General features: G+C 41.6%; 1 protein-coding gene across 1 annotated transcript; it reads left to right on the top strand.

The window, feature by feature from the left end:
- The first annotated feature begins 64,243 nt into the window (after positions 1-64,243).
- Positions 64,244-124,847, top strand: LOC107186228. Its single transcript, XM_015574050.1, has 5 exons — positions 64,244-65,072; positions 121,487-121,750; positions 123,641-123,870; positions 124,351-124,666; positions 124,840-124,847. The coding sequence occupies exons 1-5, from the start codon at positions 64,946-64,948 to the stop codon at positions 124,845-124,847; spliced, it is 945 nt and encodes a 314-aa protein (XP_015429536.1). The 5' UTR covers positions 64,244-64,945.
- Positions 124,848-144,179: the final 19,332 nt, after the last annotated feature.

Below are 144,179 nucleotides of genomic sequence, written 5' to 3'. Positions count from 1 at the left end.
CACTTCGATCGTTGGAATTTACGCAAGAAACGTAAAAAGTTTCCCGATCGAACGGCCGCGTCCAACTCTCCCCTGGAATCCCTTTTCTCTCCGCGACGCCCGCGTGTGATCTAATTAAGACGAACCGGGATTACCGTCTTCTTCTCGGTGTGCTCCTCGATGCTTTTAATTTCGCCGGTTGGCAAAGGCGGCGAAGGGAAAATTGTAGAATAATCCCGCGGGGCATTACGCCCGGGGAAGTATTCAGAAGGAAATGGTGGTAGCGGTGGGAGCACGGGGAATATTAAGGAAACAGGGACAAGCCGTATCAACGTGGACGTTGAGTAAGTGGACGCTGTCGGCATAGGGGATTTCATTCGGTCGCGAACGGTGGCACTCAGTGGAAAGAGAGCGATGAATAAAGATTAGGGCTTTTGGGTATGGCCGAACCGGTGAGACTGTTACCTAGAAAACGATAAGGAACATGAAATACCTGCAAGATTTGGAATGTTAATGTAACGGAATGTAACATTCGACGAAGATGTAACACTTTATTAGACGACGATCATCCAATGAAACATTGGGGGTGGGTTGGTATCTGACATTTACATTCTCGAAACTCGAATCCGAAACTTTGTGAGATTTTGAAACTCTCGAAACTTGAAGCGGTGATTTTGTTTTTCGAGCTGGTCTCGATAGAATTTTTTGCAGAGATCTTTATTGACCATAGCTAAAGAAAAACATAACAATATGTTCACTTATCATTTTTTTAACACTAATACTCGATAATTTAGCAGTTCTTACTTTTTATTATCACTATAGTACACGTAACTGAAGGACAAAATTTGAAGAAAACTGTGTCAAGCTCTCGTGAAAACATGAATTACATGCTCTTGACCTGCAGTTCTGCGATCACGATCGATCGTCGATCTACTTATATTTTATATCTCGAACACGAAAGACCGATCACCGAGCATTCATGAAGCATCTCGCCCCGAATATTCGGAATTTATTCATCGATTTTGTATGTTTTTCTGATCTGAGTTTCGACAGAGTTTCAATTCCCGAGAATATTCCTGCTTTCCGGAAATAATAAGGTACAATGAAATACAAGGGTGGAATGTAACATTCGACGTAGAGCTGATATATTATTAGACGCCGATCATCCAATTAAAAACGAAAAGCCTTGTGCACGCCAGGAGTATAGCAAGGGGAACGAGATTAACGCCGATGTTCACGTCATCGTGGCAACAACGGCGTAACACGTCGCGACGTCGAACGGATTAACATGTGAGCGGAGTTAATAGGAACTTCGTGAAAATTATGCTACCAGGAGGTGGGTAGATACTACATGTACGTAGGCGCATGGCTATCCGCCGCGGCCGAATTCTCGTCTGCTCCTGATTAAAGAGCGGAACCCGTTTGAAAAATCGCATTCGTTGAGCGAGAGGCCTCAGCGAAACCAGAGGGTGGGGTTGGGAAATAGGAAAAGGAAACACATTTCAAAGTTATCGAATAAATTTAACGAACCACGCGGGGCTCGAAAGGCCAAACTCGAAAAGGCATCTTGTTCGAAAGTCGCGCGCGGGCGACCGCTAAGCGCTGTGTTCCGCGGGTACAGGCTCTCCTCATTATCGGAGCTTTCGGTAGCATGAAAGGTGGGGGTGTGGGGGTAAGAGCCGTTTACCGTGGGCAACTTGACATCGTTCTGTTTGCGCGCAAATTACATCGCCCGACCGCTCGAAAATGGTACCACCTCTTCCCAGCGACCTGTGCGCGCCACACGCAGGGACATTGTTGCCTTGAAGCGGGTTCACGCGTTGCTCGGGCTACTCGAGCGAGCTGGGGCTGGTTAAAAACGTTAAATACCCGGTCTCCTTACGCGAAAATTTAAGCCTCGGTCTCTTTCTGTGTCCCCGATCGAGCGGTTTTACCCTACGACTTAAAGTTATAAAAATCAAGAAGTCATTTCGTAGAAATAGTTTTTTTAAATACATATTCGTGGAATATTTCACATACAAGTGGTCGGATTTTTCTGGACAGGAAGCATACGTTGAAAAAGAATTGTGGTAACCTGGCGACTACTGTGAGATTAACAGGAGTCCCTCAATGATTAACGCCGTAAAAGGCGTGGATGGAGGAGCCCTTGTTGGCTTGAAATACGAGTACCAGTCTCCATTTACATGAATCTTGTACACCGTACGCTGGAACATTGATACCTGCTTTACGATTATTATCCTCTGTGCCTCTTATATCTTATCTATTCCCTTACTTCTTTCAGCACACATTTTAGAATCATAATGTAAAAGAGAAATTCACTGATATCGTTCTAATGCCCGTAAAATCGAACATATCGAAATGTGAAACCTGTATAGTCAACGAAGGGCAAAGTGTCCGCTGGACCCTCGTGGAACACCAAGGTCTGTCAAGGTTAATACAGTATATCATCGATGATTGTTCGACGACTCTTCCCGACACTTAGCGACCAGACGTCATCCCCACCACTGGACGCTTTATTGGTGCCTCCCTAATTTGACTGGTTCCACGAGGGACTCCCTCCTAGTTTGATTGATTCCACGAGGTGGACCCACCTAGTGGTGAGGATGACGTCTGACCACACAGTGTCGAGGAGCCTTGGAACACTCATCGATGATTTATTGTACATCACACCGAAGACCCACCGTATGGGTCTCGTCCAGGTGACCAGCTATCCTGTGACGATCCAAGCATTAAGACTGTTAAAAGGGTACACGCGGCGGTGTCCTCATCGGAATCGATGGATTCCATCCGGGAAGATAATCAATCGGGAAGGTGGGGCGAGGGAGGGGCGGTAGGGTAAACGGGTATCTTATCAAAGTTGGCCCATCTTCGTAGAAGTTGCTACCCGCGGGTAGGTGCACGGACTCCTGTTCTTCGCATTGGACGGAATCAGAGAGTAGCGAGAGTACAAGAGTGGGGGAGCTGCAGGCGTGTGACAAGGATGGTCGTATGACTTCGAAAGGGACGAGGAACAAGGAAGGGACGACACACGGGATGCGCGTTAACTTTCGCGTCCGTGTGCTCGCGGCGCTGTCGTGAGGAACTTTGTCGATCAGAGTTGCGAAGGAGAACCCGGTTATATCGACGCTCTCTGCCTGCCTGCCTGCCCGTGGATATCTCTGGAGGAATGGTATGGACCCTCGTGCCGCCCTCCCATCATCTTGTCGCGTTGGGCGGGAAGGGGTAGCCATGTGCACGAGCGAGCATCGGAGATAGAGAGTTACGCGGTAGGTTATCCGAAGACCTGCTTTCTTGTCCGTTGGATCATCCTCACCCAACATACACACACACACACACACACATTCTGGATGACTTTCTAGTCTTTCTGACAGTGGCTGGCAATTTTTCAGCCGGAAAGATAAACCTGGAACCGTGGGGAATGACGTGAATAACGGGGGGATACTCGGCGGGGGTGTCTATGGGTGGTTCGACGGCTGAGGTGATGGTGGTGGATTCAGAGTCGCGAAATTCAGTGCAACACACTTGTTATTCTTTAACGTCCAGACGCTTAAATCGTTATTTCAAAATTATGAGACTGACATGAATGTTGTATCTGGTCACTTCGAAGTCGGAAGTATCGATATTACAGATATATTTTTCTCTATCTTCTGTTTTTATTTATTTTTGAAGGCAGTACTTGAATTTCTCGACTGAAAACGTGAAGATTTACTTCACATCGCTGGAACTACTGATCCTTGCCGACGAAAGTTAGATATCAACCAGTGGCAGAATTTGATGCACTTTTAAAACGTGTGTTGTGCATCGGTGCACCATTGCGCGTTGAAGGGTTAAAAAAATCTTGAAAACATTTATTCAATTACACGAATTATAAAACGGTACAAAACCGGTATACCATTGTTTAATTCGTTCGTGAATTATGAATCTTCATTTTTGCCCGCGACCACACGAAAATCCACGGCTCATTTCCGGACAGGTGGTTGATATTACTTAAATTCCAGGTATGTATAATTCAAAGATCAGAGGATTTTCGAGTGCCGCGAATACTTCCCCTCGTTGCCCGAGCGTTTGTGTAATTTTAATAAAGAAGAAAGCTTTATCCGGAGCAGGGACGGATCAAAGCGTTGAAATCTGGCTGTTTCTAGCCACCACTTGGTTCGCCTCTCCCCCTGGATTTATAATCGCAAAAATATTCCGTCGTTTTCCAAATCTCGAACCGTTTCAGCGAGACTCTGGGGAGCGTGCAAGCGGCTCGTTTCACTGACGGATCATCTCATTGATTTTCAATCGCATCCGTGATAAACTTCCTCTGGAAGTTGCCCACTGCTGTTAAAACCTGGGGACTCGCGTAAGTAGAACAAGGAACGACAAGTCGGCCGCGAGCGGTGAGAACCGAATAATCAGTGGATAGCCCCGGATGAAACCGGAGATTCAAGCTCTCGGAAGGGAAACGACCGCGATGTTCACGGTTAATAAGGAAGCCACGGCCAAATTTCATTTGAAATTGAAATAACATTTCGGGTCTTCCACTAGCGACAATGTCGTATCGCGGCTCTTCTTATTCAATTAACACGTCCTCGCTTGTCGAGTGGCCCATGCGCACGGATGAGGTACAATTGTAGTCGTACATTTCTGTGCATTGTACATAGAGATTAATAGTGCGATGAAATTTTGCTTTCTGTATTATTTTTCACTGGCTAAGACTGTGGATTATTTTGATTGATCGAGGAAATGTGAATTGAGAATTAAGGGAGATTTGATTTAAGGAAATGTAGAGTTTTATAGGGGTAGTTTACGGAAATTGTTATCCAAAAAGATTTGTCAAGTATTATTAATGGTTCTGTGTTGGGTCACAGGTAGAGTGAAAATCTCATTAATCCGAATAGGCAGGCCGTCCTGCTATCAGGACACTTGCGCAACGAATGAAAATATTTTAAACAACAATACATTGTGTGATATTTACATCGACATTATATTAATGTACCGTTACGGACCCAGTTCCTGATCAGTTTAATATATACAGATACCATATACTAAGTTAATTATGACAATATTAGTATTCCAACAAATTACTAAATAATGATTAATTATTTTGAAATTTATACGTAAAATTTGATAGCTCAGAGAGAGGTACAGATATATGATTTACGTGATCAGTTGCTCCCTTTGCGTTTCTTACTTTAATAGTTAAAACATAATTTGAATACAATTTTGCCCTTTTATTAATAGTAAATTAAAGATAAAACATAGATTTACTCGAGTAACGACAAACCTTTTGGATTTGCTTAATTTTTCTACATAGACGTTTAAAAAATTGCGATAGTTATTCTTCGGTAATCAGGAACTGGGTGCGTAACGGTAATTGTTCATTGTTTCCATGAAACCTGATGATCGCATCATTCGTAGAAATCCCATTTAAACTTTTTCACTGACCTAGATGCAAGTCCAAGTGAGCGAAGAATACATGGATCGAAGAATTCACCTGTTCTGATCTTAATTTAATTATATTTAAGCAGAGACTTTCTTGTTCAACCGCATTTCGAAAGTTCCATTCGGAGAATAACATTTCTCCCGTGGAAGTCGGGTCTGAAACATATTTCAGTAAATAATTAGTCACCCTGTTTAAAGTTCCTGGTTGCACTCTCAGCTACGCGAGGAATTCTCCGAGTTGCGGGAAGGAGGACAACAAAGACAAAAAAAGAAACAAGAACGAGGAACGGTGGGCAGAAAGAAGCGTACGAGAAGAAAGGACGAGTTAATTATCTGTTTGTCGACTCTGAGAAAGAGGCAACTACTCTCGGGCCATCGGCGACGACGACCACGAACGTTCCAAGGATTGGCGTGTTCGAGCTGGGATTCAACCGGGAAGTTTATTAATTTTCCCGGAATCCTCGAATTATGGAGGACGGTCAAACTTAATAAGAAGTTGGGCGAGAGTAAATGTTTATCTGGTTGCCGGTAAGATGTGTAATTGGACCGGAAATCTTTAATAATGTTGACGTATTTATGCGTCTCGTTCAAGCTTTCACGAACGTGAGAAAGAACTATCGACGAACATTCCACCCTGGTATTACAAGCAATGATATCTTATTAGTTCAATGTAAACCGTGATAGTTAGTCAAATCATTTACTGTATTTTTCTTTATTTCATTCGCTGTAAATTCGCGGAAAACGCTCAGAGGTGATTTATTTCTACGGAATTTTATACTCAATCGTTCTGAAGAATATTTCTGACGTTGCCTGACGGGTAGTTTTGTTATTACTGTGATATTTTTATTTTATTTTTATTCTATTTGATAGATTGTCTACGCCTCTTATGTAAAAGTTCTTTATTTTATTGTTAATATATGGATATGAACAGATCTGTGAGGAAACCTGATATATTACTTAATGCCCACTCAAAATATAATCCTAACTTGCTCTGAATTATAAGGTACTACTATGTGGAATTTCATAGAAACTATAAGATGTTTGTATTATTATTATTAGAACAGTAGGAAATAAATGATTAACCACCACTGTTATTTGTTATAATTCAGTGTCGATGTCCACCGCAATTTAATTTAATTCTGCAAACCTTTAAGCTTCATCACCCTATAAAAGCAATTGAAGAAATTATACCGACTTTAAACATGCGTTAAGGGAATTAGCGATCGCAACACTTTTTTTATCATGATGCTTATTGCCAAGGAGTTTATTAATTTTCCTTGAAATAAGAATTACAAAGAAAACGTTAATTGTTCTGGTCGCTTTATTGATTCACGATTGTAACTTTTCAATGCGAGTGAAGTCATTATTAACGGGTTATTGGCTATTAACCATCACTTGGGTGAATACTGGGTCCATTTATACGCATTTATGCATACCATCGACCGTATAATTTCTATAATAATCACGCAGTGCACCAGACACACTATTCGTAATGGAAAATAATATATTCTGTTTAGCTACACTTTACCATTCCACACCTGTTCATTTACTTTACTTTACTAATATTCCTACATGTGTAATATGAGAACAGTAAGCAGATTAAGATAAATATATATGAATCTATTTAACACGTTGACTGTTACAGTAAAAAAGGCCATACGTAGCCAGACACAGTTAATTTCACTTTTTAAGTCATAAATCATCGAAAATAAATGCATTTAGTTAATAGAAATCGTTGATTTTGTTTTAAATTATACCGCAATACTAATTTCATGCAAACATTTTCTAACGATATTTAAACAGTCCAGCCTCGTTAAATATATCATATCCGTTAAATATACCAACCATCAAACGTATGACACAACTATCATCTTTATTTTCATACTGCAATAAAAGTTGAGAATTTAATCATCGTTATAAGAGCGTACTAACCAGTAATTCTGTACGTGTTTGGTACTAGCAATGTTAAAGGGTTAAAATCGTTCGCCCATAAAAAACGGGAAAATCAAACTTATCCTGTATTTCCCCAGCAGTCTTTATCCTTGAATGACCAGTCATTCTCCACCCACCTACTACTACTACTTACACGAAAACTACTTACAAACCACCTGAGCTTCTCGACCCAAATTACATACATATTTTCCCTTAACGCAACAGGCAGATACGAAGACCGTCTCTTCTCGCGCACAACTCTGCCTTATCTTCGCGGAACTTCGAGAATAGCCTCCTCCATGATCGAGGAGACGTTTCAGTGTATCCATAACCTCGCGCGACGTCTATCGAAGGCGGCCTAAGTAGTTTTCGGGGCCGTAATTGCCTGTTTCTCGTCGACTCCATCAGCTACGCTGGAAGCCCTCGGGTACCTCCGAGGAAGAGAACGAGCCGATGGGAACCGGAAAGTCGATACAATATCAAAATTAAGCCGAGCATCGTCGAAGGTAGATGCGACAGCGGTTCTTTCTCCGGCTTTTATCCCCGGTTATTTTCCGATCCCGGGGGCGGCGAAAAGGATTCTCTACCGTCTTCGATGGGGGAAGATTTATAGACAACCTGTCGCTTGCACGATGAAGAAATGCAATGCTTACTTTCTTTTTTTTTTCTCTTTCTTCACGGGGCTAGGAACGGAATAGAAAGCCCCCCCCCCCCATCCGATAAAAGAGGGTGGAAGGGATTGCGCGACCCCGTTTTACAAAAGCAAAGGAGTAAAAACTTCGTGTTCCCGTCGCTTTACCGGGCGCCTCTTGTCGTCCGTTTGTCCGTAGCCAGTAATTGAAAATGTAGACCGGGTGACTCTTCGTGTCGCGATTAATCTCTTAACGATGCGCGCGACCCGTTGATATTCCACGGAGAACGTTCCAAGAACTCGTTCGTGTGTATCTTGACGATTCGAGAGTGTTCGCCTTGGCAATTGCGCGTTTCCTAAGCGATTCAACCCAAGTTGGAATACGGATTTTTTTTTTTTAACGACGGCGTTTCTCTAGAATTACTTAACTGGTAGGAATTATAGGAATTTTAGATTACTTTCCGAGGGGCTACGTTTACTTTAAAAGTTAAGTATTAATACGAAAAACGATATTTCATCTTCGTGTTTCGGTGGAAAGGGGCCGCGACAGGAGGGAAGGACGCGCGCTTGCCGCGACGGTAGCGGGTGTCCCGGAAATGGCAGGAAATCGAAAGATGAGCCAATAATCGGAGGGCTGCTGTCGTCCCGTTAAAACGTTCGAAGGGAAGACCAAAGCTGGACCGAGCCGTCGAACACGGCCAGGGGAGGGGATCCTCGACAAAAGCGGTTTGGTGGTAGAAGGGGGATGGAAAGGGAAACAGTGTATCGCGAGAAAAGGAAGGTACGAAGTTCTCCCGTTCAGAAAGGATTTTAACGAGATCGCGGATGGAAAATAGAGACGCGAGACTGACGCATTGACCGAGGGGGAGGGGGTGGTTGAAGCAAGGCAGCTCGAGGGATTTAAGGGTGGTGGTGGTAGTCGAATTTAGAAAAATCCGCCGAGGAAGTTTCGGAGAGAACTGCGCCGGAACTCGGAAGGGGAAGTAACGAGGAGTAAATAACGCCAGGGGGGGGGGGAGGAAGGGTGGGAGAGAAAGATAGAGAGAGAAGAAGGGGGTGGTTACTGGATGCGCCGGGAATTATACGAAAGCAAAGAAAGGGACGACGGCAAGAAGAAGTATGCAAATGCAATTGCAACGGCAGTTTAATAAAATCTGAGAGAGAGTGAAGCCACGGGGATAATCACCGGCGCGGAATGATTGAAGCAATAACGCGTAACTGGGAGAAGAAGAGGGTCATGAATGCGTATCGCCGCGGGATGGGGGCGGAGGCGGCGGAGGGTGATTCAAACGGGTTGAGGTGGAGAGAAAGAGGAGGAAAGAGCGCGGTGAAAGGCGAAAAAGAGAGTATAATTAGATGTTTCCTGGTCTGGAGAACCGCGAATAGGAAACGAGGACAACGCTCCCAGAGGAAAAATGCTGAAGTGTGCGAGCTACGAGGAATAAAGTGGCCGGGCAAAGCCACGGCAGCAACCCTTTTCTTTCGGGAAAGTCTCCCCCCTCTCCCTCCTCGACTTTGCGTAGTTCAGTGCTGGGTCGAATTAGTCTTCAGCTATTGGACGACGATCGGAGTAATTACGGGAATTAAAAGGACACATTTCTGGTCACGAAAACAACACAGACTCCTACTGATTATTGTCTGGCTTGGTCTACACGATTATTGTCCAGGCGTTATCCCCACCACTGGAGGGGAGGGAAACCTGTCAAGCGCATACCTTGTTGCCCCTCCGTTTTGTAAAAACGAATTTACGAACGTCTGAAGCATTCCTCCGTATAAAATTATTGTCCCGGCGCGGACCCGAATTTGGGACGATAATCGAGAGGAGTCTGTAGTTACAACTTCGCTGAATCTTGTCCGTCGACTATAGAAAGAAGAAAGAAATTAAGCAGGTTTACTGCGAAATATAAAACTACATAAATTTACAGAAGTTTACTATAATAAACTAGGTGTCGTAACTGTAAAAATACCCTACAATTTTCAATCCTTATGTATTATGGTTAAAATAAAAACGAACCACTTGTTTTTTTCCAGGAAATATAATAAATCCTGTTCAAGAGAAACATTATTTTTCAACACGATTTCAGATATGGTATACCTGGTGCGTTTTTATTTTAACCATAATACAGAAGAATTGAAAATTATCTATAAAAAGAATCTACGATTCGCGCTGTCGCGCACCGATTACGAGCGCATCCGGCCCGAAGAGGATCGGGATAAAGATTTCCGCGGGCGGTGAAATTCGAATAAATTATATCCGTGGGCTGCGGCGGCGTTAAACGGGAAATTTGTTGGACGATTACAGGAGGTGGAGGGGAGGGGATGGGGGCTGAAATTCGTTTCTCGTCTGCGCTCTATCACATCACAGATACGTCGTATCAATGCGACGCCCGCGACATGATAGACGATCGCATTATTGGATCATATTTCACCGATCGCCGGGGAGGACCGGCGCAATGGGCACCTGGTATATGCTTCATTTTTATTGGGGCAGATTGCAAATTTTTGTCGGTGCGGGGAAGGGGAGGAAGGAAGGAAGGAAGGAAGGAAGAAGCGGCCCAATATTCGGTGGATCACGTGGCGCCGATAAAACGGCTGTTTTATGCAAACTGCGTTATCAATGCCGCGTAAACCGAGCCCCGGATTTCCCTGTGCCGGAAAATGAAGGAGAATTTAAAATGTCTCACTTTCCCGGAGTCAAAAACACGTTTCCCGTGCTCGGCTCTGTAACAGAACCGAGAAAAAAACTAGAATAACCTAACAATTATTCGATACCATTTCATGTTCATTAATTCACCGTTCTTGTTACATTCTAACAATTAAGTATTACATAATGGCACGGAGAGTGAGTACGGTTCAACAGTTGTTATTTTCATAATGGACGCTGTGTTGGGAATCGAATCATTGATACACCGATTATAATATATAATATAAATACATTACGGAAACTGCACGGGTTATAACAAGAGGCTTGTTTTTAGTGAGCACGATTGAGTACACATCAATACAGGATTGAGTACACATTCGCACAGGATTCAGTTTGTTATAGACGAAGTTAATTTTAACACTAGCATCGAAATTACTTCTGCTACTATAGAAGATAAGAAACATATAACTGAATAAAATGTACAGAAATGATTTCAAGTTTTAACAGATTCTAGTAGAATAAGGTGATATTATTCTTCTCGTTTTATTATTTTTCCATTCATCGAAACGAAACTAACGTTTTGTTGACTCATCAGTCTCATTCACTTCGTTTCTCCAGTCATCTATTCTCTGTAATATTACCGAGAATGTGTACATGTAAAAAAATTCTCTCGTAAATTCTGCTCCGCTAATAACAACGTAACGACAAAAATTCCGAAGGATATTGCGACAAAGTCTCATTATAAGTAGAATTTCAGCTATTTCCTGAAAATTTTCTAGAATAGACTACGCTCGACACAGAACACAAGGGGTGTGGTGTATCACTTTTGTATCTTTGTACTAAATGGTTCGAATGAGAAATAAATAGATATTCGATCTATTCCACGGCGATAATCGTGTCCCACGGGATGAAGAAAAGGGCGTCGGGTGTTGGCCGCTCGTGGAAACCGGACACGCCCCTTAACAAACTTTCTAATAATTAATTCCACCGCCTTCGTTTGCGCCCGAGAAAGTAATTTAATGGAGCCCTTTCGCTGTCGTATACCCCGCCGTTCGTTGTTTCTTGGTCCCGCGGAGGGTAATAAAACACCGACAGGGAGATTAATTAATCACGCTTTTTATTGCGTTTTATGTTAATTCCCGATCTTTTTTCTCCTCCTGGCTTCTCTCCTAGTCGTCCTTCAATGGCAGAAACGCGGGCAGTAGTGATTTGACCCCGGTCGCGTTTTCGCTGATGATAGAAATTCCGGTCCGGTCCACGCGCATTTTAATGAAAAAATTTCCTACTTTTGAAACGGGGGTAAAAAAATCTTGTAATTTGCCGCCCCCGCCCCCATCCATAGGGATGATTTTTCCGTTTCGAGCTTTATTGAAAATACGTAGGGATGGTGGATCTCGCGTGTCATGAAAAACGAAGGCATTTAATTATCGGCTACCTCTCGACGTTATTGAAAGTAAATGTCTTTTGACGTCATGAGCGTGCGAACGACAGGTTTGCGCGCGCAGATTCGGACAACTGGAAAGGTGTACATAACGCGTCATTGTCGAAAATTCGGCCGAGTTCCGGGAAATTTCATGAAATCCGAAGCTCGTTCTTTCGTTCGTTTTTTTTTTTTGTTTTTTTTTTTCGTTTTCCACGATAATGCACGTTGGGATGAAAAGAGGCGGGGTTTTTGTCAGTGACTTCTTGTGGCGGAACGGGGAATTTTTTTGTCGAAGAGGCAAAGCGGTGGATTTCGCGAGTAATTCTTCACCGGCTTGGAAGAACGTAGCGGCGTCGAGCGTGAGACACTTACGACAGTTCCATTTTGGAATATTGATGAACCTGTCGGCGTGCTTCCATTTATACATCGACACCTTCGTTCACCAGACCGTATTAGCTCGTTACAAATATCAAATGGTATACTTATTTCAGTCGAAATTCAGATTCCCTCTTTATGATAATTCACGCAGACTTGATTACTTAACTCTTTCGATCCTACTGCAGCCATATGGCTACGTATTATAAATTACGAAATAAAATATTATGTATTTTTCGTATATCTATGAATATATGAATCTTGCATAGATGACATGAGAGCACAGAATTTAATACGCATTTAAAAGATTGTTGGTAAAATATAACATTATTGCCCTGTGTTTCTTTCATTTGCTGGAATTCAAGTGTTCAATATTGTTGGCAATAAAATTAAAACTAATGAAACCGTGGTTTCTGTCAAATACTTCAAGAGGGTTTACCGATCAAGGTACGAGAAATCTATTTATAACTCCCTGTAACCTGGAAAATGCAATAAAATTAAGGTTCCACAAAGTTTTATATATACTACTAATATGCCATCATTAACACAGCGAAACTTCTAAATTCTGTCTCATTTTAGCTTCCAGTGTTTAGTCTCAACTAATTCAGTCGGAGAACACACATTTCAGATAATGATCTTCATTCGCAAATCAAATTTATCTGGATATTACTCATGGTTTTCGAAAATTCCCCTTGCGAAGAATCAAAAACGGTCGTTGGGGATAAAAGTCAAGAAGAACCAGGAACGGCCAATAGGATTTTAATTTACGTGAGGGGCCACGAAGTGGTTCCTGTCAAAAGAACGCGTTTCCATCCGACAGCTCCGAATCCCCGTGGTTTTCTAAAATATTGCGGCAATTAGAGCAAGCCCCGAACCGGAGGTTCCCACCGGCCGTGGCGGCGGCGAGGACGAAAAAACGAACGGAGGGCCGTTTCTTCGTCATTCTTTTTCCCCGAGCTCGCGCTCAATAAGACCGAGTTTTCCACGATCTCGCGAAATTTACCGTGAAACACGCTCCCTTCCTCTCTTCTTCCCCCCAATCGAGAGCGTCGAACTGACTCAGCTCGACGTGGAAACTGACGGAACACGGCCATCTTGTTGGTGGTAGCCACGATCTTGCAACATCCGACACTCCTGGACATTCTCAGCCGGCGTTAATTGCGTACTTGCAATTAACCCGCGTGCCACTACCCCCAACCATCCCTTTACTTCGTCCATGTTTTTTTATCGCATTTCTGCTAAATTTCATCGGCGGAGGATTTGCGGGCTGCCAGGTTGATTTGCGACGCGGGTTTTTTTTTTATTATTTCAGCTGTTACCTTCGTTTAAACCGATCTGGAAAGGTACTAATTTCTTGCGATCGAAGAACAGGGTAGCACGTTGATTATAATCATATAAAAATCAGTATTGGATTCTTAAGGTCCATCTACAGGTAGTAGAAATACGACATGGAAGATCGTTTGATGCGTTTTGAATAATTTGATACGACTTGTAACACACTTATACTTTAAGAGACATAACAGAATGGGATGTACGTTTATGTGTGTACACGTGCTTGCTCTAATCGATAGATGTGTTCTGGTTGACGGTTGCACATGTTCTGATCGATGGTTGTACGCGTAATGGCTTGTTGCTATGTTGTGATTAGTTAAAGTGTATTTGTGCAGTGGTGAAAAATGAAGTGTTTTGGCTGGTCTATGAGGCGGAAGAAATGGAGTTTATTACTACCTAATATTAACTTCAATATTTTCTAGACAATATTATTTTTAAAATCAAACATCAAGTTTATAACGATCTTTCAAGTATTCAATGAAGAATACGGTGTCAAATTGGCACACTGGTAAAAAACTAATACGAACGAAGAGATAAATCGTTAAATTTTTAAATTCTGCAAAATAAAACACACGGAGCCTGATCTAAATCTATCTATAACATTATCTCTTAAGAGAAAAATGTATCGAATCGACGCAAGGATTAAGGACAAGGGTTAAACATCCAGCTGAGTGTTGCGGACCTGTTTTAAACATTCAAAATCGTATGTTACGTGTTATACGGTTGCTAGGATGGTATCGAGAGGACAACTCGAAAATTGAATTTCCACGCGCCGCGATCTGAATGAAACATATCCAATTTACAAAACAACGATTTGCCCATCGAACATTCGCCCTTCCTAGGGTGGTCGTCGAAACATCGCGTTTCGGAGGGGGGGGGGGGTGGTGGTGGTAGCGCGACCCCCAAGGGTACATATTGTCAGTTCCAGTGTCAGTGCTCGCTACTTGTAGACTCTGTAATTTCCGGCTGCCACTCGACCTGTTCTTATTTCCCGTCACGTACGCCAGTCGCCGCTTTTCGCGCCAGCCCTCAACTCGTCCTTCAGGTGTAATGGAGCCGAGAAACAGATAATTACCCCCTTGGCCCTCTTTACCCCCGAAAAGAATTACGCGGCCGTCGTCGTCGTCCACTTGAACCACCTCTGAAATCCCGCAAGAGGTCTGCCGCCCCCATGGTTCCTCGGAACCGATTACTCGAGGCGAAAATAGAAACACGAACAGTACTTCCGGCGAATTTCACCGGAAACCATCATCTCGAAACATGTTTCGTTAACCCTAGTCTGTTCAAAACCAAAAGTTCCCGTATTGAAATTAAAACAGCGATTTTTCGTACGATATTCACGTTTTTTTCTTTTGTATTAACAGTTATATTGAAAGAAGTTTCCCCCTGGAGCGATATATTCGTTTATGGTAATTACCCAAACACTGGACAATGGCGATGATAAATATAATTCTACAAGGCTTACACCCGAAAGCTACGACAGAATAAACTGCAAAAAAATGTACTCAATAAAATTGGTGTATTACCGCATCATCAGTGCAGACGCGTAATGAATTCGGGTAATTACTAGTAGCCGGACGTTTCTGAAAATTCACGTGTTCGCGAGGCATGTTAGAAATACACGATCAAAGAAAAATGTACTTTGCTAATTATGGGTTTGCTTCAAGCTGAAAGCAGGGTAGAAACTTTATTAATCCGTGTTACAACTTTCTGCTTAGCTCCGTTTCAAGGAGTTTCACATGGCAGAAACGTATGTAATCCGCGGTTTAATTATGATACTCAGGGTGACCTGGATGGTAGCTGAATCGCTCGACAAAGATTTAAAAAATCCTCAGTGGTATTGAGTTTCAACCTTTTGGGATCTGGAATTCTTAGGGAGTATTTGCTAAAAGAACTCAGATGAGTTTTATAACATGAACGTTGGAACATATAAAATTTGTTAATTTCTTCATCTATTATTTATTTAATTTACATAATTTAGGGCTAGCAGGTAATAAAAGGCGATAACGATAAATCGTTATGGTGAACAATTTCGCAAATAGTAGGGGTAACGATAGATCGTTGATAAAAAGCACACCAAATAATTTTGTTACGGTAACCATGTTATCCCTCTATCAAATAACCTATTTACATTATTATTACGAAAAAAAAATCTAGTGTCGTATTACGACGTGTGATCCCAAAAACATGTTAGAGTTGAAAATTCCTTAAAACAAATTGCGTCTTATAGTTCATGATAGCAGAAAAGTCTTCTTTACAAAGTCCGAGAAGAAATGATTTTCCAAAAGAAACAAACTTCTTCACGACACTGGAAGGATGTATTTTCTTTTTCAGAGATGAACTATTCTCGGCAACTCTTACGGTACTAATCTATCGAAAGAGCTTTGGGTAACAGCACTGGACCGGTCTGAACACAGTGGGTAGGTAGGTGGGTAGGTACTCCACTAGGAAGTCTGCGCCCAACAGCAATTTTTACTCGACCGGAGGGAAGATTAGTCGTCCTTGATGAGATTTCACGAGGGACAAGACAGGGACATTGTTGCTACCTCTTTGAAGGGGAAGCTTAAAAGTGTCCTGGCCAAGAGGCTGAGAATTAACTCCACGGGAAATATGGAAGGGCGGCAGGTTCGTTGCAGCGACGATTCGTCGATCAGCCGGCTGTTTTGAAATTATTCGGCTGGGCAATATCCCAGGCAGACTTTAATTATCGGGTCGGTGGGATTAAACGGGGGAATAAGACGGCCGTGAGTTTCCCGTCGAAAAAGGATTACCGTGGCTGGATTCGAGTGGAACTCGAATTTAAGCGAGCCACCGAGGAACCGAATTATCGAGACTCTGCTGCATCCTTAAGTAATCCCGATGTTTAACTCCATGGCGGGCGAGGTCACACAGCGGTTAGAATAAAAAATCTAGCGGCTAAAATGGCTGAGAAATAAATTTTTTTTATTTTCCAGAAAATTCACATCAACGTATTCTCGAGTTCTTAAGGAATGAGAAGTGACAATGGGAACACGAAATAAAGATATAGGGAATGTAAGGTAGAATATCGTGAAAGAAAATCTTCGAGAAATGAAACCATGGTAGAACTATTCCACTAGTGTCCTCTTCTCAGAGCCTTTTGTATCATTAATTTTAGTCAAAAGTAGGGGAAAAAAGTATCTCCTAAATGTTTATACTTAGGTACATAGAGATGTTGAGAAACTGTTAGCGAATGATCTCCGCGAATAAAATAAGATTTCCTTGCTTTCGATCATTTTTTGCCGGCATTAAATTATCGAATAATTCTTGCTCCCGTTTGTTCGAGGTGTAATTCAATTCTCTTTCTACGATTGAAATTCCGGTGGACTCCAGTTGTCCCGCGTTACTTGTTCGAAAGTATGCTCGGAGTCCCTCCTCTTTGAAATACGATCCCCATAAATCTTCGCTGGAGGGGGGTTAAATTAGGTTGCAAGATGGTTAATTACTGCTCCTTTCGCATAGCTTCCCCGATTCGAAGTGGAAGGCTAACTTTGTGGCGCGTGAAGCACCCCCAAGGTACTATGGAACAATTCTCCAAAGTTCATGATACGGATCACGCGGGGAAGATATCGATCTGTTCGAGCTGACCAATCGTAGAAAAATAATCCTACTTTACATCTAACCGCTATCTCTTGGTCAGCCTGTAGAGAGATACAGTTTGAAGAGAAGTGACATATTTTTTTTATTCTTTTGCAATCTATAACCACTGCTACAGTGTGCAATAACAGGGTGTTTTTTTAACACGTGGCGCCTATTTTAACGATGGATGGGGGCTAAAAGAATGAACATATGCCCGATTTGACCTTTGTCCCGAGTTGTAGTCCTGTTTTGTACTCCCATGCGTCTATAAATAGCAAACTCTAAATTAGACAAAACTTTCCACTGGAAGTGTATATAAATATAATCAGACTAATCATAAAATAACACGGTATTTTATGGTACACGAAAGCAATGTATTATTATCAGGCCCCTATTGTACACTTGGACTAATATTATCAGTGAAATTTTACATCGGTTACCAGTACTAATAAATTCTGTTGCACAACAAGTAAATTTTACAAATTACGAGTTAGCTGATTATCTTCTTCCATGTCACAAGGTTATGCGAATCTTAACAGAAAAGAATTACTGATTAATATAGCCAAGTCTGTTCTCTGTCATTGAAATTGCGTAAACATCTACAGCACAAGTAAAAGGTAACTCAGGAGAACCAGGAGATCCATGGAATTATTCTCTGGTAGACCTAATACAACCACAAGAAACATCTCGGAATCTCATTATTTACTAAACAACAAACATGGAAACCTGCGTCCTACACGAGGGTTAGAAGCCCATTAATCCTTCCAGCGACCGAGAAGCATTCCCTATTCCCTAGACCAAGAGGGGACCATCTCTTCAGTGACACCCGGTCCAGCATTTATTGATCTTTCACGATCCATCGAGACGACGTTCCATAGCGTTCCACGTCTCCCGGCAATTTTCTACATACTGGGAAGGTGGACGGGGAAAGCCAGAGGATTGGGTGTCTAGCATCGAAGACGAAACACGCGAGGAGGCGGAGGCCGATAGTTGGCTTAGTGACAGACTCCAATCTCCGGCTACTCTTCTGCAGACACCTTCGTCGAGGGTACGTAGTCTTCTCGATGACCCCCCACCCCAGCCACCCTTCTTCTTTCGTTCTACCAACCCCCCTTTGGACGAGGTTATGGAGCTCTTTTCTTAAATGGCGCGGAGCGATAAGGAGGAGGACCGTTTGATGAATCGGCGCGGAACTACGTCCGGCATACGTAAACTCCCCTGGAAAGCAAACCCTCCTTCCCTGAGCACGACTCGGAAACACTCGGATGTGATTACAGCGGAACTCCCTTGCACTCGGCTTCGGCCACTCGAGAGGGAAGCTGGGCCAGCGCAGATTATATAGGTGCGAATGGGAGTGCGAGTGGCTATAGGATCTAGCGGGGCCTCGAGTAACATCGATACGAGTGGCGGCGGATGGGGGTGGCACGGAATCCGTTTGCTCCCCCGCCCTTTCCCCCATGAGGAACAACCCTTTTTTGAGCGTCGGTGAAATATATTGGGGAGAACGTGTCTGAACTGCGTCAGAGCAACGTGGGCGATAGCCTGATCCTTTTGGATGATCGAATGATGACGTTTTGATATGGGGAACGAGTATACAGGGTGTCCTGTAAAGAGTAGTACTATCTGGTTGTGATTGTTTATGAAGAAATAAATTGATAATAGGGAATGAATTTTGAATGGTTTCGAAAACGCACACTGTACATATTAGAATGTTTCGAAAAAGGAGAATAGATCGAATTGTTGGAGAAGATGTTAGACGGCACATAATGGAAAATAGGTATGTGTTTGGTAAAGTACATTGTTTTCATGTTTCGATGCAAATGTTTCCACATTGAGAAATTTCTGATATTTATGTATCAACCCAAGATGCAATATTAATTAATAGATTCTCCCTCTATAAGCATCTCCATCAGAAAATCTATCAATTGATTATTGTATTAAGTATATTAATTTATTTGCGATTTGAATCATTATCAATTTCTTCATTTTTGATATGGCCTTCAGCCCGAACAGTACACATTATAAGATTAATTTTGCATGAACTTGCGATAAAGCTTTTCTTTCATAAGTAATTCATGATACAGGAAATTCCTCGTGAATCTTGTAAAATGCAAACTATTATTTTTTCAGGGCGAAATTCTCCCTTGGAAGCTGAGACTGAAGGTCCAGCCTCGGCATAGGATTTCCTGTTAAGAGATTGGGGATGGAAGAGAAGCAAGAGGAGAGCTGTATTTTTTAAAATTAACGCCGAAATAACGGAACCATCGGGAACAAAATGAAGGCGAAAACAATGTGGGTAAATTTTTCGTTGAGTTCCGGATATGTTTGCGTTAAAATAAATCCCCGGCCCTATTGTCCTGGGGCGGCAGCAGCTGATTATACGAGTAACGGTCGTTTGAACAAAAGTATAAATATTGTCGATCGGTGTATATACGAGGAAACATGTTATTCTTCCGGCGCCAGCTAAAATCGTAACTTGTAACGGCTTTGGTTCCCCGCGCGATCATACATAGGTTTGCAAAATATCGGGTGGTGGACATTCCTATCCAATTTCCTTTTTGTTCATCTTCGAATTTTCGCAATTTACCAAATGCCTTGTTATCGATAAAGCAAATTGTTATCTGTTGGAATTTTTTTTTCATTGACTTTCGTTTATATTATTATTAAATACCATTAATACTTTGAGTGCTATAGATGTATATATGTGTACAACGAAAGTTATTGGCGTTTTTTCTTCTTTTTTCAAGATTTCCTTTATTTTATATTATATATAATACCTCGATAGGTTACGAGAAAAAGTATTACAGACAAAGAACGCTTAAATATGAAGAGGTCTCCGCACTCAAAGGGTTAATACTTTGTTACCAACCTTGGGAAATATCTCAGAGTGCACAGGAATTCACAGAAAATGTCTGTTGAATGACAGGATTTATTTCCACGTTAAATGCTCACTGTTGAGCTGTCTCGAATAGAGGACAAAATAAAACGGAGGACAGAACAAGAAAATACTTAACGGAGAATTATATTGCACGCGAGAGCGGGATTTCTTACGCGATTTCTTAGTTGACACTTTAATCTGCGTAGGAAATTGCGTCCGTGGATTTCTACGGAAGTAATCATTCGGCCGAAACGTGTCGGCGAAGGGCGCGAGGATTAACGGAAGAAATGGCGGCGGTTGGCTTTTGGATCCTAAAAAAACATTAATGGATTCGGCAGAAATATTCGAACAAATGTTAAGAATTTTGCATGGTACTATTAATGGATCCCGGATTTTTTATACAAATGCAATACATTTTCATAAGCTCCTTTACAGAACAGAGAATCATGGGAAAAATTGATTTTTCCGATAAAAGGATTAATTGAATCGAAAGTACATAAGAAATTTGATCAGTTTTAATTAAAAGTTTAATTTCATTCAGCATAAATGCTGAAACATTCGCGATGGAGTTATGAATAATAACGATACAAATAAATACACATGCAACTATAAACGGTCTATCCCAAAAGTTTCTGAATTGAAATTAAAGCAACAGTTTTGTGCTTTTTTAAAGAGATATACTGGTCACAATAATTGTAGATAGTTGATGTTTTACTGAATGTATTAGTTTTCCACGAAAGTCAAGGATCTATACTGTTTAATTTAAAATATCTCGCCTCGCAATTTAAAAGATGATATATTATGTACGAATTGGAGAAAATGTGGAACAATGTGGATATTTCAAATAATCAGTTTAATTAGTTATAACAATGTGGATATTTCAAATAATTAATTATAAACGTGTCGATAATAGACGTCCGTCGTTCGAATGATGTAAAGAATAAATCTGTCTTTTGTTGTAAATTATATCGATCGGAAATGTCGGTAGAACTGTTCATATTTTTGTTCCGATTGTTCTTTATTATACACGTGAATATTCGAGGTCTAAAGGGATACCGTATTTTCCGCCCCGAGGCAAATTGTTTTGCAGAAGGAACGGTAGCTTACGAGTCTCGTAGAAATTATTCGTTTTGTGAACAAGCACTCGTTACAGACCGTTTCTCGTACCAACGAGCATATTTCACCGTGAAACTCGAAATGTTTCCGGTCGGAATAGTAACTGATTAATTTTCACCGTGCCTGAACTTGCAATTCCAAATCTCAATGCTTCTCGATAATCGCACTCGCGTTATTCTTCCGATGTTCTTGCGTCAGCCTGTCGATGAATGAAAAAGAAAACAATAGACCGTGCGTTTCAGAAATTTAGTGTCTAAATAGGATTCACGAATGAAATTGTATGCAACGATCATACACCGTGCTCCGAGAGATCCGTGAAATTTTGTTCGAACAACTGATCACTGAACCTTGGATCTTCATGTAAATTCATATTTTCACGGAATAATTTACACAGACGAGAGGGAAACGCAGAAATTTCGATCTACCTTGAGAGATTTTATCGAGTTGAAAATGAAATAGATATTTTATGAAACTCTATTGAAATCTTTATTCGACCGTATAAAATCCGCTGTCTTCTCGTGATAAATAAAGACGGAGCATAGATACTAGATATTTATTAGACTGAATAATTCTTTACTTATTCGTAATGACGTATTGATCTTCAATTTTATCATCTGTATTTTTGTAATAATATACGATTTTGTTCTATACATAGTGTCAATATATTGTCCCCCAATATACTCCCCTAGCATTTGTGACCACGGAATTAATCTACTTCTTCAGACCATCAACGACATTATTTCACTCTATTTACACATTAATACACAACAAATAGCATGATTTATACTAACATGTACATACCTAACACAGTCGGTAGTTGCGAAATTTTAAAGTGAACGAAAATCAAATCAGAGCACACAGCACAGAAAACATTATCACACTAGCAAGCACACGTGTATCCCGATCGACGTTTCTCGATGAACTGATGCACATGGCGGCGGCATATGGCTACAAATATGTAGAAAAATTGAGATCCGTCTTCAAATAATAATGGGTCCCGGATTTACCCAGGTATATACACGGTTTTGTGTTATTGACCCTCATCCGTCCTTCATATTCCCACCTTAATTTGTCCCTCGGTGTTGAATTGACACAGTGTAGTAAAAAAATAAAAATAACAAAGAGATAAAGATTTAATTTCGAAATTGTTTAAAATAAAAGTCACGGAGCCTTATCTAAATTTACCTATGCAGAATCACATTATTTGACACAAGGTACGGATGAGAGTTAATACTCACTTCGATAAGAATTTTCCTTTAAATCATTATTAAAGAAACGATCGTTAGTTTATGTTATCAGAGCTGTTACTATCTATATTTCACGACCGCAATTCGCTACTGTGACTGAACGATTTATTAATAGATCCCTGGCTATTGATCGTTAGGTCTAAGAGACCTAGTACTGAATAGTCGCCAATCAGTAAGCTTCAAACAAGCTTTAATTACATTAACCACTTTACTTACTAAGCTTTTCAGAACCAACAATTACCAGCCACGAATCTACCGACAAACGTTTTTATCCTAGTAACAAATTATCAGGTTGGCCAAAGAGTTTATGCGGTTTCTACGCTTGATTTCGATACTTAGAGAATTCCTGTAATATCCCTTGTTCTGTAACGAGGATTATTATCAATTAAACGCATAATTTGTTTACCGCGTGCAACGTTAAAATTATACCAAAATCATAAAGCAACCTCGATATACGAACTTTTTGGTAAAAACATGAAGTTAAATGTTAACTATCAAAAGCTACGAGCATTCAAGGGATTTCACTGAAAGTTAGCGCGTTTCTGCCACCCCCTCCCCGAAGAAAACTATCGCCGAAAAACCACACGAATGTTTCGGCCAACCCACTATGATCATTACTACAGTAGACTCACGATAAAGTAGCGGTAGGCACGCCCCAGCACACACGCCTTACTCACACACATGCGCGCATTCCACTATCGATCGCCATCTGTACCTAAAGTTCTAATCCAATTGGTGGATCGACCGAACTGCCACGAGATCCTGCATGCCCAGTGGCTCGCGTTAATGTAGCGTTTCCAGGAAAAATCCGCCTCGACAGCCCCGCATCGTTACTTTAACGCGAGTCTACTGTAAATACTTTTGGCTTCGAAGGGGCTCGTACGGCTGCGCAAAGTCCTCCACTGAAATAGATAGAGCCCTAGCAGACGCATTTACGTGATTGAAATGGCGCAACCGGAACACAACCCCGTCACGTTCACCGTGAAACTCGCATGATCGGGGCCCTTAAGGGCGGCTCTGCCAGGGGGAAAACAGTCGCGTGACAGGTCGCCCTTTCACTGCTGCGACCCTAACGTTCACCTCTAGTCGTTTCTTTCGGGACATTTGCCGATCACGGTTGCTCGGCCACTTCGTCGAAACGTCGATCGAACCGCGATTACTCCTTGTGTTCCAACCCTGATGCGGAGGGGCGGGGAAAGGAGGGGGATAGCGCGCGGACTGAATCAGAGAGCAGCTTTAAATCGTGCTGAAATTGATTGGAAACGATCCCCGGCGATATCGTGTGTTAACTGTGATGCATGGGTCCCGAAGTACGGTGTGTGCCGGGTCTGGTTAAAAAGCGGCTGTAAGGGGCTCACGGCTGTTTGTTTTCGCCGGGAAGGAAATTGGAAGACTCTTTTATTGGGGCTCTTCCAGCCCCCTCCCTCCTCGTTACGGGCGTTAAATGTGGTAATTATGCTGCAGGAAGTTGTAGGGAAATTTTAGCTTCGGGTTCTTGAAGCTTCTTGGAATATCACTGATACTCCTTTGTCGGGATTGTGGAGTTTTGGCAATGAAAAGGAAAGCTTCTTATACACGCTACCGCTCATAAGTAATTAGGAGACTTATTAAATATGCAGTGAATGTTGTTTCAAGACATTACGAAATTGCTGAAAGTCTGAAATCAATTATTATAATAGAATATATCTCAGAGTGAAATAAATATTGTTTAGGGGATAATGAATGTTTGTGCTACAATGAAATTAATGAATGTGGCCTGAAATATATACTTTTTATGAAACATTGTTTTTTCTTTGTATACACTAAGTGACCATGTAGTTATGAGCAGTAGTTTGTATATAAATCGATACGCAGTTTTATTTCAGAACGAGGTAATATTATGGGGAAGCAGAAGGTTATATAATGTAGCATTTGATCTATGGATGTCGGGCTGACGTATATTCTACGCGCGGCGAATGCAAATAAAGAAACAGTTAAGGTGTAATACATACAAAGGGTATTGAGAAAAATGTGGAATACTTCCACAAGGTAAATTCTGTATGCAGAATTATGACGAAAAGAAACAAGGATGACGAATTGGTTACACAATAATAATTCGAAAATGTAGAATAATATTTTTTTCGCAAGATCCTTCGTTCCCGAAATAATCGAATTTGAAAATTCATCTAACACGTACTCGTGCTGACAGTGAGAAGTAGAAACGGAACGTAATAAACAGACACTTGCAAGTTAAAACGGAATGTAATGAATAGACACGTCGACTAACAATAAGTCCCATTCAGTCGTACGTGCATCCAGCAAATTTTCAAATTGGATTATCCCGGAAACCAAGCATCCTGCGAACAAAATTTCATTCCGCATTTTCGACATATTTTTTCATGCAGAATAATCTCTTATCTCCCTTCTTGTACCACCTTATACAAACTGTATTTTATAACACGAGAGATCCACTTTGGAAATAGACTGAGAACACGAACTCTTATTGAGCCAGACTTCCGTGTTCTTTATTAACCTTTACACCGACGGCATTTTTTCCATAAAAAAGTGGTCTCTTTTTACCAAAAGTTTATGTATATCTGGAACCCAGATACAGAGTGTAGTAAGTTATATTTTTTAAACTTTAGGGGAGAGCAAATCAAAGGTGCAAAAATCTTGTAAGTTATGAACTATTCGGTAAAAATTCAACGAGAAACAATAATTACATTAACTGTCCTATGTGATGGACTTTACACTGTTTAATTTGGAACAAGATATAGACGTAATATCATTTTTATGCGAATTCACTAAAACCTGAACGACTTATAACCAAATATTTTTTATCATCTGAAAGAATGAAAAGTGTAATTGTATACATATATTAATAATATGATCTTGAAATGACCAATATTAAATTTACTCTAAAACCTTTAAATTCATTCTTACAATTTTTTCTACCATCTGATTCATCTGTTCAAAACTATTTAAATTACAAAAAACATATCTCTCGTATGATCACAGATAGAGAAGATATTTCGGTGGGCTGGTTTAAGCGGAACACTGTACATATAACATATGTACTGCGTTGAATTTCCAGTTTTGTCGAGGCCCGAAGGTTAATTGGGAAGTCAAATGAAGTTCTAATCAAGAAATTGTTGGGCCTGTCCACGTAAACCGTCGAGATCGTTCAGCCACGACTGAATGCGCGAGGAGGGCATAAACTATGGTTAAGTGCTTCCCTCCAGAGGCAATCTCGCAGGAGTTTTACGAAAAACCATAATTCCTCGTGGCTCGTTCGCCGCGCCGCTATCTCCTCTAGTCTCCACCCGCCGGCCCGCCCGTTCCTCTCTCGACTACGCTCGGTCGTTATCATTGTTCGAAGTCTACTTTATTCCACGGCGAAACAAAGTGTCCGTGAAACGGCCGACAGCCAATGGACGGAAGCGATAGATAACAGTCGCAGGATGTTCACTAATCAAAACGGAGGAAAGTTATGGCCGGGACCATTAACACGGTATGGTGTTGCGGCACGCAAAACGTTCGTTTCCCCGCCGCCCACGGATATGAATTACCGTCACGACGGTTCGGCAAACTCGCCTAACCACCTGCTCACAATCCTCCGACGTTCTTTCTGGTTCTCCAGTCATGCGGCCGAAAGTGGTCGTTTCTCGCCGATCACCATGTGTGGACAGTTCAATTTTCATTTCAGTGATGATTAATTCATTACTGAGATATAATGTATGGAATGAAATAGTAAAATGATTAAAAAAACGTAAGAAACTAAAGTAACGTTCAAACTATAACATTTTAACACTGCCCGTTACAACCACCAGTTCTGGAACAGCCTCTGTATATACGTTCACGATCTAAAGATCGATCTATGCTGTACGCAACCGCTCGTTTCGAATTACGCCCACGCCTGAATATGTCCAATATTTTCTGAATGTACGTAACACGCAGCAGTTTTCCAGCGATTAAATTTCATTCGTGACTCGTGGAATTTATTATAGAGCTCGCGGAGTAAACCCTTTTATACTCATTTTTACACATTTCTGCCACTCGGTTAGCGGAGGGAGGTGATTAAGCGAGGAAACGCGAGGCGACCGAGTTTCGACGTTTTCCCGCGCGGAAAACATGGGGTTCCCGCAACAACAGAGGGACAGGGAGTCTTTAACGAACTCGTGGTTAACGTGTCCGAGGGTTTCAACTGGTAATTTGATCATCGAGACGGGAAGTATGGTTCCTTGTAAAGCATAAAACTAATACATCCGAGCTTACGAGCGAGCTGGGGTCTTCTTTACATATACATATACGTCGTTATCCTTCATTATTCGCGGCTTCAGAAACCGCCAGGAGTCATGAAGTTCGGCGGGTCGACTTAAAGAGGGTCGCCAGATAAGAGGACCGATTTTAAGGGCGAAGATAGAGCCAGCGTGGGCGCGCGCGATCGTTTACGGAATTACTATTGGGATCTCGTAAAGAAAATTGATTTGATCGGTGTGCTTTACTTATTGAAAAATTACGGTGAAATTATCAGGAAAGTCGAAGGGGTTTTATGGAAAATTTGTTGGACGATGAAACTTGCAATTATTCTTCGGTGGTGATCATGTGGCAGTTCAAGTAGTACAAGTAGATCATTGTATACTTTAAGGAGGACCTAATTACTATAGATATCTCCAGAACAAAATTAATCCGAAGGGGTGCTTCCCTATTGAAAAGTTAGGATGAAATATAAAATTTATTCGATAATGAAACAGCAATTATTTTTTGCCGTTGAAATACTTTAAGTAGTATAACGAATAATAAAGCTGTCAATGTAATATAAAGCAATTCTGCTGTATCTCCAGCCATTTTCAAGATAGATATCAAAGGAGGGCTATCTCGAGGGGTAGTTTCTTCCCTTAAACGTGAGTAACTGTTCCCGAAAAAAATATATCCCCCTTACTTTCCTCTGTTTCCTTACTTTGTTTTATCTTCTCTACTTCCTACGTGTGTTTCCTCGGTACGTACCTTTATCCTATTTTATCTTACCCTAAGACATATTATGTTATTCTTCTCTGTCTATTTACCACATTATCATTGATAACAGTATCAAAATCATACAGTGACATTCACTTCCGTTATTACATGTACCTCTATCTCTTTCTTGAAATCGTTGCAACTTTGTCATTTCGTCGAGTTTTCAGTGTACATCTTCAAACCGGTTATACTTCAAGTAAATACAATAAAAAATACCTGAATTCCTGGACACCTCCAAAATGGTCTATCCCTTTAATGAATCAATTTCGCGAAAGGGTTAAGGAGGGGTGTGGAACGGCGGAGGAAACAAATTTGTCTCCCGGATAAACAGAAGAGTTACTCCCCCGTAAGAAAATCCGGAAGAATGCCAGGAGCCTTGTTAAAGCTATCAACAAGGGGTGAGGTTCCGTTGCCCTATTGCTGTTTATATTTAATACCCATCGCGAACGTTGCCTAGGTCGCACCCTCCTCTCCCCGTTTTACCCCGTTTCTCTCTCTTACAGTCGATCTAACCCGTAAAAAAATCCATATCGACTCGCCTGATCTTCGCCGTCTAGGGATTAATTTTGACATCTCTTCTCCCTCGCATCGTCGTACGTAATTTTTCGTGAATCGGCTAACCCCCTTCCTCCAACCTTCACCTTTTCCACCCCTTCCTCGAGTCAACGAGTAATGATCACGAGTGGCGCGCGTGTTCGATGAACGCTGATCTCCGGCCGGTGGAATTGGCCCTCCACATTTTTCCAAACAATTTTCCACCTTCTATTTCTTCCCGACAATCGAGCCCGCCCCCTCTTACGTTTCACCCCGATCCCGCGATAGCCCCCCCCCTCACCTTTGATTTCCCGCTTCGGTTCCGAGGGAAACGGCACAGACCGGTTTAGGGTTCGTTTCTGCCCTATCGATGGCGAACACCCAGGGCTTTGAGAATCACGATCGCCTTTGTTTTATACTGGTACGATTTCTCGTGGTCTCTGAAGAACGTTGTTCGATCGCATACCATTGTACTTGATACGTAGATGCTGTAATCGATATTTGAAACTTAAGATTAATGGCGTACGATGAATAGCGAATAATGTCTACGGTGTGTTGTAAATAACGTGAAATGTTGATAAGGTGATTCGAGATTTTTCAGTTATCCCATCCTGTACCGCTATCCATTTGTTCCAAGATTATTGCTTATTGAACTTCAAAATTTTGTGGGATAAAGCTCACCAGAAAATTTCACGATATCAAATGATATTAATTTTTATAAAGGAAGGAGATTATATAGATTTTCTCTCCTCGAAAATTCCTTTGTTTTTCCGTCGCCGGAATATGGAATATTGTTTAATTAAATCAAAATTGGTGAAATTCATCATATTTTGTCGTATACAAATCACAGAAAACACGAGTAATAATACCGGAAACCGACCGATGGAATCTAGTATTGGGTTCAATAGCGAATAACCGGGTTTCACGCAACGAGTTAATATTTAACGGGAGCACAGCGGGGCCGTTCCGCGATGACAGAAATAAAAATTGAACAACACCCGCAGATGTCGTGCCGGTTCAATTGCTCAACAGCTTTTCCACGGATACGGGGGAGAGAGCCGCGTGAATGCATCTTGGATTTTATTATCGGCGTTCAGCCCGTTCTCGCTTGCATTTTCTTGCGTCCGATTCAACCCATCCACCCACTCACCCGTTTCTCTATCTACTACGGTTCCCGCCTACCACCTGCGGTTAACACGATAGTCGAGCAACACGAGTACCATTTTCGCGCAAAAAAAGCCACTGAAGTTTCTATTATGTCCCCGGGAACCGGGCATTGTCGTTGCCTCTTGGCAATTTATACAGCAGGCCTGGTTGCGAAACTTCCAAAGCTTTTGCGTTCCCGTCCCGTCACGATTGACTCTGCGAAACCGAATTTCTGTAAATATCGTGATTAGAATCATGAGTGGAAGATCTTTGTCTATCACCCTGACAATTGCTTCCTTTGCACTAGTCACGGATCGGAACAGAAACGAGCTTATATTGGTCAATATTTCATGAGAATTAATTGTTTCGGGAGGCTTTCTTTGGTTTGTAGCATGTTTAGAGTAAGATTATCGGTTGGTGCACGGAGACGAGGTAGATCGTTGTGGAAAGAGAGGGGAAGAGTTATGAATCTGTTAAGGAAGAAAAAATAGGTTATTAGCCTGTGGAAGGTTGGATAAGAATATTGTTAAGGTATAGAAGGAGAAGGGGAAAAACATTCGTCAGATACAATGCGTTTTCAAATTTCTACCTTTGTTGTTATCTTCAAAAATTACTTTAAAAAATGTCATGTAGCATAAAAATCCGCAGTCTAATGATAAGACTCGCACAAGCTCCGTCATCCAGTTCCAACAGACATGGTATTTTCGGTGCAAAATGACTTATACAAGTACAGTATTTATGGTACCAAATACAAACAAATCGAGCAACAAACACCTATTGGTTCATCGATATCAACCGAACCGTAACCGTGTCGCGTCGGTTTGCATGACCGCAGGCCAAAAATGCAAATACGGCCAAACAATTCGCGAACCGCACACCGGATTTATTAGCAAACGTCACCAGGAACTCTGAATTAAATGTGTCTCCCCGTACCAGCAACGATAATAAAATTATTTTACTATCGAAGATCGCGACAGATAAACAAATACGTCCCTCCCTATATTCAAATATAAAAATGTGAACCGTTTAATAATCCATATTCCATTCCTCCATTGGATCGATGATCGATATTCGTTTTCGGAATAGTTTACAAATTTTTCTATTAAAGTCACGGAACTGATAAACCAGCCATTTCCAACGGGAAAATGTCGGAAACGAGAATAGAAACTAGTGTAGCGAAAAATCAGAGATTTGCGGTCCCCTGCGGTCTGGTAGAATTTGCAAAGTTCTATATGTAAATCAGATGGAGGGGGGGCTGGAATTCTAATGATCCGGAGGCCGGTGTGCAAATTAGGAAGCTTATTTGTATTTGATTGTAAATTTCGTAGCTGGAAAATCCATGCGGTACACTCAACTGTCCACTGAAAGTTGGGTAATTTTACGGAGGCCAGATATTTTTTGACAATTTTTGTCCCGCGAAGAATCATGGAGTTTTCCGTTTCGTGGAACTTTCACTAGTAGTCTGGCTGCTTTTATCAAGAATTTAAGTATTAGATTTTATAACTACTAAAGTGAAATTTTAAATGATCGTAATATTAATAAATACTTGGCACATGAAAATGAAATTTTTTAATATCAATACCTTTCTTTAAAATGGTATAGATTTCAATTTGAACAATTGGACAAATGTAATTAATTAAATTAATAATTTGCATATTTTAATAACTTGATTTGCTCGAATTTACACATAATGTTCATTCACTAGTAGGTGTTCATTGATTGACAGGTCATCCTATGAAATTTCACAAGAAATAAAAAATTTTACGTTTAAAAATCGTATATGACTTCAGTGCTTGGTCCATAATAGGTTAATATTCCCTACAGATCTACAAACTTACAAAAAAGATATCTAAATTCTCGTTTCACCATAATGCCTCCCTGACTCGTGTGTACATAAATCCTAGGCAGGTTTGAGGGTTAAAGTAAGGAAATGGAGCGAACGAACTTACCCAAGGAAATCACATAAGAAATCTTTACAATTATTTTTCGACACACACACACACACACGAATCGCAGGAACTTCCCGTCGTCGAATGATATTTTCCGCTCTACCGGTTCCTCCGCAACTCCAAAACCTTTTTGATTCCGTCGACTCTGTTCGTTTCCCGTCGGTTTTTCTTTTTTTTTTTTCAGTCGAGATAGGGGGTGGCTGGTTGCTTTAACCCGCGAGCGTGCGATTCGACTCGCGTCGCAGAAATTTTCGCGAGTCACTCGTCCTCGTATCCGGAAAACGCGGCTGGGCCGCGACGCCTGGAATTTTTCCAAGCTCTGCCGTGGCTTATTTAAGCGTGCAGACCGAGCAGAGGCGCCGAATTCGCGCGAACCCTCGTGTGTTTGTCGAGTTCACGAACGTTGAAACGTTCGTGGTTATTTTCTTGCCGAGCGGGCCCGAAAATTTCACGCATTTCCGCCACGGGACCGCGCGTGCGCACGTACAGGTGATAATTCGCCGGCGATTGCGGCGGAAACGAGAAACGACGGGGGTGAGTCTCTCTTCGTCTTCAGGAGGATCCTGTTGGACGATTATATATGGACGTCGAAATGAAAACACGTGTAGGATTTACTTTGGAAACTCTAGCATTTCTTTGGAACTAAAAACGGTAAATATTTACAAGAAGAAATATTACAGAATTTGTGCCGCAATAATCAAAGCTTAAAGACCATTGTTATTTCGACGAAAGAAGAATGAAATAAATTATATCTATATATAACTCTTACTAATTGTTACCCAAGAATGTATACATTAAACCAAGTAAATAATGTTATAGATCTACTTAACTGCATTATTTCGTTCGTGCTTTTAGTACGTGATCAAACCTTTCTGTTGTGCGATTAAACTCATGATCAGTGGTGCAAGTCTGTGTTATACTATTACATTGAATTCGAAGATGACTGAATCCACAGTCTTCATTCCTTAAAAAGACCAATCCCCTCGGCTATGGTAATGTTCACTCGTCATACACAGAGCCCTCCCGGAAGGCTCGACGACTCGTGTTCGAACGTAATTACTCGTCCGTGTAGCAATTTAAAAGAATCGTCGACGCGTGTCGCCGCATTATCGATCTCCTAATTGCGTATGGGTTTACCGGGGCGGATGGGTGGGGGCAAGGGGGATGGGCCCCCGGTTAAAATTGCCGCATTAATGTCGCCGTAATTCGATTAATTAACCGTGTACCGGTTACACACGTAGCCGTGTGTCAAACGTTCACTAAACGCGAAACGTTGTACGCCTTTCCGTACGAACGATCATTTTCCCGCGTGTCGAACGAACGGGGGAGGGGGCGCGAAAATTAAACCTTGAATGAAAACCAAAAAGGAAGAGAAAAAAAACCGCTCGGAAGAAAGGGAGAAAACGGTGAAACGAGAGCGGAAATGGAAAGAGAACCAGTGGGAGGGGCAAAGGGGGTTGGAGGAGGGTAGGTGGTGGCGAAGAAAGTATTTAGAAAATATAGAGGTAAAATATTTCGAAGTAATTGGCGAAGTAATTACCAGGACCGGAGGTTTTGTCGGTACCGAGAGCACTAACGAGGAAACGTTAACGCGGCCCCCGCTAAGTGCCGTGGCTGGCAACTCCACAGGCCGCCCCCGATATTCCCTTTCTCGCCACACGCTTGTTTTTTTTCTTCCTTCTTACGGCCGTCCCGTAAGTGATCTTACTCTGTACGTACAGGAGTCAAGAGGGGGGGTTCACCTGGTCTCAAAGAACCGTCACGGAAGCACGAATGCTTGGCTGTATATGTCTATATCGGAAACAGTATTTATTCACGCTTGTTTCCCTTGCAGAGCGTGGTGAGAGGATTTTCCATGCGCAACGATTAAGCCGATTATAAGAACATTTTAATCGTTTTCTTTTGTTTTTGTTTGTAGAGTGGTATAAATCTAATTTTTCGAAAATTTGGTCCAATCATCTGGATGACATTCTTCTTGTGTTTAGAATAACAAAGTCCATACAGTGGATTAGTCGAACAGAATTAGTCGAATGAATTTTTTCTCCTAAATGGAATTGCATAAATGTTTCTTTTTCAAAATGGTATAGGTCTATTGTTGATTATTTAATTAAAAGACTAACCAGTTAACCGGTGTTTTCACTCGGTAGAATCGAAAAGTAACAATGAAACAAATTGCCTGACACTTTCATCGAGATCCCCCACAAATCTGCGAAGTTTGAAAAAAAAAATCGGAATTTCCGTGTTATCGAAGTTATCGTGCGATTGACAAATTGTGAAACGTGCGATTTATGCGATCGTACAGCCTCCAAATCCAAAAATGATCTCTGAAATCCCTCCCCCGATTATGGGGGCGCAGCCCTGTGAACCGTTCCGACGAGCCTTACGCAGGTTGGATTCACGATCGATTTCGATCGTTCGGTCATACGACCGTTCATCCACCGCAACGATACTCTCTCTTTCTCTCTTTTTCTCTCTCTCTCTCTCTCTCTGGTTGAGAGAAAAGTGGCGTTTCAGGGGATAAGTAGCGAGGTCACATGTGCGGGAGGGGGGACGCGCGCAGGTATTCTTACGTGTCTACGTATTTTATGTCCTTAAAAGCAGCCTCTTATCCTGGCGCCCCTTTACGCAGGGGACAGTGAGACGCTAAGAGCACCGAAACTTATCCCGGCTTTCTATTATTTATACGTTTTGCTCTAATGGCGGGTGCGGCCCCCGTCTTATGTTTCCGCGAGGATTCGTCTTTTTTAATCCTGGAACAGACCTCTTTCCTTCAACCTTCTCTATATGGAAGGACGTCGAAAGAGTCCGTTTTTGGATTGCTTAAGTAAGAGACAGGGCGTGGCCCTGATATCCCTCCGTCATCGATGTCTCCGTTGCAGGATTTCAACTTAGTGGAATAAATTGCACACGACCACCCTCTATTGTGTGATTGTACGAGCAGCCACGAAATGGAACGACAATGTAGAAATTTAATTTTATGCCTTCATACGAGGCGGTCCCTTTGATGTAAGTTGGGAGAATGAGGGATGGTTAGAAGCCAAGAATGTTACATTTCGAGGGATGCATAGAATGAATTTGAGATGTAAAGTGTTTGAAATGTATGCAAAGTAGAGATGTATGAGCTTTTTGTTATGAATGTTAGGAAATTGTTTGTGATAGTATGCAGTAGAAAATAGATTAAATTTGTTTAGTTATTAATTATTGACTTTTAAACGACACTTTCATGATGCAAGAAATGATCTCTAATACAAGCACAGGATTTTATTACAGCAAAGTGTATAAAAGAGTCTTCTGTCGCGAACAAAATGGCGTCGTATTTAAAAGGTTGCTTAATTCTGAAGAAATGGTACTTTTCCAACTATTTTAGTTGGACAGGATTTTCAATAATTTATAAATAAAAATCGACGAGACAATGGAATAGAATTTTCAGTGTTTCAGTTAGAAACAATGGTAACGGTTCAAGTACTTTTATTACCGATTCGCCAAGGAACTTCCGTTGCAAATGTCCGATTCGATGCAAGACTCGAGGAACATCTGCGGAGATCATGGTTGTGGTTCACTTTGCGTTTTTCTTGCTCTCTAACGGGGGAAAACAAGGCCATCCAAAGGTCCCGAAGATGCAACGACATTTAAATATCGCCTGGAGCTCTCGCGTCTTACGACGCCTCTTATCGTTCGCATGATTTTTTCAACGGCACTTCCGTGCACCCTCGCGGAACGGTCCCTCTCTCACATACCGGCAAATCGTTCCGCCGGCAATTCCGTAAAGAGCACAATGCAGATCCTTAAAAGCGGGCGCATCAGGAATTCTTCAGGGCCATTTTTCGAGATTCCAATAATATTTCAGTAAACCCTCGCGCACGATGGCTCCATCTTCCATCCCCGTAATACATACCATCCCCCTGTCTCACGACTCCTTTTAACCGAGTTTCACATACTAATAAGAATAGATTTATTAATAACATTCTTGAGATGCATCGTCGGAGGCAACGACAAATAGGTGAAACTGAATACGATATAGATGAAAGTCTTATTAAGACTTTATGTAATAATGACTGTAACAAATGATTTCTTATACGTCTGGTTAAAATATCTATCTTATTTTTGGTACCTACAAATTATAGTTTCATCTGCTATCATTTTATTTCAATCACTTGACATTAATTCCTAACCACTGTCTGCTTTAAAGCGTTAAAGTTAAACTTAATGAGAAAATTAAACTGAAATTATTACTTTGGATTAAATTTAGTCTAAGCTAAAACCGAATTAAGGAATTATGTACTTAAATACCGCTTAATCGTTATTACTTTTCTGATAAAGGATATAATTAAAAATTAAAGCTTGAGTCTGAGGCAAATTGACTGGAACACTTCACGAAGGTTAAGTAATTTTTAATTTTCGGTAGGTTTTATTCTAGGCAAAATATTCTGTCTCTTATTATAAATTACACAGCGATTCGTGTTAATGATTTCCAACCCATCGTTGTCAGATATACCAATCAATGATAAACAAAACTTCGTGCGCAACAAAAACTGGCGCTGTAATTGTAAATTCTCTGGTTGCAGTGTTACATCTACTTGCACTCTCGTATAATGGAAATTCTACTGTACTCTATTATTGGATGCTGTCGTCAGCAAAGTGAAAAATGCTGGTACTGATTAAAATACTGGCCGGGATGCTCGGAACGCCTGAATATTTCAATCTAAGGAACCTGGAAGCTCCATTTTGTCCTTTCCGGAATGGATCCTACGCCTTATCCGAGGCGGTTGAAATTTTCAGCGGCACGGCTACGCAACTCGCCGGATTGTTTTCCTATTGTTCAATCTTCGTTGGAAGTTATTTTGCTCGAATTCCGCGCGAGCACGGCCCGGAGAGAACTGGATTAAAAACGTACACCGTTTCCGTGGATACCCATTCTCTAATCTTGACTACAGGCTTTCTTTGCGCTCATTGAGAAACATTTGGCCTTTCAGACATTGTTTCCGTTGATTAAGTTTCCATTTTTTATACCAACTAGAAATATAGGTCTCGTTTTATGGGTCTGTAGCATCCAAACATCTAGACTAATGATACTTCAAAACGGATAAATCTATCTTCGTTCTTAAGGAACAGAAATTTAGCTGCATTCATTGTGAAACATATTGTCATTTATTGGTTCTTTTTTCACGTATGGATCTGTAATGAATTTTTACTGGAAAAGATATGTCTTCTAATCTTGAGATTATTATGTTAATGGAAGATAATTGGTTTATTCCATGGTATTCGTACTCTCGTGCCTCGAGACACATACGGTTTTCGTATTTCTTTTTTTAATAAATTATCATCGACGTTCCTACGAGCACACAATTTCTCCTCTATCCACAGAGGTACGTTTTAAGTGATTGAAGCACGCGACCCGAGCGTTTCCATTCCGTTTCGAGGTATCGACACGCCCCACGCGGTGGAAATTGATAAAAATCGGTTCAAAGGCTTTCCCGATGGCTCGAGGAGGCGTTCGCTACACCTTCGCGTTTCGTATTAACCCGTTCGTACCAACTTTCTCAAACACACGATCCCCCTTAATTTCTCACCCGCGAATGTTCCCTGGTCCTCGTACGTTCTCGTGGCGGTGATTACGTCACCTGTGTTTGACCCAAATCGACACGATGGTTTTTCGTAAAACGTACAGGCTAATGTTCGAGCAGCCAAGAGACGACCGTTTTATGTGAAACGTTTCTATACCTCTTCAAGGTATTGTATAAATACACGATCGCTGGAAAGTATCCGAACATTTGCTTATTTTTCACAGAATGTAGTTACTTTCAATCACGATTGAAAGGTGTTACAATGATTCTATTGCCTTGAAACTATTACATCTAGACTGCAAATGTTTATAGCGTCCCTTGACATGGAAAATGCAAGCAACAGAAGATTTTAATAATATTTTATCGTATTTATGTATTATTATTAATGTAGAAAAACTTTTAGCGCAGGAATCAAAATTTCGTCCAATTTTAATTTCTAGATATTGCTATCTAAAATCATGAATTTCTATAATTCTCGCGTTCTGATTTACAGCTACGTACCAGGGTAGAATTGTTATTAATTGGTGTCGTTCGACGAGGCATCAGTATTGAAAGTTAATACCAAGTATTCAAGATCTCGATGCACTTCAAATACTCTTAGTACTTAGGTATCGACTTGCTGTACTATAATCCACATCTATCGTATCATCCCATACCTAATACCACCGAACAAGGTTCTATTCCCGACCCAGCTGTAAAATTCAAACTCGATATCCAAAGTGTCAATAAAATCGCGAAACTCGTTGTACCCCTCTCCATCTACGCAGCATTAACCCCTCCCTCAGAACGTAACATCTTACATACTCTCCCCTAGGAAGGATAAATCAAGGAAAACGACCAAGCGGAAACACGGTTCGTCTCAAACGACCGTGACAGAGACGCAACTCGGAATCTTCTTCCGCCCAACACTTTCGCGTGAGACAGGCTCGGAGATTAGAAGATTCCGTGGGTGAGGTGGGTAGTTGGTTCCCCGTAATTATGCAAAGGAGAGACTTATTCGTCCAGAATCGGAGGAGACCCAGTCGCATTCTTTCCCTCCCCAAAAGGCGTTCTATTTACCGTGTTTCACGCGCGCGACTCCGACTTGAAAGCCCTTCGTACAAAGTGGCGAAGGTGGAGGGGGACGCAGTAAATGCTTATGACCCCGAGGCAAATGCTACGGGGCGAAGGGTTAAATAGCGGAAAAGGGGTGGCCCACCCTTCCCTCACTCCCATCACGAGGTGGAGCCCCGCTGGTGACTTTATTCTCCGGCGTGGATACCGGCTACTCTCCTCGGTAAATTCTGCAGACACACGGAGGCCGGATGCCAGACCAGGTCGGCGAAGAAGCCAAACAGCGTAATGCATCCAATGAGGCAAAAACGGCCACTGAATTAGAACGTAAGGGAGGATGGGGTCGGAACTGTCTGCTCGGAGACGATATAACTGAGAAGTGTCGGGATGGTCTCTTCGAATGGTTCATTAAAGACTGTCTCCGTTGGAATATTAACGGTTTGGTGGTCGGCTGATCTGAATCGACATACTGTTGCCAACGAGTTGGAAGCTTTTTGGTACTTTGTTAAACGATTTTATGATTGGCTAACATGAAACGTATTGGAAAGCTAAAATTAATAATTTGACTACGGATTTTGATGGAAAATGACATTTTATGAAGTGATTCATAAAACTAGAATAAAATTAGGAATTTATTATTTCCCTTAAGTATCTTATTGAGTTTGGAATAAAATAGATGAACATTTTTTGTCTTTTATCGTACTTGACTTTACAAATGCATAAAATCAGAAGCTCTATTAATAATACTTTTCAGTCAGTTGAATCGGTAGTGATATGAACGAGGTAACCTTTTCCTTTTAGTTGCAGTTTAACGACTTGGACAGTGGTGGAAATAATTTATTTCCGTCATAATTAGCTAGCACACATTTTGTAGATTTACACCTGTAGTAATTTCTCAGGTATGTTGTCCATGTTTCGTTCTCAGGGTATAATATTCTGATCATTGTAGAGATTGGTTCTGTCGCTTCAGGGTTCTACCAGTTAGCCCCCAGTCGCTGACTCGCCTATCCGAGGCGCACAGACACCTCGATCAGTTAGTGAGCAATTAGGCTAAGTTATACAGCGGTACGATTCGCATAATTGTTATCGGCTGTCTCGTTACTCCGCTAAGTATATATTCGTGAATTGTTCGCGAGTTTCCCAATTATTCCATACCACGGAACCCCGCGAGACCTCCAATCTTCCTTCTGACTTTCGTATATCAAATACAAGTATTCCTGACAGTCATGGGCTATGAAATATCCCAACAGTAACGAATTATATGATCTACTATATTTGAAACCCGAACAAACTGACACTATTAAAATTTTAACATCATTATCAGAATTCACATCATTCGAGCAAAGTAACTTGCATCCGAATACTCTAATGACTCACTGTAAATTTTCCTCCTATCACAAAATTCTACAAATATCTAATAAACTAAAATTCCATCTTCTATTCAATACCTCACCGAGTTAACAACAATAGGCACGAAAAAACCATGCATGAATTTTCAGTATCGATTACCCAGTTGTTCATCGCGTATACGCTCTATAGGACAATTAATCACGGCCGGACCGAATATGAATGGAGGAACCTCCGTGTCTTTATCCAGACGAAGAATTCCTACTTTCATCGCAGCGGGTTTCTTTCCCAGCGTCGAATCGACGAGAGGCTCGCGTAACGATCCGTAAACGGCGGGGCAACAAAGAACGTCTCGGGAAGGGTGGCCGCCCAGCCGCCCCCGCGATAAATCTCGTGCGATCGAGGTGAATTTTTTAGCCTGCACACACACACGATGTAAACAAAGAGCTTACTGGGTCGGTACCCGGCGTATCTTTTTCGTTGGACGATTTTCTAGGGGGTGGAATGGAAACAGGACAGGATCTCGACCGAGAATTCGCATCGAAATTGGAGACAAATTCACCCACTATGTAAATAGTAATCAACTCAATTTAAATATGAGATCATGAATTGTAATATCCCGAAAGAAAGTCAGGGACTGATCGTTACCTCTGTCTCCAATTAAACAAGTAACAGAGAACTTTGTTGTCACGATGATTTTACCGAAATATTCAGTGACAGATGAGTATACAGGTATCATGATTCTAATGATTCGTCGATCTTCGATATCTTCCGCAATTATTTATTCCGAGACATCCTGTCGACCGTGTCCCTTCGAGACACAAGAAACAAAATTCCCATAAACTCCGCGACACAGTCTTAAAACTCACCCCGCACTCTCTCGACGCGTTGTTCCATTCGGGGGCGCATAGTCGTGAAGGGATCAGGGCATCCGGAAAACGAACCGAATCGACGTACGCAGCGGAGCAGCCCCTGTCCCGAGCATAGATGGGAAAAGAAGAATTCGTTTCCTTTTTTGACGACCGAACACCGTCAGGATCGTAAACATCGGAACTTCCAAAGGATTCGCTGGCGTATCATTCGCGACTCGGTTTCGAAAAAAGCTTTTGTGAGGAGGGGTCTCCCCGGATGCGGGCGTAAAAGCGGCGCTGATAGTCGCTGGCTGGGCGACGACAGGGTTGATTGGACCAGGCGGCGGAAGGAGGGGGTAGGGTGCAGGCTCACAAGAGGGGTACGGGGTCGAAGAAAGAGGACGACAGACGACTAGCGAGGACCTTCGCGAGGGGTTGTCGAGGATGTAGGCGAGTTTTACACCGTTCTTTTCCACTTCCCGGTTGTGTTTGCTTCCAGAGTCAGGAGAGCGAGGAGCTGGGATACGGAGAAAGTGTAATTGTGTTAAGAGGATGATACTTTCGGGGATGGGTTGATCACAGGGTGTGGCTAAAAAACCTGGCCAGAGTTGGTCGAACGTATTCTACTTATGAAAGCAGGTCATGGGGACAGGACTTTGGGAACTCTTACCTTTTGGGGATGTAAACAAGTTTCGTACAGTGGGGCGACCTTCGAACCTTGAAAGTAATCCCGTTTTCAGGACAAAGTTCGGGTAATTAAGCGACAGTCCTGTGCGGAAGAGAGTGTTTTTCTTGACTTATATGTATATATTTAAATGGAGATATTTTAACTTGGTGGATCAGCCTGAATATGATCTATGCATATAAGAATGTACGAAATTTGGAGGAGTTCAAGAAAGCTCGAATCAATTATGATACTTGCCGATTGTACAATTAGTCAACATGATTGCGACGGTTTCGTGGCGGGGTCGCGCAATTTGCAAAGGAAACTGGCCTCATAGAGCGGATTGAACGTCTTGAGTGCCAGAGGGTTGATTATCGAGGAGGTATGAGGTGACCAAAGGATACATCCAGGGATCGAGTATGGCCCCGTAGGACCTGCAGGAAATTACTATGCGGGTGGTGACTTCCGGGTGATTGGCAGTAGCTACCGCCTGCATTCCTAATCGCTATTCACGCTACAACGTTCCCCATTCGTTGCCCTCGCGTCGTTCTTCCTCTGTCTCATTTATATTTTTCATCGACCCGACCTTCATTTGTTGCGGAATAATACTTTTCTCCGCGTCTGATTCGATTAGACCCACGTCGATATTTTCCTATAGCAGCGTTCGACGAAATTGGGTCATTTTCGAAATACATGTCATACTTGTTCAATTTTCGAAACTTATCGGACCATTCCAAATACTTTGTACACACGTTCTTGTTTTCTCATTAAAAAGGTTTTTGCAATTTTTAAAGCTAGTAAATCAATGTAGTGACGTTTGTACAGTATTAAAAACTGTTGCAAATAGTCCTAAATTCTGTTGCAATTGAAGGGGTTAGATAAGATAGTTTTATTGGGAGAATCGATTTTTAATACTTTATGTCCACCATTGATTTAACCGATACATCGAACTTTCAAATTTATCTTATGTGAATATTTCTACTTCGTAAGACTTCGTGATTTGACAGTTCGGTAGTACCAATTGCCAAACCACGAAATCATCAATTAAAAAAATGCACATTCCCTGTTTTCCCCCTACCCTCAGATTCCACTGGATCATAATTTAAAACACTAACTCCAATGAATAGAGTGATCATTTTTATGCCTCTTACACGACTGACGTTGGAATGATTTTAATCCCCTATTATTCTGACGGATAATGGCTATTACTCTCAACGACCATATTTCATCTTCCCAGCAATTTGGCAATGCCACGGGCACGAAAGTTCTCCGTTCTGTCATTAAAACATACTTGGAAAAACGACAGAACTCTCCGACAGACCTAATAGTGTGCTCTCTGTTCCACTTACTACCAGAAATATAACTGTTACCGAGCAAAGTGCTAGTAATATCTGATCCACGAAAATTACTGATCATATTCTAAATAGTATACCCTCATATAACATGCCAGAGAAGTTATAGAGAAAATAGTAGGTTACGGTGTGCCAGACGTAGACTGTAGATTCTTATGCAAACATCAATCTTCAATGATTCATTTATGGAAACTAGAAACCAACAGAAATTTGGTTACTGTATTTAAGGTCCCATCAACTCCCACACAAAATTACACCCTTACTAAAGTTCATTAAACTCCTCACTACAGACTCCTCTCGATTATCATCCCGAACTCGGGTCAGCACCGAGACAATAATCTTATAGGAAGAAATGCTTCAGACCCTGGCAAATTCGTTGCCCGACGATCGAGCCTCACAAGCAGAGGGCCAACAAAGTATGCGCAGGACAGGTTCCACGTACCCCCAGTGGTGGGGATAACGCCAGGACAATAATCGTGTAGAACAAGCTACACGATAATCAAGGGGAGTCTGTATACTGAATTTCCGATAACTGGGTACGCTATGATCGCATAAAATCCGCAGTCTAGATATCGGGGGTCTACTGAACCCTACAGGGATACATGTCTTCCAGACTCCAGAAAACCAACAAAATCCCCATTTCCCTTCTCTACCGATACGCAAGGTATTGTCCAAATTCTGTGTTTTCAGGCCCGTTAAAAAAACCCCTTAAAACTCTTCGAAGGACGGCAGTAGGAAGGAAAATCTTCCAGCTACTCTCGGTTCGATGGTCCACGGGCAAGAGTCCCGAACGGATCGGGAAACACGTGAGCAACCCTCGTCAAGGTACGACTTGGCAGGAACACACGTATGACTTACGTGCTTCTCGTCGGTGTTAACGAGGTCCCGCGGATTATCGCGTGTCTGTTTGCATTATTACCGCACACCACCGTCACACACCATCCCCTAGACTGGTCTTGGCGAAGGCACGGGCCGGAGGTACCACCTCCTGTCACGCCCCTGTCATTAATTTTCATGCCGGTAGAACGTAGATGCGTTGCGTTCGTTGGAATTTACGGGGCAGCTCGTCCTTCTGGCGGTGAGCTGGGTGGCAGGGAGGCTTGGGCACCAACGTCCCTCTCCCCAGAGGACTCTGGGAACGATTAATTTTTCACGGTAACACGTGCCGCGCGATATTTCGGCTTGTACGCCCGGGGGCCGAACTTGTTTTTCGCGATTTGTCGACCTCGTTCTCGTCTTCATGAACAACCCAGAGGGTTGGAATGATTTCGAGAGAGACGGGGGTTGGCGATGGATCGGTATGGAATTAATAGATTTGCTTCTACCGAAGGGGATATGGTGGTCAGGTAACTGTGAATTTTCTTTGGGTTAAGCTTGTATTCATGGGGTTGGTGTTTAGGGGCGGTGTTTCGGATGCGAGAGACATGACTTGAACTGAACAACTAACTAATAAATGTACTCTTTTAGGTTTTCTTATTTTGTATTGTTAGGGAATGAATCAAATTATAGTGATTCCTCTTTGAGGATTTCTTTCTGTAATCCCCTTTAGGTTTATTCCACCAGTAATTTTTGTACACTATCTCGACTCCGCTCGATCAAACATGATTTCCTGTTTATCATTACAACGAAATTCATATGTGATCGAAGCGGTTAACGCTAAAAGATATAATTTGTATACTTGTAATCTATTAATTATGAAATAATGGAAGAAAGGTAAGGGTGGTTATGTTTGCCGACGGTTAAATTAGAAATAGAAAAATTGGACATTGACGGGTGTTGGACAACTATATGTATACGTACATATTTACTTATAAGTAATTGCTTGATAATATCTGTCCAAGAAGCATCCGAAATAAGCGGCCCGCCGTCCTTAATCTGAATATGAACGGTTTACGAGACATCTGCCTGAGTGCCCTCTTATTTATCTACCCCCATAACACGCTACATGATATTATCCTGACCTGTCGAATCGCGTACTAAAAATTCTCATAAAACTACCCTCTTAAGAGCGCGCGTCGGGATCAGGCCTCGAAACCATAACTCCGAGGAAACGAACTATTTCCCTGGCTGCAGACTATGAACTATAATGAACGATACTAAAATTCTGGTAATAACGATATTTAGCAGTTCTCTGTCAAGTATTAAGAAAGTTCCGGCAAGGTATAGCTAGATGGGGGATGATTTTGATAGTGGTTTCGGAATATCCTTCTGGATCAACATTGAACCCCATCCTGAAGCAATAAATAAATTACAGGGGCGTATTTATGATTTTAAATTAGACAAGAGTAACATTTTTAAATAAACTTCATTGAACTATTTGACTCATCTTTCAGAAAGTTTCAAACAACTTTCACAAAACAATGTTTTCCTTTCCATGACGGATTTGCGATCGAAGTTCAAATATTAATATGGCTGTCTTTTCGTTACTGGGAAGAAATTTGATACCTGATAAGTGGTAATCTTAGGTACTTGTTACGTGCTGTTCCATATCACATTTGGTCATCCTATTTTCAAAGATATTTTCCGTCAGCGAGGGAGAGACAGAACGACGTTAGAGAGATTTGCGATCGACAAGAATCTCCGGAAGCCGTGACGGTCGAAACCGACCGGCACGCCACCGCAGAGTATAATAGATTAGTGGAAAAGTATGTTACTGTTCCAGAGATATGGTAACGTATAGACCTCCGGACGTTAGAGGATCCTTAGACCGGCTTCCTCTTTTTACAAGGACCATTACTTCCATCAGCTATAGCTGCTTCCACGCGCTTAACACTTTTTCCCCTTTTTGCGAGGGCTTCCTGGCAACTACCGCAGAAGACGCCGAAAGAACTACAGAAGACTCCACTCGTCCGCCCATTAATTTGCGCCCCCCCCCCCATTCTCGTCCCTTCCACGCGAGACAAAGTCGGTTTTGCTTTAAGACCATCCACGATTCCTCTCGGATCACGTCGGACTCGGTTCGATGGGGTATGGATCGAGAAAAGAAAAGACCGGAAAATTACATCAACGAATTCATGACAGACCTCGATTCGAAGTCGAGGATTGGCTCGTTATGCCCTGAAACTTCAACGTTGACGATCTTGTCTGAGCAAGATGATTGTTGCCAGGAATACGAGCAAGGTACGTTACAATAGTAAACCACTACACGACATAGATCAAGTGTCAGCGTGTCACACAATCCCCGATAAAGCTAACTACGGAACGTTGGGACAATTGAAGGCGCTAGAGGCTTCAGAGGATGAACGGGTTATGTAACAGTCTTGTGAAAATTGAGGTTTCTTAATGGTGTTCTTTCACATGGTACCTTAAATGTATTATAATAAAAATCTTTTGAATCAAACCTGGTACAATACAGTAAATACAATAAATAATCGCTGAGTGTTCGAAGGCTCCTCGTCACTGAGTGTTCAGACGTCATCCCCACCACTGGGCCATTGACTGATTCCACGGGGCACCTTCTCAGTGGTGGGGATGACATTTGAGCATTCAGAGCTATGGAGCCTCTGAACACTAATCGCTAATTTACTGTACACTACCGGCCGACAGTATAGCACCAGGTCCGACAATTAAATTAAGAGGAAAATATTATTCTATCAATCATGTACTCTGGACCCATACCTCCGTGCAGTAGTCTATATCTCAACCACTTGAATCCCAGTTAAGTTCAGCAAACGTTGCATGTAAATTCTTCCACGATAGAAAAAGAAACCCCCCGGAAAGTATTAATCCGACCGGCGTATAAAATTCTTAACCCCCTATCGGGGTAATTGTTTCACCTGGCGAGGCTACCGGAGAGGTCGCAGGAGAATTGGTCGGGTTCGGAGGATCCCGCACGTATCGCAGCGTTCCTCGTTTTTCATCGTCCCTCTGTTCCCGGCTCTCTCCCATCATTGGTCCATCCGCCTGCCCCTCTATCCCCCGGGAAATTTTAAACCCACCACGGCCACCCCTTAAGACCGGAAAAAGCCCAGGCCAAAAGAGGAGAGAGAGAGCCGCCTGGCGGGCTACATCTTCCGTTTCACCATCCGCATACTGATCAGCCGACGATACCGGGACAACGACGGGATCCACGCGTAACTATGATACTACAGGCCGACGCAATAGTAACGACTCCGTCTGCCCACAAAGGATAACGCCGGACCGAATCCAGCAGCGGCGCTCTCTCTCCTTTGTATGCCAGCTTACAACCGAGTGTTATTCCAACGGCGTTAAGGGGATGGAGGGACACATCCTGCCGGACGAATCTCCCAGTGTCACCCCAGGAGCATCTTAATGGCCGCATCGGTGGCGCTACCGAGATTTCGAGTAGTCTCGTGTTTCGTCGGCGAAGCGGAGAAAACGGAGACTGTAACATGGTTTACGGTGGAATTTCTAGGCTTCCATTTCTAAACTCCGTTCCACGAGAGAATGGACTCGCCTGTGGATCAGATTTCGTAGGATTCTGTGCAGTTAGCACTTACTTCCGTTAGTCATTGACTCTGTGTTCTGACGAAGTTAGCCACAACACTTGCGAAACGTTAGGAAAATAATTCCACAAGGACACGGTTTACACCTGAAAGTCGGGACAGTAAGAGATCTATGAAACGTGAATGTCCGAAATTTCTGACACAGTCTGATATTTCGATTGAAGTCTCTTATAAGTCTGCGAAGTTCCAAAAGAAAATCAATATTTTTGCCAATCATAGTTTGCTTGTAACTATGCGAAGGCATAAAGAAATAATGTGTATTTCATTTAGTTAATATGCCGTTCAATTACCACGAGTTACGTCATCGGACCGAGGGTAGAATACGGTACAGCGCACGGAGTGGGAATGGAAGAAGGGGATGGGAAATGAGAGGGGTGAAACTGCAGGAGAAAGATCGCTGGGGTGGAATGAATATTCGTTTATTTATTGTACGGTTCATATCGTGTAATTCGATTCTCTCGTTCCCCCGCGGGCTTCGTTTCTCCGCGGGCTTCAGTTTTTTTTTTCATTCTGTGGCCAACCCCCCTTCGTGTCCCAGCGCGACCCAAGCGCAATTTTGTATTTTCTTTTGGCGAGCATCGTCGACAATATTTGCCTCGGTCCTTTTCGTCGTCCCTTCTCGACTTTTCGCCTCGTTTTTCCTCGGACAGACTCCGCGAAACCTTTTTATTTCTCGATTCGACGAGAGGTCGAACCGGGGGCTGAAATAATACCGGACAGATGCACGTGCGCTGTCTGATGGATCGGAACGGAATTTTTTGAAGAGTCCAGAAGACGAATTGCAACGCCTCGCTTGAAACTCGCAACACGTCAGAGACCCTCCTTTTAGGAAGGTTAATACGTTTCCATCGGATGCTACTTTATTTAATTATCAGACGTTCACTGTCACGGTCGATTTTCATCATATGTCCGATACGTCCAAATGGTTCTTTTTGACGATAAATTATTTAATTCCGGCAATAACATCGGGTAACTGATACCTACAGCAACTAGAGCGGTGGCCATTTTGACGATATTGTATTTCACACGTAATTGGAAAGTTTGAATGAACTATTGATAAAACAATATATATCCATATCGTTTCATTTGAAAATTATTTAAGGATACGTTTTATACCACCCTGTAGAATCACTTCCAATGATTCGGAATATTAAAGGAATTTAATAATACTGTACAGTGGTTCAGACGGATATTCTGAACAATGTTCAGTAGAGGAGGCATATTTGGATCGATAAAGGCTCTGAAATTTATCTGCTGTCAAATTTGAACATTTCAAATTAAGCGTTTGAATTTGCAAACAAACATTGTGTACTGATTCCGACAATTTTCATAATCGTTGCCCCTCCGTCATCAGTACAATCGTTTGTTAAAAAAGTACAAGTACGACGTCAAGCAGCGAATTGCATCGGACGCTTTTAAAGGCCGATTCGCGTTCTCGCCGGCCGAATCGAGGCCACTCGGTATATTATATTCCCAGTTGACGTACAGTTATGGTGTTTTATGTTCCCCCCTTTTTTTCTTTCCATGTGTGTGTATGTGCTTCCAGCTTATCGCGTCCCCACGATATTTTCTGCCGTTTTCCGTGGCTTACCATCGCGCGTTCGCGCCCGCCGGTGATCTGTGTTTTATCTAACGGGTGGTCCGGAAGGAACGCTACCGCGATGATTAACAGTCGCCACGATAAAGCGTTGTTACGAAGTTTAGGGACGTCCTTCGTGGAAAAGTGCGCCCGGTTCCTGTAAAGGTTTCCAAAGGCCGCTTCGGTAGACCGGATGAAATGCGACGACAGGGGATGAAACTTACGGTTCGGGTAGGATTGCGGATCGTCCACGTAACTGACCCGAAATTAGGTTAATGTAGAACGGTATGCTCGCTAGAAAGAGTAGATATGGATGAAAATGGTCGTCTGTCAGATACTTTGATTTAATCGGCACTACATTGGAGAGCTGACGAGATCGGAATAATTTCGGACTGGAATGCGTCTGTACCGTGTGATCAATATTAAATTATGATGGGGAAATTCGGGCGGGGATCGCATACTCAAAATATGACGTAGACACTTCACTGTATATAATCTATCGATCAAAAGTTTGGAAATAATCATATTTCTTAGTTATGGAAATAATTGTATGTTGAATGTGAAAAATATATTATTTCATATTTTTGCTTGTTTATAGAAATATTTTCTTTTTCTAAACTCGTTTCTTGAAATTTCGTTAGTTCGCCGAATTTTGCTTATATGTTGTTATTTGTATTTCTGCCATGCTATTCTGGTACGCTAAAGTAGAAAATGTGAGAATTTAGATAACTCTGGTTTTTATTAGTGTAAACAAACAGCTGTTGCTGTATTGATAGTGTGATATCTAGTCTGCGGAACTTTATGCAATTTCAGATTTTTATAGACCAATTTACAAAACTGAATTATGCCAGGGATTTGTTTCGTTCGTTAAAGGACTTCTTTAAGAAATTGCATACTATCTTTCCGAAAATTTTCGCAGTACAATTTTCTCCACACTTAGATTTACAAAAAATGCATAAAATCCGCAGTCTAGTGATATCTGTCGTGTGACAAAAAGCTCAAACATAGAACACGTGTGACTTACAATTAGTCATACGAACTTAAATAAGTATAGTAAAACACGATATAAGTATGTATTTCGACTGTATCAATAATACTTCGATTTCTGTAAAACATTGAAACCGTCCATTTCTTCATAGTAACCTTGTATCATGCTTATAGTGAGAGAGAGGTGCACTTAAAGAGAGAGTTCAAACTCCGGTACATCTGTGGGTGGTAGCCCCACCAGTCAAAGCGTTAAAACTGCCCCCAGGGAGATATCGTCCGACACGAACCTAGCCAAAAACGGAACGCGGTCGGGAAGAATATATTCCAAAAAGTAACGGCAATTACCTCCCGGAAGACAGAAGATGCTTTGTCCCAGCGAAATGCAAACGACGTAGTTACTCCCGGTACTCTCGATTGCCAATAGGGGCTGAGAAACGGGTAGGGGGGTTTAGTCGACGGATTTTGGGGAGGTTTGCCAGGTCTGGTTTACGCGTTGTTCGTATATACATATAAATATATATGTATATATGTCTGTGTATATATATATCCGCGCGAAAGGGCGGTGTGGAAGACACAAGCGCAAAAGGGGGTGTGCCGTTGGAGGTGGGATGGCGGTGGCGGTTATTGAATTATTAATTAAGTCGGTTAATTAATAAACGATAGGCCACAGGCCCCGGCAGTCAGCCAACCCCTACAAACCGTCCCAACCTATACACTCGTTTCCTCGCGATACTGGCGCAGTCATCGTCACACAGCCGGCACGGTTCCAGCCGTTCGTTCGGGGGTACAGCCCTGACTTCATATATCTTCTATATTAGACACCCGCCAAACCTGACTTTCTCTCCGCTGTACTTCTCTTTCTGTTCACGCCGTACCTGTATATTTTCATTCGTCCGGGCGAAATTAATGTTTCCCGGTACACGGGTTTCCCTTTCTTCTCGAGCCTCTTCGCGGGGGAATTATTAATCGTCTACCGCGCCACCGGCCATCCACCTCTTCCCCTTCATGATTTTTTCATCTCTTTATTTACTAGAGAACGAAAGAATCGTACCCGTGTGGTTGTTGTTCGGCCACTGTGTCCTTCCTCTGACCGAACGCCTCGGAATCGGAATTTTTGTAGCTTTTATGGGTTCGATTAATTTGGATTATTTCGAATGCCTTCCATGGGGAATGTTTGGAATATAGTTTACGCGTGGTGTGTGCGGTCTTGCGTTACTCGCTACGAACAGTAACCGATGTAAACGTTTGCAAACTCGAGATTGAAATAAAAAATTAAAATCAAAAATATTTGAATGGTATACATCCCACGTTCGACGATTTGTGTTTGCTTGTTTTCGGGGGATATTGCAATTTTGTTGTGATGGTTACACTCGCTGTTCTGTAATCACTTGTATTCAACGATACGAATGTTCAAAAACATTTCTATGATTGTTCCAGTGTTTCACAGTACTGTGGAGTTCCTCAAAAATATTATGGAATAATGGTACTAATGAAATAGCATTTTGTATTTCCAATGATGAAAAATTCACTCGATTATCATGCGCGTTTGAGTCGATTCGGGTAAATAATACGGTTCAAACGCGAATCGAAAGTGACCGTTTATATGTACGTATTAATCTCGACGGTTCCACGCCCCGATCTGGACGGTTCTTTATTGCTAAACACGCTCAGAAAAATAAATAGCGTAGTAACATGTGATGCGACTGATTAATGACGGGGAGAACGGGAATGAAATACGAGTGGCAGAGGGTGGACAGTTCGTTTCACGTTTTGAAGGGTTAATAACATTGCATGCATATGAAAGAAACACGTCACAAGCTTATCATATCGTTTCGGGAGTTTGAAACGTTTCAATCCTGGTTAAAGTATCGCGAAAATTTTACGATTTATGCATATTTAAGAGCATTCTTTTAAAATCTACTTAAGCTATCATACAAACTACTTTTATCACTACTTATACTTTAGCCCTGAATAACATATTTATAATTATCAAAACTCACCACATTCGATATTCGAACCTGCCACTGTATTCCAAGCAGATCCATCACAAATTCCACTGTCTCCACCATTTTCCTGTACTTCACTTATCACTTAAACACAACATTCCAAACTAACGCTTCCACAAAGAGAATTCTTGACTTCTGTGTTTCAATAATCAGTACCATTTGAGATCAAACAGACGAACAATCAACCTGCAACCGTATCTGAAGCAGATCCCTCTTCAAATTTCTCCATAATCTCCAACCACCTTCATCCTCGAAATACGACTCTCAACTTCCTCGATCCGTCACCATCCCCCCAAAACTGTCTCTTCCCTGATCAACCGGCGGTCTGATCGAACCGTGTGTGTGCGTCTGACACTGACGTGCAAGCTTGACACAAACATATATATATATATATATATATGTATACCTGCGACGCTGACGCTCGGCGAGGTGTCATGACACGTGGGGGAGGGGTTGGTGTAAACCGACCGCGGGGGGTGAAAACGAGGTCACGTGTAAACGTATAAACGCGTATAATATAACAGGCCGCAGGCCAGTGGTGGCGTGGCGAGCCGGATCGTGGTTCGAATAACATTTTCCACCGGAAAGTTTCGCGGCTCGTCGGTTCTATTTAAGCGGATTCAGGGAGGGGAGGGAAAGCTCGGGCCAGGTCGGGATTTTTGAAAAATAACTGGTACCCCGACTGGAATAATAGCCGACAGCTGCTCCAACAGCGTGTAGCAACCCACCAGGCCATTTGTCGATCACGTTCAGTCCAATAAATTAACGCCCGATCGATCCTCTATCCGTGGCCTCTTATTATTCGTGTTTCGCTAAGATTCATAACGATCCCTATCACGTTATAGCCGGTTTTATGCGAGTAATTAGAAAACACGACTGTCATTGCACGGCTTTAAACGTTTCGACTGTCGCGATTCATGCTAATCGAGCTTCGTTTTCGTTTCACTATAGTATCTCTCTCTCCCCCTTTTGTTTTTTGGACTGTACCGCGACACGATTTCGAAATGGAATTGATAAAATTAGAGTTCTGCGGCACGTTTCCGGGGTATTTTTGGGGGATGGGGGGAATCGTGGAATAAAAATTATTATGCGAGGTCGTAACTGCACGATGAATTAAGCAATTTTGACGCACAGGTGTTGAATATTCGAGTTGTTTAAGTAATTGCGGGATATGGGATATGAAATTTTGGGAAATCGTGGGATAAAAATTATTGTGGAAGATCGTAAATTTACGGTGAATTAAGCGATTGTGTTAGAGAAGTATAGAAACGTCGAGTCGTTTAGGTAATTGCAGTGAAGGTTATGAAATTTTGGGAAACTATAGGATAAAAATATTAATCTAAGTTCTGTTACGACGACGTGAAGAATTCATCGATTGTTTAAGTAAGTTTAAAATAATATTGTTTTGTGAACCACTGAATGATCCCTTATGGTCTCAATATAGTAGAAATACAGCTTAAATTTAGAATATCTTCTTGATCTTCAGTTTAGACAAAGTAACTTCAGTTAGAACGAATACTGTTTTTAATTGTTTTTAAACGAGTGCAAAATTTCAGAAAAAACAGTGGACTATTTACTGGTACATCTGATAACATGAATGTTGATGTATAGTGTAGATGCTAAATAAAACCAAAATATGATCAGTTACACAAATGAATTAATTATAAATTAGCCACACGATTTCCTAATCACTTCAATTTTAGTCGTTTGTATTGTTCAGAAAGTACATAATAAGTTAATTATCGTCGTGAAAGCTTCTCAATACTACAACAAAAAGACACGATACATTTCTGTAATAAACTAAAAAATAAGAAATGACAATAATAAATACCGTGATACACGGAATATTTCGATCGCGAATAATATCGAGTCGCGAGGTTCCCAGTACAATTCGCATAAAAATCTGTTTCGCGGCGGTAACTAATGCGATTACTCGGCTGTTACATTTTAATGAAACTTCGACAAAAGCTCCTATCGATCCAGGGGGGGGGACGGGAGGGTGGAGCGATGGTATTTCTTCCGTGGCTTCCGGTTCGCGGCGCGACACGGAAGAACTGCAAATCGGAAGCGATTATTCACCGATTCTTCAGCGAAAATCCATGCGTACGGTCATTATCGATAAAATACGGGTAATAAAAATCAAACGAACTCTGATGCAGTTCCGCCGGCCCGGAAACTTCCAAATGGGAAAACTCGGCATTAAACGGGACGAGCTGGTCCGAACGCGGATGAAAAGGACAGAGAAGGGGAGAGAGAAAAAAAAAATGTTGAAAACTTTCGAAATCCCTCGAAACGATGCGTGGTGCTCGTTGTCTCGCTGACAAATGGAAAGCTTTTTACAACGGCTTACAAACAGCATCGATGCAGTTTTCGAGCGCATATTTCCCTTATATTTTCTTTCTTTCTTCCGTTACTTGATGAAAATGTGGGTCCCGAGGGAGCTTCCTCGAAGAAAAGGAGGGCGAAAGATTAACTTCTCCATCGATTTGCTGGTAATTAAACGACCCACAACGTCGAACAGAGATCGCGACGAACTCGTTCGCGCGACACCGATCGCTTTTATCGTAAAGTTTCGAACACGAGGGAAGCTTTCATTAGCCACACGAAACAGAACCCGGAATTTCCGCGGGAAATATCGACCGGCGAAACGAATGAGCCGAAACGGAGGTTCAAACGCGCGCGGCTGAAAAACAAGTATTGCACCCGGGGAAACGGCGTCTGCGTGTGTAATTCGTGACGCGGATAAAGGCGATACCCCTCCCGGCGAAATATATATCGAAACTGTACAATGAAATTTTCTCGTTTCCGTTCACGTTTTTTTTTTCGTCGGAAATAAAAAAACAACTGCGAAGATCAGTGTGCACATATTGTCGGTAGATCTCCGACGATTCTGATCCGACCATTCGCTAGCGTACCGATAAACGCGTTGAAGAATTGATCGGTAGCTTTTGTGCTGATGTAAATTCGATAAATTAGTTTATAAACGGTGGCAGTGGTTCGTACGATTCTTTCCACCGTGCAAATCTACACCATCGTTCGTTTTGTATCAAGAGACGTAAACGAACATGGTGTATCAATTATTGGATTTCTCGAAACGTCGATACTGCTCGAAACCCAAGGAAGTTTCGAGTTTCGAGAATTCAAAATTTTCCACTATTTCTGTGATTCGAAATTCTGGAAACTCAGGCAATAAAGAAAATATACAAATATAAATGTTTGTGTAACTATGGTTAATAAAGGTTCAAATTTATTAAACCAAGCGTTAATTAGCGCTTCTTTATTAACCTAGCGTTTCAAATTTCGAGAGTTTTGAAATCTTACAAAGTTTCAGATTTGAGTTTCGAGAATTTAAAAATTATGTCCCACCCCTACAAAATAGTATTCGTAACGATACGACACAAGTGATTCACGAGTAATTTGAAATCATCAAGTTCGGTGCCTCGCCCCTAATATTAACATAATTAACGTTCGTTTCCACAAAATCACGACAATCGTATCGTCCGCGGACAAATCCATCGAAACTTCAGGCGTTGACCTAGAAAAAGATATCGAAACAATGGCGACCCATTCTCCCGAATCTTTTCGGTTGCTCGTCCCATACATCGCGTCTTCAATTTCCCGTCCACGGTCGTCCACGAAAAACGGTCCAGCAACGCGGCAACACAGAAAAGTGTTTCCCAGTCGCCAGGAACCGGCCGGCTGGTTTTGATCAGGCTATATCTCGGAACAATACGTCAATTTGCGGTCGGACAGTTCGATAAACGAGGAGAAAGGATACGCGGCGGGTCCGCTCAAAGATCCGTCCGACGCGACGCGGCTGGTGCACGCCTCGACCGAACTTTACCGCTCGATAAATAACAATTTGCTGAGGGATGTGTGGACGGGAGAGAGGATTTATTCGGCGGTCCCCGCGATGCCGCAGGTCAACAGGATTCTCTCGCACAATTGAACGAATATTACTAGGAAAATTGTACGAATCACAAGCTACAAGTTGCCTGTATTTACTTATAAATTCAATTGCAGTCTGATAACAAAGTTCTTAACCCTTCCTACCTGTTAACAAATTGAGTTAACAAAACTTTTAATACAAGTGTTGAACGAGGAGGGCAGTGTAGGTGTACAATAATATTTGTGATTTACCTTTTCACTTGTACAATTGTAAAAACAGCTTGTGCTAACAGAGGTCTACGAGTTTTAAATTTGTGACTTCTAAATTCATTCTCAATAATTTTATCGGTGCATTATCGCGCAAGAGCCGTCAAATCTTCCCGCGCCGTTTTCGAGCCGGGGACATTTCGAGGGCCGTGTCAAGCGGGTCTCGTCGACAGACTGTCGACGGCAACGGCCGGGGCTCGATTATCGGAATTAGCAGGGAAGCACGTTGACAAACGGCTGCGCCCGGAAATATTCCCGCGGAGGCACGCCGCGCGATGCTGGTCATTAGGCAATAACCAAAGGGGGGATATTACGGTTGTTGCCTGGAGCGCCCGAAATTCCTTACAACTAGCCCTTTATTTTAATACGGGGCCGTCAGATGATTCGGTCGTTGAACCCCTGCAGATGTTGATCTCTGTTCTCCGTCAACCCTTCTGTGATATCGGCCACTTAATTCTATTGTCTAGACCTACTGAACGATCAATAGCAAGGACTTGGTATTGTACTTACTTTGCAGTCCATCTTATGTTTATATTACGGTATTGCAGTGGTTAATGTGATTGTACGAACACGATCTTTGTGATACGGAAGACACGAATTATATGATCATTTTGAAGGCACACTTTCACTGTGTACAGTGTTTCCCGCTTAACCCTTTCGTTCCCACTGTTGTCATATGGCTACGTATTTTAAATTATGAAATAAAATATTAGTATCGTGAAGATAATAATAACAGTATAACTTTTATAGGTTGTCGAATTGGCAAGTACTTCATAATTTTTAAATAATTTAGGAATGAAAAGATTATGAAGGTACACACAAACCCGACGGTTTTAAAAAATCGATTTGTTTTTATCTGATTTTCTTTCAGTTTTAAGTGTATAGAATATTTCGTGAAAAGGACTTTTCAAAATTCATTTCCTGAGGTGTTTCACAAGACGAATGTTGTTGATCTTATCCTCGTAAGTATTTACAATGAATCAGTTGAATACCTTCTATTTCTTTATTGCTATATAAAAACCTCAGAAAGAGAATCAACCCAACGTCCTAAAAATCGAGTTCACCATTTTAATTCAGACGGCTGCCAGGCAAAAGGGCGGTGAACCATCGGAACAAACGTTTCTTTCGTACTAAGAAAATTCACCAGAATCTGATTCCCAGACGCGAATAGTTTCCGTCCCGGCGGAAAAGGAACGTCGTCCATGGTCGAATCCAGTCGGATGATTCCGAGCAGTCGTTTACCCAAGAACCCCCCCCCCCCTTTACCGACGACAAGATAGTTATCACGTCACGGACACACAAAAGTGTCACGATGTCGAGGAGGTTTTAAGGTTCCTCCGAGTGATCCGACTCGTCCCGAGGACGTTTCTCAAGCTCGTTTATTCGGATCGACTCTCTGTCCACCCCTGAGCTGACCCGATTGGAATCACCCTTGGAATTCTGGCTTTCGATCTACTTTCCAACTCTTGGACGTCGGATGTGATTCCCGTGACCGACGAAGTCTTTGTTCTAGGACGGGCTGGGGGTGGGTGTGGGACGAGGTTTCAGGCCAATCTGAAAAAATCTGTAGTTACAACTAACGGAACACTTTCCTGGACCAGCGAGCGCTTATCGTCGATGACTATAGAAAATCGAAACCCCGATCGATGGAACTTTCTTACTGGTTTAATGGAAAAATTTGTCTTTTAAACGTTGTACCAGATCACTTTGTAATAATGCGATTTCCTTCGGTACGTCTAATAGGTTTGAATGAGAAATTATTGTTTGTAATTAGTAGAACTGCGGAAATTGGAATTCAGGGATTTATTTAAGGGTCTGTAAGACATATTACGCTCGATGGAAAGTTAAAGAGTGGTAAAACCAAGATTTGATATTACGTGTATAAGAATTGGCTCAGAAATCGGAAATACTGCCTACGGTTTATATATTTATGAAATACAGACCGATGGTCGTTAGAAATATGTGAATATCACACCGATGTCTACCACCACGCTGATCAGGTCGAGTTGTATTGTTTTAAATTCCACTCTCGGAGAAACCGTGTAATTTATCGGGCGACCCAGATCGGGGCATTAATTCCGTCAATTAAGGTGAAACCAACATCCTCGATCGGTCGAATGTTACAAGGGTCTTAAAAATGTTCCGACAGGCCCGTTCGTCCGCACGGGGAGTTTCAAAGGGGCGCGTGGCGAGCATTAAGAGGGTACATAGATATATTCTTGACACCGTGAAAAACAGGAGTTTCTTCAAGAATTTATCTCAGAGAAGCTTTTCGATGAATTGATTTGGTTTTTTCTCATTATAAAAGGCGATACAAAGTAGATTATTTTAGAAAATTGTCGAAATTGTACATAAACAATATTCGTTTTCAAATGGAAATTAGTTTTTGAATAACGGAGTTTAATATGGCCGTCAAATTAATTTCCGTACATACGTGCAACGCGAACGTAACTGTACTGTCGACGCACGATTCAGGTTCCCAGAGCAGTTCCCTTTGAAAATAAATGGAATTTTATTAAATTTTATCGTAGGCCCCGCTGGAAGCCAATTTTTTAATTTTGTAAGGTTCGAAAAATGACGTCATTTAAAAATTTGTTCTTTTACAGAATTTGGAGCAAATGTTAATGCCGCGTCTGTTTCGCTTTATAACGCCCTACATCGCGCTTAATACACATCCCAGGGGTTATTATCATATTTTCGTTTGAATTATCTACCACCCATCCCCTTCCCCTCTATGGTTATTGTTGCATCGTGTCGAACGGTAGTTAATAAATCGGGCTCGTAAACGTAATATTATAACGTCGAGCGCGAAAGTAATTGCCACTCTTTCGGTACAACAATGCGGAATGTAATTAATTAACACCGATGAAGATGGTAATGGGGAAGGTAATAAAATCCCTCGGCATTGTGATTAGGCTAATGCGAATGGAAACACAATAATCGTTCGATTCGCGGGATAAATGTTGTTACTCGGATTTCAGGGAGAGAGATATGATGCTTTTACGGTCAGACTGGTCAGGCTTATACAGGGTGGGTGGATCACGCGATACAACCATCTTGATCTACATCAGTATTATTATCTGCAGAAAAAAATGGATTGAAGTAAAGTTCCGTAACTTGCGATAAATACAACGCGCAAGTAACTGTTAACTTAATTATACAATGCAGTAAATATTCGACATTACCACAAAATAACCATAAACGCTACAACTTAACTCTTTAATTACGGCCCTCGTCAATAGAGGAGGGAACGAAAATTTTCTGGAACATAGCTGTCATCACTAAGCGATTTTAAGAATATTATTATTACCACTAGTATTATATTATTTTTAAGATTCCATAAATAGATACCCTCGATTATAGAGCTAAAAGAGAACTTCTCCAACTATACAAAAAACCGTCTACTGTTCCAATTCTTCGATGGAACAAAACTATTTCCAAGCGTAATATCCTAATTGAACAACCGGCTGATAACCTTCGGCAGTTGAAACAACGTGAAAGAACGGGAGAGAAAGAAAAACACAGAAAAGACTTAAAATTATGCAACACTGTTTACTCGTACAGGCACTATAGTCGCACTTTCTCTTTGTTTCGTGTAAATTCCCTTATTTACATACCTCGTCGATGGCCGTGGAATAAGAAACATCGAAAACAAGAATCGTCGGGCACCACATGCAGCTTTGTTTTTCCAGCCCGTGAAAAACACCGATTGAATCGATGGCGGAACGTGGAAGGGGTGGCGTGGGAGGTGGATGCGTGCCCCACCGCAGTCGGGCCCGACTTAATTTATAATCGTCGATTTTAAATTCAACGGCGGTTCGTACGCACCGCCCGCGCGAAACCATTCCCCTCCCGATGAATATTAATCGACGTTTAATCGATATTCAGTCGCACGTATTCTGAGAACCGGCTCATTTCGCTCGCCTTGACGACACCCCGTTCTGTCCCCCCATCGATGTAGACGTGCACTCGATTTTTCGTCGAGCACTATATCGTATCAATATTTCCATTTCGTTTTTTCTTTCGCCCTCCACTGCGCTTCTACGTCCCCGTGAAAACATCGAAGAACACGTTGTCCCGCGGAAATAGAGAACACGGAGCTAATAAAAGCAGGATAGGAAAGAAGAGAGAATAATCCTCTTTCTCTGGGATAATCGGTAATAGGGTTCGTCTGTGTTCTATCGTAAAAATGTCCCCGGTTCTCGGATGGACAGACACGTAGCTCTATCAACATTATTCATCGCGTCGTTAGCGTCACGCGCGTGTTCTCTCTCCCTCTCTCTCTCTCGCGCCCGATTAATAATCGCTGGTGGGATGACGGTGATGTTAAGTGGAACTCGATTTCTGGTTAGCCGATGAGAGGTCCACGGATTTGTAATGGTTGTATTTTGGAATAATTGTATTGATATAAATCGTTGACCGGATTTAAATGTTGCTCGATGTAACACCGCAACATGGAGGATCGTTTTACGTATCTTGTGTCCGTTCGAGGACACTTTTGTTTGTATTGAATCGTGACTCCAAGGGGCGTTCTTCTGGTCAGGTGGTATAAACGTGTACATTGATGGAGTAATATAAATTGTTTACACGTTATCACGAGCTAAATAACAAGCAATATTTAGGTGACGCGTGGTAGTCGAAGTGTTAACCCTTAAGGTGGGGTCTAAAGAACTCTTTGAATATTTGTAGAATATTTTGATTCGATAGTTACTTAAACAGCTGTTCGTTTATTTTAATAGTTTCTTGGATAAGAATGGGAAAAAGAAATTTTTTTCATAAGTAATAAGATTTTCATCTCACCAATTATTAAACGTTAAACATGTATTCTTGAAAGGTTGCAGATTCGAAAGATAAAAAGGAAAAAAAATCGGTTTCTATAAATTTCTGGACCAAAGTCATTCCTTAACGCAGATGACTCGAACCCCCAAATGCCAATACGTCACCTTGACTTAACCCCGTTACCGTTCCGCCGAAACTACCCCTGAAACCACTCCGTGGCCCCAATGGCCCTCTTCAGCATCGCCAATCCCCAGGGGGAAAGACGACTAACGCTGTTTCCTTCGAAGGACTACAACGTGAAAGAATTTTTCAATTAGCCCCAGTGCGTTCAGCGGCCATGAATAACCGGATGACATATTGTGGCGTGAAATGCTGTGTACAATATCAACGCGGAAGCTTTGCGGCAGCGACGAGCGGACATAATCAAAATGGCTGGTACTCCCAACACCCGTCGACCTGTTGTTTAAGCTTCTCGCCACGGCCGGAGTGAAATAAACATATTAAAAGGCTGAACAGTCCAATACGGATATTTCATTTTAATCGGGGATATTCCATTTTACGCGTTGCGCCCGATTGTTTCGGAGATTCTGGTATTTATACGGAGCACGGCTAAATTAACTGTGAAAATTGTTTCGTACAGGTCCCCTGGCTGATTTTTTGCGTAAAAAAATCGGGAATTTTTCGAAAACGGGATCACCATGGGAACATGCTCTATACGATGCAAAAGATTTCATCTCGATTGGTTAATGCGTTACAAAGTAATCGCTGGACATATACATCGAATTTTGTAACTTCCTGCTTTTCGAAGTCGGTTAAAAAACGAATTGACTTTTGTCTGTTCTTTTACAGACAATGACAGATAAATATTGACAGTCGATTTTCCTAAGAACCAAGCTTTGGATGAACAATTTTTTACGGGCACAATTTGAACTTTTTTTTGTACGAGGAATCGGCTTGTGTACGTATAACTGTAATATGAATAATGTATAAACTTGTATATTATTTCAATTTTAAGTGAACACTTTAAAGATAGATCGAATATTTGATTAGTACAGACAAAGTGGAGGGTTTAATTATTTAATTGCTGGTCTGAGGTTGGTCGCGGTTGTTGGTACAATGGCGTTGTGTATGACGCTGTACAAACAACGGGTTCGCCTGTTAAAAATTCAATCTGTACACTGATAGTTTTCTCCAGTTTCTATGAATAATCGACTAGGAGGGTTCGGGTTAGACTGTGACAGTATCTGTTACACGTTCCATTACAGATTATCGACTTCGTGCTCCTACGTGACTTGATTAATCGTACAGGGAGGGCTGTATATTTAATTCCTTGGCGCAATCGATAGTAATTTGTATCCGTGGGAGAGTGGACCGATTATCTATGGAATAATGTTTCGACCGTACGTGATATGAATCTCGAAGCTAACGACTGATTCAAATATAATCAGAGACTTGTGAGCTTGCTCTGTATTCCATTACACGTGAACGATGCAACCTGGTGAATCCTTAAACCAGCATTAACAATAATAAAAGAGGCAGGACATTGGATATGGTCCTTCGTCGGAACGGTGAAATACCAGTTCACGAGACTTCCGCGTTTCGTACTTTCCTAGGGAACCGCGGTAAAAATTGGACTTCGCTAAAGAGAAGTTTGTAATTAGGTCGGTTTTGCGCAGGCCAGAGCGGAAGAAAGACTACGAGTCTCATTTATGAGACCACTTCGCTTTGAAATTCGAAAATATTTGAATTCCAAGGGACTGAAACTTTTATTTGAAAGTTTCTGTGAAAACAAAAATATCAAACGTCAAATTAACAGTGGACGTATTAATGCGGTTGTACGAACCAGTTTACTTTTCGTTCTTGTGTATATCACAGGACACTTCTACTGTCCGTTTAGATTTACGTCCTTTAACTCTTCTACTGAGTTATTCTGAACCACTGAAAAGAGTCTCGATAGGACCATAATACTATTATATATTTATTAATAATTCAATATCGACACTTTTGTACACTAATGGGGATTTATCCCCATTTATCCTTATCATCTATCTTAATAAAAATGATGTAAGCCTGTGATTATGAAAGTGGTGCAACTCAAAAACCCCCAAAAATCGAGTTTCCCCCCTTATTTTGTGTCTTATCGATTTGTATTCCATTCTTGTGAAAGAATTTTCGAAACAGAAAATACATAACATACACCACTTTGATAATCACCGGTACATACACGAAACAAATGAAATCGAATCGATCACGAATAACAAGATGATCCTCGAATGACAAAAACACAGGTCCCACCAGACCCAGACTTCAAAAGCTCGCAAGCTTTCGATTAAATCGTTTACACGAGATTTCGCCACGGGTCTGAACCGACCCACTCATCACGATTTCCGTCTACCGATGGTTTAATTGCCCCGCGTGGGACCTTCGATAGTCGCCGACGAAAGAAATTCGCGGGCCGAAGCAAGAGTACAAACTCTCGGTCGCAGGGACCGTGTACCTACACCACGCCGAGAGCTCGAAGGGCGAGGTAAGGAGCGAATAACGCGAGAGAATAACGCGGGGCGAGGATCGGCAAGCCAGCAGAAATGGGAAGGGGGGATACACGAAGCACGGGAGAGAAAGGGCGCGCAGAACGGAGAGGGCACGACGATCCCAGAGTGGAGGAGCATGCGCGGGTGGGAGTGGCACCTTATTCGTCGTGCAGCTCCCGCCAAGGCTTTCTGTCAACTACGAACTCTCGATGGAAAAGGTTCCCGGTGGTCGCTGTCAACGACGCCGTTCGCGTAGAATCGTCGCGTGCAAGTTCTCGAACCGCGACGCCGCGCGCTCGCCGCCGGATCAGAAGACTCGCAGCACAGAGGACACGTGGACCGTTTGATATATTTCCGTTAACCCTTTCTGGTGATCTATCCAAGTGAACGGTGTTAAACACATGTGTTACACGAATGACATCCTCGGTGATAGAGGGTAGTGACACATCAGGGTGCAATTAGGATCAAGAAGGATTAAAGTCGAATTGTGGAGTGTGAGTTTGACGGTGAACAAGTGAAGGATATACCTTCGTTCCGATCGATGGATGTTGACTGAGGATCGCAGGGGCGGGTGGAAGTGGTCGTTGTGTACGTCGATCACGAGAGATCCGTGAATGATAACTAAGAATCTAGGGGGCATAGTGTCACGTGGTATGCGGGCAAAGTGGCACGTGGCTGTGTGTCCGATCTGAATACATTTCGAAGCGGCGGCTTCGTTGGATCGGAGTGTCTGGATAGTTGTTCTGTAATCGAGGGAAAAGTAATCGACACCGTGGTACTTGTGATTAATATACAGCATCCTGGGGTAGGCTCGAGGAAAAGAGGACGGGCAAGACTCGATAATTAAGGGACGGAAGGAAGTGGAAACACGGGGGGAGGGGAAATGCGGAAAATCAGTGGAGTTATGAACTGTGCGTGTGTCTTCGGATGAAGGTAGCCAAGGGACGAAAGACATCAGGGGCCGGAAGATAATTAATTCGGGTGCTAATTAGTCTTCCACTCGGGTGAAGAGGGAGAGAGAGGGGACAGATGCGCGCGAAGGGTCGGCGGTTTGATCGGCGGATTTGCTGATTAAACTCGACGCTGGATGACCCCGGAAGGATCCAGCTGAAAGGGCAGGCTAATGAGACCAGACCTCCGCAAGTTTCTCAGCTAGAGCACGGTACCGGAGAGGAATATTCCGTTGCGTCGAGGCGGTACCGTCTACCGAAGGACTCCGTGGGTCTGACGGATTCCAGGGCGAAGGGGGGCTAAATAGAAACCTTGGCGAGGCGTACGACGCGTCCTGGGCTCTGGGGTTGTAATCAGATTTGGATCTCAAGTGACTGAGGTCGTCTGGTGGATTCGATTAAGAATCTTGGCCGAGGATCGAAAGAGGACTGAAAGATTATTATAGTTAGAGGAGACTGTTCAGAGTTAGGTTCTCAGACCATTCTTCTGGGCACTTGTGATAGCGTATAAGCCACTGGGAATTCTCGAGTGAATTTCGATAACAATTTGTTAGGATTTTAATTAAAGGGATTGTACGTAAGAGAGAGAAAGGAGGTCAGGTTTGGGTTAGGTCCGCCACTCCTCCGTGGCCACCCCCCACGCAAAGTATAGACTGACTTAATCGATCGAGATCGTTCGGCGGGTATCATTAAAAGTCCGACGCCAGTTGTATGGACTTGTAACTACCCGAATAACGAAAATGGTGGTCTGCGAAAGGAGAAGTTTGTAACGTTTCAACCCTCCAGTTGTGTCGAAAGTAAATATATACGAATAAACATAAATTCTTAACGCTAGATATTTTATTAACACTTTAAGCGTGTATTGAACTGTTCACTGTAACGAACGAACGAAGATTGTATTTCTAAAAGGTACTCGTAACAAACCCACCCTACGGCGGTGCAACACCCCCGCCCCAAGCCCATCAAGTGAAGAACAGTCTCGTGTACAAGGGACTAAAAGCACCCAGAGGGTTCTGTCAACAATCCACGGTGAATCGTACCGACAATTCTAACAGAAAAAAGAACAAAAAAAAAAAATAGTGAAAGAGAACAAAAACCGTGGTTCTTGCAGAAAAGTGTAGCAAAACAATCCCCTAATTATACGAAACCCCAGCAACCCCATAGAAAGAAATATAATCTAATCGTCGGTGAGTAAAAGTATCCAACCAGTGTTATTAACAATCCCAGTGTAAATTACGACGACCAGTCCAACGAAAACTCGCGGATAGAGGACCCAGGAGGGACATATAAAACTCCACCTATATCCTGAAACCACGAAAGGAATACATTAAGCACAAGTGACGAAGAGCACCCAGTGGACACTATCAGCAGTCGCCAGTGGTGAAGTATATTATACTAATAAAATTGCAAAGAGGGGACGATACACACAGAGCAGTCGACAAATGTCGAGCGAACGATGAGACACTCGAGGTTACAAGCAGGGTGGAGTAGCTCTTCAATCGGCGGATCGTACTCCAGGTGCAGGAAGTGTCCGACTAAAATGTGGCTGCCGGCGCTGTTACTCTGCTCCCTGCTTAGGACAGGTGAGTCAGTTTACCTTTCTCTCTCTCCTTCTCTCCGTCTTCTTGTTCTTCGATCGTTGGGACGACACCTCAGGGGGAGGAGAGTCCACCTGGCCCGTCCTGTCGAGCCACATACTATGGCTCCAAGAGTGAAAAATTCAAAGGGTGGATTTTCTATTCGTCGCCAAGGCGGCGAGGGCGCGTGCAACCCCGCGTAACTTATCATCTTGCCAGGACTCGTTAACGCTTTAATCTCTAATTTCGCCCCGGGAATTTAATCTCTGTCCTCCCTCACTCTCCGTTCGGCGCTAGCGCGAACATAGTCGATATAAATTGGATTTTTTTTGTCCAGGGTATTTCACATGTTTACACAGCAGGTCGATGAAATCGAGGCGGATCGGATCGCGTATGTTTTTTCTCGATTCTCACCCCCTGAATACGCTTAATTGGCGCGATCGAGAACGCGAGTTCGAAGAGGCAGTGCGATAGTAGGAGTTTTCCACGTCTACGGTCGTGGGCTACGATCTCTCCGTGGTGAAATGGGGGATGATTCTGTATTTTGTTTTGTTGGTTTTTGTCGAAAAGAGTTACGGCGAAAGTCATCGGCGTACATGCTCGAGAGTTCGTTGAAGTGGAGGCCCGGCCCCTCGGACGAGATTTTCCCATTCGACGCTGCCCCATCGTGGGCACGCTCGACGTTTTTTATTCTTTTTTTTTTTTTTTGAACGATTCGGGTACAAATTCCCTGCGTCGCTCGAAGTGTCCTCGTGGATGTTCGTTTCGTTGGATTCGTACAGGGGCGGAAGGAAATCGACAATTGGGGCGAATTTTTTTTAGGAGCACAGGCGTTTCCCTCAATGAGGTACATTAGACGGTTAGAATCAACGGTGTCTTTTCGGTTGAAGAGCGACTAATATACATAACTCGAATCGTTTGCACGGTTTCACAATTTTGCAGTGCGGGTGTAACGTGTATTTGAAGAGCAATCAACTCCCGAATTGTTAAAAATTAAGTGAAACATAATGCATCAAAGTGGGGGGAGTACGTCCAGATGGTGAACGTGATTCCAGTTCAATGACTCGTCTGAAAGTAGAATCGTTGGAAATAAGTAGTCCCTGACTCAAAATCTATATGGTGGAATTTGGTTCGAAAATTTCAATAAAAATTCGCGAAGTTATATACAACAAATGTCAACTGTCAATTTTTCAGGAAATAAGTCTCTAAATGATTTTAAGGAACGAGTTCCAGCAGCAGACTAAACAGTCTCAGCTGGAGCCTACCTCGGGATAAATTTTCGATGGGTTTAATTATCATCCGTTTCCTATGGGATGAATGTCTTTATCGAAGGAATAACGCCGGATTCGTTGTACGAGTTGTAACTTAATGCTCCTCAGAAGCTGTTCTATTCGTGAATCTATCGATCACCTCGGATTTCATAACACCTTCTGGAATTAGGTTCTTGAACCGAATGTGCAGTCTATTACAGTACGGTTATCACGGCAAATGGAATTAACTCGAAACTGATAATGATTACTGGTGTTTCAGCGTAATTACCTATGTAGGTGGCATATTTAATGAATTTCAGGATATTCATTAAATCCACCCGGCAATATAATAACTGGACTGTCGATTTTATGGCATCTATAGCATATCCAAATTGTGCAGAACACAATGAAATGGGAACATTTCCGACTATTTCCAAAAGTTTCAATTTCATTTTCAAGGAATTGAAAATTCCTAATAGAAGAAATAAATTTTTATTTAATTTCGTGTTTCCTGATTCAATCTGTTAACCTGCGAAATTGCGTAACGAAGACTTCCTTACGAAAGTTATTAAAGTGAAAATTCAACAATTATTCGATTATGAAATTTCTCCTCTTTCATAGTCGAGTCCTCATCAGACATGTTACTGTTTGTTATTGAATACACCTTCCGCGCTGCAAACACGAAAATAACAGAATAATAATTAACAGAAATTCCACGGTAGAGCAGAACCAGAGCCGAATCCATTACATTCACTATCTCGAACCGGGCGTTTTCGAAATTATCCATGAATGTAATAAAATGAGCTACGCTGAAAAACATTTATTCCATTCACAGCAACTGCCGTCACTGTACGCGCGTGTTTAATTATCGTCAAACACGTTTAATCACCAAATTACACGGATCTGAAATAACAAATATTCGATATTCCGCGATACCAGTTTTCGAATCCGTCCACGGTTCGCGAAAGGGTTGACTATTCCGTGACTATTCCGAGGGGCGGAAACGTTTGCTCATCCATCCCGCGCGCGAGTTTCAATAGAAAGTTTATTCCTCGAATAAACGGAAAGGAAGGAAAAACTGTCGGAGAGCACAGGTTCCATGGCGAACCTCTCGGCGAACCTTTTAAAACCATTCCTTCCCGGGCATGATACTCCCCCAAGTAGAGTAATCGAGCTTTTTAACGGTCTAATGATGCGCCACGCGTGCCACCAACCACCCCCTCCCAACCAACCACCCTTCCTATGACTTTCTGTTCCCGCGGCGGTATAATCCTCCCTGTCGCAGGACGAATATGAACGCAAACACGAACGAACCGCGTTGTTCCCGCGGCCGCAGATAATTGAAATTCGCGTGTAATGAATATTTCAGCGACACGCGAAATTTTTAATAAAATTCCGCCCGATTTCACCGACGACGGCGCGACCACCAGAGAGCTGATTTATTCGTTGGACGCGGGGGCGGCGAAACGTTGTGCCTGCGACGGGCAGAGACGCCGAATAAACCAATTTAAACTTCCGACCGGACAATGTTTATTTTACCGGGGGACTTGCAAAAATAAGCCCCGTGACAGTGGGGGGAATTTCCTTTACGGGATTGTCACACCTCAAAGGGCAGGGGGAATGAAGTTGCGAAGCTGAGAAACAACCGTGGTGTGTGGTTGTTCGTTTGAAATGGACACGTCTGGGGAGGTTTCTTTGATCATCGAATGACGATTAACCCTTTTTCGCGGGTGTGTTGTTCGTTGGGAACAAAGACGGACCTGGAGATTATTACATCCGGACCGTGAGCTTTTTCACACCTGAGGATCCTCGCTGCTTCTAGAGGAATGTTCTTGGTGGAGCAATTTATTGGAATTAGGTTGTCGGAATAAAACACCCCAACGTCTTAGAACGAAAAATACACAGGGTGGACTACGACGTGATCAGCTTGGATTATTATAATGCTAGATGTTCGATCGAAATTTTTTTTGGAGGTTTAACTGTCAATGCAGGTGTCATAAATAGAACTGAGCACTCGTTTCTTAACCGTTTACGCGAGTGTATTGCAGCTATTGGATAATATTTTGAACATCGTTTTAATTAAGGTGAATTATACTTTCTTAATGTTTCTTTGATTTAGAAGAAAAAATATTATTTGGTGTGATGCTTACCGAATTCGTCTCAGCATCCGTTAAAAGATGGGCGTGAAAAAATGATAGAAAATTATTATAGAAAATTAGAGAAAACTTTGGAAACAAGGGTTGTAAAAAAATTTGGTACAATCATTTTAAAGCTATTCTTGAGTCAGGTTATACTAGCTGGAAAAATTTTCAATCGAACAGCTAGCAGTAGAATAATTTAAGCTAATCACGTTTCGTGGTCCATCCTGTATAGTATTATAGGTAACTTAACGGGGTATTTTAGGGTACTTAACGTCTGAATCGTGAATGTTTAATACAGAAAATTAATAGTTACTACTCACTTTATTTTACCGGAGCGTTTAGTGAAAAAAAGATTTTCAAGATTCAATTCGTTTGTCCAACTAGTGTTCGGAAACGACGTAGCACAATGGAGACAAAAAATTTTGCCACGATTCGAGACAACAACGAGGAACAAAGGGTCGCAAACAAAATTCGCAAAAACGAGTGACTAGGGGCGTACGGAGAAACGTGTACACGAATCGACGAACGAAATGAATTTACAGAGGAGAATTTAATAATCGTGCTCGTTGCTTCGGCGTAGCGTGCAGCTGACGAATAAATTTCGAAACTCATTATTGAACTTATTACTGGCGAATTTCGATTAAATGCGAAAGAAAATCGAGCTTTGAAAGGCGTGCGCCCGTTTCCGGCGAGAGCGAAAAACACGCGGTGGCTCGAGCTACGGACGTTTCGACGACGACTGACGAAAGGTCGAACGATAAATCGGTGTGTGAAGGACGGTTATTCTTAATCTGCTGGAAAATATTTTACCCTTTAACACTTTTTTTTTGTACCATTAAACAACTCCAACCGTATAACGTCCATTACATGATCTTCGGGGCGCGAATCGCTTCCCTCGATTCTCACAGTCGGGAGTGTGCAACTTTTTGATTGCAGAACATTCGTGACCGTTTCTCGACTTCTTCGCTTTTAAAGAAACGCGAATCCCTTAGCTGGCGTTTCTTTCGACGCGACAGAAATTACATGGCGTGAGGTTCTGGATCGCGAGAATCTCGGCGTTCCGCCATTTTGTCGCCTTCATAGTGTTGCAGAAACTTATCGAATTCCTGCGATTTCGAAACAATTCTCTGAAGAATATATATGACGCGATACGTGCAATATACACGAAATACTAAATACTTAAAATATGAAATACTTAAAATATTAAATCTATGAAATAATATACCTATAACTTCTATAATTAACGCACTATCCTATAAAAAACGTACCCATTGTATTTCTCAAAGTGTCGATTGACCTTATAAAAAAGAACTTTACTTGTAAATGAACCACAAGGTACAAAACAAGAAAATTTATATGATATTATATTCGGCCACATTTTTCATCTACACGTAACTATTGACTATTACAACATTAAATTGTTTTTCAACATTTTCATAGCGCACAGAAGTGTCACTAATCCTTTTTCATAGAAAGAACATCCATCTTAGTGAAAAATTATTTTTTAATTTTGTACGAGGATCGTTACACCATGCGTCGATCAGATCGCGCACAGCCGGGAAGAATAGAGGAAACGGTATTCTCGGCGTTAGGACCGTTCCAGGAATCCGCGATATATCCTGCCCGCGGCGTGGCGCACAGGAAACGATTTCTCAGCGATCGAGAAATCGGCGGTTCCTTAGGAGGGGGCGGTCGGAATAAATCAGGGTGCATCTGCTCGTAAACAGTCCTGTAGAAAACGAACAAGAGGGGGGTGGGGGGTGGACGTTGCCGCTCCGAAGCATTTTCATCGGTTGCGCGACCGAGAGGAAGAGAAAATGGGGTGACGGGGGTAGCGAAAAGAAAGGAAAAAAAAACGAAAGGAAAGAAAAAGAGGGGGCCATACGGTAGGAGAAAACGCGGAAGAAGCTGCGCGGGGTGCAGACGAATAGTCGGGCGTGTACGCGAAGGCGGCCGGATATTATGCAAACGGCAGCCAATTCGATTGAAGTGCACCGCAAATAACCGCAGTTTTAACCCATTCTGGGCTAAATGCGTCCGCGGGCCGCCTCGATTGCCATTAGAATATCCGGCGCCAAAATACGGGCCCGGCCCCCGGACATTCGACGACCCGAAAGATCATCGGTTAATTTCACGTTATTCGATCGATCGGGGAGATGGATGTACGAATACGTTGGAAAAATCAAAATCTCGGATCGTCGACTTTAGATGTGGTTTAGAGACTGATGGATATCCTGGATAAGAGGAACTTCGGTAGGCGACGAAAATTTCAACCTAAAAGGTTCGTAGGGGATCTCAATTGAAATATCGGGCCATTTTTGGTTTTTGCTGATATTCAGATCTTCGGAGTGAAAACACCATTTAATCGTTAATGTGTTGTTTTCTGTGTTTCTGTATAGTTTCAGAACTATAAGTAGATATAAAGAAAACTGTTAGAATGAAGATTTAGTGGACTTTTATGCTGCATAAAACTGCAGAATAAAATTGTTAAAAATTTGTTCTTTAAATAAATAAATAAACAAATCTTTTACAATGTTATTAGTTACTTTTATAAGGAATAAAAAGCTATTATACTTTCATTCTAATAGTGTCTTTCGTATGAAGGATTTTGTCTCCGGACCACAAAACTAGGAAAAATAATACGATAAACCGATTAAGAATCTTTTTCCAAGAAGAGCAATTTCTTCGAAAAATAATTCAGAATACATTCTTCAAAATTAAAAATAAGAAATTTTCTGAAAGGCAAACTTATCGGATCGCATTACGTTAGCGTTTAATTTTCCTCCTGATGGTGTAAAAAAATCTGTGTAAATACAGAATTGAATGTAGAAATCTAGAAAAAATCTCCCCTCAATCAGTCAAGCTATCCCAGATTACCAATTCCCTCTGACCTCGTTTCGATGTTAAGTAATAGTCGAAGTGTTTCGCGAACGATTTTTCACGTTACGCTCGTGAACAGGCGAAGGTACCGGTGTTAAGTCACAAGAGAACGCGTTACAGGCGATCCCAGTGGCAAGAGGGGTTAATCACAAGAAAGCTGACCCGCGGAAACCGCGACAGAACACGATCAATCACTTTCTGAGGGGGGCGATTCCGCAAAGCCCTCTGCAAAGCAAATGGTAGCCGTGGGGAGGGATGCTGGGTCTTTCGTTCGACCGATGATAAAACGAAGGAGGAGAACGGCGGGGGATTAAAAGCGCGAACGATGAGAATCATTCGAGCCAAAGTCCGCAGCTGCTCCCGCGGAATTGATCATTAAGGGGGAAAGAGCCTCGCCGCCGTGCGATTCGGTGGGCTTTAGTTTCGCCAAGTTACGGGTCGCCTTTCAATCCCCTGAAAGACTTTTCCTCGTGGAGCCCGATATATACATATACCTGGGGGATACCGTTCCATCGAGGAGTGGGTAGCGTATCGATCAACCGTTTCATTTTTCCGCCTCCGTTTTCTGAAACACCCTGCATTTTCGGTAGATAGAGCTTGCGTCTCTTGAACATTACCCTCGATTTGACGCGGGGGCTGGTTCTTTTGTTTCTCCATCGAACACCTTTTTAACTCTGACAGGTAAATGGATCAGTTCCCAGAGGTGGCGCGTTCATATACTCGAGTGGAGATCGACAAATCGAGGTTTCAGACTGTTCAGCCTGGAACATCGAACTGAAACACACACGTGTCTACAAACGACACATAATAAGAATAGGCGGACTAATTAACTCTTAACCCTTTCGTTGCGAAGGATGTATGTATACGTCCTCAAGATTTGGATGCACACGTATGAAGAGCGTATACACTGCGTGGTACAATTGGAAAACCAGCCTAAAATTTTTAATCCGTATGTATTGTGGTTAAAATAAAAACGAACCACTTTTTTCGAGGGAACATAATTTATCCTTTTCTGGAGAAACATTATTTTCCAACCCGATTTTCAGACATGGCATACTTGATACGTTTTTATTTTAACTACAATACATAAGAATTAAGAATTTTAGGGTGGTTTTATAGTTATGCCACGCAGTGTATATGTATAAATCCATACTGTATTACATTTTAATTTCAACTGTGCACAGAAGATATTGTTGCGAACCGTGCGATCTGTCCACAGCGATCATATTGTCAAGCACGCCGTAGCGAAAGGGTTCATTTTCGTTATCGTCCTACAACACGACCAATTTCTACAGAACTAATCGTCAAGTAGATACATTGTGCGGGAACCTTTACCATAAAACCGGGTCCATTACACAATGATCTCGGAAGTAATCTATTTTTTCGGGCACGACGGTGCTTTAAAGTTCATGTGGCATTAACGCGGACGAAGAAAACAAGCAACGCCCGTCGTGCATTGTAAAGATGTTTCCTTGGTTTGTTTGTTTTTTTTTTTTTACGTCAACGCGTTCCGTGTAATTACCGGCGTCGGCCAGGCGGCCACGTGTCGGTTAGCCTGGGCCGAACAAGGGACACTCAAATTAGCATCGCAATTTTTTAGAGGCCGTAAACCGTAACGTTTTATACGTTTTCGCCGTTCCCTGTCCAACCCCCCTGTCCCCCTCCTGTTATTGCCCTCGTTCCACGAGTTTCCCTTTAGTTACGAAGCCAATCCATTACCAGGTCGGTCATTTCTTTCCTGTAATCGCCATTTATCACGGCTTTCACGGCCGAGCGTACGTTTTTCTGTCATTGTACATTTATTTTCTAACTGTCTGTAAGTTGCAGAAGAGTCCCCCCGAAGAAACCAGAAACGGAGAAATTTAATGATCCAGACAGAAAGTTTCGAGCGATGAACGAAGAGTAAAGAATGTATTGCTTGTTAATTCGTTAAGTGATTACGAGGATCACCATTACGATATAACATGATATATCCTTTCCAACGAACTTCGTTTTCGATGAAATTCTTCACATTAATGTTTAACATATCTAGATAAACCACTGTCGAGATAAAATTCTAATGCATTGCTTTTATTTATTCGAAATTCTGTGTCGAGAATTCTCCAAGCATTCCACAAAAGTATATTTGATACATTGCTTGATTCTGCAAATCGCATTTTACAATCGTATTTTGAACGATATAAAACATTTGCCCAAAATTTGCCTCTTGTTTGCTATTTCGAAAAGGTACGGTTATTTCCAGGACAGACCTTGTAGATGAAACGACATTATCTCTCTACCAGTTCAGATAAACGACGTTCCACTCTAGATATTCTTTATGCACCGTAAGTCAGCCGCAAATTTAAACGTCACCAAAGTCGCCCGCGCGCGAAACTAGCAAAGACAGACAAGAAACTTTCGGTACTCCAACGTATGAGCGAAATGAACCTATACATACACCCCTAACTGATTTCTAAAGCCTGTTATCGCAGCCAAAGTACATTAAAGTTGGCGACAATGTGTGTCGATACAATTCTGTCCCGTCCTCGCCCGGAATCCTTGTCGATTAAAAGTTACGGAATGGGAGCCCGCTGTCAAGACAAAGGAAAACGAGGATCGCCATGTTACATGTGACAGAATGAAAGCTCGAATATTACAAGAAACCTGGTAAAAAATATTTTAATTGGATGATATCCTGGAAAGTCTCGCGACACGACGACCCTTTTCAACTTATCCCTGGTATAATATTCCAGGGACGAAAGTCCCGGCTGTTTCGTAGTTTATAATTTACGGGAATCTCTTACTTTTCCTCAGGAAGTGCAGAGTTTATTTTTACCATCGGCCGCGGGAACGTCGGTGTTTATTTTATTTCAAGTATTTCAGCGTTGTGGCGAGAAGAAAAAAGGATGATAGAGGAGGATGGGGGTGGGGTGGGAGGGTGGTGGAACCGCTTTGAAATTTCGTGGTGTCAGCCGCGCAAAACGCTCCGCGCGCAAAAAACGAGAGATGGTGTCTTGGCCACAAACGTCTCTTCTTCCGTCACTCTTTCGTTAAAGGTTTTTCATCCGTCGTAAATCATTCCCGCGCGCGGACGCAAACGCGCGTCCCTCTTTGTGCCCATCCCGGGGAAAATAACAAAAAAAAGAAAAAGAAAAAACAGAAAAAGGATGGGAAAACTCGTTGCATTCGAGGCCGCCGCGAAGAATTCCCGCGGAATTTCCCTTTAACGGCCGCGCGCGCGCACGCCGCTTATTTATTCACCGGTGTGATGCTGAATGGGGGCAGGCGTTGATTCTGCGAATCTTTTTCTCGGTCGTAGAGAACGTAACTTTCTTGGGGATCTGTGAAATTGACATCTAATCGAAAGTGAACGGTAAATAAACCCGATAAGAATATTAGTAATGATAGTGAAACATTGGTTTCTTTCTGACAAGGGATGTTCGCGATGCGATACACGCTGATTTTTCTGTAACTTTGCTGAATCGTTTATGAGACCAATCCTAAGAATTTTGCCATATTTGGTTACATTTCGGTGAAGTGGTACCTTTAGACTTCAAGGGACAAACGACCCTTCGTATTCCAAGCATCCCTTTTATCTATTCGCTTGTAACTCGATGAACAAAAATCGATGTCGAAAAAAAGTTTAGAGTCACACATTCGTTCATATTGTTCAAATCCTTTTGAAGTAATAGTTAAGTGTAAAAATTTTGTATGCAGTTTCTTTGACTCAGCATTTTTTTTTAATTTCGGAATAAAATTTGCAGTATGGTACATAATTCGATCAAATAAATGTGACAGTCTTACGTGAACAAATTTGTTAGTCACCATGCTAGCGATAGTGTGTTTTTTTTTTAAATTCTCACGTGATAGAAATCGAGTTATACTCCACAGTAAATACAGTCACGAATTAAGAACCGCAATTCGTATCGTGTACTCAACATTTCCCGTTTCGAATCAGTCGTATTTTAATCTTCGTGATCCGTAACGCTTGAATTTCCCCGACCTCCGTCCGCCACACGCTCGGATCTCCTCGATACCGCGTCCAATAAGATGGCTGAGTGGCGCTCGCGCTCGTGAAAATGCGTTTCCTGCCGGCCGGATTCGTTCCGACTGTAATCCAGACGCGGTGAATCCGAATTTCTCCTCGCTAATGACCAGTCTCTCCCTGGTCCTTCCCCGTCTCGATCGAAAATCCCTCTCTCTCGCTTGTTATCGAAACGTTCGACCGTTTTCGATAAAGGTCACCGATATCAGGCGCGAATTAATGCCCTCCACGTAATCCTTCGTTGAAATTTTTTCTCGACCGTTCGTGGAGAATGGGGGTTGGAGGATATCGTTCGATGGAAGCGGCGAGTTTTTGTGGACGCGATTAAAATGCACGCCGAGCCACTCCCGAATTCGAACAGCGAAAACGTTACGAGTCGACCGACCAGAGGCGTCGTCGTCGGTCTCGATGGATCCCGAGATTTAATCCTGCAACAGAGACCCGTCTGACCCCACATTACCCTCCATGAGGGCGTGGAATTTTTTTGCATCTTCTTTTCTAATTAACCTGAAAGGGAGTAGAACTGGATCTGGTAGAACTAGCTTTTTACTGGGTAAAAAAAGGAATGAGGTGGCCTGTCTGGTCATGGACGACCAGTTCTACTTGGATAGCAAGGAGAACGTTCTTTCCAGCTACTTCGATTATTTGGGAACGAATGCAAAGGAAGTAGTAGGATAAGTGTTTGATAGTGTGAGAATATTGTTCTGCAAAAGCTTCTCTAGCGTGCTACAAAGTTTAATAGGTAAAGGCGAGATTGGATAAATTCATTGGACAAAATTACTTTTACATCACCTGGTCGATTGAACTAGGCAATCCTGAATCAGTCTGTACTGTGACGAGCACTGTAATTTGATGAACTGGAAACAGTGAGAGATTTGGAAAGGATGAGGCCGTTTTGTCGTTGGATTACTAGCGAACATATCATTATAGCTCAATACCCGATAGATACTGCCTTTGACGAAGTCGACTTCGATCGTGAATAGAGGATATAGTAGAGTCGGTTTAGTAGTCCTCTGACGGCTAGTAGGAAATACATCTCTATAGAATGATGAATTCAGAACTTGATGATCCTGTCCAATCGACAATAACGTAGAATCGAGAAAAAAATAAACAAAAAAAGGCGTGTGTATCAAGTGATGAACATAACTAGATAAATTCTTAGAACAATCACCTGTATGTTTATCACTGATAGAAACAATCAACTGATTCGGTAATCAATGAAATAACAAGACGGAGCAATAGAAAAATACATACGACTGTGGAGAAGACTGAATCCTAACTTTATACCGATGACTATACATATAGTTGTAAATGTATTATCGAAGTTGATACAAACAGGAATTTTGTACGGAAGTAATTTATAAATACTGAATTCACATAGAATTACAATTATGTTATTAAGGATTCCACAAGGTTCCAAATAATACGAAAAATTTATCATCATTTATTAATCTTATTGCATAACTATCGTCTATGCTAAATGCATAGAAATCCTCAGAAATAATATTTGGAGCCTTCGACCAACATCTACTAGTGGATACAATCCTACCTAAAATCACTGACCATACAGCGACTACGTTTCAGAGAGCAGCAGCAATTTCAAAATACCCGAAAAAGGCGAGCAAAAGTAATTTCCATCTGAACGAGTTCGCCCACCCTAACGAATCCAATAGCCACGATTCATTTGATCAAAACCACGGTTTCACGAAGTTCCATTCCTTTTCATGCAGATACCCACGAAGAGAACGAAGAAGGTAGAACCAGGAACCAATCAAACGGGGGGTTATGGTGGGGCACGTAGCTCGGGTAATCTTCGCGTCGTCGAACTCTAATCTTTCCGGGGAAAGTTTTCCTCGAGTGACCCGTCGGTTTTTCCTAGCCGCGGGGGACGCGTTCCCGTGTAAACCGTCCAGGGTATTACTGTTTGTACGGAACGTGGAAGTGGATAAGGGGTTTGGGGGCGGTCAACAAAACCTCGAAGATGAGTTCTCGAGGTATCTTCGATACGTCTGGCCACAAGGGGCCGAGAACCGCCTAAATTACCGGAGTCCCTTTAAATCTGATTAGCGGGAAGCAATTTGCGCCGGCCGACTGCCGCGCAAAGGCGAGTCCGAATGATTTCCAGACGCAATCACACAGGCGGTAACGAATGTACACTCCCGTCCATAAGTCATTGGACACACACGCTACTAAATGTGGAATATGGGAAGAATTATACAGTTGAAAATGTCTTAGTAATTCTTCTTAATGTTACATGTTGTAGAGGAAACGTAAATTGTATTCAGTGTTGTTATCAATCTTGGATAACTGTTCAATTAATGTGCCCATTTCTATTCAGGAATACAGGAAATCATCGATGAGTGTTAGAAGGTTTCTCGGTACTAAGTGTTCAGACGTTATCCCCACCACTGGGTGCTTGACTGGTTCCATGGGAAACTCCCCCTCCATTAAAAAAAATTTCAGGATAACGTTTGAACACTTGATAAATTCAAGTATTCCCTCCAAAAAAAAAATTAAAAAAAATAGAGTAAAATATGTGTCTGTAATATCAATACTTCCGACTTCGAAATTATACGATACAACATACACTATCAGTCTCAAAACTTTGAAATAACATTCTAAGGGTCTAGGCGTTAAAAGGTTAAGCTCAACTATTGGCTTTTAACTATCTCTGTCTTCGGACGGTCTGTGTTTCGATGCCTCCACCCTGTATAGGCACGGAATAACGTTGCATAAGGCTGAGCACTGACGGAAACGGAGGAGTAATCCGTCGACACGACGTCGTAGGCTGGAAACCACTCGGAAAGGAACAGAGAAGCCTAGCCTGCTCGTCTGCCTGGGGGGCCGCATCATTTTCATACGTAAACATGTCGGAATAAAGAGAGACGGGGGCGATAAGACGAATGTCTGGTACACATATATACCAGAGTGCCCTGGAGGGCGGTTTTACCCGAGACTTTCGGAACTTGTAGTCGACTGTTTGGATTGCTCGCCGCGGATAATCCACCGCCCGGCGGAAAATTCAATTCCGCGCGGGCTATTAATTCGAAAGAGTTGTGCCCGCGCGCGCATGGACCAACTACATACCGTGATTCTTGTCCCCCGTGGAACCCACCCCTTTGGAGGGAGGATATCTCGAGACGCTCGCGACTCGGCTCGTCTCGAAATGAATGATGCCAGCGTTATTTACCCGGGACGAGTGAGCGGGCCGCAACTATTTTGATGAAATGTACAGAGGGTGCTTGGTAATACGCGAATACGTAACTTTGGCGGATGAATTCAAGTCGGGTGAAATGAATGGGACTGGAGAGATACGACGGGTAAATGTGTAGGGTCAATTTTGGGCGGTAGGGAAAATTAAGATACCGGTTTGTGGAATTGTTCCTGAATAGCTGTAATTAGGTTTGTGCGAATGTACTGTTTTTTTAAATGTTGGGTGATGATTTGAATGCGGATTTTGTCCATTTATAGCGTCGAATAAATCTGTAGAGGACAATAGAACTATACAATCATAGTGTAGCATGATATTTTTCGTCGGGTTATTTGTACCTTTGAAAAATTCAAGTACACTTTTATTTTTTAAATGGTACATGATTTCGGCCCAGTTACTAGAACCACCCTGCATAATACTGCACATAGCAAACTGGTGACTATCATCCAATAATTTGTCTCCACGTTCGATCAAACCTCAGTATAAATTACATTCAAAATTACAATCGTCCCCCGCTATCTGTCGACGACTGAACCTCACAAACCACAATTATCCGATCGTTACCAAGCTCTCTCGAAAAGAAAGAAACGAACCGACTGATTAAATTCAAACTCAGACCCCGATATTTACCATCAGGTCAGAATCAATCGACCAAATAATCTGCTCCCCCTAAGGATTAAAATGGAGTGGTACTTATGTACATTACCAATTCTCGGCAGTTTTAATGGCACTGCGAGGAGCCGTGTCATTGCGATTTCATCGAAGGCCGCGCGATTAAGACGCACTCGGCACGACGAAACGGTCCGGCAATTTCATTTGGTCGTAATCTCGAAATGCTATTTCTCCTCCCCCCCCCCCCACGAACGTCTTTGCAAAACGCTCGAAGATCAAAGGCGTGTACTTGCCTCGTCGAACGGAGGGTAGGAAGAAGCGAGGAGACAGAAGAAGAGAAAGAGAGAGAGGACAAGTCGGTGCTTAGTAGGGTAAATGGAACTTTTATGATAATTATTTGGACGCGCTGTTGGTGCCTCGTGCCGAGAAACAGGATCGATCTGGAAAGCTTCGCGAGAGTCTCGAGCGAGATTTCTGATATTGTTACTTATTTACCTTCGAAACGAGGTACAGAATTTCGGAACCAACGAATGGGCCGTTCATCCAACGCAATCTGATGGATTTTACGTGTTCGAAAAAATGGGGTACGAAATTTACCGTAAATTTTTTCATGATTAATCCGACGAATCTTGACATCGATAGGTTACCTTTTGTCTGTAAATATCGTCGAGGAGGAAATGCTTAAAATACGTTGAAAGGGGTGACCGTATACAAATGAGACACTCTAACCTTTTTAACCTACTGATATTTCGACCGAAAATAGCTACATGGGTATAGAATTCAAATGAATAAAAAGGACCTCCTGTAATTTTCTCTGTGAAGAAACCTGAATGTAATGTACTTTTCACTGGCATAAATATTACGAGAGATGCAAATGAAATTACACTGTAGATACACAAACGAAACTGCAGAAGGTTATCAAGAATTTCCAGAATGTAATGGTAATGTAAACGACAAGTTAATTATTTTAATAGGTATGGATTACGTGTTTTGTTCGTTTTAACGTGAAACATTTTTCTAATGATGGAGATAGCGGTGATTTGTGCACAGCCATTACAGTTATGAAACACGTTAATTCGTGAAAATCGCGTAGGCATTATAATTCCAGGCGGTCATATTTAGAGGAATTATCGTATATTGATCAGTTCGCGGGAATTTTCGGGAAACTAATTAATCCTGTTACTAAGTAATTAGGGATTAAACAAACGTGTCACAAAATCTGAGAAACCCGGAGAACCTCTCCGATTCCCTGCACAATTCTCCCTTCGCGAACCAACTCGTTTGCCCATCACTAAGTCGATTATCCATTATTACCGAGCGACTTGATTATCCGTAATTATTAAATTAATAACTGGATTACCAACACAGAGTATGAAAGTCCAGACCCGTTTAAAGTTCTGGAATTACTCATTCATCTAGTAATATATACACCCTGAACATTTTCCTGGAATATATACGTATTACGAATAAATGTTCGAGCTTTAATATTGAGCATTTACTCAACTAAAATCAAATTTTTACATCGCTGATTCGCTGAAAGAGCGACATATTTCGAAAATCGTTCATTTTCAGGTAATGGGAAAAATTAACTCGAAATTCGAGCTATTTTTATTGGAAAGAGCTTCCATAAAATTATACTATTGAACAAGAATAATTTCAATCCAAAATAGGGTTGTTTTAACCTTTTCTCTTTAATAGCAAGCAATACACAAATAATATTTTATTAGAGATCCTCAAAATCCAATGACAACGAGCTAAATTATACAAGAAAAAGAATTCTTCATTGTTAAACGTAATTATCCACCACAAAAAATTTGAAACTGACTTCCTGACAAAATTACGTTTTCATCTAACTCCCTTTACGGAAATATATTTTTTTTGAAAAAATTCGTGTCACCCATCCTACAGCAGCCATGAACGAATTAAATCTATGCAATATAATAAAGCAGAAGACATTGTATGTCTATACAGTTTATGTAAATTGTAAATTATCGACCAAAGAAAATGATTGAATTTAACGAACAAACATCTTTTAGGAAATGTTTAATTTCTCAGTATTATTTGTTATTGTTGTTGTTAGCTTTAGAATTTTTCAACTGTGTTTGCTTGTAAGCAAACCTAGACCGTCTACTGTCAGGAGTTACGGTTCGTGGATTCGATTCAATGAATGCGCGCGCGGTTGCATGTTCCTCTCGTTTCCTGCTCCCTCTTGTGGCCTACCGTGTAACGAGCTCAAAATATAGAGTAGCTGACCCGACGACAATTAACAATGACACTCGCATAATACCGTCGCATAAACCGATATCGAAATTATTGTTGCGCTGCGGCACGCGCGCGTGCGGTTCATGATACACGCGTCTAATTGCGTACCAATGTCCGTCCACGAATTGATCAACGACGAGGCCATCAACAATGCCGCGAAGACGGGACACGAGCAACGACAAATTATCGTCGAAACAGAGAGTACTTGAATCGATCGATCGCTATTGTTATTCCTGGACAGCGAATGTTTATGCAAATATCGTATAACCGTATATAGATACTAGAAATAAACAAAAATTTGTTCACTGTTTTATCAGATTCCAAATGAAATAAAAGTTGCACGTATGTTGACAACTTTCGAAAATTTCACGGTGTTAGGAATTATTAACATTTCTATATCTTTAGAAGATGCACAGATATTGAAACATACTATGTTCACTGCAGAAATTAATACACCAGGGAATTGGAACGGAAACAATTGAATTCATTCGTTCGTAGGAATACGATACGAAAATTCGCCATTGAAGAACGTTCCTTCCACAAATTGTAGCACGTAACGAGGACTTATGATTTTCCACCAAACATGTAACGTAATACTGGCGAGTTATTTTATATACTATCAAATTAATTAAGCACGTTCGCGTTCCAATTATACGAGCGTAAAATCGCAATAATGGAAAGCAATGTATCTTCAAAAATTAATAAGCACGAAAAGTGATTATCGTAAACAATTCGGCCGGAAATATTTGACAACTTGAGTAATTAATTGTCAGTTTTTTTTTTTTTTGAAAAATTGTAAAGTATAAATTTTCATTTTAAAGTAAAAGGAAATCTTTCAATGATCTTCGTGTTGCCGAAACAATTTTTTTTTGCTTCATCCGCGTTATTTTCGAACTCAATATCTTCAACGACAAGCGTTTTGATCGAGGAAACAAAAAAATTGATATCCATCTCCCGTGACACGCGCGATCCCTTTTTTTTTTGTTCGGTTTCGTTGTGATTCACTGTTGAAGTTGGATCACCGTGCAGCAAATCTAACGGCATTTCCGGCTTATCCGTTCGAACTCTATACCGTCATCTATCTCGTTTTTCATCGATCTCGATATCGAATCCCTGCAGCGTCCAATGAAACTACCCGGGGAAACGGTACGGTCGAAGTCGCTTGCGAGAAAAATTCGAGACAATGATTAACGAGTGCTTAAGCACTCCATGGTATTTATCTCTTTTGCAGCGTGCGAATTGTTCGAATGATTTGCATCAGGGGGCGGGGGTCTTTGAATTGAAGGTTTTTGCTGTTGTCGAAGAACGAAGAAAAATCGGCCACGACTTTGATCACCTTAAAAGGTTATTAACAATGTCGCGAAAGCGTTTTATTGTTATATTGAAAGCGATGAGAGGTCGGATGACTGTAAAACCAAAGAGACAGAGGTTTTTATGGTTATAATGGTTCAAACGACAATAATTTGTCACTGGAGGTCGCTGAGGACGCCTGTAGCAGACGTAGCTCGTTGCGATATAGAGTAGAAGTGGCGTTCGAGAGCCAAATAGTATCTTTGTGTAATGGTCAATGATGGTTAATAGAAGATTTAACCTTCTAAATTATATTCTAACCCATAGGTTTCCAAAGTGGGTGTTGAAGATATCTAGGGGGCGTTCCAGTTATTTTGAATTCTTTATTTTCAGTTTAACTTTTCAAGACTCAAAGATTATACATACAACTAGACTTGGAAATTTGTATAACAGAGATAGTTTAACCGAAGGGGTTGCTAAATAGAAAAAAAACTTGGAAAAGGGGTCGGTGAGTGAAAAATGTTTGGGAAGCTATTTTCTAACCTTAAGTATCTTCTAATATAACAGAAAATAATTTGTCATAAATTGATTTCCGTTGTAATATCTACACCTTGACCGTAAATTTGCACCTCTTTCTGATAGCATGATTCACTTCGAAACTCATTATAACCATCACCGAGTATATAGTGAAGCGTTTTCAATGAAGAAACGACGAAAACGTTTTCCGCGGGATTACCTCTTTCTGAATAATTCCTGTTAAAGTCAGAAAAAGAGGAAGAAAATAATCATTTTCACGGTGCATCGCGGGGAACGTCGAGTCCACGGTTCGTAATATAAATTGCATTAGCTCGCGCATATTGTATCGACATAAAGCAGGGGTGGATGGAGGAGGAAGGGGAGGGGGCAAAATTCACGCGGTAATACTTTAAATCTTTTACGTTGCTTCATTAATTTCAAATAGGTTGCATGACTCCAACTCCGAGGAGAAATTCAACGCGAAGAGGCGGGAAAAGAGTGGCCACAGCCCCGCCTTTGAGGCGAAATAATGTGGAAACTTCTCTCCACGCTTGACTTTCAACTTTCTTCGCGGGACCAACGCGGCGAGCGCGATAAAAAGTATTAATTAATTCGTGGAAAATATTTCAGTCTTTCGGGCGAGGACAAAATTCTCGAGAAAAAATCGAGACCCATTTGATTCACCGGACTTAATCATTTTAGGAACACCGATGGCTAAAATGTTAACAAGCTTTTTAGAATGAAAAGCACTGAAATCTCTAAAACTCCATTAACCAAATTTGTTTGTTCATTAATTTTATTTCTATAAATAACAGCTTCGATTAATTTTCCCATCGAATATTCGTCCGATGTAATAGAGACACATTGTGTAGTAAAAATAACGAAGTGCGTTGCGTTGTTCTCGTGGTCCAGGGACAGATTGCGTCCGTGCACCGCGGAAAATTCAAAACCATTCCCCCTCTTTCGATAAAGTATCGCCGAAATTCGGCGCGGTGTTTTCGTCGCGAAAGCGTGTTTGCTCGTGAAAGCGAATAAATTACAAGTACTCGGCGCGTTTTCGCCCATGGGGTCTCGGGGCTCTAACGCGGAGATACAGCGCAAAACACCGCTTATTTACCAAAAATAAACGAACTTTCTAAACAGATAATGAAGTTACCTGTCCGGTCAACTTCGCCCGTATATTCGCGCAAGTCCCAGTTTTCTGTTTGAGGGATTTAATTGCGCGTACCCCGGCATTCGCCTTTAATCCAGATAAACATTTGCAAGTTTAAATTAAATCGGTCCTCTCGCGGGGAGAGGGAGAGTTGGCTCGTTGAAAGAATCGGCCGCTATCTTGGTTCGTGGTGTACACACCAATGGTAGATCAAACGGTGAATGTTTGAACCGATCTACGGTGTGTTAGAACATGAAAATAATAAAATAAAATAACTGAAAAATGCGGTTCCAGAATTTTCTCCAAATTTCGAGCATATTTTCGTATACGCGTATATTAATTTACTGAATATTATATAATATGGGGAAACAAATTATTCACTGTTTCTTTTCAGAATAATGTAGCTTAAATTAAAGAAAATAAGGGTTTTGTCTCTTCAACTGCAATTTGAATATTCCTGCCTCCGCGTCAGTTGTAACCTGAATATTTCGCCCGTTGCAACGGTCTTTGAAACAAAAAACCTAATATACTTTTTTCGACGTTCTCCCGTGACACTACAGAAACAACGGATATACATACGACTCGGTTGGACATGTTGATTCTCCTGCGCCGTCAATAAAGAAAACACGAAAGTGGCCCCTCACGCTGCTGTTGAAAACACAAAACATCGTTCCACACCCCTTCCCCTCCACTGGCCATCAATTATTTCGAAGGTTTCAGGGGCGTTTCATCAGCCGCGTGAGAAATTGCGCTCCGTGGCCCGTGTCGCGATACACCTCGCGGGACATCGCGAAAATAATTTGCGATCTGTCAAGCGATACGACAGTAGCACGTGCTGATGCATCACGCGGGTCCTCGCGCGAAGAAGTTTATAACGGAAGTTGCGATCGATTCATCAAAATCACCGTGGCCAATCGACGCTCCGAAACGAACAAAAAAAAAAAGAAAGGAAAAACAAAAATTGAAGTCGCCCACTGGATCGTTTTTCCCCCCTTTCGATCCGATACAAACCCATCGCTCGAGGTGCGACGTAAGCTATAACGCGAACTGCGAGAGCACGAATTACCCGTGGTGTCGCGAAAAAAAAGAGCTCGAACGAAAGTAACAGCGGTACGAAGACAAAAATTAAAGTGTAATTAAATTTAATTGGTCTGTTCTTGGAAGTTACCCTACAATGCATTTCAACCTACAAGAAAGAAAGTCTTCAAACGGGGGGTAGTTAAATAATTAATTTTTTTCGATTTATCCCTAGTGCACTGATCAATAAATTGTTGTATTATTATTTCTTGAACTGAACACTTGGCCTAAGTTAAAGTCGAATGTCAGGAAATATTCTTAAATGTCAATTGATTACAAGTTTCTCTGATAAACAATATATTCAAACAGAAGAATTTAAATGAATTAAAGATTCAGGGTCTCAGTTTGAGTCAAATGGGCCGGAACTGTGCACGAGGGTTAACATGAACAATCGACAAATACAGTCACAATGTACTAATTACTCTCGAGAGATGTTGCCAAAACGCAACATCTCCCACAATAAATTTCACCTGTTGTCATCATTTCGGTTCGTCTACGCAATGCCCGAATAAAAGAAAATGACACGAGGAAATTATTTAAACGTGAAGTCAAACTGTACCCTGTTCTCTATAATGTCAATGGATTCCCCGTTGCGAAGAGATCTTCAGTTCGCTTGACACCGATTTATCGGGGCTCGTTGTGTTCGGCAATCGGCTTGAAATGCCGCGGCCCGATTGTCGAATAATCAGTCCGCGCCCCCGGAATTTGGCGTGGACGTGATCGAGTTGAACCGTCGTCGTCCGATTACCGTCGAGTGCCGCTTCTAATTTATAATTTATCAACGGCTTGTGCAATCATACGCGCTTAACCGGTCCCCGTTTGTTAACCCAGACCCTGGGACTACCACCGTCAACACTAGAACAACTCAAGCAGCCAAAATTACTGGTTCGTGACCTCTTATAAAGATTATTAACACGTTCACTGCCATGTACAACACATATATTAAATAGATATGCTTCTGTGGCATAAGTTTAGTTTTATACAAATATGAAAAAATATCAAGATGGCTGTATATATAAAAAAAAATTCCGAAAAGAGTTTTATTGATATCACACAATTAATATCGATGTACTCAACATGTTTCTAGAAAAAAGATGTTGGGAGAAATTTTTTTTGAAGAAACCACGTGGCAGTGAACGTGTTAAAATGTCATAACAATGTATATTTTTTTCCAGATTCTTTGCAACTTTTATTGCAGTACACAGGCTGTTAATAAAAATGTGCGACACCTTCACACAGGGTGGATTTCTAAACTGGAATGTGAAGAATGAAAAAATTGCGCTAGAGGCTTCGTCTTCGAGTTATTAATCGTTGAAAATACAGGCAAAATACACGTGAAACAGGTTTTTGTTCGACGTGTAGAATCCAGTTGTGAAAGTATCCCGAATATTTAAGTTCGTTAATTTATCGATTTGCATATTTTTAATAGGCTGTCTCTTTCGCCAACGCGACAGAAGTAATAAAACGTTCATCTTTGATCGTGTTCTAGTGTAACCAGAGCGTTTCGTTCCTTTTTTTGTTTTCGCCTGACTCTTCCTGAACCGTGTTTCGTTAACGCGAAATCGATGCTCCGGCAGAACAGAAAAGGGTATTCAGAGACAACGCGTTGTTGCGGGTCGCCAATTTTTGTTGCGTGTCGTCCTCTATCCATAGAAACACGACCGGGACGCCAAAACAATGGAGGAAAAAGTGGGAAATGGGAGATCCGATTATCATTCGTGTGCAGCCAGCTATGCGAACCGTTGATGACTCAATATTGACAGTGGTCGTGGAGAATGGATACTTTCCATTTGTCATCTCCTCGACGATGTTTTCAGACCCGTGGCTCTTCTAAACACGGACACGAGAAGGGGGATATAGAGTCTGCAGTATTCAGTCACTGGATTAATACAGTGAGCCACGGAAGCATCCACATCGTTGGATACTGCAAATACAGTCTGGTACTGGAAATATTCATTGCTTTGCTTCAATATTATACACGTTATCGCTTGGACCAGTGGCATTATTAGTATAAATAAAATTAATCGGAACAGAAATGCTTAGCTCATTGTCTTCGCCAAAAGAAGTTGGACACGAATCATTTTAATTATTATTTATCATATTGCTATGAATATTGTCGTGTGTGCTAGGTAAATTTAACCGCGATGCAATAAATATTTTCATACTATTCAATCTACACGTACAATAATTGTGCAAATGCCAGATTCAAGAAAGCTTCATGTGTATTATTCGAAATGTATTTAACGATTAAATAAAATTACGTTGTTCCCATAAACAGACGGTATTCGACGGGCAGTTAGTCTTTAAGAGTATACCTATCAAAATATCCGCGACACATGATCTCGATCCAAAGATACAATAGATTCATACCCTCTAAAACGATCAGTACAGGAACTTCGAATTCAGCGCATCGCCCAGTTCCAGCGGATCTGTACAACGACCGAAAAACCGAAAATTCAAACTTCGAAACATTACCATTTTTACCCTATGAAACCGTGACTTTGTGGGGGTACACGCTGCCAATATGAACCTCTAAAAGACATCCTCTCCCCGATCGATACACTGTCCAAATGTATTAAAGAGACTATTAAATCCCCGAACAGCCCAACGTCCATTCGCTTGCCCCCCCCCCAACCCCTATCGAAACCAGCTTCCTCCGCATCGGAGGAACATTACACACCCTCGATCACGAATAAATCGCGAGCAATGTCACCGGAGGCGCAATAAAACGGTATAAGCAGCGTCATCCTTCCCCTGATCGATACGAGACGTGAGAGGCATATTTCCCGACCGCGATGAAGCCACCACCCCACGCAGGGGTGGAGGAATCGAAGGGGGTTGAAAACAGCGAAACGCGTCGAAACGACAAAATAGAAGGTCCGTTTAACGGCGCAGTTGTGCGTAACAATGCGTGGCTGCTGATCGTCGTTTGTAATTGACAATGTAAAAGATAATGGGCCTATAGTCGAGGAGAAAGTGGGGTATGGAAAACGTGTGTCGATCCCTCGATCCCCGTTCTGATCGTTATTGTCCCCCTGGATCTGTACCGGACTCCCGAGTGCCGGATAAGAGGGACTCTCGAATTTATTATTCGTCCACGTGCTTCATGTCCGGCGCAGAAACAATGGGAAAACGAGAGACGACGCAGACGTTCGGCGCCGGCTCGAGGACCACTCTCGCCTGTCGATCTCTAGCGAGAGTTAGCCCTCCCCTCCAGCCTGTCCACCTGCGCGACTGGACTTAGAGGCAGCCTAACGCAACCGAGGCTTTAACGGCGGACAATCGATCATTGGCAGCCGGTGCATCGGGCCGCGTATGAATCCAGAATAACTCGAAGCGTGTTGTGTGTGCAATATTCCGCATGCACGAGGGTAAGCTTGCGAGCGAGCGAACAAACGTTTCCGTTCGATCGTTTGACGATGCACAGAGGCCTCGACGATGGGCCTTCCGATAGATAGATAGAGGCTGATGGAGACGCGACGGTTCACTGGAATATTCACGCCTCCGACGTTTCTTCCCCTCGAGTTTCACCTTTCCTTTTGCACGGAACTTCCTGGGACGACGGGTTATGATCGACCGGTCGCGAGTAATGAGATTGATCAGGGCTCAGGTGACGACGCGCGCGGTCGTCGCCACTGTAATTGAAGTCGCGAGACCGTTTGCGAACGATGTCTTTTTTATATTTATTAGCGATGGATGGTGAATGGTAATTTATTGGATGATAACAATTGGCTGTTTGGTGGAATTGATCGTTTGATATGTCTGTGACTGCTGGTCGAGCATTCTATACTTTGTTGAATGATCGATTTCAGTTGACCGTTTTAGAATTAGCGATTTTTAGGGAGCACTTGCTCTGATAAGCTTAGATGATGTGATATATGGAGAACACTGAAATCTTTAAAATTCCATTGAAATATTTGTTTGTTTTATTACTCTACCAGGATGCTTATTGACGAACAGAAATGTCAATTAATTCCATTGTCTCCGTTGTCGTAGCGGAGTGAGTCACTGAAACGTTCATCTCCCACTATCGACTCAACACCGCGATAGTAGGGATGGCTCAGCACTGTAATAGTGGAGATGGTAGATCGCGTGGGGGAATAAGGATGCACAATTTATATTACTATCCTCTGGTACGAGAACACTGAATATACTGTATGCATGTAATATAAAATAAAATTGAATACAATGTATTGTTCAATCTCTATGAAAACAAATCCCCGACGATATTTCACTATCAACGTGTTATCATTAACGTTTCCCATTGTGTCTACACTTTAATGTCCGGGAACAATGTAGAGATCCAGGCTGGCACGTAGGCAACCTGTCCCGTCACAGATACATGATACGAACTACATTTCCAGCACGAGTTGCTCTGCAAAATTCGCGTGTCGGGTTCGGGGAAACCGTTCAACTTTTCAACTTAACACCGCGGTATCGCTAACAACCGGTAGGTGGAGGGGGAGGGTTTTTATCAGCAGCGGGAACAGTGGAGAACGGGGCCCTGGAGCGAATCGTATGAAAATAATTCGCTGTTACGTCATGTTACTCGGCTGTAATGGCTACAACGCCCCTGCGCTGTGCCCTCGACTCCATTCATTACGCGTATTTGCAGACGCTCTTCGGCCCCGTTCGCTGTGTTAAAGGGTTATGAAAATAAATGAATATCAATGCAGCGAGGTGGTAAGAGGAGCCGAGACAGCGCGCAACATCGCGGGATACGGTTCTCGTGTTGTGTGTACATAGGGGAATGGCGCGGTGATACCGAACTTCCGGTTCATTCCACAAGAATTATCGGTCTTCGAGGATGAAAACGGATGCCGCCGTGTCTAATGGACAGACACAGAACGGGGGGAAAGCTTCGTGCTCGTATAACCACGGTCTGGGTTAGACAGACTTCTGTAATTAGTAGAGTGAGAATGTGTGTGCACTTAATCCTTTGTGTCCTGACGGAATATTGTATTACCACTTGTACGTATTACAATAGAATGCTACCATGAACCAATAAGCTTAGAACCTGGCTAGGACTTATAAGTATTTAGTACATCTTTGAACTCCTTTGAGATGTTAACAAATGATTCTAGCACTCAGACATTACACTCAACTATTTGGATAAAAAAAGTATAAGAAATAGAAACAAGTATTTTTTAATAGATGTCAAGTATCTGGAATAAAAATTACGGTGGAAAACTAACGACGATTTTTTCCGTATCAGTTGTATCTATTTACTAGATGATGTTTTTTTATCGATACGTGACTCGAGAAGATTGAGAGACATTTTGGGAATGGTAATATGGGAATCGGGAAATCCATACGGAAATGTGAATGGTAATGGGCGTTCAATATGCCTTCTTACGAGTTTCCAAGTACGTAATTCTGTGACTATGGAATTACGGATTAATGTGATATTTGAGAGGTTCTGAACGGTATTCGTGCATTGCAATCCCGCTTATACGCTGAATTTGGGTTGATTAATTGTAAGTCGGGGAGTGATCTAAATGTAGTGGATTGAAACGCGAGGGAATATCACGTTTCGATTGAAACCAGTTATAACTTATTGTTTGCTTGTTAATTGAAAAGTAAGTGATTCGAAAGTATTGTCCAAATTCAGAAATTTTTAAGTATCTCGAAAGTTATTAAAGCGAAACTGTAATTACCATTTTTTTTTAAAACAGACAATAGAATTCAAATCTGTATAACTTTACTGAAAAATGATATGGTATTTTGAAGTTACTCTTGAGAATCAATAACCACAAAACAGAGAAATAGTAGTAGATTCAAGAATTTGGTAATTAATACTGTAAAGAACGGTATAAACAGCGACAATAAATTTATTTTCGAAATTACTCGAACAGAATGGAATTCAATTAGTATTTCAGCCTTATTGAAACCTCATTTTCGTCTAATATTATATCTAACCCCATTTCATTTCTATCAACTTCTCTAAATGTAATCGCGTTAACCACGATTTCCAATCATCTCCTGTCCCTCTACACTGTTCAACCTCACCCTAATAAAAATATTCACACAAAAATCAAATTCTAATCCCAGAAATGCTCTGATTAATAGATTATTAAATTCCAATGCTTATAAATAAGAAGACGTATTAGTAGAAATTGTTACGTTATTCTATTAGAATTCTTGCTATTTTTCTTAAATAGAATTTGCTACAGAGATTGAATTGTTTAATAATAGTTCCTCGGCTGTTGATCGTTGGGTCTGCTAAACCTGTTAAACAGCAGCCGGTAGGCGATGTGTTAATACGTTTCACCAGATTCTCCAAAAAAAAAGAAAAAAAAAACAGTCTCACCCAAGTCTCACGGCGAAAAATGTCAACGAAATCAAGGGAATGCAACGGGAGGCCTCGTATTAAATCAACACGCCGCAGCTTGGTCGGGACCTAAATTCAGCGCCGGATATTTACCGAGCACCCGTGTACTTTCGCATCCGTAAAATGGCCGAAAGTTCCGGTCGGCGAGCACGATCCACGGGGCTACGTTCGTTGGTAAATTAATGATTAAATCTGGCTGCGAGCGCTTGTACATTACACGCGTAGGCATGACGGCGTACGCGCCCATAATAATCGACGCCCACGTTTTACGTATGCTCACTGAGAGGATCCTGTACCATATAGGGTGAATCGTTTAAATGGTTCGAAACCGTTGATGATTACCCAAAAATATTTTACATAACAGTTGAATAATTTCGAGGGACAAATAATTTCACAGCGACTACTCTTTGTGTAGGTGGACGCGAAGAGAATACATTAAAGGCAAATTTGTTTCTTTTTTAATGGAATCATATACTTTTTAGTAGTAGATGCAGCTCGTCTTGTTACCAGTAAAGTTTAATAAAATATTTATCACCTATTTAGAAGATATTGTGAGCAAGAGACATTCCTAAGAGATATTTATCCAACAGGCAGTTATCGCGAGCCTACTTTGTAATATTCAGATTAAAATATCTCTCTAAACTAATGTCTTGTGTAGTTCAACACTTTTTTACTTAGACTGATGAGCTGCAACGATCAATCTATTAAAAAATGCAGGATTTCATTTAAAAAATAAATTTTACCTTCATGTTACCTCTACACATTTACCTATAAAAGAATGATCTTACATCGTATTATTTTCCCCTTGAAACCAGTCCACTTTTATCCGAAACATTTTTCGGTATCACCGATGATTACGAAGAGTATTCGCGGGGATCGATTTAAATGACCCACCGTGTAGATCCTATATTAGAGGAACTGTATGTCGACGGGTATGTGTTTCGCTCGGTGTTATTTCGCACAATGCGCGGTTCGACCCCGATTCACCGCCGTCGCCGACGGGGCGAAAGTCTCGGGGAAATTTGTCGCTTCGTGGCGGGCTTTTTGTGCGTCGGTGTCGTTCTCCCAACGCGATTGTGTCCTCTTATTTTTGCCTTTTTTTAAACACTCTTTTCATCTCGATCCCAGTACGAATCGATTATACAAGACCACGTCGGTCGACCGAGATAGACCCGACGTTGGATCCATTAAAAAATATGGGACACACTGCTCTTTCGTCTGTGATATTAGATTCGCGAACATGGTTTGGTTATTGCGACGAACTTTCGCTGTGTTGGTTGATTCACAAGTGATCGAGGTGAGAAGGTCAGCGATGAGCGTTAGAACCATTGATTTTGGGGGTAATTGGCGAATAAATTGCTTGGACTATGCAAATTATGGGATTCTACTAGCAACTGGACTATGCATATACCGTTGAGTTTGGGAGAAATTGGCGAAGAATTGATTGAACTGTACAAATTATGGGATCCCACTGGAAACTGCAGTATGAAAATATCTCCTATTTCAGCAGGCTCTAGGATTTTTAAGAGTTTCTCTATGCAGTTCGTCTGATTTAAATCGCAAAGTCACCGAAAACAAGACGCTCGTTTAAATGTTTCGTAGATTATTTAAATGACAAGTACATTATCAGTTCCGTGAAAGGAGAGCACTAAATCGCCCGACACGGGAGAATTACACCATCTGAAATTCTATTCGCAGCATTCGCGGTGTATTCAACGAAAAGCCGCAGAGTCAATTTCGCGTCGTAACGATCAGAGATGACTTCCTTTCGCACCTGTCGCGAGCTCGAATCGGGGGGATACGGTGTCTCGAATATAAATTAACTGCGGTAAATAAATCACCGCGGTCCTAGTGTGCACGCGGCTTTATGCCCCGAGTGGCGCTAATTACAAGCATCCTTTGCAACACTCGCGCCGGGTGTGTAATTAGATACGATCGCACGAAACACACACATGGTTCTGAAAAAAAAAAGAGAGAAGAATAAACGAGAGGCCACACTCTTTTGGTCTGGTTAAACAGGCACGCGTAACATTTTTAGGTAACCGCGAATCGGCCTTCTTTTGTTCATTGGGGGCGGAAGGCAATTAGAAGAAAAATGCTCGTTAAAAATTTTCACGAAACACGAATTATACTAGTAGCCTTTTAAACCATTGTGGCGGCTCTCTGGTACCGGTGTTTCTTGGTACCCACGACGAAAGTCCATAGTTCGAAATGAAAAGTAACGTTTTGAATAATACACTTGGCTTTCGTATAATGTCACGTTAAAATACTTGTAAAACTTTCAACCACTCTCGCAATAGCCAAAACAATCATGAATACAAGATGTAGAATAATAGATGTAGAATCAAGATATCACAGACATTGGTTTTTTTTGTATTTAATAGAATTGAGAGTACCTGTAGAATATAAAACAGATATAAATGTGTACTTCAAATAGGTATTACACCTGAGAAATTTCTACAAAATGGAATTGATCAATTACATTTGCGAGGGACTCGTATGTGCTCACGAATTTCTGCGAGAGAGACACCGCAGTCCGTGCGTGTAAACCTTGTAGTCTATGCACACACAGTTTCCGCATATAGACCTTAGAATACAGTGGAGATCCGTTGTCCGTTTCTGTATACCAAATACAACGTCATCACATTTATTACATCCATTTTTTTTCCTCTCTGTTGAACACCGTACAACACAATCCAACCATTTCCAACCACCCGTCGGAACACTTATCCCTGACGATTCCGCAGTTGTCAACGTCCCCTGCTTTTTCATTCCCCTTCAGCTTCTCGATATATAACCACGGAAGACGAATGGCCAATCTTCAAGCCAAACACCGAAGTTTCGCGCATAAACCGGAAGATTCCCGCGAGTAGACGAACGTAACATCCCTGCCCTATCCCAGGAGAAAGAAGAAGGAGACACGAAAGGCAAACAGCAATCAACCGTTTCGTTGCGCCGCGAGCTCCCTCGAGGAATTGTTTCGATGGGATTCTTTGCAGTGCAGTTAATTAGCAGCGTACACGGTATACCCTTCCACCCTTTGGAACAAAAAAGAAAAAAGAAAACACAACGAAAGAAAGAAAGTCTCTCGTAACACGCGTATGGCGTTCACGGTCGGATAACGCCGGTTCGCCTTCCCCCTAAGAAGAAGTTGCTGGAGGCGGGAGAAAACGGGTTGACGACGAGTCAAGCTGACGGACCGAAAGTGAGGCCGGTAATGAGACGCGAAACTCGACGGCGATATCCAAATAATTGCTTCTTGTTATCTTCTGTCGGCTGGAAAATCTGTATTATTCTTATCGGTCTGACGAATCCACGTGAAACTTTCCACCCCAAAATCCCCTCCCACCCCTGGGGGAACGGGTTGTCGTCGACTTTCGCCACTGTTCGCCCCAAAGACTAACAGAACTCGGTCAACTGTTTTCGGTTCCTTTTAGGAAACGACGAGTATCGCCTTAAATACGTTTCCGGCGTTACGGATACGGGTCTGGACTCCTTAACTGGAATCGTTCGGCTTCAGACAGCTGAAAACTTCGAGCTGGATCATGTTTTTACGACGGTGGTAGGGGAATGTAAAATATGCCTGGTATCTTGGAAGGAAATACGATCTGAATATTTTTATGTAAATGAAAATTCTTCAGAGATTTGAGATGTATAAACTCAAGACACTGGTATTTATTTCTACTCCCATGGATAGGGTATTTAACACGCTGAAAGGGTAATGTTATGGATGGTGAATATTAAAGGTAAGGATCATAGAATTACGCAGGATAACGGAACCAGTACGTGTGAATCACCGGGAGCCCGTGTCACGAAATATTTGAGGGATATACGGATCCAAATCTACCGCGACACGAGCGGAAATTCGTATTTTAGTTGAATTAGCAGCAACAGCGACTAAAAGATTCATCTTCCGGAGTAATGAATAATCTCTGACGGGGAACAGAGAACGTTTAAACGTCACGCCAGCTAATACTCTCGTTACTTTTCTACCTATCTATGAAACTGGCGAAAAATGTATATTAATAGAATGTGGTTTCTGCTGGATGCACCTGTCAGTCATTGCGTCTAGACATAAAATACGGAAAAATTGAGCACGTTGTTTTATATTTATAAGATCTGAATTCGTTACAATCTCTTTTTACACTCTCGATTCTTATGTGATCGAGATGGAGTTCGATTGTTCATTAATATTAATACAAGGACGGTTTCAGTAATATAAGGATAATGCGAGAACTTCGTGAAATCAACGTTTGGTAAGCCACAAGACGATCGATCTCTGTAGTGGATTAGGAATGTACGGAAGGTGTACAGATCCAAGATCCAAGGAGTTACACCCATTTCCTGCGGATTAAGCGACCAGCGATTATTCTTCGTTTCAAGGAGTATCGCCTAAGGATTTAAATGGCTCCTGAAGCTGGTCCGCGATCGATCGCGTTCCCCGGATGAAACTTTAATCACTGGCGTCCGATTTTGGGAACAATAATTACATCGAATAAATTCCACTCTATTATAACGCGGTTAACAGTAAGGATTCAACGGTAAATTAACAAAATTATCCACCAGTCATAACATTAATAGATTAAGAAAAGTGTAAATTATTATTTCTCGAATACGATTATATAGTGTTAATTTTTTAACACCGAATGATTGAGGAGACCATGAATACGATATTATTATTATTGGATTTTCCACGCTGATTAATGGTATGGATACACTGACGGAATATTACCGAATAATATGCTCATAATTTATAATATTAATTTCCGCTGCATCGTCGCGGAGAGTAACGAGGAAGAAGGTACACCGACCGCGCTCGGAATATAAATTACCGACCGACTAAGTAGCAGACTATAATCCTTATCGAATTTTCAAGTAACCGGTACGATGTGCACTTTTACTTTCTGTAAAATTTATTAGACAACTTATCGCGTGTTAATTACTTCCATCCAGATTCATCAGAAATTAAAATAATAAACATTACGATTAACCCTTGCAATTCTATTCACTAAACCACCATATTAACATTTTGAGAATTTCCGTTAAAATAATTACTTAAAAATTCTCAAAAAAATTTGGATATTGTAAAAGAACATCCCTTTTGGATTATTCAGGTAGAAATGGATCGGTTAAGTAGTTCTCAAACTATCCAGAATACTTGAAAGCTCAGAGCGCAACCAATTCCATCGGCGATTGCCTCCAAAAATTTTATCCTCGGCATGCGTTACCCGTACACAAAAATGCGTACAACCGTTCAACAGCGGTGCACGCCAAAAAGAAAAAAGAAAAAAAGCACAAACTGTACCGAGGAACGGTAACAAAAAGGATCTCGTGTCGATACCCCGACAACTCGTTTCAATGGGGGTCGTCGACGAAAAAAAGGAAAAAAAAAAATATAAAAAAAAAGAGCGGGAAACCGATACACGTAACATCGGCCCACAAAAAAGACAAGCCCACACCCGGCATTGTGTTGGTTTTCCCTGGAACCACCGTGTATACGTAGAATCGTTCATAATTCCGGAACCACCAGATACACACACAGCAATCAGTGAACAGGATACGGATAATTCACACGGCTAAGCAACCGATGCGTGTATACAGGCTAGGCCGAAATTCGTGGTACAAATGAGGTCACCAAGCAAGTAGTACAACTCTCCATCAGAGAAAAATGAAGAACAACGAAATTGCGTTAGAAGCTTCGTTTTCGACAAAATCGAATTTGAAAGTAAATCTGAAACGTGTGTATGTATTCATCGTAGTGGTAAGTGAAAAGGGAATGCAACGAACAGACGCCTTGAGCCAAGTCCTATTCAATTAGAGGCATATACAGTGATTCCTGAATGAATGCGACACGGTTTTCGGTTTTGCCGCGAAGAAACCATCTTTTTTTGTTCCCGACGACCGAATATCGTTCCGCGGTCTGGATAAAGGAGAGACGACAACCGCCGACTGTAAAAAAAACACAGAGGGATAAAAAAGGGAGGGGGTGGGCGAACAAACGAGAGGAAATTCTGACAAGGGTGTAAGCGACGCTGGTGAATGCTGCATGGGGGTCGCGGAACAGACAATCAGGACGGGGTTTCGTTGTTTCTCTATTTCACTCGTTTTCTCGCTCTCTCTATCTACAATTCTCTATCTGCCGGTTAAAGTTTGAGAGAGCGCAACATCGTACTCCAGCCGGTGCTTTTAGAAGTAACGTTCGCGAGCTTTAATTGTGTATTCGGCCCGCGCCAATGGGGACTTCATTATCTTACCGATGCCAAGGGGTAGGGCAAAGTGGAACAAAAGGCTGCGCGAAAGGAAACATAATTAAAAATTACGGGGCCACGCGAAAATCGTCCTTCCAGCGCTCGTGAATATCGTCCTACCTCTGCCCCCCCTCTCTCGCGGAGTGGGAATTAAACGAAGATAAGGGGGACACGGTGTAGCTTGGTAATCCGTGTGTACGCAAAGACCGGTTGGTAACGGCCCCGCGAAACGTGAGATAAGGGCTAACTGCCCCCAAAGTGACACGGCTAATCTCTCGAAAGTATTAGACATCGTTGTGGCTGTTCGGTTCGGATTCTTCGAGACAGCACAAGAATGGAGGGGAGCTGCAACTGCTGAATCGAAAGATTTGGAATCGCGTTGAGGGTTGGTCGATGTGAAATGATCGAATTATTCTACATTTCTGCGGTATCAATCGAAGGCTAGACAGCCTGCAGAAATATAACGGGTGTACACTCCGGTTCATAAATAGATATGAGGACTTGAAAGTTTCTCCAGTGTTTCGATCGAATCGATCAAGTCCTCTCGATTGTTCTACCGAATTTACGAGGTAAGGTCCATGTTCAGTTCGGCTGTCCTCGGTCTACAGGAAGTCGGGCAACGGGAAATTTATCCGATGCGTAATGAGGCAAAATTAATCAATCGTCGATATTGCCGAGCAACGCGCGCTGGGAATCGGCGGTCAGGATCCTTTGTGAATTACAGGGGCCGAATGGATGCGGTAACGTACGAATCCATAGATTACAAATTCTCGAATATTCCGATAGCTACCGTTGACGTTGTCGGTATCGAAGGCCGCGGTAGCAACGGAATTCGAACGGGTTCCGCCTCTTTTTCAAGGGCTGAACGCCACTCGGAATCAAAGGCCACTTCTTCCTTGGGACGACGACGACGAGAGAAAAGCAAATTGTTCGAGGACCGTTTGTAAACTGTTTGAGCATTAAATGGAGATCTTTTGTTGCCAATAACAGAAGAAGTAGGGTAGTGGGAGGGAAGAGCGCGGAATGGAGTTCTTTTATGGGGTAATGAAAAATCAATTGAACACTCGACGCGAGCGCCTTATTATCTAATTAGCGTTATTGCCGTTTTCCCCGGTAACGAGAACATTAATTGGGGAACGTTTGAAGATAATGCCGCGAGTAATTGTCTGTAGCATCATGTGTTTAAAAAGTTTTTATCCAAGAGCGCCGGCAGATAGACTGGTTTCTATCTCTTTGTGTAATGCGAGCTGTCTAAAATGGTGGACATTATTAATCCTTATCCGTCCCTTGTGTTAATTTGACACATTTTGGTAAATATAACTAGGGCTACGTGACTTTTATCTTCATGAATTTGCAAATTTAATCATTTCTATCGTTGTTGTATTAATTTTTTACCACTCTGTCAATTTGACAACGAGGAATAACATCAGGTTGAGAGAATGAGGGACGAATGAGGGTTAAGTAATTCAGTGTTTCCTTTAACGTGTTGACTACCACGGTGGTCACTGGCGACTAATTAAACTCCATGGACAAACAGTGACAGTAATCTTGAAATGGTAAAATCTGCAATACTCAAATATGTCGATATTTATATTATTAACGGTAGAAATTGAAGCAGATATATTTTATTACGATATTGTTCTCATAATAAATATTTGTACATACAACGTGTTGATAAATGAATAATATATTATAAACTCGGCTTCCACCTACTCGTTTTCTGTTTTAAAAATGTCGGGGAATATTGACGAAACGGGAGTCAATATTAATAACGCCCAGACATTGTATTCCTTGGAGAGGAACATATTTTCAAATATTCGTTTACTTCATTACGATACCTCCATTTCATTGGTTGGTTATTGCGCTATAACAATCGCAATCAAAGCAATTTTATACGAAACGTAAACAAAGGAATATTTGTTGGTAACGCGCGGTATTAGTTTTTTCTTTCTTTGTTCATCAGAAATCGAAGCTGGTGACAGACATGGCAAATACAGGTGAATTTCAAGTATCGAATACACTTTATTTGCACAAACGGATGCAGCCGGATGCGTGTATTTTTTTTTTGTATTTTCGTTTCGACGGAACGTTCATTCGTGACGTAGTCAGAGGAACGATGTATTTTTTTTTGCAATAATTTGTTAAAAATCTGAGCGTTGTATATCGATATGTTCAAGTGAATAATTTCTGTTCATTTGTGCACTCCTTTGGTTTCCGTTTAACAAAACCATTGAAACTACCATTGGTCGGCCCTCGATATTGATTCGCGGTTAGTTTTACGAAGGGATACAAGAGAGCATGTGACGGTTTGAACGGAAACACATTTGAAACATTGACTCGCTGTATTAATTGATGCGTTGTTTAAAGATGATTAAGTTTCATTGATCAATTCACGATCGTCGAACGGATATTTAATAACGAAGATTAATATTGTCCTCGTTTAAAAAAAAACCATGAAACGCGTAATAGCTTTATCGATACATCCATCATCATTGAAAAATCGGGAATTTTACAAAATGGAGTATTCAGAATATCAATAGTGCTTGTATTCTACATTCGTAAGATAATTGAAAAGATTTAAAAGTTACGCGATAAAGTAGAAATAAAATGACCAAGTTTAACAATAACTCAGAATTTTTGGGTTACCAAAGTTCTCGTGTAAGTAATCAAAAACGAGAATGATTCTTCGAATTCTTATCTAGTAGATCAGGGTGAATTTAGAAACATTTCGATGAACAAATTATTAAAGCCACAGAAAAATATGTTTTGTTGTGTTTCCTTAGAAAGAAAATTATAATATCAAGGTTCATACACTGAACAATTTGTACTTAACAATGAATCCACTGAAAAGTCCACTAGGAATACACACAAAAAAAAAATTAAACTTTCCTTCTGTAATTATAAAAAAGAAGTGTAGTTAAAATAGTAATGCAGCGGGCTTCAAAAATTTGATACTATCAAATATTTATATTTATACCCAGAAAAATAAATTTTTAAAGGTATAGAAAGATTTATAGCTATCAAAACGTTCCGATAGCTGTCAAAAGAAATTTTGTTAGCGATCACTGGCAGCTATTCAACGTCCGACCGTGTCTCGCGTCACCGATTATTTTCCTCGAAGTTAATTAATAGCGTGACTCTGCCGGCCCGTCGCGATCACCGTCATCAGCAATCTCGTTATACGAGCGGGCGAGCAACGGGCGCGCAGTTATTCCTTCATTGTCGTGATTACTGTCCTCCCACATTGTCATTCTGCGGGCCGCGGCGGCGTTACAATCGTGCACTCCCCTCGTGTCTGTTAGGGCAGAATGCAACGGGGTACGCGCGGCCAGTAATTTTAAACAGGCCAACGGATACAATGGATATATCCTTACAGAGGCGTCTACGATAGAGAGAGAGAGAGAGAGAGAGAGAGAGAGAGAGAGAGAGAGAGAGAGAACGAGAGAGGAGAAAAAGCTCCTTTCTTTCTACGCGACGCGGCCTCCTTTGAGCGATTTTCGTGCCGCAATTGTTCCGTCGCCGTTTCCAGGACGATCGCACGCACGGTCACCGCAATTATTGTAACCATTTTCATTCTTTCTACTCTTTTTTCCGTGACAATAATGGGCTGGTCGATTATTGTTTCGATTCTCACGTAGAACGCGGTACTTGTGAACCGAGATTTTAACGTGGATCGTTTACGAGTATACGAATTAATATACAAGATATGATGAGATGATATAATCGATACAAAATGAAATATAAGATGCAATTGTATATAGTAGTTATATGAAGTGATCCTAAGTCAAGGATTATGAACGGATAATAATAATACGAGTATTTTCCCTGGGAAGAATAAACTCGATTGGCTGATAAAGCTTACTTCTCTACTACTGTACTCTTTACTTTTGTATTCATATGAAAGTACATAATTGTCGAAACGGGTTCATCGACTCGAAACAAAAATTTAAAGCCACTGAAATATAAAAATGAAGGAAATACTGTATAGACATTGTTGCATTTTCTATATTTTTTTAGCAGGTAAACCTACGAGAAGATGATCTGGTAATTAATAACGTAAACACTGTGGTATTTCCACTCTTTTGCTCGAATCGATTTTTTTCAATGTTTTCCTCATGGGAACACGTAAAAACATTCGCGATTAACAATTAACAAATCCTACTTTTCGGGCCGTTGCTCTTACCAGCGTCACAGTGTTGCAACGAACGACTGCAGTTCATAATAATAACTTCAGTTTTGAATTCGGAGAAGTCCGAAACTTTTGGACAGCGAATTTTTCCGCGGCTTTACAAGTTACGCTCCCGCGTTACGAGTTTCACGCCAGGCATATAATATTCAGCGTACAAAAATTCTGACTAATAATTAAAATTCATGCGGTCGACGCGACCGCGGCACGGGCAAACTCTATGGTTACCGTGTGACCGTGTATTTCAATGAATTAGTCAAAACTTCGAATATTTTCGTCGCGTGTGTTTCGCTAAATATCACAGACATTCTCGGTTTGAAATATTCCGACTTTCTATTTCGGACCCATTCGCTAACAATATACTGGAACACATATTTGCTAAAGAACCCTGCAAGAAGAATGTTACAATGACAATTTATTGGCAGTAAGTTTGCTCTTTTCAGGCGGCAATTTCATTTACCAGCTGCCATTAGACAATTTATTATTGTTTTATTACCACCAGGTGTAGTGCATTTTCCATCGCGTTTATGGTGCCATTAGGATCACACTAATGCCCCCCCTTTTAGTTAATGTGCATATCGGGCATTAATGTCCCGCCATTTCAAGCGACGTAATATTTAGAGTCCCCAGGTCGTCTTGAAGGTACTCTTTAATCTGTCCCGCGTGATCGTAATGCGACCCGATTTATTATGTAGTGGTCGTAAACCATAAAACTATATAGGTGAAACACGATCTCGTTGCATTTCAGCCCACATAATTATTTTGCAATTCATACGGAGAATAAAGAGAAATTACATTATTTTTACATTAAAATTTGTGTCTTGTCTTCTGTAGAAAAACTAGAATAAACTATTATATAATACGTAGCGAATATAGCAACGATACAAGTCTAAGAACTAAGAACAATTGTGAAATTAACACGCGACAAAAGAAATTACATAGAAACTAATCAATGACAGATGTAAACTGAATTAATTGGAAATGGTACTGGAAAGTGACCATTATTTACACCAAGGAGACTGATAGAATTTAAACAGACAGAACGCAGTCGTCTGAAAGTAACAGAAAACCATTCTCAAACTGGAAATACAATGCTACTTGAATCGTACTTGTTGTTACTGGCGGAACGTTGCAGAATATTGCTGACTCTCGAGAACTCTTTGTTATAGTCGCAGAAGGACAAGAACGACACTGGCTTTCAGTTTAGAATTTACGAGAAGGTAAAATCCCGGCGGATGCTGTGATATTCGTGGAGTTTTTCCAGTTAACTTTCACAGGACTGCTTCTCGATTCAAGCAGTCGCAATAATGATCACGGTGTCGTCCACGTCGTCTTCACTAACTCGAGAAATGTTAACCGAACGATATCCGAGTTTGCACTGTTTTTTCTATGAAAAAAGACGAACCACATACGCCCGCGTCATATATTTCCATCTATTATATAACTCACGGGAACACAGTTTCTGGCTCCGAAACAGAAGGATAATTTAGTTAGTGCAAAAGAAGTAGGAGGTAATTCATAGCGGAAGGGGAAGTGGATTTAGCGGCCAGTTGAAATTGTTCCAACTCCGGTTCATGAACCAAGGGAAAACAGTTTATAGAACTCGTGATCTGGTAAATGCAATTTCTATCGCCATTATTTTCTGCGAGTATTCGAGTCGCTTCTTTGAGAATAAATCCAACGGAATAAGGATCGAAGCGTGTTTTGGGCGTCAGAAAAATGTTCGTTTTTCACAGGTTGATCGTTACGATGGGTCTTCGGTGAAACGACCTTAATATTCTTCGACTCGTTGGAGATTACGTCTTCATTTATCGCGCGGAACCCCGAGTGTACTTTGTTTCTTCCCCCTCGGAAAGATTCATCGACGCCGTGAAACCAGCGAACCGCTCGGAGGGAGAGTTGGGGGGTTGGCAAAAGGGGTTGAGGGATGATGGTACAGGTCGGGCGCAACAAATTGGAAAGGGTAAATAATCGGACTACGGCCGGAGACAGTTGACTGGAACGCGGCAACGTAATGGAACGCGCCGTGAAAAGCGGCACCTCGCCGCGAGTAATTACGTTATAATCGTATCGGGCAGTTGTCGTTATTTTGCGGCAACTGCGTTCCTCGTCACCCGCCCGGGCATAATAGATTCTTCCTATTGTTTGTTGCCGGCTACATCGAGGTCAGCTACGAAATTATTAAAACCGTGGGGACAGGTAGGGGCAGGAGGGGGTGGGGGAAGGAACAATTACGTTAAAAATGAACGCGCGCGAACCATTGTCCCGGTGTAAAATTGCGTACCTTGCACGCTCGAGAAAGCGGAATTATCGTTGGCGAGACTGTCCTCTCGTCTCTTGGAAACCCCGCGATTCGTCGCTGTTTTATGGATAACGAACGGGCAATTAGAAATCACGGGAAATTTCGTGCACAACCGTTTTCGCGATATTCGATCGCCTTCTCCTATGAGATTTCACGTCAAGCTTTCATACTTTGCGCTGTTATTAGAGACTGAAACCTTTAAGAACACCACTGTTAATAACTTTTATACGAAGGTTCTGACTCAAATTTGTATTATAACATTTACAATTATTATTAAGGATGGAAGGGGTCTGACCTATATCGGTCCTAGTTAGGGTTTCACAGTTTGTTATTATATCAGTTTTGTATCAGTTCTATAGGGTTCTATATGAGTTCTATGTGACTTTAATGTGTATTCTATGTGAGTTCTGTACCAGTTCTGTATTCTGGTTCTTCATGACTGTGTTTCGAGAACCGTAACCGATATCCTAACAGTTTTCAATCCCTAGCTGTTACAGCTAATTAATTTTAATAGTTTACGCAGTTCGGTGCGCAGCGCGCATTACGCCGTTTTACACAAGACCACTGTATATGCTTCAATCGAAACGTTGAGGCTCAATTAATTACTGCAGTTGCGACACGGCTTAATAGTCGCGGTACTCTTTGACTGTATCAACATTCCGCTAGTAATCTAACGTCTAGGAATCCGACGATTTTGTCAAGCTTACGACTATTTTGCCCGCACACGCGAACATTAACGTGGGAAATAAGTTCGGTGACTATGATATCGTTGAATTAGTTGAGCATTCCTGGAACATTGATACACGTTCAACGCCCCGTGAACGGTATACGACTGGCGGCCATATTGTGAGCGAAGGAACGATAATGTATAATTTAGGAACAACACTTTCAGTTCCACGAAGAACTGACTGGTTTGATGGAATTTGTGTTCGCGAGTGTGGAGACAGCGGAGATATTAATAAGTAGATTATAGATCCTTATACGAATTTCTATTTTAGAGACGATGTTTTGAGAACCAATGATGAAAGAGAGTCTTCTTAAATATTTTTAAATTTCGTGAATTTTTATGTATGCTCTCAGGTAATATGGTATATCCTAGTTACTTAATTATGCTGCAGGTTTTCAATAGAAACACATTTTATCGTAGTTACGAGATAGTTTTTCAGCATCGAATTCAATTTACGCAAGCCTGCAGACCCTCTGTTTTTCGCGTCTTGCCACGGGAACCAACCAGAACCGGGATTCTTCGGCGTCTATCCTTTTATTAGCATAATTCGATAGAAATCGAATTCTCGGTGTCGAGTATTCTAGAAATGCAGCCGCGAGCGTGTGCATTCTGCGTGGCTGCGCTGCATGCAACCGCTAACCCTTTCTACATGCCGGAGAAATTCGCTTGCTCTGGGAGCTGATAGCCTGATTCGATTTAAATAAAACTCGGGGGTAGCTTCGGTATTAAGTTCCCCGGTAAGAGGTTTCGGACGCGCGGGACATGGGAATTATTTGCGGATCACTTCGGTGCATTCACGTTTGGCAAAATTACAACCATAATTCGACTAGATCGAAACAATGAACACAAAAGAAATTAAGAAATTGAATTCATCCACGTTAATGCACTTCTTACATAATTTTACAATAATGACAAGAACATATAAACCCAAAACAGTTCACTAAATTTGATCCTATAACTCCAAGTTCATATATGATATTCACATAGAAGAAAGAACACGGCAATAGCTATCGATGGATTAAAATATTCCGATATCCTCTGTACGAAGGTTAATCTACATAGGGATGATGTTCAAAACTAGAAGTACCTTTAAACCGTTTAATATCCACTACAAACTACTGAATCTTTCGACCCATCGAATAATCTCTTAACAACTTCGAACGCTAAGCCGAGACTACTTCCGGCTCTAAGTGATTTATCCAGAGCACCATCAAAATTTCAAACGACTGCGAAAAACCATTCTCAAAATCAGCTTGGTGTCCCGATCACCCGTTGAATCATCCCCAGGCATCGTTCTATTTCGTGAAGGGTTATCTAGATATCGAGTAGACGTGGCGTTTGATCGCCTTAGGAGACTCTCAGGTGCATCCCCGCGGTGCAGTTGCATCCGAACAGGTTAGACCCATGTCTGTCACCGAAACGAAGTGTTCCTCCTCCTCCAACGGGGTGAACTCCTGAGCAATTATATAAACGTGGTCAGTTAGAGAACCGATACGGGAATGTGGTGCAACGGTCTAGATAGCACCATTCCTTATTCCTCTCGTGAGATCGTTTCTGAATTAATGCTAATGCCTAGAATGCCAGGGTCCGGTTCGAAAGGTGGCCAGAGGGATGAATCAGTGGCGGCGGGAGGGAACGAGAGAGGATGAGACAACCGACATTTGAGAACCAATTATCGAGGCAGTTCCAACCGCGCTCCTTATCATCCCCTTTCATTAAATTCGAATTAAGATCCCGTTCCCCGATTTTATTCCTCGACTTTTTCCCCCGTCTCCCATTCGTGCCACCACCCAAGCCCCAGAACCCATATTTTTACCGCAGGAAACGAATTGTGAGGGGAAGGACGTTGTTGTCGGAGGTCAATGAGGTGAAGTTGCTAGACGACGGACGTCTTCGAAGGGAAGCCTAATAGAGGGATTATTAGATGATGGATGTATAGACAGTGTCACTCGTAAGTACTCGCTCATGCGTGTTAGATTCACCTTACTAAAGGATGCATCAAATTTTTCTGAGGAACTAGTTCGGCGGTGCAACATGAAAGTTAGTGGCTTTGCGTGGTCGGTAAGTAGGAATTTGGCGAAGTTCAAGGGTTATTTAGGATATTCATAGGTTATACATAGGACATACTTTTCGAAATTCCTATTTATGGACCATACAGAGCCTCTAATTTTCTATGAAAGAAAATGCAACGAACGTGAAGAATTGCATTTTAGACAGTGTGAAGTAAAAACTTTCTTTTCCGTCTCACACATGCTATTATTTATAATTAAATGTTTCGTCATATCTGTATTTTTTTTTTATCGCACAGCACGATAAACATGTATGGAATTTAAGTGCAATCAATGAACCAGGGGGAGAGTTGGTAACGTTACGCGAGGGGGTTAGGGGGTGCGAGTTCACGCGCAATTGAATCGTTGAACGAGCCCCAGCCTTCCCAACCGGGTAAATTGAATATTACAGGGAATTACAAAAGGCGGACACGGTCAAAGAACGGTTGCGCGGTATCGTGGCATAAATTTGTTTAAATTGCCGCCCACGTCCTCGATGAGAACGTTCCGCGTTTAATTTTTTAGGGTGGAGCACTTTGCCGCCCCCTGCTCAAAGTTCCGCGCGTGCACTTTTCCCCGTTGGCAATTTACACCGGCGGAAATTATCGCGAGAACTTTGTCGGAGTGTACTCGTCTCCATTTTTCATTTTTCCTATTTTTATAATCCACGGCAAACGTGTATTAGTCTAAGTGGCTGTCCCCTTAGGTGAAAATTAGTTGTTCGAGTTTCATCGGCCGTGGTGGACAGTTAAAAATTGCTACGCGAATTGAAGAAGAATTTTCGAAGGTGCTGCTAAGAAAACGATGACGTGAAAAATTGAAAATATAATTAACCTAGTTAACTAAAATTTTCCTTTAGCACGATTGGTTCTATAATTGAAACTGAACTAGTACTGTTAGAAGGTGCTAAGTACTAAGAGATCATAGAATTTGTGAAAACCAATTTTAACCATTTTGCTTCTACAATCACCCTTTATAAGAAAGCACTAATTCTTGTAGAATCTAATAATCAACCTCATTCGAAAGCAATTTTGATCTATTTTACTCCTAAAATTACCCTTACTTCATTAATCAAAAGCAAACAATGATTTCATATACCATACTAATCGATATCGTCTCAAACAAATTGATCCATTTTGCTCCCTCATCCACCGATCAAAATTTCTCCAATTTCCTTTACGCCTATATGTATAGTACAGGTGGTCCCGTTTTCGTCTAATCGATACCAATAACGACCGTATCAATTTAACAGCATGACACGGATACATTTCACTAGGACACACCGACATTTCGAATCTAGGATCGATCAAAATATAATAGTTATCTGGCGTATCAAGGGATCACGAGGAAGGGGGAGGGGGGTATGTTACCGGCATTCTGTCAAATTTTATCGTGGTCAATGGTAAACGTGAACACGCGTGAATATATCAGTAAGTGGTGGTGAATATTCGGGGAGATAGTGTGACCAGTAAACTGTGCATTACGAGGAACAATGAAGGGGGGAGGAGGTACAGATTTATCGGAAAGTTCGAAGCCCCCCTCACGCCGACCCCCCAGGCCGCGATGTCGCGAAACAATAAACGATCGAAAGGGAACGTAACTCGCGGAACAACGTAACGCGCGACGATTGAAAATTTTTACACCGTCATCCGCGAACCCGAATACCGTTCACCCATCTTTTTTCACGTTTACGATACAATGAACCGGGGTAGACGAGGGAAGAGAGGGAGAATGAGACAGAGATAAAAAAAAACGGCAGCGAATCCAGGCCGAGATCGCGTTGATGGAAAGGCGGAATACGCGTCGAAATCGTTTTCGTACTTCGCTTTTATTCCCCCCCTCGGCGCTCGATACTGCGGACTTTTATGTGGATGATCGATAAATACGCAGAAATATATTTACGATCTAACGATCGGGAACGTCTCCGGAAACCGAGCCGAATGGACGATGAATCTTCACTAAAAAAAAAATGAAGAAATCGCGTTTACTCGCTTTCTTTATTCGGCTTGGGTCCCCAGAACTGTCTTTCAGAGAGTCACATTGGAATTTGTACACTCGAAATGTCATACACTCGTTGAATAGAATACACTATATAATTTGAATATCATAATTCTACATCATTCATTGTAAACAATGTACTCTATACACCACTTTACACCTTCGTGCGCTGTTCAATAAATTATTGCATTACTTCTGATCTGTTCAATCCAGAGTATAATGAGATTTCAATTCGAATCTGTAGGTTCACGTTCCATCGAGTAGTTAGACGGTAGGAAGATCCGCAGAAATGTCAAGTACATGACCACGGAAGGATTAATAAATCCTACGGGCAATTAAATCATTCAAGCACATGCAATTCCAAAATCTGGTAATCCTCCGCTCGTCTGTGTCCACTTCAACCCTCCACCTTCCCCTCGATTCCCTCTCTCGTCCACATCCCCGGCAGAACTTATGAAATTCAAACGCGGCCACTCTCGGTATCGAGCATTATTTTCATACATCATGGTTTGCCAGCCGTTATAACGTCCATATACACAACGCGCTATGTAATATGTATTAACTTACGTTAAGGGTACGTACTATTACTCCGCTGGCGGAGGTCCCCCATTATCATTTATAGTGACACAGTCATGGCACCCCCGGGAAGCACAATATAATGTTCAAAGTATATTAACAGGAACATGGTATACGAGCGACGTAAAGTAGTATATTGGGACATCGATAACACATGCTGATATCCATCGAATATTCATATCACGTTGCATTATTCCGATCGAGCTCACCGGGGATAAATTAGGCATCGGACATACGGTAACACCGGACAAATGAATTCGGGCACGAACGTTTCTCTTTTCTTTATCGTTACAAAAGACAACAGATTTTTTCACGGTTAATATAAATTCAAGTTTTACCTGTATTTAGTTGGACGAAATTATTCGGACGTTTCTGTATATGTTTCAAATTGTAATTTGAAACATGTACTTTACGAGAACGTCACATTATATGTGTATTTTATCCATTTTAGGGTAGTACGAGGGGCAAAAGTTTGCCGAAAATTAAAAAATAAAAAATCATAGACGTTTTGAGTGGGGCGTCAATATCCATAGTTTCCTCTGATCAGTGCATATGGAAACGTGTTTACTATTCTTTTGAAGGGAATATAGTGACTGGTTTAATGTAAATTTTTAATTAATGAGCAATTAATGTTTTATTACTTCGCATTGTATCTGTGTGGAAATAGTATAAATGACATGGAATGATTGTATGGATGCATGCAAATTTATACATAACCTCATCTGGACTGACAATGTAATCGTTATAACACGTCATAATTGGATATCACGATAAATTTGGAACCAAATTTTGTGGACGAAAAACAGGTGAAATTCTCTAGAAACCTAATTCATAGATTTTTCACAAAGGTAACACGAATTAGGAAATCGATGTTTGAAAAAACAAATTTCTGTATTTCATGATATAGATTGAAAAGCAGATAAAGAATTTCTAAATTTTTTGTGAAATATCCACAGAAATTTTACTAGAATTCAGTGTCAAAAGGCGATCGACACGAGAATTAAATATTAAAGCGTGAAGATGATATTTCGATTCAGTCTACGATTTACGAAAAGCGAAGCATATTTTCAGCGTATTTTGTCAAGATCCTGGAAATCGACCGGTAAAATCATGAAACGGGAGGCTGAAAGAGAGTTATCGAAAAATAACATGGGAAGAAAGGGGGAGAGGCGGGTGACTTTAAAAGCTACTTCGAGAATATTCCGGAAGCTAACTCCTTAGTATTCTTTTGAAATTTCCTCGAGGGATTTCAAGCTCTCAACCTTGATGTCTCGTTATTGAAATCTTCCTGGGACCTCATGTTACGTCGTCGATGTCTTGTTACTGGCCTTCCGACAATAGGCTCTTCAGACGTGCATTCTGTTATCGTAATGCGTCTGAACGTAAAATGCCCATTTTCGAGAGTATCAGTACCTCGTTCACTTAGGACACGCTACGTTAAGGCAGGATTTTTGTAAATCCTTTTTCCCGTATACAGAATAATTCGCTTAAATTGACCGACTGATATATAAACTGACAAGAACTATAGGATGTTTTACAGAAATAAATTACTGTTTTATAAAAATTAAACACTGTCGAGAAAGTTAAGGTGAAATCTAAAGATATTTAAGATAAACAGTAAATACAATATAATATATAATTTGAAAATTATCTTACCTTACCAAAGGACATGAGATTCATAAATATTAAGGTAAACAACCTATCAATTTTCTTAATCTTTATTTAAACGAAGTTCAATATTAGAAAAATGATTGTTCTATTACTAGAAAGTTCTTTTATCCTAACACTTACATATGGCTCCCTATTAATTCGCGTACAGGAGGCTCTACTATGTCCCACGTTAAAATATTCCACATCACCAGGACAGTATCCACCCCGAAAAATCGTGAAATAAAACGTAACTGAACAACCTACATGTCTATTCGCTAAATCCACGGGTCAAATCGTCGCATTCTATGCATACTAAAAGTCCTGCTCGCCAAATAAACGACTTCTTCTCTTCTCCATAAAATCTTCCCCGGGTAGTTTTTTATTTTTTTATTTTTCGGTTTACGACGCGCGTCGCGGAGAGATATTCACTTTATACCTCAGAGTCGCGGGGTATTCTTCGCCCACCCACGACGCGATTTTCCTCGACGTTCCAGCTGCGGAATCTATTGCAGTCGCGTTTTAAAGGCGCGATATGTAATACGTCGCTGCGAATTTTCCGGCCGTGTGCGGGCGCTTCGGCGCGTGTATGCTCTGGGAAAGGCGCAATTTCCCCACTTTGTGCACGGGATGGCGAACGGTTCAAACTAGTTTTCGAATGCAATCAGAGCACACCACGTCGGCCAAGGAATTTGCGCTCTGTTCTTCATTAAGGCGAATTTAGACTTTACATTTTGGATGTGCAACGGCGGCTGCGAGTCATCCGAAGGTGTGAAGCCGAATTTACACGTTTTCTATGATGGAATGCGAAAGATGAAAGCCAGAGTATTACCAATTTTTTGGTTGAAATAATTTCAGTTGTCTTTAAAATGTCAATGAGTTTCGCCCATGCAGAAGAATGTTATAGAATGTTACCGTATTTACTAAGTAGATCAAATGGAGTCCAATAGAGAAGGTTATAAAATGTTATCAAAATTAAGTTCTCCAATAGAGAACTTTCCAAGAAATAGCGTCATTTCACTATGAATTAATCATCCATTCGATTCGTCGAAAATAGAGTTTGGCTTCACTCTGTTCACTGGTCAGTTTGGATGAAACACTGACGAAAGCAATGTTTCTCGATGATCATCCGAAACGTAAAGGTGTAAATTCGTTTTGAGAATTGTTTCCATCTGCATTTTATCCACCAGTGAACAAAGTAGAGCGAAATTCTGTTTTTAACGAATCGAATGGATTGTGGACGAATGGTGAAAAGTGTAAATTCGCTTTTAGATGACATACAGTGGACAGGAACGGGTGATATTCTTTGCCCGGCTAACTTCCGACCGAGAGGATATTCTCACACGATTGTTGGAATTTCATTTTCCCGCGATGCGTCGATCCTGGAGCCACGGCCGTGTCTTTTTGCCCCGGTTAGTTCGCTGGAAAATTACCGATAATAATTGTGTCGTCGGCTCTGAAGTTAAAAATAATACCTACGCGATTTTTGCAAGTAAACACATGTCTTTTTTTTTTAATGACAGGTAAATTCACGTAGATTATAATAATATTTACATCGAAATATTCTGACGAAATTAGGATGGAAGATATTAGAGACTCGCCATAATAACTCTGATATGGATTCATTAAATTCGTTTAGCAAAGGGTAATACCCTCAGTATTAATAAATCATAATTATTTCTTAATAGCTGGTCAGTCGTAGGAACTGGTCCCCGTTGATTAATACCGATTACCAACGATTAGTTGTCATGTACCGCCTCAAGCGACAGTCAGCGCAAGAGTAAAATATCAGTCGTGGACGGAGGGTGAACTACTTACTAACGTCGACATTAATTCTAACCAATTGCGGCCGCATATGCGGATCGAGCGTTGGCTGACGAAGCCGTCTAACAAGATCTAAAGTTCCAACGGAAGCGCGTGGTAGTGAATGTGAACACATTGGCGAGAAAGAAAATCCTCGTATTCGTCTTCCCTGTTTTCACTCTATTTGACAGTAAAGTTTCCTTCATTTAAACCCCCTGTTGTTTAAATACTGTAACATTTATATTAATTAATTTGACACGAAAAATAGTTATCCGGTCCTAGTAGATACTGCCAAATTAGAATTTTATTTTGAACCTAAGCTGCTACTGATATTAATTTAAATGGTGTGCACACGATGAAACAAAAGATAAAAATTATCGATTGAAAATCTATAGATCCTGAATGTATAATATATTTTTCCTTCTAAAATATAAAGAAATAATACTATTATCGTACCCCCAATCGCAAAATATTATTCACCGTTTCGTGAACAAACAAATTACAGCCGCGTTGATAGCGGTAATACGAATGGTTCGACTGAAGGGGATTAGAAACTTTCCTGTATTCAGACCCGTTCGCGAGTAAATTCCACCGTGCTGATCCCATTCCCAGGCTGTGCAATCTTGCAAATATAATGCACCAGCGAGCGGGACCCTCTTATCTTTCTGTACACAATTACACGCGTTTACAGATATTAACTAGCAGTTCGGGGCGCGTGCTCACGTAAACGTTGTCTACTATCCATTACGTGTATTGTATACATATATTGTATGTACCAAGGGATTATCCCTTCAGCTCTGAATATTAAATGTCCGTCAAAGTCTAACTTGCAGAGTCTTTTGCATAATCTTGTACAGACTGAAAGATTCGAAACTAAACTCTCTCGAGCAACAAATCACTGGTACATCAAGATCATTCCTCAATCTTTGCCATAACCGTTCTTACACAGAGCGTTAAAAAAGAAGGATTCAGAACTTTAAAGATAGATAGTACTTGCGAAACGAAGGAAAAAAAAAATGTTCCAATAAAAATAATTATTCATTCGCGCAACTAGACCAGCTCCAACGGAAAATCTTCCCAATTTGTGGGGTTCGGCAACCCCCGTCAACCATTGCAGGCGTTAAATAAGGATCGTCTAAGTTCGTAGGATCCATCAATATCCTCGAATCTCGTTACACGTTACCTTCCTTCGAAATATTTCGGTTGGCGCCAGCGAGAAAAACTGTTCGCCTAAAGAACAGAAGTTTCACGAGCCGCGCAGCGATGTCAACAACCTCTTGACGAAAAACGTTGAATGCCATGTTCACGTTCAATTAGACGACGTCGTAAATGAAGAAGGGGGGGGGGAGGGGGCGGCTCCAGCTAAGAAACGGTCGCGAGCTCGTTAGACGCGATTTAAACCGCGGCCGAGACGCAGCCGCCAGCTTGGAAAACGGGTACGCGACAGAGAGCATCGTTATACACGCGTGTGTGCACTGTTTAAATACGAGTTGATGAAACGCCGTCTTCGCGCCACGTCGACGACGACGACGAAGGGACTCACGCCCGTCGTCGTCCAGCCACTTGACATCCCGCGACCCGCCCACATCTCGTAAACTGCTCTCTACAGGCCTTCCCACAACCGGTCAAGAAATTTCCAGCAATTCCCACTAATCTTCCCGGCTGTCTACCGAACACGAGATCCCCCTTAACGATGTAAATTGATGGCGGCACGGAATTGACCATCCCGGGACACGAGCGTGGTAACGTCTTGTTGAACCTCGAGTTGAAATATAAAGTCGAGACGGTTGGATTTTGCTGTCTCCGTGGCTGCCTCTGTATTTATACGGAGTAATGTAGTGGAAGTGGTACAGAGAGTTATGGATAGATTTATATTGAAGATTGTGAATTTATTTCTGATGTAACAGAGCCGGAGGAGAAATTAATTTGCTGTAGGTTCTGGGGTGGTTTGAAGTGTAAATTAATTTTAATCGTTGAACTTTTCTTTCATTATCGTCACCTGGTGGAGAATTTTTCAGGTTCCACGTGTTAGAAAATGTATGAGCTCGAAGGAACTTCCCCCGTTAGGCTCAGGAGTTCTAGGGTTAGATGATGGGAATTAAATTGGAATTTATTTCCTCTGTTTGAGAGCACCGATTAAAGGTTTTTGTCACATTTGACACGTATTTTTCAATTTCATTGTTTTCCAAACATTGACACACACGTTAACAACTCGTGAAGTCCGTCCTTTATTCATAAGAAAGACAGTGTTTGTAATGTTAAGGGCCCATATTAGATCCTATAGACGTCAACGTTTCGTCAAGATTTCAAGATCAGTTAGTACCCTAAACTATTTAACCCGCGGTCTCGAGACGAAAATTAAGAGTCCCGTAGTGTTTCGAATCGCAACGAGAGAGTAAACTTATCGCAACAATCGCTTCCCGTATTCGCTTTGTACAACACACAATGACCGCTCGGAAACAACGGGGGGTCCGTATCCTTAACGTCCGATCAAAGAACAGGCAAGTAGCGAGTCCAGAAATTAAAGGAAACGTAATGTCGATGACTGGGTTTCCTCGGTGGTTCTCCGTGCAGCATAAAGGACTGTTATTATTCCTGTTGTTATTATTGTGCCGGGCGCAAAGAACAGAAGAAACTACAGAGTATTACTGACGGGACACTTTTAACGTACGGAACAGCCATGGTACAAACGACCGACAAGTAGTCGGCCATTCGAATCTTTCCTCCTTTGTCTTCGGCCCTGTTCCTAACGTCCCTTCGTCGGGCTTCTCTCACGGGCCAATTAAGTCCGGCAATTAGTTTAATAATTAGTGGATTAATTAATATGCCACGCGACGAGTCACGACGAACGGCGAACAATGGCGGAACGCTTCTGAAAGCGGCTACCACGTTCCGATTCGGACGTGGGACATCTGCAAACGACCGGCAGTTCTCGGTTTCTGATTTAAAGGGGGACATTTTTTCTGTTCGAGCGGTGGAAAAAACGACGATCTTCTTTTTAATCGCAGTCTCTTCATCCCCTAAGCATGGGTAGTCATTCGTCAGGGACTAATCGTTTGTATCCTGTTGACCTCTTGCATGTACTCTAGTCTTGTGCATAAATAGTAGGACGTAAATTTGTAATTGGTATAAATTGAACACAATTACTGTAAATTCCTTCATCCTTCGTCTTATGAACGAAAAAAACAAAACGGTCGACAGCGTCGAATAATCGAAAATTGAAAGAATCTATCGTAACATGAATACATTTTCCGCTGATATTTCGTTCTCCAATTAGTCGTTTCATTTTTCTGTTTTTTTTTTCTGTTTTTCTCTGCAGGCGGGGCGACGGCAGTTTTTCCCGTCGCATGCAACAGTTTCCCCGTACCCGCGTGTAACGAGTCGAAGCTTTTTCAGCCGGCGCCACGCGGACTCAACAAACTATCGCGCGTCCGCCTAGCGGTCCCTCGTTAATCGTGTTATTTTTCCGCTAATTAAGCGTGCGATAAATTCGACGGGGACAGGAATACGCTTTATTGGGAGCGGCAGCCGGGGCGGTCGTGTCCCGTTTATTTTCCGCGTTTGCGTGTACATACCCCCTTCGCCGATTTATTCCTCGAGCTGCCATTTTCGAGGCTATCTTCTGCCCCCTTCCCGAGTAACGTCTCATTTTTCCCCTTTTTTTTCGTGAATGGGAAAGATACGAATATAAAAAACGACCAGGAAAATATATTCAAGCGCAAGATTTAGCAGATATAAAGGTATACGACCGTTGCTTTCGGTTCTACGACGGAAATATTAACCGTTGCTGTTAACTCTTTCGTTCCTACTGTTCCTATATGGCTACGTATTTTAAATTAGGAAATAGAATATTAGTATCGTATATTTTTTGTTATATCTGTGAGTGTGTATTAGTTTCTTCGGTAAAATAAGACATTATTTGTCGTCTAGTCTCCTTCATTATCGCACGATGGAAACTTATGAAACTCTAATTTCTATCAAATATGTCAAGGGGATTTATGAACTAAAGGTAAAAAATTAAAGTAAAAATATTGGCAAATAGGCAACGAATGACAAACGGCATTAAACGTTTCCAAAATGTCCAAATGTTCTTGCGAACCTGCCAATTTCGACAATGCTCTGTCCCTTCGATCTGTCTTCGTAACAAATCGTGTCCCTCGAACCATCGACGAAAACGCCTATCAATGTTTCAGTCGTGGTTCCACGTCCGTCTGTGGAAAGCTGCATTCTGTCCGCGCAAACGACGACGAATCTACGATTCAAGTCTGCATAATGCAATAACGTCTCGACGAACTTCTATTCGCAGCGAGTGTACAAATGAAACGGAAACAAAGGAATCGGTTCGCGAGTATTTTCTCTGTCTGTCCCCGGAACGGAGACGGGAAACAGCAGAGTGACGGTAGAGGAAGGGCAGAGGGTGAAATTGGCCAGGAGGTACGACACTCGAAACTCGCCCCTAAACAGAGACCAACCCTGTGGCAGACACACAGAGGCCAGCCGAAGGGGGCCGCGCGCAGCCTCGCCCCCGACTGGTTGTTGTCGGCATAAAGCACTGGAAAGCCGACGAATTATTTAAAAGGCACCCGGTTATTGTTCCCGGAAGCCGACAAACCACCGCGAAACCGCCCACGGCCGGAAACATTACGAAAGATTTTGTGCAAAAATAAAAAACAGTACTAGCCTTTGAAGTCTTAGAACCTTTTTTTTTATCACTCTGTACTTGCTGAAGCTAATGAATCTCTTATTGGTGTACCAATAAGTCTACTGTTTTTCGAGAAGCTTTCCTCGAAATAATTGAAATAGGTACACTGTTCCCCTCAGCACCCACGTTTGGAACCTATGCTCTACACGATGCCATTTCAGAAAACATTGATAACCTTGAAATAACCTTAAAAACAACATCGAACAAAAAAAGTTTCTTCCTACCAGCATCTTTGCCCCCTTCGGAACGATACAACTTTTATCCTGAAAATATTGTTCTTATCATGAATCCCGACAGGGACATTTAGGTGTTCCCTTTTCCGTGACCAAACCAGCGTATAACGTCGGGTGGTCGGTGACAGAATAACGCGATAAAATAACAAGCGAACGCTCGAATTCCATCGTGTTCCCGACGAAAGGAGCAGTCCAACATCCGCTTACGTCCGCGGTCCTTTGAAGCCTTTCACTTATAACTTCCGGTTCCCTCGTGGCGGGCCGTCGGTGTGTACATAACTGGCCTTATTTCTCGTCTAGCTGACACAGTTTTATCGAGACTACTGTTCACGGTATTCGCGCTTTCGAAACCCACTGAACGCGATAACGTTCGTTCGGGAGCGAACCGTATGACAAATTCGCGCGATCTGGAAATCGTTTACGAGCGGCGCCGCACTTCACCGCGGCCGAACGGCCACGGAATACAGAGTGGGGTGTGTCTCTGGTCCCTTTGCGCACCACCGACTCCTCAGTTTTCTCGTTTTTTCTTTCTTTCTTTCTTTTTTATTTCCATCTTTCTCCACCCTGGGCACGCTCGGTGGCTCTTTGGGTTATTGTTTCGAGAAGCACGTAGCGAAGCTTTGGCACGCGCGGTCCCTCGGCACAATTCCGAGGAATACGAAAATTGTCGAAGCGATCGGACGTTCCTCGTGGATCGGTTTCTTGAATTTCTTCCTTCTGTCCCCCACTCGTAACTCCAGTGTGTTTCGCGCGAGAACAGGGAGTGGCTCTGAGCGCTGCTGCGGTGGTGGATTAACCCTTTGCACGCGTGCGTCTGGTCACTGTTATCGGAAACCTGACACGTTGAACGCCGCAGTTTTTATTGGAACAGTATCATAAGGTACGATTGTTTAGGTACTTTTTGGTAACCCTTTAACATCTTCAATCGTTATTTCAAAATTATGAGACTGATATATTTGTTGTATTTTGTTATTTTGAAGTCGAAAATATCGATATTAAAACAACCTATTTTTTATAGGATGTCGTAATGTTTTGTATTCTGAAGATATTTATGAGGAATAGAGAAAAATATGTATTTCTATAACTCTTTAAAGAGGAAGGACTCCATATTGGAATAAGGTTAGAATTTGCTACTACAACGTCGAATATGTAATTCCTGTATTTAAGAAAAGAATACCATAGAATGATCTATAGCAATCATTTAATATTTATACCTGAAGCGACAGTATTACGTCTAGCTACAAGATAAATTGTCTAAGTGTTCAAGAACCACTTTCTGAGTGCAACAAAAAAAGGAACTTCGTAACATACACTAAGCAGTCCCTACGATGAGCTTCTGAGAAACTATTCTCGTAAAATCAGGCTGCGTGCACTCGCCCTGGTTCGCTGGAAATCTAATAAACCCGGAAACGTCGTATTAGTGGAATTCATATAGCTAATGCTAGCGACTCTGGCGTGCCGGGGCGCGTGGATTAATGCAGGTTCTGCAGCTGATTTCGCATCAAAAACCGCACCCAGGTTAATTTCCCTCGCATAATACATCGTTTCCCCCGTGGAAAACATATTCAATGAGAATTCGAATGAAAACCACAGTCATAAATATTACCTCGATGAAAAGTACCCGACCGAAAGTATTTCACCCGCCGCAAGTTAATATAATCGAGTTCGGTCGCCAATTATTCGCGCAGATATCAGTAGTGTTAATCGAAAAAAACCTGGTAAAATATTAACAACCAAGGTTTCACACAGCAATTTTCTGCAAGGAAATGTTGACGCGAGCGAGTCGAATGGCTGACGGGTGAACGTTTGAAACGACGACGGTAAACGGACGAGGAAAACAACGATCGCACACACACGGACTGTGGACACAGGCATTTTCGCACTGCTATTTTCACCGGTTGCTGCCTGCACACCTCTCGTGAAATACGCTCGAACCGTTTTTTTCCACGACGATAATTACACGAACGTCTGGCTGATCGGATATTTTTAATTACCCCGGTATGTGCAGCGACTGTTCGCTCAATCGGGGATAAATAAATTAATGCGATCAAAGGGGAGGGGAGTTAAACACTCGATTGGAGGGTCGCGAATCCCGACTCCTTTTTTTTTGCTCCGCCCCCGTAATTACTATTTTTTCCCCCACCGTTTCTCCGCGGATTCAAAGTTTCGTTCGACCACGCACCACACGGACGAAACCTCCCCCCCCCACCCTCCTGCTTACACTGTAAACTTTTCTGGTACTTTGTTTACGCTGCTCTGTCCGTCGGAATAAACTCCGTCCGCGGTCCGTCCATGAATTGATAATTGGGACCATCGCTAATGAGGCGAAAACGTTTCTGCGTTTAAACCGTGGAGAGCCACTTTTCAGAAATTCTTTTTCCTCTGTCCGTTGTTAAAAAACACACGGGTGTAGATGAATTCCGTTTGACGGGAGAAACGACAAATTGGTCGTGTAAACTGTGCGTTGATTTTAAGCAACGGAATACCAATTAACGAATTGCAGGCATATGCATATTTGAATGATGGAACAAGCAAACGTGTCTGCCTGTATGGTCAAGTAGAACTGTCGGATTATTTAGTGAAGATTGTTGTATAACTGAAATTCATTCGACAAGAATAGTGTCGTCATCAAGACCTTTCACATACATATTAGATATTTATTAAGTACTAATGCTCTTCGAACATCTTGTTAATACCCTTAAAATACCTATCAAGGAACTCCCAAATACTTCTAAAATATCTTTCAAATACCTCTCGAATACCACTTATTCGCATCCATGGACTGCCAAATGAAGCTTAAGTTCATGAAACTTGTTATCTATAACTGCACTGTAACATACATACATGTAAATTGCTCGAATAATTTCCATCCTAACGAAAATTTCCATTTTAAATTACCTTCGAACAATATACGAAGGTTTAATGGAAAGATATTCGATCATCATCAGTCCTCGCTAAATACTCGAAAAGTTATCGGAGTTCCTACTGCCGCGGGGAGGAGGGAGGGGGACAGTCTTTCACCCTCAAAATATCCTGCAATTAAAGAGGGAAACTTACGGTAGAACTTGCTCGATGCGCTCACCGGAGTAGAGAGAGTGGGGGAGGAGATCCTTTAAATCCCGAAATTCATGAGCCCCGTCGTTCGTGCAATTTTGAAAATTCTCCCCGACCTGTAGAGTTGTATGGAACTTTCGGCTTTTCAGGGGCGGCGATCAAACTTCTGAGGCTGGACGTGCCGAGTATAGCGGATCCCAGGTGGGACAAAGTAACGTTGAGGTGCGAGTACGATCTGGCCGGGAAGGATTTGTACTCGGTGAAGTGGTACAAGGACGGGGCCGAGTTCTTCAGGTTCATGCCAGGCTCGACACCAACGGGCCGTGATTTCCCGGTCGAGGGTGTGTACGTCGATGTAAATAGAAGCGACAGCAAGCAAGTGACGTTGCTGGGACAGGCGAACACCCGCAGAGGTTGGTATACATTTCATTATCTCTAGCTTAATTGGTATTCATATCAGGCAATCCCCGTAAGCACTGCCCTTTCTAACTTGGGCTATTATGTAGATTATTATCGTCAGACCGCGGAAGTTTATGCAAATTCTGCAATTTTTGATACTGGTACCACAGAGGGTGTTGCTGTAAAATATAGTACTGACGACCAGGGTGTGTTTCTCTCATGAAGAAAATCAATCGAAAATGAAGAATAAGATTTTGTTTCACTATGTTTTCGAGAAAATCGATTTTGATAATTATATTTACACCTTGGTCGATAGTATGCTGTATTTTACGGGACACCCTGTGTAACTATTAAAGTTGTTGAGGATATTATTTCGAAGTACCAAGGGCTTAACTATTTTCATCGGCGAGGGAACAAAGAGAAGCCAAATGTTGAATATTTATCGAATTTCGATGTTTGCACCGTGGTTTCATGAGAATCCGAGATCTTCGTCGTCCGCGCGATGTTCCTCGCAACGAAGAAAGTTAACGAGGAAAGCAAAGGGAAGGCTGCTGGCTGCCGCTGCCTAACGTAGCCCATTTTAAATTGAAATCGAAATTATTATTCCGCCGTGAGAAAGAAGCTCGGGGCTGGCCAGTGATAAAACTTAATGGACTCGTTAAATCGTGCTTAAATAATGAACGAACTTTTCGCGTCGTGGGACGAGACTTGCGTCTATTAAATTTTTATTTGCGATTCATGTTTCGCAACGCTTCTTTTTCGTTAGGTTTCTAATCTGTAAGTCGTTGCAATTGCATCGATCAGAGAGTAGGGGATGAGAAGAGGCCAGGTCCCGAAGTTGTTCCAGTAAGTTCATTAATTCATTACGGTCGAAAAGGTAGCCTCGACGATAAGTTAGCCGGTGGGGCGTGCCCCTTATTCTTTCGTTTTAAACTTTCGTCGCCCGTAATGGCTGTCTGGAGCACGGCCTCGAGTGTAAAGGGTCGTAAAACGAAACATAAGGAGACACCGCCCCTCGCTTAGAGTCGCGTCAATGAAATCGAGAATTGGCCCATAACGAGCGCGAAATTGTTTTTCAAATGAAAATAATCAAAGAACAACTTAAAAATGTCACGCAATATACATATATCTACTATTTCTATGAATAATCTTCTATTAAGAAAATAACTATTTTAACATTCTCCCAATAAGAAAGGAACTATTTCACGTTTAAAATCATCCCTAAATATTACAAAGTTTGCAGACAGTCTCCCCTTCAAGACCACATCCAATAAACAAACATCCGTAGGAATCAAAATCACCCTATACTCCATTAATGTATTTCGCTCCCATTATATTTGTTCTCCAAGCATCGAAACGATCAACTCACACGGGGCTCTCTAACTTGCCACAAAATCGGTTGAACAATATTCCCACGTCAATTAACCGAGCTTAATCGACTCGTTAATGGCCCCCGTTCCGTCACCCTCTTCGGGGACTGAATTTGAAATTTAAAAATCTCGAAACTTTCCTCCCGACCCAATTCCGGTCCCCGTCCTTTGCCCGTTGACAATCCGCTCGAAGTGGCCACGATATTCCATTAGGCTGATGATTCATTAAAAAAAAAAAGAATCTTCGGAAAAACTTCCCGATTCGCGACGGTCATCCATCACCAAGCCCGGCCTTCGGGCTGGGAGATCTATCCGTGGAGGACACAGGCGGTGGAGTAGGAGGCGGGCCAACGCGTCTCTGTCGTTGCTCGCAAGTTCCTGATCAAATTTATCACGCGCCAGCCTCGGGGCCGTAGTACGGGGTAGTTCGCACCCCGCGTTACTTTAAATATCAATCGTGGCGGACAGTCGAGAGAGGGGGGAGGGTGGTTGAAGCAAAATGGGGAAAGATATCACGTGTGCTGGCTGCGACAGGTAAGGTGAACCTCGTGGGATCGTATGGCTGCGAGGTGTCCTCCGAGGCTCCGAGCTTCCTGACAAGCTACGAGGTAGCGAACATGAGCGTCGCCATACCACCGAAGGAACGACCCAACCTCCAAGGGCTTCGACCTTCCTACGAGACCGGCGAGAACCTTCACGCGGAGTGCACCTCCGCGCCGAGCTATCCAGCCGCGGTGCTTGCTTTCATCTTAAATGGGAACGAGGTGAGACTGAGAAGTGGTTTTATCGTAATATGTATGGATGATGATACGTATGACGAAATGACGAAACGGTGTCGAAGTCAGTTAGGGTAGCGATTTTAGAACGTCTAATATTTTAATTTAATTTAATGTAACGAGAAAACTTTTTGGTAGAGAAAGAAATAGTGCTAATTAACAGAGATGGTTACAAGAAAAAAGTAAATAAATTAGTTTGAATTGAAATTAAATACAATATCTTTGAATCGTGTCATTCAATTTGTCAAGAATTTTGTAAAGAGACTATTGAAAATTGTCCTAAATCTTCTGTAACCAGGAAAAGAAGAAATGATATTTATTGTTTCTAACTCTGAAAATATGAATATTTCGACTTATCGGGACTTTTCTTCATCATTTGACGAGTACTATCTATCCTAGAAGTTATGACCCCCTTTTTTTGTATTAGTCTGTATAAATTTCTGAATGTTCTTGTCTATCGATCACTAGGTGAACGAAGCGTTTACGAAGGAGCTACCAATTGATGGCCCATCCGATGACAACATCGTATCATCGAGTCGTTTAAGTCTGTCGCTCCGTTTGGAACGACACCATTTCCCTGGCGGAACTTTAAGTCTCACCTGTCAGTCCACCTTGCCGGGAATCAAAGGTGCCAGAGCACTGGAGACGACGGAAACCGCGACGCTGGCTGCCAGTAATCAACGACTCGCTCAAGAACCCCCTAGATCCGGCTCCAGCTTCAACATTCCCGTTTTGTCGACCATGATGCTCTGTATACTGGCCACCGTCGAATCAGTTTGTTGCGGTAACTTTTCGTATCTACATATGTAATTGCCGAGTACTCTCTATTATTGTGATCCTTGTCTTAGGGAAGATCGTTCAAGGGACACGTAATAATTTCAATATTTAATATATTGGACGTATTATGTTTGTTATCAATCATTTGATTACGGATTTTGATGCATTTATACCTTATAGGACTGTGAAATACAATAGATGACAAAATTTTCATCAGACGAATTTTCTATTTTACTTTGAACCCAATGAGAGACTCGAGACAGGAAAGAAATGTCTACACAGTCGTTATGAATTTATTTTCTATACAAATTCGCAATAATGACGTATAAATAGGGATGCAAAGACATTCAAATGATTAATTTCGACCATGTCGCGCCTATAAGCTGGATGATATAAAATGTTAATAGGATTTATCACACAAAACGCGAATGTTCCAGGCACATTTCACATTATCGCAAGCTTAAGTTAATCGTCCTATCTACTGTTTCAATTTTAATGCCATTACAAATAATCTCCAATTAATTCGATTGTACAAATACAAATCAACCGTATCACTCGAACGATGTTCCCCGTCAGAGAGAGGATCGCGCTTCTTAGCTAGGAAAAAAGCGATCGATTCAGGGTTTCGCGAAATTCATGGAACTCGTATTGTCTGGTTTCGCCCGCCATCATGATCTAACCGTGCGCCAAATTTCCGTTCTCTCCCGTTGCGAATTTCATTGTCGAGTGTGTTCACATACCGCAAGATCGTTCTTCGAAGTTTTATCGTTGGTGGGCCAGGGCGGCCGGAATTCCGTATGGGATTTAAATGTTTGCGTAACACAGAAAAACACACAAATACACACACACACACACACACACAGAGACACAGATAAAGATCCAGTCACACGAAGAAGATATCACTCGAGTGGCAAAGAACAAAGAAGACGAAACACTATAGCAATATAATTTAATCGAGGCGAGGTACGACGTGTTGTACATAGTGTATGATTGTGAATTTAGATTTACGAATCGTGTAATTAAGAGGAAACGATAAACACGGTGAAAGTACTGAGGAATCATTAGAGCCGAAGGGGGTCGCAATCACCGACCCATGTGTGGTCGGGATGTTTTACGAGTATATACATACATAGTATATATATATATGTATACACACGCGTGGCCCACACGCGAAACGTGCCGAGTTAGGATCGTATAATACGAGGAACATAAATCTGAGTCAAATCTGAAGAGGGGCGCGATGGTTCCATTGATTCACATTTATGGCGTTTAAGATAATTGTATTTTTCTCTCGGCAATCTTTTTTGGTGGCGTACAAGAATTTATAAATATATATACATATATACATATATGTATACACGGATGATAAATTCGTCATATTTACGTTTTACTGTAATTTTACATGATCCATATCTGATCGTTACCGATACGTTTCAAACAATAAAGAGAAACATTGAAGCATACATGTTGGTTGATTCTTTGTGTTTTACACCTCGATCCTTTCTGGAGTTTGTACAGGTAAGATACTATTTCTTTAGCGTTTTCGTAATTTCTATACACATTTTTGAACTAAGAGAAGGTGGGAAAATATTTTTGTATTACAAGGATTTAGTGGTCTGGAAACCAATCAGTATTTCGCGAGCGTCAAAAACTGCAACCTATTTTTCTGATCGAAACGGAAACTCCGTGAAAACAACATTCCCGTATACACCATATTCGGGGTTTTCCGATATATCTCCAATCAGTTTCACACGCTGGATGATTTCTGGAACGCAACCAAAAATAACTCGATCAGAAACCATGATGATTCCAGATATATTAACACGTTAACAGAACTTTGATTAACCCCTCCCCCCCCCGTCTCGTGTTCATCCGCAGTCATCCAAGGATTCAATTCGCCTGGAAAGTATATTATGCGAACGTGCATTTCATACTGTCGCGAAAAAATAAGAAAACTATTTTGTACAACACAAACAAACTATACCTGTAACCTCAAGTCAATTATAACCGCATAGTTCAACAACGACCCTTAATTAAATAACGAGCTAAAATAATTTGCAATCGTTTCCTCCTTACATCGTCAAGTCTCGAAATTAAAGTAAATCGAGAAGAGACCGCATTTAACACGCACCAATCCCGACAACTTTTTCCCATTTCGCGGTGAAAACGTGGGAAGGGTGGTTGGCTGGCAGGAAGATAAAGACGATCAAGGGTAAGGCGAGACGAAAGCGCTTTAGCGGGCGGTAAACAGTGAAACGGGGGAATCTAAATCCGTACCGGAAGGATTCACAAGGAAACGGAGAGAGGCTCGGTATAAGCCGGTTCTCGGGTTTCGATCTATCGGCCGAACTCAGAGGGGGCAGGTAGAGGCGGCTCTTCTTCCGTCTCGATTCGATTTCCAGATTAATTAAGGATCGCTGGTCTGAAAGGACGCCCTCGAGATCCTTTCAACGGGGTCGAGTGTCCGTTCGGGAAAGGTGTAACGAGGCGCCGTCCACCGATTCGAATCCGTTTCACGAGACAGCGACCTCGATAATGACATTTTTCGCCCGGTTCCAGTAAGTCGATCTTACACTGGAACACGGGCAGTCGGATACCGTTAATGAGAAACGGACCAAAACGTGTCCCACCATCGTGATACGAATTCGTGTCCTTGCCACTTAAGGGACTCGTTAATGGGCCACCACTCATCCCTCGACAGAAGTGTTTACAGCTGGTATGGCATGGTCTTGAACGTACAGAGTGTACAATCGTTTTATGAAATTTAATTATCGTTCGTCTTTGTCACAAATTAACCTCTTGGGAGATACTGGCACGTATGTGTACGTTTAGTATTTCCTTCATTGAAGCATCATTCGGAAACTGTAATTAAATATTTACTAGGAAATTCTCTAACAGAAAAGGATTGTCGTTAATTTTTGTAAATGTATTTTAATTAAATACAGTCCAAGAATAAGGAAAATATTTTTTCTGGTCTCATTAAGTTCGTCCCTGAAGAGGTTAAAATAGATTACGTAGTAGTACGTAGAAACGAAATGCAATGTAGTGGGCACTCGAGTCGATTTTTTATATTTGTCTTACTTTTTTCATAATGAATCACGTGATACCCGATTTGAAATATTATTCGGCTGAACCCTGTATGCTCAATACGTAAATCCAAAAACGACCTATGTGGTTGATCTATTCTGAAAAGAACATTCATGGATTCCTCAGATTACTAAACACTTCAATTACTGGATAAGGATTTGATAAAATATTGCACTACAAATATTGGACAATCGTTGCAAACTTTATCTAGAAACAGACCCCACAGACTCCACTGTAAAAATGAACGATAGTAACGTTCGTTTACTGTACACAGCTCATAAAATGAAATGCTTTCCTGTGCTCATAGATGGACACACAGTTCCTCTACAAAGTTCAGCTGTGTAAAGATGCCAGAATACTTTTAAATCTTCTAGAAAAACGAAAAGAAAACCAAAATCGACAAGGGTCGTTCCTTTTTACGAGCCCCTCAATTTCACCCATGAAGGTTGGCAGAGCGTCGATTTCGTACGCGCGCCCTCCCGGATAATCGGCTTTTCTACGTGCACTCGGATGCCGATTAGTTCAATGAGAAATTCACTCATTTCGCGGGGAATGGCCCGTGGCCTTGTGTTCCTTTCCACGGGAACAGTTGGCCACGGAAAAACAAGAGAGACCTAGAAACCAGGGGGAGAGAGAAGATAGTTTCGAGGCGGTCGCGTTTGTAAGACGCTCCGAGGCACAAGCCAAGCCCTCCTATTATCTCCGCATTGTTTTATCGTTGTTACGCGCCTGCGGATGCTCGCGCGGGCATTTCCACGGTACCTACGTGAAACAACGCTGCTCCCTGCCTCTCTGTGCAACCAGTCTGCTTATTTCTGGAGCGAGCTATTCCCCCATCCCGTCGCCGACGTTTCTCCTGCCGATTGCGCAAACACGTGTTTGTTTTCGTCCGTGTACTGGAGAGGGTTTGTTTGCGCTCGCCTGGGCGAATGTGCGAGCGTGTTTTTGCGAGGCGTACGTGCGCATTCCCTCTTACGAGGAGGAACCGGAAACTGATACGAAATCGATAGATTCGGGACCCCACAGGCTACGTGTGCCGACAGCACGCCCTTATGCCACGTGTCGAATTCGAGAGGATTTCCTGGAGAATAAAAGCGGTGGTGGGCAGGAGTAGAAGTGTTGTTGACGATTATCGACAAGTTAACCGTAACCTATCGATAGATATTGATATATTGATAATATTGTTAATATTAGAACTACCAAAGCAATTCAAATTACTGGTTAGGATTTCACTAGTCGAGGATAAAAGTCGTAGTGGTCCTAAGTAGACCTGCTGCTGACAATTATTGTCGATAAGTTAATGATAATTTATTTGACAGGTGTTGATATATTGATAATATTGTTAATATTAGAACTACCAAAGCAGTCAAAATGACTGGTTAGTATACCCTTAGAAAATGTACGAGGAACAATTTCCTCCGATTCGAAAAACGGGATGGATCCATTAAGCGATCAAACACGGGGGATGTTCAACACGGTCTTCTCCTGTTACGATAATCTGACTTGCTCTTCGACGACTGGTCTGGAAAGACGTAAAACTTTAATGGCCGTCTAATGTACCAACAACCATTATATAGTCAAGTATACAGAAATAGACAGAAAATGGAGCGCTTGAAAAATCTTACTTCGCCTGAAAGTATTTGTTCGTGACGGCTGACCTAACAAATGTTCATATTAATTTAGTAAATGTAAAATATGTAAAAGTGTGTTAAAAGCAAAAATATGAAATCATCAATTTAAAGTGCACTTTAAATAGGAACTGAATAAAGATCTCTGGTGGTCTGACCAATGACGCACCAATTCTACTTATTCCACTCTTCCTTCAGTAACCTTTATTCTTATTCCATTTATCTAAAATTATGTTCATCGTATCCCGTCCATATAAGAGAGACTTTCAAACCAGAAATATTAGTAAAACGTATTCTGTGTCATAAATTTTCTTCAGGAGAAACAGTACTAGAAGTTCGACTCGACGTTGTATCCGTTTTACAGGGCCATGAAGTCAAATGTATCTCTCCTTTAAGGAATCATCGTAAAAGATAAAATCAATTTAACAGCGGAAATAAAATGTTGACTTCTTCATATAGATTACCCTTTCTAACGTCCAGAAATATTTTCGTTCGCATCTCTAAGAAAATATCGACCGTCGTTACAAAGACGATCAGAACTTTCGTGACCTCTGGGAAAGATTTATCTTTAATTAAACTACACTTGGACATTTCTCGTCTTCTTCTGCCTCTCGGGGGAAAGATTTTCGGTTCATTTTTCCTTCTCATATTGCGCTGATTTCACCTCCGTGGATTATAATACCTCACGTCGCGCGCTTCAACTTACGGGCAGTAGGTGAATAAGTGAAAAAGAAACGGAGCCGGGCGCGTACGTGACCTCTCACGCCGATGAATTTGTAAAAATAAAGAAGAAACGAATGGCCCACGGGCAGCGAATCAAGACTGATATTTGAAATGCAAATGGGTTTACTTAACGGAAGACGCATAAATCCTCGGAAAATAAATTTCCTGGCTCGGAAAGATTACAGGCGTGTATAAAGACATACAACGGCTGAAAAAGGTCCTCTCCCCTGTACATTATACTTCGTTCCCTTTTGCATAATCTATTTGACAAAAGAAAAATGCGAACTACCCAAGTTACGATGTCCGTGTCGGAAGATCGAACGCATAAATTCCCCTTTCGAGCACTGACATACTGCTGTTGTTTTCGCAACTTTTTGGAATTATATTCTCTAAAGACTTACGCAGAATCAATTAAAAAACTACTACATTATTCAAAACAAAATGTGACCCTTGTCACTTACGTCGTTAATAATCCAAACAAACAACTGATGCGACGTTAAATAATAATAAAAAAAAGGCTTGAATAAGTGATAACTAAATATCTGTGAAGAAAATTAATCGGCCATTTTGTTTTTTCAATTACATGCATTGTCAAAGAAAAAAAATGAAATATTACGTTAAAAATTTTGTTACAGCCACTGTAGAACGAAGATCATGTACTCGGCAAGAAAAGAAAATTCTATTGTTTGATAAATGGAACAAAAATCTTCAGTTCTTATCTTTCAGTAACACTTTTCTATTTTCGTCAGTTTTTCGCTACGTTCTCCGACCGACACAGAATTCGAGAAAATACATTATATCGCCCGATGTATCCCGGAAACAGGGAACGAACGGACAATTACCGGGGTGGAACGTTGATTAAACCTAGCGTGATTTCCCGGGCTTTCCCGCAGACAGCCGTGTAGAGGATAGAAAGAGAGAGAGAAAATTCTTTTGTGCCGCGGCAGAAAAGAAAGAAGATTTCATACAGGGTCGAGCGAGCAACCCGTTCGTGCATGATGCACACGTAATACGCACTTACTTGGAAATCGTGCGAAACCAGATTCCCCATTGGTCACGAAACACAAGGAGCAATCGTTCGGAATTAACGCTGGCCGTGTCTTATATTTACCTTTCGCTTGTAATTTCGCTGCGAAACACGACCGTTCCATGCTCTCGACTCTCTGTGTATTTCATGCAACAGCAACGATGCGCGCCTGGAGGTGAACGTGAAATGAATAACAAATTTTGCGGGGGTGGAAAGTATACAGCTCGAAGATCATCGCACCTGGAGAAATTCGTATTGTTGTTTGGCGCTCTCGCAACATTAACAGATGTTTCACTACGATGAGCAGATATTTAATGTCTAATACGTTCAAACAAACATTCGAGACGAACTTAATTAACCCTTCAGATTGGTAGTTAAGTACTGACAATATGGCAATTATTTTAACCCTTTAAAGCTGGAATTATGTCATCGTAATTTTTTTATTCCACATACTTGAAAACCTAACTGTTCAAATATGACTTTGTAATTTCTTTTTTATTTTGTGTATTTATTCAATGAAGGCTGACATCACTTTATAGCATCTCAGAGGACTTCAATGAAGTAGTAAAGTCTTAGTCGGGTTCTACGGTTATTGGTTCATGGCAGCATGTTATTGTAATATAAATGGTACTATACAAAGCAGCGTCAGGATATGAAGGGTTCAGTGAATTCATTGTTCCGTGGTAATTTAACATACCAGGTGTACCGATGAGTAATTCACTATTTCGTGACGAAGTTTGTGTTCGTGTCTATTGAGAGTCATGAACCTACTATTTTATTTGCATTGGTACCGATTTTTCAGCATCTTATTCTATTGTGATTTTTGTAAATCACACGTTACGAGTCTCGTACTTGAAAATTATTCCAAGAAACTCAATTCACGATAAGACTCCTCTAAATTCTACGGTAATTAGATCCCGGAGGATTTCGAACTTGTTCTTCCTGTTTCTAAATAGGGATTGGTGCGTGATTCGACTGGGGAATTGTGGTCCGGATCCTCCCCCACGATTCAGTACGCGTCCAAAATTCAGTAAACCCCCTATAAATATCTTAGCGGCGATCCTGATCGACCACTTACAGTATTCTCTCGCTAGACGAGACTTGCTTGGTTCTATCGAATGACTAATAAAGAGGTCGCACCGCGATGATTCGTCGAATATTATAATCGAAAATATTTTTTCACTGAGAACTCTCAAAAGATCAATCAAGTTCGAAGGAACACATTTTCAAGGTGTTATTCTTTAAGAAAATACATCAAGAACAATCGATTTTTGGATCCCTCCGAATGGGAATACCCGATTAAGGCTTTAACTTACGACCTGACTTATCGGTTCCAGGACCTATACCTTCCTAAGCGAATCATCAGCGGTAGGGAACGAGGGCGTTTCGAAACGTTTGTCGTCGAAGGGCTCAAAGCCTGGTCGTCGACGTAGCGTGTCACGTCGGACGTCGGCTCACAAAAGACAAGGAACGCGCGTGCAGTTGGGGGATGGCGGGGTTTCATTTCGAAACGGAGAGTCGACGAATATAATTACTTTTCGAGTGGAGCGCAATTTTCCCGACGACTAATTTTAACTTCCAACGGAAACGTTTTGCACGGAGGACCGGTTGATTTATTTGCCTCGGGCTTCTTCTTCGTCGGCGTTGGGGGAGGGGGTTGTGACTGCATAAAAGGCTTCGGTGTCCAACGCCCTGGCCCCTGTGGGGGGAACGTCTCGGAGGTCGAATGGGAGAGCCATGCAAGATAACGATGACACCTTGATTCCCATTAACTTGAATGCGCCATGGCTGGCTATGAGTGCGGGGTTAAATAAGTGGCGGATAACGTAGCGGCCGTATGATTTATAATGTTACGCGGACGGAGCGGAAAAAAAGCTCCGTGAAGGGAAAGAGAAACGCGCGGGAAATATTGCCGGCACCGGCCGCGAGGCCGAAGAGAGGAAGAGTGAGATTTACAAAGGATTTAGAAATGGAAAACAGAGATAACGTTTCTCCACGAAATGTATACCTCTCGCTGTGATTTAATTCTATGTTATATTATATAAGCCCGGCTTCGGAGGTGTTTCGTTCGAGGGAAACTGCGGTGGAATTGCGTAAAATCAAGAAGCGTCAAGAATTTCACTTGATCTCACGCGAGCTGAGAACTGTCTTCAGGGTATATATTTTACGGTATATACTGTGGTGTCGTGAGTGAAATTAATTCTGTTTCAACAGGACAAATAAGTGCTTCTGTCCCGAAAAAGTCATCTCTAAAATCGTTTTCAGATGTCTGCAAACATTAACTCTACAAGTAATAATAATATTAATGATTGACTATTAGCTGAATTGTAAATAAAATTGTTTCATAATTGAAATTGTTAACTAGAAAATAAAAGGGATAAGCGTATAAATAACAGAAATAAAGACGGTCGGTACGTAACAGCTAAATCAATATATTAATGCGTGTAATATCCTTTATTGCTTTTTTTAATATCAATTGAGTCTAGCCCATTCGTTACCGAGGCTTTTACGCGGAACCCTCATCAATCGTTCATTTATGAATGTGCCCCGATGACGCAGAAATATACGGGTGCGCGCGGGACCATCTATGATTCAAGCTGATACAGTCTATTATTATTATGAGTCTCCGAGCATTTATACAAACTCATATTTTTGTCGATTCATTTACAATGGGGTATCATATTATTAGAGCCACCTGCATAAATTGACGATTTTAGAATTTCGACTGTGTTTTTATAACTACAAAAGCTAAGTTTAATTGTTTCGTGTATTTCCCGTGTACGTAAACATAGAAAAAAAAAACATATTTTTCGTCTTGCTTGAATATTTTGAGCGATAAGACACAAAGAAATAGTGTGCCCAAAGAGTAAGAATGAATTCTTTTATTCTTTTGGCAGACCACTGTTATTAGTAGACTGAAGATTTTATGGATTCATAGAATATCCGATTTTCTAAAATTCAGTATAGTAAAAAGTTTCAGAATGTTTATTCAGGTTTCCTTTCCATTTCAAACCTACTAGAATCTATACATTTCCAAATCTATAAAATGCTATATTTGCATAAATATCCACAGTCAAGTTACTACTAATACCTGTATAAAAAGATGACAAAGGGGTCTTCCAATGTTTCGACAAGAACCAGTGAACGGGGTGAATAGCGACCTATCGGTGCAGCCTGGGGGGCATGGTACGAAATTATTTGTAACAGTTCGATCAGGATAAGATCAAGATGAAAGAAAACGAAAGTTCGTCGAAGATTAAGGCGGAGTGTATTGGCCAGCGATAAAAGGAAATTTTCTCAAAGAACGGCCGGAAAGTTGAACTATTAGGTCGTTATTCGGCGAGAAAGGAGATCGCAGCGAGGTTAACAGGAGCAAGAAAAAGACGTCGAGCAACTTTCCTGACAGCTCTGATCTTAAGTTTTCCGACTTCTTATGACTTCTTTCGCAATAAAGCTATGTACGTGAATCGCATCATTAGGAGCCTTTTATCCTCTGAAATTAACCCTGTTACGGCGCCTTTGTAAAAATAACAGTAAAACACGAACTAACGCTTGCAATTAAGTGGCGTCGTTGAAATTGTGTTTCCTAATTAATTTATTTTTTTTGCACTTATTGCCTTGAATGAAAAGGTTTCACGTTTTCTACGGGATGTTACTATAAAACCTAGTTATACAACTCCGTAAATAATGGTTACCATTAATAACATAATCCAGCAAAGTAATAGTTCTTCCCTTTCATCGTTCCATCTAGTATTTTATCACTCACTTCCTCTACAATTGAATTTTCAACCTTCGTTGTTTAGTTATGTAATTCTTTTGCTACTGAATGATTTCCTTATTATTTTCTTTTGTCATTTCGTTGTTCTGTTGAATCAGAGTCAATGGTCAAGTGTTGTTCACTAGTATCCAACGTTCACCTCACTAGCTTCATCACGAACACAAGCCTGTTATTTTGCTCCGACTACAGCCATACAAACATCACCAGAAAAATCATATATTCCCCGCTCGGAAAAACCATCATAGAAATCCCAAGGAAGAAAACGATCACAGCCCCAGAACACACACACACACAGCGAACTATACCAAGTTCAACCGGCACGTGGCAAAAACTTCGTCCCAAACTCTTAATCACCTGTCATACAACACCATAATCATCCGAGGAGATACGTGTGTATCCCCTGGCAAAAGAAAGGGCTTAACGAAAGCATCCGGGGCGGAAATAACCGAAAAGAATCATTTCCAATAACACGCGAGCGGGGAGGCAAGAAACACGTGAGAAGATCTTGGTTAAAATTTCATAAACCACGTCGCGTGTTCGAGCACGATCTGCGATCTTTCCTATTTTAATATACCGACAAGCGGATCCTTTTTGCAGAACTTCGTGGGCAGAAGAGTTAACACCCTCTGACCAGCTTCTCACATGGCGATATACAAATTTCATAAAACTCCGTGAGAAGAGAAAAATATTCGGTTGGCCCGAAAGTTCGTGCACGTTTTTTAAGCTGGCTGACGTTCATGCAAACGATTTTCGACGCTTCATCATGATACTTGGAGAATTTTTGTAATTCTCTTCGTTATACAGGATGTAGACATCACTTTGAACATTTATAATATAGAAAGTAAGTTCTACTAAGACTTAAAGAAAATTTTTTTTTTAATGTTCTATGTACGATACTATCCTTTTGAAACCATTCAAACTGTGTCTGAAACATTTATCGTATCATTAAGAATAAAAAATATCAGGTGTTCGGTCTTAGATAGAACACCCTGCATAACGAAAATTATTGTTGATTAACTCGCAGAAGGCAAACGATTTTGATGACGTGGATACATTTCGACTCCCTTGCATCGTTCCTTCTGAATGTATTTATTGAATTAATTATATACTAAATTATAGAAAGAAATTCTATCTTCTAACTCTTTTTTCGTTAAAATGTACGATTAAATGTTAGCTACCTATCATGTGCTTTCAAGATTTGAATTAAAGTTAGTTGCTTTTCTTCATCGCATGAAAATTGCAGGAAGTTTTTGGCCAACCCGATAGAATAGGAACGGAGGTGCACGTGTTGTTCGTGCCAAGCTTGCCGTTATGTTATCATCGATCTCCTTACCGCCGTTCGAGATTTTTCTTCCTACAAATTATCCCCGGCAAAGCCCAGATACACACACACACCACTGGGACTTCTTGCTCCTCTCGCTGCGCGCTGATTGATAGCGGATCGTGATGGAAGGAATGGCAAAGATAACGGTATTTACAAGCGAGACCCCGGCAACCCGCTTTAAATTGTAGATAAACCCCCGGTCCAATAAATGAGCCTGGCTCGGGCACCCTGGGCCATTCCGCTTCGCCCTCTGTTAACGACTTCCATCGTACTCCTTTATGCAAAGACGTTGTATTTATGTCGCGCGGAGAACGAAAAATTTCTGGCGGAAACGACGGTGCAGTGTGTGTTTCGTGGATAAGCGATACATATTGCGTAGATGGTTTTAACGATTTGGGAAATTGTGAATTCGTTTCTCACTCAACGTATAGTGATCGATTTTCTTAAAGTAATATTTATTGGCGATTGATAACTGGAAATTCTGATTAGATATTTTTGTTATTCTAATATAGATGTACGATCTAATACAGATAGATTTTACGCTTTCGTGACTTTGATAATTCCTTTTTTGCCGAACAGTGCCGATCTAGTTTCATCGACTAGCATTATTACGGATTTGTTAGTTAGGACTAAAAAATTCGGAAAAACTAAAATTGAGAATAAGCAAGAAGGATGCTTGTAGTTGTAACGTGCAAATGTACTATGCTTTGGTCGTCGAGGAAAAACGAATAAGCTTTCTGCGGTTTTGTTTGTACCGGTGCAAAGCATCACAATGGAATTTTCCTGTTTCTGTGATTGAGATGTAAAACTTCCATTATTTAAATTAACAGAGATACATAACATGGAGAAGCTATCGAGTTGACTCGAAAGTATCTCTTACAGTAGTAATAGATATATATTGTTTAAAAAGTATATTATAAAATCTGAAATTAGTTTTTACTCAACAGCTATATATTTTTTTCTTTTAGTTATCTGTGATATTTAACTGAAACTTAAATTCTCTGGATTCCCTCGATCTATCGACCTCCGTTTTTCCACTCTCAGTAGAAAAACGCCATTTGTTCGGTCCACGGGTTACGGGATCACAGGACACCGAAAGACGTATTCGTAATGGATTTGTTCGCAGCGTTAATGTACGTTGCGAAAAAACAGAGCAACGTTTCGATAGCGTACCGTCAATGGATTGGCGTTAGCATCGGGGGACCTGCGGGACTTTTCTGGGAAAATAACGACCGGGGACCTTCGATTGCCCACAAACATCACTGAAATAAAATCATCGTTTGTAAGTCGCTGCATTCGGTATCGACTTTGCACAAATTTACGCGCCACACTACTGTTTATTAAAACGTTTTCAGTCTGATTTCATGAAAGGAAATTTGTCGATAATCATTATAAATAGTTTCCTTTCTATATTCACTGTTAGAACCATATGATTATCTATATGTGTTCGTATTACATACATCGTGTTTAATTATTTAGTATAGTCGTCAGTAGAGCGCGCCACTGAATGATAATATTTTCATTGTCGGCTTCTATACTTGCAGTTTTCTATGTTTTGTTTAATATTTTGGCTTTATGTAGTTTATCGAAGTTTATGTTTTTAAATAAATGATCCAATACATATAGTGTGTGCATCATCACATAACACATCATTCACAATCTGTGATTCATCCTGCATGACGATTTACACAAATGCAACAGAACTTCTGAAATTGATATTGCTCTAGCTGAGGGTAATTAAAACCAAAGGGTAATTATAACAGGGTAATTACACTAAATCCGTGCATGAACACGAATTGTTAACGTTTTCATCTACATAGTGAAAGGGGTTTGATATGACTGGAGGTTACATTACATCGACATTAACAACCGGGAAACTCATTAGGTAAAAGGATCCATCGGATGCTGCGGGCGTCCTATTACAAATTATGCAGACACAACAAGAAGACAAAGAATATCGCGAAACGTTCACGAGGATTGTAAATATCTATTTTGTTTTTCCGCGTTACACGTTCTGTGTGCCCGTGGCACAATGGACCGCATACCAGAGATCCGACTAACGACGTTTATTTATTTTGCGTTAATTAAAAATTTCATTGGTAAGCCGCATTTCCGTTACCGTCCCGCGCGAATACCTTTCGGTGAACGCGTAATGAATTCTCCCACGTGTAGAACGTGTCTAAACGGTTGTAAACGGTGACTGGTAACAGAAATTGTTTCGGTGTCGATCAGATATGATTGGGTTACCCTTTGAAATGTTAAAATCTAGGGACTCGAAATAAAATAAAAGAACTTTTTAATTTGGGAATTTACCTTCACTTTCAAAAATCAATTTTTCCATTTAAGAAATCGTTTGAATTCTTATGGGAACAAAATATGTTACACTTTACCTATTATGTATGTATAAGATGAAATTTTTGTTATGTCATGATTATCAACGTCAGCTACAATTCTTTATAGGTAAACTTATAATATTATAATATACAATAATATTAGAACACCAGCGTTAAAATTGCAAAAAAATATGATAATTCATAGAGATTGTATATATTTTGCGTAAAATTCTTAACCTTCAACATACCTCAAAAAATTTGTTCTTTATACCCAGAATAATTTTCTAACAACTTATCGAATTTTTCTCGCGTTTCAGAGCCATCCTAATATTTATGGGCGGGAGTGTATTTCGACGGCACCTCATCTTCTCTGATATGCTCCGTCGAAATCCGAATCGGTTAACAATTAATCACGTTGTTCTACCTGCGATCGGTATTGCTACAGCCGCGACTTCATTACAGCATCGTTCGTCGACCGTCAGAAAAATAATGAATACGTCGCGCATCGAGGACACGATATCGTGTTACCAGTTACCGCCATTAACGCCCAGTCGATCGGCGTCCGATTCCGACGAATTAATATCGATGACCGTAATGCGCACGGAATTTCGACGCGTGATGGAAATTGGACCGCGTATCAGCGTCAATCACGTCGTCGGACAGGCAGACGGTCCCGTGAACTATTTCAACGATGACCATAAACTTTCACCGCATTGTAATTCAGTGATTACGATCAATCTCTCTCTCCCTCTCTGTCGAATCGATCCCCTTCCGTCCATTCCAGCATGAACAAGATATTGGGTTGGCCGAAAAGTTTGTACGCGATTTTGATCCTTTATGGCTCATTAACTGTTTAAAGACCTGTATAACGATCTTAGATATTGCTATTTTCCACTATGTGTTATTCGAATTAAAATTGTGCCCAACCTCTGTTATCTTCCCATGCTTTTGTCGAAATAATGAGGGTCCTGGTTCGGCCACGAACAATCGAGGTCTCGGGCTGCTCTATTATCCGACAGCTCGCAATACATTGGAGTGTAGCTGGCCCACCATTATACGGGCAGCCGGTCAATTTCGCGACGCGAATCGAAATCTCTCGTTCACGCGGCTCGTTCGGTTTGATAAGATTGGAACCGGGACAGCAGCCGGATACGCGGCGAGCCTGTGCGGGGGTACCTTTCCTGCGGCTTTCATGCAGCGATTCGGATAATCGAGTGTGTCGTGTGTTTCGTAATTGGTTAGGATTATTGTAATCGTTCCACGTTGTCCGCGTTATTTGTCCGTTATTGTGGACGCCACGGGAAAACGAATTGGAACTCGTTAAGTTAACCCGGGAATAAGGTTTATAGTGATCTTTAATTTTCTTATTTATTCACCTGATGACTAGACTGTGGATTTTTATTGCAAAATAGCATTTTACAAAGTGATAAAAAGAAAGGGAAATCATCTAGAAAACTGAACATTTTTTATGCTGTTTATATTTACAATATGGTCCCAGTATCAATACTCTTATCATTCTTTTGTAATAAATCTGAATTTTGAAATAAATATTCGCATTTTTACACGTAATCTGGTCATACAGAAATGATAGATGTGTAACTTATTTCGAAAAAGTAAAATAAAATTTTTTAATGTGATAGACGGTGCCTCTGTATAGGGCTGGTTGATATGACTGACTATAAACAGACATTTTCTACTTGACATAAATGCCGATGGGTTCTACACGCTATTCTTTGCTTTCCCATCGACCTTACTATTTTCTACCAAATCTAATGGTAAAGTACTACCATAATAGAATTTTATCTTTACACCATCCTTCCCATTTTATTGTTTTTGTAATTAATTAAACTTACCTTTCTGAATTTTCTTACAATCACCAGAAACTTCCTATATACTTCAACGAGACCAACTTCATCGAAAACAAACGTTTTCCCTGACACTTTCAAAACCCCATCAAAATTCCTAGTGGAGAGGCACAATAATCACCCGATCGGACTAACTGGATTACAGAGAAAAAAAAGGAGCGAAATCTGCGGACAGTTCAGCGAATCGAAATGGACACCGTTCACATCGGGAGGCTTGTACTAGCTCTCACGCGAGTCCCGATAGTTCGTGGCCGAGCATGGACCCGAACACAACGGTGCAATCTAGTCGGAGCCATGCGGTTAAGTATATTACAGAAACTGCGCGAGATGACTGGTCCATTTGTAAATGAGATTGAGGGGCGCAGTGTCCGTGACTCGTATTCAAAAATCGAAGAAATTGAATCTCGAAGTTTCTGATTTCGTTTATGTGGAATTGAACAGGTACGCGTTCCCACAATCTAAAAAAATTCTAATCTAAAGGTATAAACAACAGATTAAAAGAGTGTTGCACCAGTGCAACATTGGACGTTAAGGGGATAATTCCATCATTTCTGGACTTGTTGAACGGTGTAATATTTCCTAGCGAATTATCATATTAACATATCAATGATCTGTAAAATAAACCTAATATAACGAAAAAAATTACATTACCGATTATTTATCGGCACACATTCCTTAGATTGTATACTCCAGACGCAAAAGTGATTGCTATCGGAGAAAGCAGGAAAATAGTAGGATCGTTTGAACGCGATATTCCCGTGCAATGTCGTGACGAGGAGCGAGGGAACGGATGACGGTAACGGGTAAAAATTGGATTTAAGGCTCGAGGGCGGCCTGGTGCCGAGGAAAATATTGTCTGCCCTCTCGTCGCCCGGTGATGAAGTGTGTATTAAGTCGAAACCCAGCCGCTCCTCTCGTTCCCGGTCGAGCCCAGTAGCTCCTCGAAAGTTTTCGAATTCCGCGTGTCCGTTACCCAGAAGCCACGCGCGCGCGCCTCGATACCGCGTATCACTTGGAGAACATTCATTAGCGGTCGCGTTCGTTCCGCAGGTAGGCGAAACACTCGTGGGTTTACGTAATTGCGACACTCTTTGAGTTATTAAGTTGTTGCGTCGAACTCCGTGGAGCGTTAATTTTCCTGGATTAATTTCAGTTTTCTCCTCCGCTCGTTACGCGTGCCACTCGAACCAGCCTATTTGGTTATTATATCGTCGGGCCCGTCTTGGTTAACGTAGGTATCGTGTTAACGTCGAATAACGAGACAGGGTTGCGCCAGTTACGCTTAAGTAATTGACGTCTGACGACTACCAGAATCGTTCCATAGGTAGACAGGAAAATATTTACCGTTGAATTTCATGATACAGTAAAGGCTCCATGAGAGTTCGAAACTCAGGTCCGCTTCAAAACTTTCACGGTGCACCGCGAATCGTTTCAACACCTCACGAATCTACTGTTTCTCAAAGCCCTACCCTTGGCAACAAAAACATGGAGGGGGCAGAAATTATGCTCTTTGTACGTTCTCTCACGAGGAACTTCTTAGCCAACTCTCATCGAGTCTTTACTGTACCTGGAATTATTACTATTCAAGGACTATACAATATAAAGGACTGTAAATGTTGGTAATGTGGATGCAGAAATGTTTAGAAATTGGATAACAAATGTTCATAATTTGGATAAGAGAAGTTCCACTGTGCCGAGTTAGCGTGTCCAAGATAGATTTAATGTGTCCATACACCTTCCACGGTGTCTATGTACCCATTTCTAAGAGTCCGTTCGTGCCCGATACGCTCGCCATCAACGTTTTATTTACTCTGACCGTCGAAATGGTAGATTTCCTTGGTGGTACGTTATCTTTGAAAGTATACTTTACACTGCTAACACTAGCCGGAGAAGAAAAAGATACTCCAGAAACTGTGTTGTTCGTTGCAGTGGAAGAGGCGATGGAAGTACGGAGAGAACGAACGAAATAAGGTATCTTAGCAACGATTCCCGATGCTCACTTACGAATCAGACTTTATTGAATTTTTGTGTTCACAAAATCCTTTGTTTGTATGGAACTTAGATAGATCTGAAAATCTTAAAGTATCCTTCGCTCACACTACGTATGCCTAATATATTTTGGCTCAGTCACAATATAAGTAATAAAATATAAAGGTACTTACATTCGTTGATGGTGGAGCTTTGCCCAAGGACAGTGATGAAATATGTGATGAATGTGAGTCCTTCGTCCGAGGATACCTTCTCGAGTGTTCAGTAATTAAATATGCGATACATCTGAAACAAAGTATAAATAATCGTATTGAATGGTATCTGATTTTCTTATACGATCAAAGATACAAAGCCTAGCTATTGTTCTCCTAAAGGAAAAGATAGTACGTTTTCCTATCCAACAACCAACTGACCTTCAACGTGGATGTAATACCCAGGCAATATCGAAAGCCTAGCAGCGACAGAAACCTCCTCAGTTTTTTCCCCGCGATCGGAGTAACTGCAACTAAAGTAGCAATTCCGTTTGATTCGTTTGTCGGAGCACGAGTTTTATCGCGTCCCCTGATCGTACCCGTCGTCGTTTTTGCGAAATTGTTCGATAACGTCCAATAGCGCGTGAACCGACGAACAAATAAGATCGGAAAACGGGAAAATCTTTCATTGCGCATACAAAGAGACGTACACGCTCGAACATCCATACACACACACATGCGCACAGGTACGGAAGCAGAGAACACACAGCGTTTGTCACGAACGCCTCCACGTTCACCGGAACTATGTTAATTTTATTTCACCCTGCGTAACGTCTGGAAATCGAGTTGTCGCCTGTACGCCAACGGAATATCGACAACTTCGATCGTTTCGTTCACGTTTTTACCGATTGCCTGAGGAGCGAACGGTATCGCGAGGGGAAAAAAACGGAAGTTTGCTCATTGAACGTGGAGACACACTATGGCTTTAAGGGGACAGAGAGAAATTAACAATTATTTCTATGGATATACTTACTACCTGTTTAAGACTTCTGTTGTTCAGAGACACTGTTTTATTGGACATTAGTCGATTTTGTTTAGTCTATATTTACCTATTACTTACAACGTGACTGTATGGATAGTAAACGTTTTATTGTTATTATGAAGAAAAGAAAAGTTATATCTAATGACGATAATAAGTCAAATGGGTTTGCCAGAAGGTACACTGTTGTTTTTCCGCTCGATCCTCTGATTCTACGAACGATCAAGAATTCCCCGTTCTAATTATAATCCATATATATGCTCGGACTGTGTGACGAGCGAGAAAGTAAATTTTTAAACGTAATTTTTCCGCCGCCCGAACAAAAGGTACCAGAGGGGTTGCACGATCGCGAAACGCACGAAAACCATGGCCGGGAGGTAATTAATATCTCACAGAGGAATCGCACGAGCATAAAATGAACAATTAATATTACTAGGGTATTTCGTTACACGATTTTCCGCCGGAATGAAAATACGATTTCAATAATTGGCCATTATTAATGCACCACCCTCCAAGTTTCGTTTCTCTCCAGTTCCCGCAGGGGGCGGGGGTGTGCAAAACGAGAATAAAAAGGCAAGATAGAAAACAAAGAAAACTATCAACGAGGCGTGGACGCGAGTTTTTCGCGTTCGAAATGTTTTTTTCCGCTCGGTTTGCGTTCGCGGGCGCGTTGATTCGTGAGACCGCTCCTCGAATCGCGAGTAATTACAGCGTATCGTTTCTTCGCGAGCGAAAGTTTGAAGAGTTTCTCGCAA

This window comes from Dufourea novaeangliae, unplaced genomic scaffold (genome assembly GCF_001272555.1).
Source record: "Dufourea novaeangliae isolate 0120121106 unplaced genomic scaffold, ASM127255v1 scaffold64, whole genome shotgun sequence".
In the NCBI taxonomy this organism is placed as follows: Eukaryota; Metazoa; Arthropoda; class Insecta; order Hymenoptera; family Halictidae; genus Dufourea; species Dufourea novaeangliae.
This window is presented reverse-complemented; position numbering and strand designations above follow the sequence as displayed.

Excerpts from the sequence above, each read along its gene's own strand:
- LOC107186228 (XM_015574050.1), top strand. The coding sequence starts at position 64,946 with ATGAGACACTCGAGGTTACAAGCAGGGTGGAGTAGCTCTTCAATCGGC. Across the intron at positions 121,751-123,640 it reads ACAGGCGAACACCCGCAGAG|GTAAGGTGAACCTCGTGGGA; the intron begins GTTGGTATACAT and ends TGGCTGCGACAG. Across the intron at positions 123,871-124,350 it reads TCATCTTAAATGGGAACGAG|GTGAACGAAGCGTTTACGAA; the intron begins GTGAGACTGAGA and ends ATCGATCACTAG.